At 39.4% G+C, this 144,179-nt stretch overlaps 5 protein-coding genes and 1 pseudogene across 7 annotated transcripts; 3 read left to right on the top strand and 3 right to left on the bottom strand.

Annotated features, from left to right (window-relative positions):
• Positions 1 to 25,195: 25,195 nt before the first annotated feature.
• On the bottom strand, positions 25,196 to 47,986 carry cfap221 (cilia and flagella associated protein 221). 2 transcript variants are annotated; one of them, XM_051943549.1, is made up of 25 exons: positions 47,811 to 47,986; positions 47,320 to 47,498; positions 46,894 to 46,994; positions 45,865 to 45,951; positions 45,637 to 45,732; positions 45,250 to 45,350; positions 44,957 to 45,060; positions 42,694 to 42,853; positions 40,000 to 40,129; positions 39,545 to 39,671; positions 39,272 to 39,383; positions 38,506 to 38,593; positions 36,387 to 36,476; positions 35,514 to 35,609; positions 34,367 to 34,454; positions 34,018 to 34,106; positions 33,563 to 33,643; positions 31,553 to 31,660; positions 31,248 to 31,430; positions 31,063 to 31,148; positions 30,911 to 30,989; positions 30,546 to 30,646; positions 27,237 to 27,329; positions 27,020 to 27,127; positions 25,196 to 25,738 (listed from the first exon to the last, which is right to left on the bottom strand). In XM_051943549.1, the coding sequence occupies exons 2-25, from the start codon at positions 47,447 to 47,449 to the stop codon at positions 25,603 to 25,605; spliced, it is 2,574 nt and encodes an 857-aa protein (XP_051799509.1). In that variant the 5' UTR covers positions 47,450 to 47,498; positions 47,811 to 47,986; the 3' UTR covers positions 25,196 to 25,602. The 2 variants fall into 2 exon arrangements, with proteins under 2 accessions (XP_051799509.1, XP_022053390.2); XM_022197698.2 differs by lacking the exon at positions 47,811 to 47,986 and having other exon boundaries at positions 47,320 to 47,555.
• Positions 47,987 to 48,362: 376 nt separating this feature from the next.
• Positions 48,363 to 57,975, top strand: LOC110953606 (vasoactive intestinal polypeptide receptor). Its single transcript, XM_022197703.2, has 13 exons — positions 48,363 to 48,581; positions 48,653 to 48,752; positions 49,168 to 49,281; positions 49,750 to 49,856; positions 51,298 to 51,407; positions 51,583 to 51,715; positions 52,640 to 52,793; positions 52,875 to 52,935; positions 53,026 to 53,095; positions 53,735 to 53,826; positions 54,988 to 55,126; positions 55,223 to 55,264; positions 55,353 to 57,975. Exons 1-13 carry the CDS (start codon positions 48,513 to 48,515, stop codon positions 55,536 to 55,538), a joined length of 1,377 nt encoding a protein of 458 aa, XP_022053395.1. The 5' UTR covers positions 48,363 to 48,512; the 3' UTR covers positions 55,539 to 57,975.
• LOC110953607 (acyl-CoA-binding protein-like) lies at positions 56,781 to 60,131 on the bottom strand. The gene is made up of 4 exons (XM_022197704.2): positions 58,573 to 60,131; positions 58,191 to 58,308; positions 57,163 to 57,225; positions 56,781 to 56,917 (listed from the first exon to the last, which is right to left on the bottom strand). The coding sequence occupies exons 1-4, from the start codon at positions 58,576 to 58,578 to the stop codon at positions 56,844 to 56,846; spliced, it is 261 nt and encodes an 86-aa protein (XP_022053396.1). The 5' UTR covers positions 58,579 to 60,131; the 3' UTR covers positions 56,781 to 56,843.
• Positions 60,132 to 60,247: 116 nt separating this feature from the next.
• On the bottom strand, positions 60,248 to 71,601 carry steap3 (STEAP family member 3, metalloreductase). 2 transcript variants are annotated; one of them, XM_022197702.2, is made up of 6 exons: positions 71,469 to 71,601; positions 70,472 to 70,704; positions 68,631 to 68,897; positions 67,994 to 68,521; positions 65,611 to 65,775; positions 60,248 to 62,633 (listed from the first exon to the last, which is right to left on the bottom strand). In XM_022197702.2, exons 2-6 carry the CDS (start codon positions 70,697 to 70,699, stop codon positions 62,346 to 62,348), a joined length of 1,476 nt encoding a protein of 491 aa, XP_022053394.1. In that variant the 5' UTR covers positions 70,700 to 70,704; positions 71,469 to 71,601; the 3' UTR covers positions 60,248 to 62,345. The 2 variants fall into 2 exon arrangements, with proteins under 2 accessions (XP_022053394.1, XP_022053393.1); XM_022197701.2 differs by lacking the exon at positions 71,469 to 71,601 and having other exon boundaries at positions 70,472 to 70,732.
• A 7,373-nt stretch (positions 71,602 to 78,974) lies between these two features.
• LOC110953608 (complement C1q-like protein 2) lies at positions 78,975 to 82,574 on the top strand (annotated as a pseudogene).
• Positions 82,575 to 100,118: 17,544 nt separating this feature from the next.
• On the top strand, positions 100,119 to 104,145 carry LOC110953609 (homeobox protein engrailed-1-B). The gene is made up of 2 exons (XM_022197707.2): positions 100,119 to 100,946; positions 103,400 to 104,145. Exons 1-2 carry the CDS (start codon positions 100,415 to 100,417, stop codon positions 103,717 to 103,719), a joined length of 852 nt encoding a protein of 283 aa, XP_022053399.2. The 5' UTR covers positions 100,119 to 100,414; the 3' UTR covers positions 103,720 to 104,145.
• The last annotated feature ends 40,034 nt before the right edge of the window (positions 104,146 to 144,179 follow it).

Here is a 144,179-nt window from a genome sequence, read left to right as displayed (position 1 = left end):
TGCTGAATACAATCTGAAATCGGAAAAATAAACTTTATAAGCAGATGGGCGGACACTTGCCAAGTCTGAGGTTGGCATCTGCTACTGAACACATTTGTTTTGTAATTTGCAAGAAGCAAAATCCACACTGGATGATTACATTTTTACTTTGACAGTCACCCACAACAAACCTGTTTGCAACAAGCCTAAACAACGATTTGATACATACTTGTTTCACTTGTCTTGCATCCCTCTCTATGCACCTGTGATGTTTTTGTGAGGGTTTTTTTTTTCTATTCGTTCGACATGTTTTTGTATGTTTTGTTTTCGTTGTCTTCCTCCTGGTTGGCCAGCTTAATTCAATCATGCATGACAACTGAAACAGAACTAATTTTACAGGGAACAGATGCAGGAACAGAGCAGGGCAGATATAGAAAGTAGGGCTTGTACGTCTATATTTTGAGAAATTTTTTGGAGGGTGGAGGTATCCCTACTTTTTTTTAAGTAAGCAAGAAGAATCTGAAGAGTAGCGAACTGCATGATGTTGCTCCCTCATGTAAACTGGTTTAAATAAATCATATCTCCTCTGAAAGGCTCTGTGCCATTTCCCAAGCCTCAGCTGGCTCCAGAAAGGAAGGCCTCTTTCTTATTCTCTTTCTGTCTATATATGTATCTATCAAGTGTATTTATCTGTCTCCACATCAAATCATTATTGCTGTTTAATGCCTCACAGCAGCGACAAAAGTATGAGATGAGTGTTTGCCCATTTTTTGTTTACTCTCCCTGCAGAGGAGAAAAACGGTAATCCTTTAACAGGGCACCAGCTACCAAGCTGCCAAAAACATCACAGAAATAAAATTGATGAAGTGGCCGGCCTACTGAAGTCAAAGGCAATTTAATGGCCAATACTGACCAGTGGACAGTTTCCATGCGGCTTTTGAAAGTTTCAAGCCCAACACTCGCTGTGTTAAACACTCCAGCTTTCAGACTGCTAATCCACTAATGTCAAGCCTGTACACACGTCTAACTGAAAGTTCTTGACAAGGTTTACAGCAAGAGAACAAAAGCTAGAAGAACATTCTGAGAAAAACACAGATTTGCTTTGTTGCCAAATGCTAGATGATAAAATGGATATGGCTTTGTGAAGCTACAGCCAGCAGGTGGTTCGCTTACCATGAACGGGCGGGAAAAAAACAGCGATGCTGCCTCTGTCCAAAGGAAACCACCTGCCAACACCTCGAAGCAGGGTTTTTCATGCATGGAGGGATTTTTGTCGTCTCCCAAAAGAAGGAAAGTCCCTAGGAAGAAAATGATATCAACTGAAAACTGTCTGTTTTAGCCAGTTTTGTTCATTGAGATGTAATTTACTCGAGCATACTAGACATTTTTTGATTCTTAAAGTGTCAGAAACAAAAGGAAAATGCATAGATTTATGTCATATAAAGTATTACAGAATTATTGCCTTTACTGTACTCATCATGCTTCCACTGTTAACATATTCAAATTTCCACTTGGGGGGGGGGGGGGGGGGGGGGCAGGAACAGCTGACAAATGAACAGCCTCAGAATCTATGCTGCAGAGACACTTGGAAAATTTCTGAAATATAGTAACTCTCCTGATGTGCTTTCTGATTCTGCCATGCTTGGCAACCTTAGCAAAATGATGCTGGTTTTGTTTGGTTGTTTTTTTTTTTGTTTTTTTTTACAAGTGCAATATTGTTCATAAGGAATTAAAGCCTGGACACGGCAGAAAGTGATTTGAACAATAGCTCTCCTTTCTTTTTCTGAATATTTGGCTGTCAGAGCAAACTTATCAACTTACAGCTGCCAGTGGGCTAAGTGAGAACATGCTAACCAGCTTGGACATGCCACAACTACAAAGGCTACTTTCACATAATATGTATAATGACCTCTGTACATACAAGCATTTAAGCAGTTTCAGAAATATTCTCTGCATACAAACATGCCTGAAAGTGCTTATCACATGACCATTCATGTGCAATGGCCGATATTGCATCAACCTGTTATTAAAGGCTGATAATAGTAATAAAAATGCTTTTTATCTGTATAGTGCTCAAAACACTCAGACACTTCACATTTAAAATCTACAAACATTAAAATAGAGGAACATCATAAAACTAGTCATAAAGTACTCTTGACAACAGTCAAACGGACACAGTGACAATAAGGTCTACTTAGAAAGTGAACATATCTGTCTGCCTAAAAGTCTCAGTTTCTGTCCAGACTAGACTACACCTTCAGAGCTTTCAAACTGAAACAGGATCAGAAGTGTTAAAAGTAAAATTTTTAGTGGCCCTAAAACTCCAGTGTTGGGTGAATAGCAGGCATAAAAGTAGCTAAATTTATGACTTTGAAAATGAAAACTTAGCCTCAATCACAATAATTCCTCGAACTTGATTCTTTTTTCTGTCATTTAATTAAGACTTTAATTGAAGAAAGAAAAGGTGGACAACTAATAAGCTACAATAGCTTCAAACTCTTTGGCTCTTATATAAAGATGCATTGGATGCAACTTCACAGGTCAAAGTTTACCAAAGCTAAACTAAACACAAACTACCAGCCAACTCTTGATAACAAGACTTTAAGAAGACACCATATGCAGGCAAGAAATAAACCCCTTCAGATTTGTGGCAGTTATCACGTCATATCATGTATCACTTTAAAGTTTGTTTTAACTTGGACAGATCTAGTCCTTATGCTGACCTATCTGTATGTTCACATTCAGTGCACAGATATTAGGATGGCAGAAAGTCAGAAAGCAAATAAAATTACGTCCAAAATTTATTTTAAATATTTGATGGTGAATATCCAGTAAGTGAAATGTCTACTTAATAACGATGAACTTGAAGCTATAATTTATTCTTCACAGCCCTAAATTTGCTGGGAACTGGAAGCAATTACAGTATTTGTGTTACTGCAGACAGACAGGAAAAAGACATGAAAGCAGCTACGTTTAGGCAGCATTAGTGGAGTGCATTATATTCAGAGAGCTGATGGGTTACCATGGTTTCTGATTCCAATGCACTTTCTGCGCTCACACACACACATGCAGCGAGCTACAGTGTGTGTTTTCCAGGCTAAAAAGAGTATAAATAAAAGAGTGGGCTGACCGTATAGCTGCAACATGTCCTGTGCTAGTGGCCTAATAAACTGTGCCACAACATGAACAGAAACGAGTTCTCTGTTTTGACACAGTTCCTGTGTTTGTCTTAAAAAACAGTGAGTTAGAACGACAAGTAGAAGGAGCATCTGCATGGGCATACCTGCACTTGCATGTTTTTTATTTAATGGTGTAACGGGAGGTTTGAAAATAATTACTGAGAGCCAGTAGAGGTGAGTGAGGCTAGGAGAGCACGTGTTAATTGCTTATTTTCTGAGGGTTGAGCCACAATGTGTGATTTTTGCCAAGCGCCGCCTGTCCTCCTTGAGAGCAACATGCCTTAATTGCTCATTCTTGTTGGCAGGAGGAAACATGCAAATCAAAATGCCATTTGGAAACTTTTGGAATGCAGTGCTATGACTGGGTGCACTCCATGTTTTTGTCATATGCTGCTTTGGTGCTTGGGGAAAAGTAAATGCCAATTAATTTCGTTTCCAGTATAAGGCCGCTTGCTTTGCTGTAGCTTGTTTTTGTATCTTTGCAGGACTGACCTAGAATATTTTAAAAGAACACCATTCTGGGTTTGGTGCCGTTTTGCTCTGAGGTCTGATTTTAAAACATGTATTTATCCATTTTGAGGTAAAACATACTAATCTTGTCAAGCTACGCAAACAACAACACAAACTGATATTTAATCTCTTGATGAAGATGTTTTCAGGTACTAAATGTCAGCAGATAAGCTCAGGAACATTGGCATTTGTTTGCAATCAGGCTCTAAATGCTCCACTAATTTAACCAGCCAGCTGCTTGTAGTGAAGGCTGCATAAACAGTTATTTAACTATAGCTAAAAAAAAAAAAAGTTACAAGCTCTTAGACCAAAACAATGAGCTTTAGGACAGGGAAACACTGTGGGAATGCAGCTGTGTGATAATAGGCAGCTTTTCACTGCAGGAACTCAGGTCAGTGCAACCTGGCGCAGAAGTGCCTTCCCTGCATGGGTGTTTTGTTCTTCCCCAAAAGAGGTTTCGCAGCAGTGACTCCCCTGGTTGGAACATTCTAAAAGGTTTGGGTCACCTTAAAACAACCTGCACTTAAATGCAGTGGAAAATGGCCTAATTTTTTGAGTCCATCACTACAGGCAACTGTTCCACATTACTCATAACTCCTATTGTTAAGATAAAAACATTGATACCTGCAGCTTTAACTTTTGTAATAAAACCATTTCATCCTGCTACTGTGACTCAGGCCCCTCTGATATAAAACAATAATGAAACAGTCTATATCTAGTTCATAAAAGCTTCTGCAGTGAGTGTTAGAAACTCCTCGCAGTTGAACTGGTCTTGTCCGATGAAAGGTATTCCAGCTTACAGAAAGTGATGCATTTTACATTTGCAGTTTGTTGGGGATAAATAAAACATAGAATAGAACAAACAGCAGCACTAGATACAAGTAAACAGACAAAAAAAGAGTGGCTATCTGTTTTAGGTTGATATTAATTTTAGCAAACATTTTTAAAAAGAAAAATGTGCTTTTTTTCTCGTTCAGCTGTGATTTGCCAGAGTTCAAAATTCTATACTGCTGGAGATGACAGGTTTGAGCTGCCCGTGCAGATCACATTTGTACAGCGGTCCCTGTCTGTGCCGTGGAGTCATGCACATGCGCCCACAGGCTGAACTGCTGAGTAAATAACAACTAAATAAAAGAGACCGTTGAGCTGCTGATGATGTGCTTACCCACTTTATGCTGGGATTGCATCATGAAAACATCAGCTGTTGCGTTTCATTCGCCCACCAGATTCCACCAGCCGCCACGAGCTGCTGATCTGTAGCCAGCGAACAACACTGAAAAGACAGATTGCAGTCATCACTTGCATGCAGAGACTCACTTTCTGCAGGAACATTTCTCTCAAAACTTGACGTGGTGTAGACGGCGCTCTGTTGCCTGGGTTTGTGCAATCCTGGAAGCAAGCCAGACTATAAATAAGCAAAGAAGTTCCAAATGAAAATGAGTGGATGTTTAAAAAAGAAAAAGAAAAGAGGAGGAAACACACCCCCTTGTTGACATTTAGGAAACAATTCATTTGTATAATTGCCAGGTTTCACACAGAACATGATCAGTTTATGAAATAAATCCCCCTCAAAGAGGTTTGAGTGGATATAAGCTGCATTTACAAAAACATAGACACCCTCTCTTCTGACGGAATAATACTAATGTGGTGCACATAAAGGAACAACCACACTTTAAGCATTAAGTCTTGCTTTCAAGTCCACTTAAAGATAATTGACTAACTGCTGCTGAATCCTCCAAACAATAAATGCCTCATTGAAAACACAAGATGGTAAACAACAGATGACTATTTGTCATGCCTTCAACATCTGAGTGAAAATAGGCAAAATGTTTACGGGCAGTGTTGTCGAAGAAAACACTAAACCCGACCCAGTGGCAGAACGCACGGTCTAGTTACTCTGTTTTCCTCTTCTTTCCTCCCTGAGCACAGTGGACATGTATTGTCAGTTCTCGTCAAAAATAGCATGAGGCCCGTTACACTCCGGCCACCAGAGAGCCAAGGAGTGGGATGCCATTTCTCAGCTCATTACAGAGCAACAGGCTGCCATATTGGTGTCACAAAGCAACACCTTGCAGAGTTCACACCCCAAACACCATCCTCTCCTCCAAGTGTATACATTCATTTAAATGTTTTATTTACCCAGCAGGAGTTTGTACGCATTTGAGTGTTTTTATGCTTCAACAGAATCCTTGACTGAGTTCCTGCATCTCTCTTCTTATTCTAGCCGCTCATTTTTTGAATCGGTATGCAGTGAGGATGTGGTTTAAAGCTGCTATAATCAATATGGTTTATTAACAAGGGATCAAATGACATATTTGTGCATGTTATGGTTCAGTCTCATTGTGCTGAATGAATATGCTTTCAAATGCAGTAGCCACCTGTCTTCTGAAAAAGTTAGTAAATAACTGGTGAACACAGTAAAGAATTTAGCAACTGAAGAGCGAACTAGTGCACTTTGTTGCTGGTGGAGGCCAAAATGAAGTGTGAAACTCAGACTTATACTCATCTGGTCACAGGGAACACAACTTTAGGTAATGTTTCTCCATGTCTGCTCAACATGTAAATGTGGAACTGTTAGCCAAAATGTTAAACTTGAAAAATGATGCTAGCTGTTTACAGCAGCAGTTGTTGATTAATGGGATAGAATAAAACTCCCAGTATATGTATTTTTATCATCTCTATGCTCACGCACATAGCAACATTTATTCTCTGTCCTCTGTTTTTCAATTTTACCAAATCAAAGTGTGATGGGAGATTTTAGCCAATCACAGAGCAGGTTAGAGTATAAAGCACAGTCCACAGAGAGAATGGAACATGGTGGCATAACGGATTAGGTGGAGGATTTTGGGTTTGAATTCAGTGAGAAGCCACAAATTAATATTGACTTTTAGCTAGACTATCTTTGTATTTTTGAGTTATGTGCTTAAAAATAAGAGGAAGTTAGAACAGAAAGAGACAAAAGATGAGCTGCAGGAGGAGGGGTGTAGATTTTTAAATTTTCCATTTTTGTTAGATTTAGTTTTTTAGATGTAAATTTCTGCCTACTCCAGCTTAAAGACTGATCATATAGCAACACTGAGATGATGGTCAGCCTCTGAGCAGAGACCTCTGAGCTTGTAGCCTCTCCACTGGACACAAGGTCTTCTTGCGTCCCATCCTTGTAATATTTGTGTACACGAATTCGCTGAAGCATTTTTCTTTGACACTGTCTTCACTGTGCCTTCCATTTCCCCGTGCAAATCAAGAACATCCAGTTTGCAGCAATTAATTGTGCAGCCTGGATGCACACACTCCAAAGGAAGTTGAGAAAACAGTCTCGGTGGGTTCTCTGACAGTGCAAGACAGTTTGCAGCGCTCTGACTAGCACTGGTAAGCAAATACTAAAAGGTAAATACATCCAGCTTCACACAGCCTGTTGTTTGCTAATTGAGTGAAGAGTTGTGAATGAAAGTAGTCAGAATATAGCTTGAATGAATCATTTTCACATTAGCATGATGCTGTGATCTGTAGATACAGCATCAGTGTGGGGGTGAGAGGTGTCATATAAGCAATGTATATTTATCTTAACAGTCAACACTGACTTTGTCTCAGCCTTGCATGGGAGCTAAAGCTAACACATGAGTAGCTTAAAATGTCAGTCTGTATGATCATGTATTATGTTTATACCCCTTCAAGATACAAAGCACAACTCTAATGTTGTTCAGGTTACTTCAGGTCAGTCAGCTGCTCTAATGTCAAATACAGTCTTTGGTATGATATTTAAAACTGCATGGACAGAGAGACATTTAACTTTAATGTCCAGTACAGACTCTGTTGTAAAATACAGTGGCTTAAAAACTAACATTGTTTGTTCCACAGCAGGATTTAAAGCTAAACATCTTTTTTGTTCCTGGCTAAACCACAGCAATGCTTTAGTTCAGCTGAGGCTGATGCGGATGGCATTAGTTTTGTAAGTATTTGGTCATAAATCACATAAATGGACAAACTGACATTTGACGTGGCGCTGGATGAAAAGTAAAAGGATGATCAAAGGTTTTACAATTCCTTTTGAAGGGATCATGAACTTGTGTGGTAAATTTCAGAGCAATTCGTCCAAAAGTCAAACAGCTGTCGAAACGCTTCACTCACAACTACAGACATTGACCCTGAGTGGTGGTGCTGCTAATGGAAATAGCAGAGGATCACAATCATGTACAAAATTCTAGTCCAGCAGACACTGAGATATTTCACTTGATACACCAAATTTAACTGCTGGTTGAACACTGGAAGTCATTCCCTTGTACCACATGGTGCCTGGCAGGTTTTATCCTCTACTGACAATGAATGTTTGTTCAAATTTAATTATGTCAGTCCATTCGTAGGGCATACTGATGTTCTTTTCCCCCAGAAACCAGCTGCTCCCAGTTACGAGCTAGACCCGTAAGACAGCTGAACTACTGCCACAGTTTTCAGAGGCTAAAACCAGGACCAGAGACCTGGAGGTGCTGAACCACATCACATTCTCCAGCAAAGTGCTCCAGTGCACATCAGCAAGTAAGGTTCACTGAAGCCAAAAGGACAGTGTCATCAGTAAAGAGCAGATACCACCTGAATGTTAGTAGATTGGACTTGATCCAAACTGAGCTTTGTCTGCTTTGAATGACACGAGGAGAAAAGCAGAAAAGGAGCACAAGGTGACTCTTCTGTCCACCTTAAAATAGAATTGGCCTGCATGAAAATCTGGCTTAGAGCAGCAGCAGCACTGGCAGTCAGTACTCCCTTTGGACACGAGCTGCACAGTCATGAAATAAGCAAAAATCATCACAATTCTATGAGTTCATCGACTGGCCAAGACTTAATCCATTAAATTTGATGGCAAAAATAGAAAAAACACAAACATCTCCACCTGTTTCACTGTAGTTCTGTTACAGTTACACTAAGCAATCCACAAGTAAAATACGTCCTCCACCGTATCCCCTTCCTGTCTGCTCTATGGGAAATTTATAAAACAGAAAATAAACAGTGATGAATTAGTGCAGCCACAGCACACAAATCATTTTAACTACACCTTCTATGACTCTTGAGTACACAGAGGCTACGACATAGGCTATGAGGTTAGAGTTTTATTACGTGAATGTAAGTGTGTGTGTGTGTGTGTGAGAGAGAGAGAGAGAGAGAGAGAGAGAGAGAGAGAGAGAGAGAGAGAGAGAGAGAGAGAGAGAGAGAGAGAGAGAGAGAGAGAGAGAGAGAGAGAGAGAGAGAGAGAGAGAGAGAGAGAGAGAGAGAGAGAGAGAGAGAGTGTGGCAAGGAAAATCAATATTTCATCTCATCAGGTGTTTATCTGAAGGGCTATGCAGTAAATATGATGGATGGTTCGAGGTGGGTTGTGAGAATCCACATTACACTAACAGGTCAAGGTTTTTCACACACACACACACACACACACACACACAGAAGAAACACAAAAAGAAGAAAAAAACGAGAAAAAGAGGGCGAGGACGTGCAAAAATCAACAAACCCTAAATCTTTATATTCTTGTAAATGCATCAGTTTCTCATAAAGACAGAAATACACTCAAACACACACACAAACATGCATAATGTAATAGCAGTGGGCAACCCTGAGTAATCCCCAGACTTCTCTGCCTCTCCCAAGCAGCTGTGTCACTCATCCCGTGTGTCTTTGAGTGTCCATGCACATGTGTGTTTGCGTGTGATCTCAGAGGGATTCCACAGCAGCAGTGCAGCTGACAGTGATGATCAAAGACAGATTATCACTACTCATGTGCACTTAACTGATACATTCATTGGTTAAAGCAGCCCAGTGTGTGCATTTACACCCCAGTTATGGAAGGTCACCTCACACAACCTGAAGGGGTTAAAAATCATTCAGAGTGATTTGTGGGCAGATTTGCCGATATTTTAAAGCTTAAATGCTTTAGAACAGCTATAAAAATTTACTTGATGGATTGAAACGCAACTGACTCCAACCATGCCGTGATGATAAACAACTTGTCTATATGTGTATGTGTGTGTGTGTGTGTGTGTGTGTGTGTGTGTGTGTGTGTGTGTGTGTGTGTGTGTGTGTGTGTGTGTGTGTGTGTGTGTGTGTGTGTGTGTGTGTGTGTGTGTAGGAGCGACTGCGTAGGAGAGAGTAAAGGAAAGTGGGTGGAACAAAAAAACATCAAGCGGCATACAGTTGCACTGACAAGTGCAGTGTTTGCAGAAGTGTCAGATGTGTTCAAACCTGTGCTGCGAGGATGCAGGAACACAACATAGGATAAATTAGAAGAAAAACCTGAACCCTTAACCTCTGCATTTTCTGGCATAGTTTGTGTCCACTTGTCCCTTTGGAGGGAGGGGTCTATGTCGATCAATACAAAGTTGTTCTGAGTGATCACCTTTATTCTACAGCAAAACATTTTCATTTCAGGTTGATTATGCTCCATAAACAGTGTATGAGGGGTCAGTGAATAGTGTGATGAGAATGAAAATGATGTGAATCTAATGCTCTGTAATGGCCATTGCAGTCACCAGATCCAGTTGAACACCTATGGGAGATTTTGGACCAACTTGTCAGGCAACGCTCTCCACTATCATCAAAACAACAAATGAGAAAATATCTTTAGGGAGAATGCTGTTCCATCTCTTTAGTAGAGTCCAGAGCTGCAGAGAATAACATGCCTACAAGTCTAATAGCTACAAAATGATCCATCCATCCAGGGGGACACCCATCCAGCAGGGGACACCCTGGACAGGTCGCCAGTCTGTCGCAGGGCTACATATACAGACACACAATCACTCTCACATTCGCAGCTACGGGCAATTTAGAGTGATCAATTAACCTCAGCATATTTTTGGACTGTGGGAGGAAGCCGGAGAAAACCCACACATGCACAGGGAGAACATGCAAACTCCATGCAGAAAGATCCCAGGCCCAGGCCGGGATTTGAACCGGGGATCTTCTTGCTGCAAGGCGAAAGTGCTAACCACTACGACACTGTGCAGCCTACAAAATGATGTATAAATTATATGAAATATGAAGTATTTTCAGTTTTAGCTTTGCTAGATGTTTGAGAATTGACCTATAGACTAAGACTTTAGAAACTGATCAAATTTCAGTTTGCCTTGTTATTTAAAGAGTGTCGATGCACTTGGGCTGTCACACTGGTGACAGCAGTGCTTGGAGTTAAATGCTAATGATAGCATGCTTGCATATAGTCACACTAATAGTGCTAACTTGCTGATATTTCACAGGTGCAATGTTTTACACCATCCTCCATGAAGTATATCTGAGGCTGAAATGAATGTCGTTGTATGCAGGTATTTGGTTACAAAACTATTGTATTGGACAAATTAAAAATCGGACTAAATGATGGTGATAAGAGAGTAGAGCTTCATTAAAGTTATTTCTCCTGTAGACGCTGTGAATTTCTCAGCCAAATGTTGTGCAAATGAATCAATAGTTGTTGAGACATTACAATCAAAACTACAAAGAAAAAGTCTGTTGATTTACCTGTAAAAGCCCACCCACAATAGACTACAACCAAATATGTATAAATAGAAATTATAAAAACTGCACAACTAATGCTACACAGAAAGAAAAGAACACACTATAATGGAAACTAAAATGCTAATAAAACAGTGAGGGTAAGAAAATCACAGAATATCTCAAGCTTTAGCTTAGCAAACAGACCATTAGCTAAGCTTCCTCCACATGCAATAGCAGCCTGGTCTACCTGCACTGAAAGCCTGTTGAGCACACTTTCATCCAACCAGCAAATCTCTGTAAGCGGTCAGGAAATAGACCGTGACTTGAGAGCCAGGGGGTTCGAAAAATGGGCTTGTGACAGGACAATTGCTGGCCTGAAGCCCCGGAGTGACAGGGGAAACCTAGGCAGGTGGAGTGAATGCATAACTGTCTCTGCAGGTAAAGGAACTGCTGTTGACATGCCTTTGAGCAAGGTAAAACATAAAATGAACCGCTTAGCAACAGAAAGGTGACGGCTTTTGAATGTGTAGCCTTTTGTCAAACAGAAAATCAGCAACATCAGTTTATTTGTATGTACTAATAAAAAAGTAAAGAGATAAAAGTTTGTTTTTATATCAAACTGGCAAGATTATTTTCAGGAGAATGGTTGGTAAAGCAGCACATCTTCCAGCTGTGAGTGTGAATGTGTGAAAATCCCCCCCGAAGCTACTACAAGACTGTGTTAACAAGAACGTGTTAATAAGGGTTGAAGAATAGTTGAAGCTGATGATGTCGCCTCTCTATCACTTCCACTCCTCCTACGTCTTCGGCACACATTGGTAAAAGAACAGAAGAAGGAGGGATTTGCAGAGAAACTTGAAAATAATCCTCATTTCTATGTGTCAAAAGCACAGGCTACAAATGAAAGGTAAGCACACAGAACAGAGTTCTTACTACTGCTGATACTGTATCTGACAGTAGTGAAGCCTTTCGTAGAAATCCAAGTCATAATCTGTATCTGAGATTAAAACTGTGCTATGGGCCTTAATCCTTCCCAGAGCACACACACATACACACTGATGAAGCCTGGCAGCATAAATCCCACTTAGGCTGCTCTAAAGCATGCTATAATTGAAAGCATTCCACTTATTTAAAAGGTGGCCGTGGCACTGCAGTCTCCATCAGTGCAGGGCTTCAGTGATGCAAGAGTTTGTGCATGCAATGGAGGTTTATCTGGGATCAGGACGAGACGGAAAGCAAGACTCCAAGTGGGAAACAATGCAACTGTTTTCTACTTTACTGTAGCACTATTCAAGCTTATTCTGGAACACTGCGTGCATGAACAGTTTAGGCTGTCTGTTGCAAGTTTCTCTCATGAAGGTCCTGTGACATGCAGCCACTTGACACCTCAATCACTGTCCTTCAACCCTCATCAACCCATGTTATCTTCTCTGACCTTTTCATGACTTCTCTGACCACCACCAACCCAGCTGCGCCCCTAGCATGAGCACTGATGGTGAAATGCAATGTTAAGCATGTCGCTTCACAAGATCGAGCTCCCCGTCATCACCTGACTCCACAGATTAGATGATAGTGAAATTGAGTGCCAGGGTTAAATCAAGTTGTATGCTGGTCGGGCTCATTTGTAGCTGGGCGACTTCCGCCTGAGGCCACGGAGATGGAGCTCGTGAGTAGCACCCGCTGTATCTTTAAATAAATCAGAAAAAGGGCTGAGAGCAGAATGAGGTTTCATACAAAGCGGTTGGGGAATATACCAGACACAGAGATTGAAATGTCAGGTTACAAGCTGGACATCAACTCTGGAATCACAGCATAATTGCAAGGGAGAGATGTGTCGTTTTACTCTGGCAGCCAATTAGCAGCATACACAGAGGCAGAATAATTACAAGAGGCCAAGATTTCACAGTGATATAAGCTGTTAAAATGCCAGTAAACGGTAGACTTATTAAACTAAATTTTAGCCATTCTGAAATATCAATGTTGCTCAATCTTTGACCAAGTGCTTCCAAAACTAATGACACCATTTCCCACCAATCTTCTGTAATTTGTGGCTAGCGTTAATTAGCTATCATTATTATGCTAACATGTTAAACTAAGATATTGAAAATGGTCAACCTTAGAGCTGCTAAACAAGAACATGATAGCATTGACAGATAGACGATATTGGTTTTACTACTTCTCTGTTTGGTTTGCTGGCCGTTTTAAGCACTTTGGATTTTTGAAAGTGCTCTGTAAATAAAGATTGTGACAGATTAGATTTTCACGCTGACATTAGCGTTTAGCTCAGAGCCTAATAATCTTTATTTGTTAGCCTCCAATAACCTTTATTCTTTAGCCTTATGCTATTTTACAAGTTTTGAACAATTATCAGCTCACTCTGCAGAACATATCGGCCTGAAATGTGAGAAGAATATCATATGTGAGAGATAAACTCATATCACTGTGATCTTTTTGGCAACACTGACCATCACTGTGTTAAAAATGCAAGAAACAAATGCATTTCTTCCTTCTTCCGATAACATTTACTATTTTTTTTCCCAGGTAAAGGTTTTGGACAGCAAACAATCACTGGAAGATTAGCACTTTTGCTTCTTGAGCAAAATTAAAATGTTTTGTAGAATAACAACAGGGTTGAACAGGCCATCACAGCTGATCACTGTTCACGCTGCTTAACTTTATCAAACGTGAAAATGCAGCATTTAACTGTCTGTTTATATTTCAGACATCTCACCTCTCTTCATGAGTGTCAATTCACACCCTCTTTGCAGTCATGCAAGGTTGGGTTCTCACTAACATTATTCCCATATGCGCACTGTGTGACTGAATTAATTAAACATCGTCACTAATCCTTATATGTTGACGACACCCAGCTGTACTTGTCAGCAAGGCGAAATGGAACAAGCAGTTTAACAAACAATAAAAAAGGCATGTTGAAAATTGTCTTTTGTTTAAAAATTAGAAACAAATAAATCAAGTCCTTGGTAATAGAGCTAAGGGTGAGGGTGACTTCCATGTTTAATATTTGACACTGATGTCTGTTTCTGAAAACAGCAACAACTACTCTCATGAAATGCTGCAGGAAGTCTTCAGATTATTAAAGTGCATAGCCCGTTTGTTTCTTGTTTTAAATTTGATTTCAAAGTTTTATTCATTTTCAGACTTTTCCTGCTTCAGACAATCTTGCCAAAACATCTCAGTCTGGCAGAATATCTTATTATAATTTCAATATTACAGTGAAACCTCTTTTCAGTATATTTTAACATTCTTGGATTTGTAGTTATTTTATTCTCTCTGGTTAGCGTCTTTGTTCTGTGCATGAATTGATTTGAAGCATAATTGCGGAAAAGTTTGAGGTATTCTGTTGCTTTTTTTTGTCATATTTCATGTCATCCTGTCGGCTCATTATTTTTCTTGGTGGTTCTCATTTTGAAACTTTCTCTACATAATAATTATATCAATATTTTTTTCACAGAGGCCAGCATAGCAGAACACACTTTCCTGCCCAGATGTAGTGGATGTTAGGCAATATAGGATTATGGTATTTGTCTGCTGTGACAGTATATGTGAAATGCCACGGCACAGGAGAGGGGAGGCATAATTTAAATGTTCAGACCTGGTCGCCTGATGATATCTTAACAACATAGTTCACAGGGATAATTGCCCTCCATGGAGATATCAGTGGGACTATCAGCTCTGGGCTATCTGTCTTTCAGTCAGTCTGTCCCTCCATCACAGATAACCTCTCAGAAGCAAGGCATTTCTAGCCAAATGGAAATGCTACAGACATGTTTAAGGTCTCACAAAAAAGTCCTGAATAATCTCAGGTCGACAGTGACCAATATGCTATACGTCGAAAGCTGCACTGATTATTTCTGGTTCTATATAAGTAAGCTGCTGTGTGTTCAGGTAGAAAAATAACTAAATTTTGGTGCATATGTCTGTGCAGGATGGAAACTAAATAAGACTATTGCCACAAAAACACATGAGTTAATCTGCCTTATATTAGTGTTATTTTCTGCTTTTGATTTTCATGAGGAAAATGATTCCTAAAGCAGTGTGACAATATTGTGATATTAAATCTCAAATTTAACTTCTCTTTCTCACTGTGTAAACTCAGTGTGCACTCAAACTCCTTTCATTCTGTGAAAACAGAAAATTAAACAATTACACAGAAAGTCGTTATCAACAAATTGTGTTCTAATTAACTCTGATTTGCAGCAGTTTGCAATGCTGCTGAAACTCAAGGGGAAAAAACAGGTTGATTAATTAAATTGCCTTGCTTACTGTCGGACCCGGGATAAGGAGAAAAACCTCTGAAGGTCATGCTGAATATTACTTGGCAGGAATGAGCATACGTCTCTAATGATTTTCTTACCAGCTTCTGCCTGATAGAAATCAAAAACCCAGAACCCATTCTCTGGCAGGCAGACATGGGGTTACAAAAGGCACTGAGGTTCACCAAATGCACAGTGATCTCTGATTAAGGCAGAAAGCCCAGTGCGTAGCAGGATCCACAAATCTGGCAGTAGTTAAAATAAAGCTCTGTTGTTCAAAAATGTCAGATGGAGCAAAGAAGGAATGGAGCCAGGCAAAAAAAAGAGAAAAAAAAAGAAGAAGAAGAAGCAAATAATCATTTTAATCATTTTAGCACCAGACATGCAACCAACCGAGATGCCTGGGCTGACAAGGCTTTATTTTTCACAATTTTAAGGTTTAATGATTGCAATGACAATCATCACTGCAAGGGACTGACCTTGTGTGCTCAAGATGATCATCAGTAGATGGTGCATTAAATTAATTTTGGCAATGTAAGTGTTTCTACACCAGTTGGAGGAACAAATTAGTTTTGTAATACTTTACTGTATAACTGTATGATAAAGTGTTTGATTTTAATTAATATTCTGTAAACTTCCCACGTTGTGCTTGTATCGTGGGGCGCATTTTGACTTAATCACATTTTCAACACAGAGCGAAGAAGTAAATAAATATATAAAGGAGTAGTTGATTCTAACAGATCACACTTTAAAAAAAAAAATTATTTCATGTTTTCCTGTGATTTGTCTTGTAGATGCAAGTTATTTAACAAAAAGCATCATTAGCATATTTTCTACGGTCATTACATTTTTACATTTGGAACAAGTGTTAAATGCTTTGACATGATTTACATGCACATGCCAGCTTTTAGCATCAAACTGACAGAAGTTTACTGATGCTGTGTTCAGTTTTTAGCATTTGTGCATCGCCACCACACTCTGGAGGTCACCAGTTTATCACAGGGCTACACAGAGACAAACAATCACACTCACATTCACACCCACGGACAATTTACAGGTACCAATTAACCTCAGCATATTTTTAGACTCCGGAAAAAATCATGTTGACGGCAAATGCTTTAAAATATCAGTAAAATATGGTTAGGATTTGGTAAGTATAAAATTTTATTGAGCTTCCGGGAAAAAAGAGATCTGAAACTTACTGACATTCAGCGATGACGTGTCTTCTACTTCTGTTGATTATGCTATGTGGCTCATCTGCTCATGTTAAGAGGCCTAATCAATCTTGTCAACACGTACTGTTTTAGCAGCAACTGTAAGCAGCAACATCTGGACGCAACAGTGTACATTTCCTCCAGAAAATGCCCATTATGCTCTACTTCCCACATACGGTGATGATGTACACCGATCACTGTAAGATTAAATGAATAATTATGATTATCTTGTTACAACGGCATCAAACTCAAAGGGTATGTAGTGATTTTTCAGTGTATATAACTGTAATATGGCCCAATACTAGAGAGCCAGCCTAAAAACAAAACAAAGAAAAAAACAGGGCATGTGAATGTTTTAAGGCAGAATAAAATATGGAACAGCAGCATGCAAATGCTATTCAAATGTCTGCTTATCTACAGTGGTAAAGAATGGACCATAACTGACTGCAAGTGAAGGCTACAGCAACAAAAACTCTGATCACAGTTTAGTGAAGAGGATTCCTCAGATCCAATAGTACAAGCAGCAATATTTAGATACACAGTGGACCATAATGATGTCCAGTGAATGTCAACCAGACAGACCAGGATAAACAGGCTGAAATAGATGTTGGGCTTTCTGTAATTGAAGGGACATCACAAGGCAAGCGGAATTATTTGAGCTTCAAGAATATTATACAAGTTAGCATTTTGTTCTACTGATCATGAAGCTGGGAAAGAGCTGACAGTCTGAACCGCTTCTTTCATTTTCTTTTGTTGACCACTTCTCCTTGAAAGCAATCTTAATAAGCATACAATGAAATCAAACAAGAATGAAAATGATTATAAACAACAACAATAACAACAAAAAAGCGTTCTCCCAGCAAGTGCTTGTACTAGTGCAAACACTCAGTGGGAAAGCAGCGGCTACAATGGGCTTTTCTCGCTCAGTAATTGGATAGATAGCTCGGAGCCTGTAAAGCTCACTTCTCTGTGTTTGTGCTGTGGTTACTCGGCTAATTAGCGGTAAACAAGCAGCTGGTAACCACCTTTCTGATTCTCTTATGCTGTGTTGTGTCGTACATAGAAGCAGCTTTTTCCTATAGCACTTTGGTGACTGCTGTTCAAAGAAACTCTCCCCTCTGGGCTCTTCACTGGACCAATTTGAGTCCTTAAGTCCCGGTGACTCACTTGTGAGCACCCAAGTCATGAGGCAGAGTCAACTTCCGTTACTGGAGGTTGGCTTTAATTTTAAAAACTCCAAAGGTGTTAAGACCACTTAGGGTTTTTAATTATCTTACACCATGGTGATACTGAAAGCACTGCTTTGGCACAGAGTGTGTTGTGAGAGCAGTATTTCTTTGTCCTGTTGGTCTTTTGAAAGGATTAACCCGGCAAGAGGTGCAGGTTTTGTGCCAAGAAGTCTCTCTAATGACCCTAATTAAAAACAGTTATCAAGGATATTACAGAAACATGTCAATGATACTGCAGGAGGAAGGAATTACACTTCAGTTAATAAGAGTTTCAGCAGTCTTAAGCTGTTGTCATTATTACCATTATTACTGATGCTCGACTCTTAAACTGCTTCATTTCTTACTCCATAACGAGCATGACAAGTATTTCCATCTCCTTTATTCCATCTTTCATGTAATGGCAAATGCCATTGTCATTTTATGGTCAAACTTAAAATAATAAAGTTTTATGCATAACAATACAGAGTTTTAAAGTTGGTATTATTTCCAATTTGAATCAGTTTTATTTTTAATTTTTTTATCGCTAAACATGTTTTCATTTTGATGTTTTTTTTCAGCGATTTCAGTCGTAATTTTTTTTTAATTTAACAAAACAGAGAGTCTGTAAATTAGCAGTGAACTGAAATTAAAGTTAAAAAAAGGTTTAAAAAATATCTTTCTAATCTAATGTAGCATACAAAAACATCATATGGATGTTACCAAATTACATAACAAAAAAGGTTTTCACCACAGTGGAGCTTTAAGACACCCCCTTTTGTTTTTAAGATTAAACTGCAAGATTAACGACGTCAACAAGCGCTTGAGCAACATTAAAGCAGTGACTTGTTGGTTTTATAACTTGCTCGCAGCATCATACCTTACATTGCCATTCAGTTCCTTTTACACATACATATCATCTGCCAAGTGAAGTCTGTTCATGAAATATTTTGTGCATTAAATCAACTCCATCATCTACTGGTAGGCCTTATGTGTATTTTATATATATACTGTATATTATCACAGTTCCTACTCCTTGAGGTCACTACATAATCTATTTAGAGTGAAATATCCCTTTAGGGTATTAAATGACAGATCTCACAGTTGTCTTTGGGTGGTTGTGTTCTTCAGTGTCAACACTGATAGATCTGCTGAAACTGTAACACTTTAAATGCTTTGCAAGTGCAACAACTTCACTTGCAAACTGGTCAAATTGACTGTATGTAACAGCACTTAGTTTTTATAATTAAATTATAAATAAGGTCAATTATTTTAGATTTTTTTTCACTTCGCTTCTCGATTCTTTAAACTGCTCCTCAGCTGCTTTCTTTGCTCTTAATAAAAAGTTCACAGTCTTCAGCACGAGAATCACAATCATGTATTCTGTCACACAGCAGAAAATAAATTGTCTCAGAGGCGCAAGATACAGATATTTCTGACACACGATACGGGGAGAAATGTGCTCACAGGCAGCCGTGATGTGGGTCTTGACCCCAACATCTTGTGTTTAAAATAGCTCAAAATTCCTTCTCAGGGATGTGATTTTTGATCGAGATGCAGCACGAAGATCAAGAAGTGCAGATGGTGTATTGAAAATGTTCTTATCTGTGGCCATGAGGGACAGAGTAGTAAATGTTCAGACATTTTAAATGAACTCAATGAAGTACTAAGAATCAGTTCGAACCATGAAACCCAGGAATACAACCTTGAAAGCTGTTGGATCTGTAGCCATGCTCGCCTCGGTCACTCTGTTTTCTTTCATCCAGGTTCCAGAAATACCCAATCCAAGGTGAGGCCTGCCCACTCTCCTTGACAAAAAAAGAATTTTATTTGCTGTTTGTCCCCCCCTTCCAATAACAAATAAACATTTGTATTTCGGTGTGTGGAAATGTCAGGGGGGATTTATGTGGTCCCCCGTTTTGTCGGTGGCCTATTTAATGCTACAGTGCACACCTCTCACAACGTGAAATGAAAGCGTGGCTCTTTATGTAGCTGGCCATATTCACTGCCTATCAAACTGACAAACTGAGATTCTTGGAAAGACCATCTCTCTAAATGCATTTACAGATATTTATGTGAATCCTATTTCCGGTCTGTCATCCCCTGAATTAGACCCACTAAGGAAGAACAACAGAAAAACTGATTACTGAATCCCCCCCCAACAAAAAAAAAAAAAAAAAAAAAGAAGAGTCTCTCACCGGTGTTGTGAGGTAGTACTGGAGGCTGCAGTGCCACTTGGTGGACAACCTGCAACTCTGTGTTTTTTGGCTTTTTAAAGCATCTCTGTAGATCTTTAGAATAGCTCACATTATGCAACTCTCAGTATTTCAACTCTGCATGAATAGTTTGGACAAAAACAGAGAAGCTAAAGGACATTTACACAGATGTGAACCTGTTACAAAATTGTACTTAAGAATACCCAGATTACTTTTAGCCTCTTTTCTGAGAATCCAGAGCAGTAATCCCTCTGTGACGTCTGCTTTGGGTTTTCCTGTCTGGGTCCTCTTGTTTTGTTTTTTTCTTCTAGATGCAGTTTTAAGCCTAAGAAAGATCTACACTGTAATCTCAGTTTTATTGGAGTAAATCCCATCATCTAAATGTTGGATTGGAAAGAAACCTTCCAAATAGTGCTTCAACTGGAGGTAAACTCCTGCCCACACAGGCCTGTTGGAGTAATTTAACTGAGTCAACACCTACAGGTGATCGTTCACCTTCAGTTCATTCTATCCCCTTCTGTCCCAGCTCTGCCTTGCACCTCTTTGATCAGGCTAATTGGGGCTAAGTTTAAACCAATCTTTTCAGGAAACTGAATTAAACAAGGGATGGTGTTTTGTTTTTTTTATTTCCTTCCACAGTATCCCCCCAAAGAAATCTTGGAGCATGACTGAGAAGAGAATCTATTCCAGCCATCTCTTCAGGCTAACATTTTAATGCAGCAGCAGAGGAAAAATATTCCCTCTATCTATGAGAGATTTGCTAAAATGACAAATTCACTGTGGAAAAGGAAGCACTATGACTGGTCTGAGCTCAGTCAAATGAGCTAAGCAACAGGACTTTCATCAATTCAGGCATCGCAGAATCCATCATCACTCTTTAAACATCCCGGATGCGTTTGCTCTCAGGAGTTGTGTGGTGCTTTTACATATTTTACGGTCTGGTGGCCATTTAGTAGCGGTGGAAAGAAATTTATAAAGCAGCAGAGACTGATAGCATCACAAGTATTCCAACCACACCACTCACAGATGAGTCAAAATCCAGCAATTTTGCACAGCTCAAGGCTATGTCAAGAGTTGCAGAACACTGACATTTTAAAATACAACATATTAACACTGCAAACACAAGTGTGTCAGTGATAAAGGTTATGAAGTGAAATTTCTCTTCAGTTAAGGTAGAAAACGTGCACCAATCACAACGGAGCTACTGCACCACAGTAATTGAGTCCATAGAAAGCCACATGAAGCCTCAGTATGATCGAGTACAAATGTGTACATGACATTTCACAGAACAGTAATTATGCCTACTCACATGACAACTGAACCCGTTTGCTTTTTCATGCAACACATGAGAACTTGACATTAAATGCGTCAAACAAAAGAAACACAGCTCCTTAAAATAGTTCACTTTGAAGTGATTTATAATTTTTGCAGCATTTTTGTTTTTTTTCACACCAAAATGATTGGTGTAAGAGTGAAAAAACATTTTTGAAATCACACACTAGTCAAGGTTGAAGCTATGATTTTCAGATTCTGTGTCTGAAATGGCAAAGCAGTTTCAGGTTTGGGGATGGGAAAGTGGCTGAAGATATTTAAAATACTGTGCAACCAGTCGACACTGTAAACAACTGAATTCCCACTCTGTTCACACTTGTATCATTCTCAGTCTGTTTTAAAAAGGAGATTTAATGATTATTTGATGCATAAATGCACAGTTCTCCACAGAAAACAGGACAACTGCAGATGTCTCAGCTCCAGAATTTGTTACATCAGATGAAGCTCTGTTGCAATGTAAGTCAAAACTATGAAGCAGCTGAATTTACTAGAAGTAATGAAGTAGAACATTGAGAAGAAAAAAAAGATTGTAAGGTTGTTAGGGTGGACAGGTAACATGCATAGATGACAAAGATTGATCTGAGAAGTTTGTTTCACGCCAAAATTTTGGCAAAAGAACCTCCGTAATACATAAACAAGCATGTACTTCAGCCTGCTGTTGGATATTTGCTCACAATTCTTCTCCTGGCTGTTTTATCAATTTTGTTTTAGAGAGCTTTTTTATTTATTTAAAGAGCATACTTCCTAAGAATTTCATAGGTCGGTTTTGCTCGATGGTGTTCTGCTGTTTGATATTAAAGCAACAAATCAGGAAAAATAAAAAAACCAACTGGATGAAAGCAGACATATAGATGGGTTTCAAACATGCAATAACAGTCAAGTCAAACGTCAGTATTCATTTTTACCTAAACACTGGACTTAAACTCCACTCTGTTTGCTTTCAGCTGCCACAACTTATACTGACTTCATTTCAATTTATACTCTCATGTATCAAAATGGAGCCAAGAAGAGGAGCAGAAGTCTAGCTACTTCTAAATGTTTGCCTTTGGATGCCAAAAAAGCACAGCCTATTCCAGCTTTATTATTTACTGATACGGGGCAGCATGGCACAGTGGGTAGAGTGGCCGTCTTGCAACCGGAAGGTTGCCGGTTCGATCCTCGGCCCGTCGTGCTCATGTCGAGGTGTCCCTGAGCAAGACACCTAACCCCTAATTGTTCCTGGTGGGTCATGGTTAGCGCCTTGCATGGCAGCTTCCGCCATCATACCTTGCAGGTATAGTAAAGCGCTATATAAATACGGACCATTTACCATTTGATATCCATATGCTAACGGTTTAACCTCAGACAGAGTCTGGTAAACAACAAATAATAATGTTTTAAGATATGAACCTCTGTAGAGGTAAAAGTGACAGAACAGTGAAAGATTAAGAAAACAGAGTAGTAAATTTAGAGCAAAAGATTAAATTTGCTAGTAGGCAGTTGTTGCAGTATTCACACAAATATTTAACACTTAAATGACAGAACATTAAGAAGTCAGGGTCCTGATTTAAGTCTGTTTTAAAGCATTTCAAACTATACAACAACTAGAGCCTTAAAAAGAATTTAATAAAGAGCATGTGTTCAAGAACTTCACTAGACACATTCAGAGTTGTAGTTTTAAGGTGTACAAGCTGCAGTAACCGCAAGATAACAAATCCAGTTCACCTGCTGTTGCGTTTCTGACCTGCTTCCATTACAAAGCTCACTCAAAAGAGCAACTCGCAGACGAGTCGATGTTGAACCAACCTGGCTGTTCCACCCACTTAAATGTACTCAATTTTGACAGAGGCAGAAGCGCTGTGGCTTAGTTTAGACGGGCTATTCAGTGATCTCTCGCTGCAAATGGTTCAGGGCACCTTGCCACTGCAACAGCCATTAAGTCTCTCTGTCATCATTGACAAGGCATACAGAAGGCTGAACGTTTACGGGGCAATCAGCAAAAGTTTGGAGATAGTCAGCGAAGATGGCAGGACTATTATTCTGAGCAAAGGTGTTTATGGTGGATAAACAGCTGGCATAGCATCAAAAGACTTTTTTGTTATCCCAGTCTGCGAGACACAGTGACCTGACTTCCTCTACATTTTTAACATCATTCCACCTCCTGTTCTCTCTGTGGCTGAAGACACAGACATGAATGAAATGATTTCAATTCAAAGTTATTCTCAAAAATTATGAAATAAACTTCAGTCTACACTCAAACAGCCTTGAAAGTTAGTGCTTTATAGCGGACATAAAAAAAATCTTGCACGCCACAGGTTCTTGAAGCTTTTCCAAGCACAGGCTAAGTGGAAGACTTTGTTCAAAGTTGAACCAAATTTCAGCTTTCGACAGAAGTTGCCAGTCAAAGAGTTTGAGGGAGAATGTTGTATCTCTGAGGGGCCAATACTCTGAGGCAAAACCTGCCTAAACCGCAACACAATTTCTCACCCAGGAAGTGTTAGCAAGTAATTTAGTGAGATGTGTGAGGGGAAAAGCCTTCGCAAAGGAAGAAGGGCAAGGGCAAGTATTGGCAAGGGAAGGAGGATGTTCAAGAAACTGAGGAGAGGGAGACTGTAGCTGTAGATTATTGTTGATCTATTCAGGATTTGTGAAGAAAGAGAGCAACACGGATGGATTCTGTCCTCTTTTGGAGAGTTTAGTGAATGCTCAGGTCATTGTGGCAAACATATCAGTCACGTGATGTTTTTTCTTGCTGTGGGCTTCTGCACACATTGAGCTGACTGAAGTAAAACTGCTCGCGTTTTCACTTTTGGCTCTCTCCTTTCTCATCTGGGATAGAGAAAAAGAATAATAGCACCTATGTGCACGGGGTGAAAGTGAGCTGTGAAAGGACCCATGGTAGATGTGATTCTTTTTGTGGAGATGATGGATGTCGACTGCTGGGTGAAAGAATTACACAAACTCACTGTAACGGGAGTATGTTGCTGTGCTGTAGCTCTGGATTTCCTCTCTCTGCACACACATCCTGCACACACACTGTCTCACACACATTTCTGTTGCTATTATTACACCACCTATTACTTATTAAATGTATATCACTGCTGCAGCTAATTAAATATGTAGCTACGGTGTTGCTCTCTTTGAGGCAGGCTGTACATAGCAGTTGTAAACCTGTGCACAGGAGGAAAAATACAATTTTGCGATACAATGGATGGAATTCTGCTTTAAAGCTGCGGTGAAAAGAGTGCTGTCCTTCAAAAAACATCCTTTACTGTCAGCTCAATGAAGGAAAGAGGAGTGGTATAGCTATCGGCTTCCTGTGAGGATCCAACCATGTCTAAAATTGTGATTTTTTTTTTGTCTTTTTTGCTGTGTGACCGTGTATTTCTATAAAAGCGAGATCCAACAGGCACTGTACTTTTGCTGTACATTTCTACAACACACTGGCATTAAGTAAGTAAACACACTCACTCACTGAAGGACAAATAAATGTTGTAACCTCTTCTAATTATAAAACTCAGTGTTGGAGCTCCCTCTAGGGGTAAAAGAGGAAACATGCACTGTACTGGCTTGTCAGCTCCTTTGAAAATTCAATTCTGACCCCAAGCAACTTTCTCTATACAACCACATTGAATAGAAGCCTCTATGAAATGTAGAAATAATACTCAGTCCTTGGATGGCTGCAAACCAACAAGCAGTTAGACAAATTAAAAGCGGAATCTAATCAATTCAACAAAGCCAGAGTCAAGACTCATGTCAAAGCAACGGAGCGCGTGGGAATTATTTTTAAAAGGTTCAGTCGTTTTACTGTCACTAAAGACCAAACTTGACGCTGTCTTTTGCAACATAAAAAGGTTTAATAACAAAAAGCATAGACACACTTTGCTTCTTTAAAAACAGCAGTATAAAAAGCAGAATTATCATGTTTAATTTATTGTGCCTGTCAGCCATGTGATGCAGCTTGTTAGAATATACTGTAGCTGTGCTTATATATGGCTCTGAGTGGGAGGAGGGATAACAAATTTCCAGGCTTTGGAAGAGCACAGGAGGGAGGCTTACTGGTAATTTTGAGTGGGTAGACAGGAGGCTTATAGGTGGGCGAGGAAGTAACTAGGTTGTATTCTACAGAAGAGGCAGGAAGGAGAGCCTTGTACGGCTGAGTAGGATTCATATACTGCTTATTTGTCGCCCTGCTATTGTGTTTATTCATAGGTATACAGTATGTATGTGCACACAGGTTTTCCCTATTCACAGTCCTCTCCTGGTGAATCAGAAGTTTTCTCTGAGAGTTCAAGCTGCTTCAGTCTGGTCACCACTCTTTTTCCCAACCGGTTGAACTCAGACTTGTAGGTCGCCTCCATCCACTGCTCCCTCCGGTGCCTGTGACAGAGCAATTCAACATTACTGATGGAAAAACAGAGGAATTAAAGCTGGTAAAAGCAGCTGGAGCAGTATACGAGGAAATAAAAAATATAACACAGACTAAAAGCAGCACAGTTGCTGCAGTCAAAGATAGAAGCAAAGTTGGCAAAAAAAAAAAAAATAGCCAACTATGTGAAGGCAGGAGTTAATAAATTTATTAAGAACATTTCACTGCCCCATCATTAAGGTACAAGTAGATCAAACAATTACATCTGTGGATTGCATTATGTGTCGGTTAGATGTAGCTATTCTTTACGCAGTGTTAAGCAGTCTTGGGAGCAAGCAAGAACAACTAAAAAACACATTTCACACTGGTAAGTATGCTGACTGCAAATCTAATAAAGTCACAAGTACCAGGTGCTTTATCAGTCTCTGTTTAAGGAATATATTGTTTAAAAAGTCTATAAAACAAAGAAATTGCACTGAAACTTTTGCAGCCAGCTGGAAATAAAGCAAAGAAGACTTGAGTTCCCTTGTCTGACAATCTATATCTCTCATATCTGAGTCTAAGTCTGTCTCTAAAAATTCTTGCCTTCCTCTCACTATCCATGTAACAAATTCCACAGGATGTTCTATGAAAGGTGACGCCAAGATAATGGAATGGTCAAAATGGTATTCACACTGATCTGTCATCTAAAACATAACCTGCTCCAAAGAAGATTATGTATGCAGCATGAGTTACCATGGCGATATATCCCAGTAAGAATCGAACCACAACCGTAACCCTGCAAACCCAGGGGCCAACCTGAAGCTACCTGGCTAACTCAAAATATTGTTCCACTGTACAAACATCACTATATACCAACATATTAGTCTGAAAAAGTATAATTTTGCATTAAAATGTGGGTAAATTTAGTTAATCTACAGGATGAGATAAAGAGCAAAGGATACAGATCTATTTTGCCGCAATGACAGGAGTTTAAAAAGTAGCATGGTGCAGTATGTTCCAGCTCCCAGGAAGCTTTGTTGAAAGGAACACCAAGCACACAATTTTCCACATTCTTTAACTTCATGTCTGGTTTTCTCGAACACGTCCTCTCCGAAAACTAAACATGCTTTTCTCTTGTCCCAATATGTAAGTATATGTCAACACTTCACCATTCACCCTATTTATTGCATAGGAAGAACTTCCTTTGTGTAAATATGCATTCATCTTGCCTAAAGCTCTACATCTCTACTGTAAATGTTGGAGCAATATTTTCCTCAGTAACATAAACATCATGCTCGTGGCAGGTTTACCTGGGTGTGAATCCTGTAGTGAGGTTGCTATTGGAGACCAGAGCTTCTCCAGACAAGAACTCAGCTCTGATCATCTCTGGTGTGAGTTGGACTCCTGAACCTTCACACCTGCACATGGATAAACACACATCATCTGAGCATCTGCGGAGGGATCTTATATGAAAGCTACTAAGACGTGAAAAAAATCAATCGTGTAAATAGTGTTATATGTACTTACGTTGTGTCCATTAGTGGTGCCATATCATCAGGGAGGGCGGCGAGAGGAGGAGGCGCTGCGAGTGGAAGTATATCTGTGCTGTAGTCGACAAACCTATAGGAGACACACACAGCGCTTTTCCTCCTGAAGAGCCAAACCACACGTTACCAAGGCGAGATAATGCTCTGATATCTACTCCGTCTTACTGAGATGAAAGGACTACTTAGGGTTGTTTGAAACTCAGGTGGAACAGGGACGATAACGGTGCTCCTGAGTTAAAGCTGATAGCACTCAGGGCCAAAATGAAATTAAAACACAGACAAGCCACAGGTTTGCTTCTGGAGGTTTGAGGCTGTGGTATCACTCAGAAACTTGAACATGGTGGGAGCTCATGGCCACAGTGTGAAAAAAAGAGGACTGGAAGATGTGGAGTGTGTTGCACTCGCTATAGAAATGTAATTTAAAACAGCCCCAGTTGACGTGATTGTTAAACAGAATTTCGAGGTTTGAGATCAACTTCTTTTACTCCTCACTTTTAGTGGGTCAGATTAGGGGAGCTTGTTTCCTCTTAAGACACGAGCTCCCCTAAAAAAAGATGATTTGTAAAATTCTGTATTTTTTTTTTTGTATCTTCACTATCATGGATTGTGCATAAAATTAGATTATTACTGATGTATGATTCATGCACAAAGGCCATTAATCACCGATTCACGTTAATACAAGATAGCAGCATGTGTGCTGTTCTTGCCATCACTATCAAAGTGTAATGGCACAATATCATAAACTTTACTCACTTTAAATAAAAGACAAGAAAAAAAAAAACTTTCTAGATGCCAACCACCATGAAACAAAGAAGAACAAACCTATCTGTGGTGCTAAAAGCAGGCAGCAGTGGTTACTTTTCCATCAGTTGTTACTTTTGTATGATTTTCAACATATTCTTACACAGAAAAAGTGTAAATAAAAACAAAGCTAAATCGAGTGCTTATTAACATTGTATCTGTCATATCTAACAGCAAAAAAGTGAGCTCATATATAAGCAATGCCATACTTTACACTAAAAATTTGTCTTTCTCATATATAACAGTTTTTGTTGGCATTTCCGCAACAAAAATGAAAAGAAAACCCATTTTAAAATTGCTGGCAGATGAGATGCAACACCATGGTTTTAATAATTTACAATCAAGTTATATCTGCAGTACTGCCAAGTTCATTCTTATCTTTTGTTGTGACCATCTGACATAAATTACACTATTTGTGTTCACAAGATAACTGGCCATGCTGTGGCTATAGGCAGCAAGGCAGCGATAGAAAATTAATAAGGCTGAGAGGGGAGGCTGCAGGAAAGTTTCCTCTCGCATGAATAAAAAAAGAATATATCTACAGTTATCCTGCAGATCAGAGCTGACAGGCATAAAACGAATTCTGTGCCTTGCCAGGCATCTGATTATGTAACACAGAGAAGGTGAGAAAAAACGAGAAGTAGACAGAGAGGTGAAGGAGAGGGTTGTAGAAGAGACTCAAACCCACGCATTCCCGAGTACATCATGTGAACAGCGGTTGCCAAAATGTCTTGGGCATCATGTCAAATAAAAACTTGAAATGATTTCAAATCCCACGAGGAGCGTTGCTTCATTAGCTCTGCAATGTTCACTTTGGTACTTATATCACTTTCAAACGAGAAATTATATCATGCAAGATGAATTAAGATGTACAAGACATTATTGCCATGAGAAGGGTCAGAGACAGACGCTTTGCACACCTGAGTGGTATCAGTTGTGACAGGATGCAGAGAGAAGACAACAGCACACTACAAATAGGACAGGACAGCCCAATGCTGTGTTCACTACCACACTAGAACCAAATATCATCATCTATTCAATGTCTATTTAAACTAAAGACTTAATAAATCATTATTTCACAATGTAAGTGAAGACTCCATACAGTATGACCTAGATTCTACACAGACTCACACACACACACACTACATTTGAGCTATGCAACAGTACTACAGCAAAGAAAGATGTTAGAAGGAGGTTTCATCTATTCATTTAAGATGACAGATTTATAGGTTAAAATCATGTATTTTTCTTAAAATAAACTAAATAAGTTGGAATCCAGGATGGAGAATAACATTCCAAATCTAAACTACTGAAAGTCGGTCGCTTGTATTTCAATTAAGTTAAATTGTGTATTTGTGACATTGTTTTGATAAAATCTGTGAATGAATGATTCAGAAAATAACCTCAACTAAAGACTGATTCAAGAGTGAAAAATTCGGGGCTATTTTATCAACATCCTCACAGGACATTAATAATAGCAGTTCATTTCACAAAAGCTAAAAAAAGCTAAATCAGACCCAGTACTGAAAATCCAAAAGAGTAGCTGCATTAAGTGCAAAATACTGTACAATCAGTCTCCCTCAACTCTATGAATGTAAAATGAGGTCAGCTGGATGTATTACAAGCAGACATTCTGACATCCTACAACCTGGCAGGTGCTGGCACTTGTGTGGACGTGACTGTTACATATTTATTTTAGAAGACTGCATGACTGAAGTCATGTTTCTCTAACTCTGTATGAGATGATGAATGGGACCTCAAGCTGTTAAATGTTGATGCTGTGTCTTGGCAGTTTGACAGGGGGCATACAGAGGATAAAATGTACTCCAAGCAACTCAAGTAATGTTTAGCATGAGTCTCCGTCTTACCAACCTTATGTAGCTGATATGTAAAACACTTCATTCCCCATATAAGTGAGATAGCATGCCAAATATATCATTTTATGTACTGATATAGTTTGTGAAAGTGTTACGTCTTGCAACCAAAGGGTCATAAGTTGAAATGCTTTCACAGGCTGGAAAGATATGACCAGCGGAAGTGAACCACATCCACTTTCGACTCTGTATACAATTACCATAAACAAGTACTTTATAATCCCACGATACTCCAGATGGAGCTTCTCAGCGACTTACTGCACATGAAGGTGGCTTTACATGGGGCCTCCTGGGTGAAAATACCCCTTCTTTTAACTTCTAGGTGGCTCCTCTCAGTAGGAAGCCATTGTTTTTTCTTCAGTAAAGGAGATGAAAAAAAGAAACATGCACAGCAGGACGCTCTACATTGTGATGTAGTGGCTTACTCCAGCTGCTTTCCAGTGATGTCAGTAGGTAGATCAAAGGCTTTTCACCCCACAGCTCACACTGTAAAGCAGCTGTGTTGAGGTTCAGCCACCACCTCACCTAACTGAAGCAAGCCCAGCATGCGCACACACACACACACACACACGCGCACGCACACACACACACACACATTTAGGTTTTTGACCTACCTGTATGGGACACAGTCATTGGTGAGAGAAGGTTGTTTGGACAGACACCTCAAGGTGATTGAGTCAAATTTCTTCCATTTCATGACCCCTGGGATCATCTCCTGTTGTGAGTCAAGAAATAAGAAAAGTCATGTTTCAGTATATCAAACAATTTCTGGTATAAAACTGGATATTTACACAAGAGTAACCTTAACTGAAAGGATCCTATTTCATAAATGTCTGTTTTTATTACCAGACACTCGAGTCCATCAGGAAAATATCACGTTGCATGTCTTACCAAAAAAACGATCACAGTCAAGTGCTTTAAGGGCAAGACTAAAAGCATTCCAAACAAAAACCAACTGCAAAGATTGAAAGGAAAGTACCTTGTGATTGAGACACTTCTTCTCAGTGTGTGGAGTTTGTGTCTTTATGCCGCACACGTTGCTCTCAGGGACTGTGTACCTGCATGTAGATTGCACAGTTGTTGTAAAGTTCAGTGGTAAGGGTTAATGCAACAGAGGATGACACTTGTTACCTGGGCAGAGGACATAAGTGGAACTCCAAATCGCTCTCTAGGTATTTGGGGGTTGGTTTGGAAGCCTGGAGCCCTGGAGCTGGATTCTAAGTCATTATACAACAAGATAAATATATTGCCATACATGGAAAAACATTTGAAGTTCTATTTCAGACTTGACTTTCAGTGATAAATCAAATCCTTACAAAGATTCTGAGTGGGTTTGCTGGGAAAGGTCTGAGTAGAGCTTCAGGGGCACTGAAGGAGAGACTGGTGGCCTCCTTTGCTTCCACGTCGTCCTCTTCATTTTCATGCTGCTCTTCCTCCTCTGCTTTGGGATCCACTGTTTTGGGAGATTGGGCTCTGACTTCATCAGGCACCAGTTTGTCCTGAAAGGTGATTAAACAAAAAGAGAGAACAAGTGGATGAGGGTGGATGAGTGGACTAATAAATTAGGTGATAAATCATGAATTAATAAATATTGGCTTTAGACGAGGTGCTGGACAGTTACCAGAGTTGCAGTGCGAAGTGGCTGAGCCAAAGTGTTGGGAATATACGAGTTAAATGCCTCCCAAGTTGACACTGGCTTGTAGCCCATAAGCTTATAGTGCTGAGGAACCTAGAAAACATGATTAGAACATAATGTCAGAACAGACTGGACATTAACAAATGAGGAACCCACATGCCCAGTAAACAAATTTTTTAAAATATTTATTTTGTGAAGCTACTTTGGTTCTAAATCTATCAATATATAAAAATAAACATTTATTTAAGCTCTGAACCCCAAGCAATTTGAGGTTGTGTTTTTCTCCTGTGGTGGGCAAGTTTTTTTTATTGCACTGTAAAGTCCTGAACCTTTGAGGAAACAGCACAAACACTGCTAGACAGAAATGTGTTCTGTGTAATATAACAAACTTAAATCATAGTGAAAAATGGTGATTCTACACACTTTACAGATTCTACTGCTTGCATTTTTTCCCCATGTACTTGCTTCCTATCTGGTCTGTGTAAAGACCAACTGCAGAGTCCCAATTGCACCAGGAAGTGCAAATTAAGAAAATTTTAAGCTTACATGTAGTTCAGATTGCCAGCTGAATGACGTGTCACATATGAGTAATTCAGGGACCTTTGGAAAATTTAGAATCAGACATATTTTTCTATTTTTACAGTTTCCACCTCTGACACATAGCGTCATTATGGCCTTCTTTTTCTTTTCTTTTCTTTTCTTTTACAGACAACAAACCTTTCAAACCCACCAGTTGTTTTAGGGTTTCAGAGGGTTAACAGACATTTGAATATGTGGTCAAATGCTTCAAATATGAAATGTGTGAAATTATTGTACCAACAACATGAATAAAATGCATTTTCACATTCTCACATTTTCTACTGGAGGAAGCAGTGGAGGAAGTAAAGATGATTTACCATGACAACAATGTAACTATAACTATTACATTCAAAACTTCAAAAGTACAGCAGTATTCAGCAACATGTACTTTCAACTACGAAAGGTAAAAGCACTTCAAAGTTCAACACTAAAATGCCCCATGTGCTGTGACTAATACACTACCGGTCAAAAGTCTTAGAATGTCCCAGTTTTTCTACTTTTTTATTCAAATTCAAGTCGTTCAAGTCCAACGAATAACTTCAAATGGTATGAAGGTAAGTGGTGAGGTGCCAGAGGTTAAAAATAAAGGTAAGGTTACCCTGAACTGAAAAATAATGTCAATTTCAGAATTATACAAAAACACCTTTTTCAGGGAATAAGAAATGGGTTAAAAACTTAAAGCTGTTCTACAGCAATGGAGGTTGATCAAGCCTTGAAAGTTGGTGATACCAAATCTGACAAGTGTCCCAACTTTTCATGATTATTTACAACCCCTTCTGTCTGTATAAAGGTAGTGTTGGAACACACTGTGGCACCATTCCCTCCAGAGCATTATCTGAACAGTATTGTACTGCAGAGAGTCGTGTGTTGTTCTAAAAATAGTGTGGAAAAGGAAATTAACAATAGAGGAGAGACAGACCATCGTAACATTTAAAAAATGTAGGTCTTTCCAACAGAAAAATTGTGAAGAATGTCAAGGTGTCAGTGAGTACAGCTTTCTTCACCATCAAAAGGCTCAGAAACCGGATGAAATTCTGACAGGAAGAAGTCTGGAAGACCCAAAGCCACAACAGAATCAGAAGCCAAGTTTCAACAGCTTGCAATATCTGCCAAAGGTGATTACTTTGATGAGTCAAAAGCTTAGAATACATTTTGGTTTCTAATTTGATTTTTCTAACTTCATTTGTTTGTTCTATGCTTTCATTTCAAAGTACAATGAGACATTACCATGCATAATTTCCAATAAAAAAACTGGAAAAACTGGGGTGACAAAGGAGACACAAACTTTTGTAGGGGATTAAACGCCACACAGGCGAAGAAGCACTGGTTAAATGGGTTTATCATCACTTCTCATGTATGTGTTGTCAGTGTTGTGTGTGATGTTGGAGGTGACCAGCTGCTGCAGTAAATACCTACTTGAAGCTTGAAGAAAGGCACGTGTTTTGTCACAGTCACATCAATAGGATCTGCAGGCATGGCCGCCAAATTAATGTGAGCCTAGAAATATCCAGGAAACAAATGGCATTATTTGTTCAATTGGACACTGAGGCCCTTCTCGCGGCAGGACACCTGGGAAATGAAAGATTTAATCAAAGTGCCGAAAACTGAGCTTCCTCTTTGATTCCACGGATAGATCAAAGACATCGTTCACAGGAAATAATGGATGAGAATTGTGTCATGTGCAGGACAATAGCTAGCTCTCACTTTTCTCATCTTCTGGATTTCACCTCCCAGTAAGTTAGCTTAGAATTAAATGTCATAATGTAAGGAAGTGTTAAAATCGCCAACCAGCTGCTGATTACATTACAAACTGTAACTAACAACTCAGAATCAGAATGTTTTCAGTTTGGTGTTGGCAGGTCTATGCTCACCAGGGGGTCTTCTTCATTAGTGAAAATGGGGAAAGAAGATGCAAAGACTCTGTTCGAAGGGATGTTCAGGTTGCTCATCTTTTCTGCAGCTGAAGCAAACATAAAAAAGGTGACATAAATAAAACAGGATATTTGAAAAAAACTGTTCATTTCTACAGATATTCAGTATTCAATGTTTATATTCATAGCCCTGTTCCTGAGGCCTGCACATATGTTCTAAGAACCTCAGAGACACTTGAAGGGATTTCATTTCAATTTTACCTCTAGGAATAAATTCCATTAAGCATGCTTTACTGACGTGGCATAATGAGATTATTTCTGAATGAGGAGATCATAGGATAATCAAAACCTTTCTGTGCCGGGGGAAGGTTCTTCATTCTGTCAGCCAGTTTCTTCAAAGAGGCCAGTCGCCGGTTCATGCGGCATCGGATCACTACCTGGACAGAACAGATGAGCACGGGGAGGTTACTGCTATGCACAAGTTACTGGTCATTTATACCTGTAATCTCAGGAAGCGTCAGAGAAAGATTACACTGTCGTTCTAACTCTAATTAACTTCTGACGTTGAAGACTTTTACACTTACCTTTTTCCGTAATGAGTTCTTGAGAAGGAACAGCAGAACCAGACAACAGATTTAATTTTAAATGAATAAAAGTGCAATTTCAGACAGAAATCTTTCATTAACAAAAGCATTGAGACTCCTCACTGTGGGCAGCTGGATCCTGTATGCTTTAATTACCACTGAAATGTGTTTAGAGCTGATTGGATCACACCTGTCGCTAATTGCATCCACTGGACATAAAGATACATGTGTACAGAAAGGGAAGGAGTCTCAGTAGTTTCTGAATCTACTGTATATAGACTTAATATTAAAACAATTTGTTTCTCTCAGTCAAAGCCAGAACTTACTCATATGTAATGAAAATTGTCAACTTAGTCTGAATCTGCCAAGCTCTAAAACTGACAGTTTTGACAAACTCCCATTCAGACAGGATTTTTTGAAAATAAAACAACCTCAATGACAGAGTATCTTCATTTGTTACCCCACATAATAGCAGGGAAATGCACATTCCAACCCATTTACAGGTATTATATATTTCTAAATATAATGAAACAAAAAGCACTGACTGAAGATTTTAGTCAGCAGGTACTTCATGAGCCAACAACTATCCATAAGGTCAACTCACTGTTTAGTAATAGTACTAACACCCATTATTTCTGTAGGAAAAGAGACGATTAGAAGTTGAGATTTCTTTTACGAGAATGCACTTCACATAGGAAAATGTAAACATGCTGTTAGGAAAAAAAAATACATTTAGTGTGGGAAACACATATGGCTGAACTAAAGTGAAAGGGCCGGAGGGACATGAGCCCTCCCCTGAAGGAGAAGGAAAGTGTGTATGTGTGAGATGTCTGGTGCATCTATGCATATTTCCATGCATGTGTGCATTTGTACATGTACCTCAGTGGCTTTACAGTACTTGGGTGCGTGTACCTTGCGTGCTGCCTGCTGGAACAATCTGAGGGCTCTTTGTCTCAGCTCCCACTGAAAACTGGAGTAAAACTGGAAGCATGGAGCTCCCTCAGGGGCCTGGAGGAGGTTAGAAAGACATTCATTGCTGACTTTCATATGCTCGTTTGGCATAGTTACATTAAGTGCATATGAAGAGAACCATAAAGTAGAATTTCATGAGGTTTCAGCTGCGAGTATTTCAATGCCAAAGGACGGTGGAATAGTAAAAAGTGAACATTAGACTGAAATAAATTGGAAAAAGCTGTAAGAAACAGATTTGTTTAATCTACGGCCGATGAGAGACATCTGTTTGAAGTGAAACTGATCTTGTACAAGAAAGAATAAAAGAAAATCTATCCTACATACATACTCTGATTTGGTAAAGGTGGATCCCCACATTTATTAAGACAAAATTAAGATATGCTAAGTATGAACTAAACATTGTACATGCTGCATTTTTCAGACCCAGGTATTTTAGTTTCATACTTTAAAGTATGGGAATATTGTGCTACCCAGATTGAACTTAAGGCTCCTGGAAGTACATCATGTAACCTATTAGCTACACAAGCACTGAAACTAATTTAACAACAATCAGGGTGCAAACTACAGTGGGATGAGTGGGCTCTTCTGGATAGACTAGCTCACCAACAAACATGATGTGAACTATCGGGGGTTTCTAAAACTCTGTGATAAACTGGTGACCTGTCCAAGGTGTTCCATGACTTTAAGTTGGCTGGGATAAGCTCCACCCCCATGACCCTAATGAGGATTATGTGGTGTGTAGATGATGGATGGACGGATGTTATTAGCAAGGCAAAAACTAGTGAAATGCAAAAGTTAAAAGTAAAAAAGTACCTGTCCTACTTCACGCAGCACCCGCTTTGAGGAAAGTTTAGGATGTCCAGCAGCAAAGTCTTCGTCTTGCATCACATCTCCCCTTTCTACCTACAACAAAGTCAGTTAACACTAAGTAATGAAGATCTGTAAAGCACAGACAGATGTTATTTGTAAAAAACAAAAAACAAGCCAGTATTAAGACAAAAACTATAAGCCTACAGTCATACTTGTGACCCTTTTAAGCTACACTTTGGCACAGTGATGCTTTGAGCTAAATGTGAATGTCAGTAGAGCAACACACAACGACAAAGTCCCTGTGCAGGTGTAATTCTTACCACATTAACCAACTTGGTTCTAATTTGCTAATTACTATTAAAGACAAAAGGAATGCCACTAGTTTTTAGCATTTCTTCTGAAACTTATCTTGTATAACCCTATTCAATAGTGATTTAGATTCTGCAGCCCAAAACAAAGCGGTAAACCGGCCCACTGACATGCCATCAGTGCCACGTTTCAAGCATGGCTATCAATGCTAATTCTGAAAGCAAACTAAAGCAACATTACTTTATTTTACCAAGACAGCTCATTATCAATCCAGAGGCATCTTCAGCCTCTACAGCCTTACTGTCGAGTTGGTTCTCTTTAATTAAATAAGATATCATGAATAATCTTCTGTATGCACAGTATACAATTTCGTAGTGTCAAAATTGGAAAGAAATGTGCTAAAATAAAGAAAGGGTGATTGGAATTCAAGTGAAAATAGATTGTGTTGTTTATTTTTTCCAAACCTTTCACACCCAAGCAACGATGGCTGGTGCAAAGCAGGTGGAAATAAAATAACCCAGCATGTCTTTTGGAAGAACAACTTGGAACCGTTTGGTTAAAAATAAAGTGTTCTCTTTGTCCCAGGAAGAAAAACGAATTATGATTTACTTCTGTGACATAAAACTTTCGCTTAACTTTCCCGCTTTTAACCAGCAGAGTCTGGGTGATGGAATACATCATGTTGCAAAGTTGTAAATCATGTCACTCTGATGCAAACAAAGGAGCAAGTTCTATCTGTTTAGTTTTTTTTTTTAGCTGTGGCCTTCAGTCAAGATTCCAAAGAGGACCTACAGAAGAAGATGGTAGCACATCTTATCATAACTTTATCATAAAATACCAAAGTGTTGTGATATGAGGTTGTAAAAACACAGAGCATATGGCAGAGGATGCTTCTGTGTGTGTGTGTGTGCATTATAAACAGCTCAGGAGGGGAGGAGGTAAGGGAGGAAGTGCTGTTAAATGTCTGTGAGAGTTCTGTCGACTGTTCAAACAACCTTTCTGGGGACATCCACACAAACACACTCATATTTCAAGTGATTTTACTTTGGGTGAGTCTGCATTATTTCCACAATGACTTAAAATCATTCACAGAGGCAGGAGGATTTTGTTCTTTACAGACCGAATATCATAGTGTGGTCCAATAATGTTGCATCTGAATCGGGTTATGGCATTGGTATCCCAACAGAGTCCAGCATAAGTGATTCATTGTCAGCACATCTGCTAAATGTCAAGTTGAGTTAAATGGAAAAATACTGAAAGGCATTACATGAAAACATCGACTGCAACAAAGGCAGGAACATTTGTTCTACTATAATTAGAGCAAGGAGGATTTGCACACACTATGAAAGATAATCCTGTCAAACCAAAACTCAGTTCTGGTCTTTGAGGGTCAGTGTCCTGGAGGTTTTTACTCTCTGCAACTGCATTTGCTAATAAATGAAGACCTTCAAGGACTAAAAGTCAGTAAAGCCAGAGATGCAAGACTATTAAAGTTCTACATACAGTGACAATGTACACTTAAGATGAGTGTTATTCAAACTGACAGGTGCACTTCTGTGGGGGAGCCTAAGGACTGCCGTGGGGGTCACAGAGGGAGAGTCATGAGGCAATGATACTCTGTGAGGTGAAAAGGACATGTGCATGCTGGTGTTCTGGAGATAATGGGGGGTTAGTTGGTCAAAATCACACGAGCTCTCCAGTGTGTCAAAATCTAAATACAGGCTAACTCATTCCAGATTTAGAAAACAGCTTTCTGCTTGAGTTTTTGTGGGAAGAGTGTTTCTGTTTTTCTACACTTAGTGAAAAATCTTACCATGTATTCATGCAATGCAATCTCTCTCTCCTCCATTATTTGCCTCCTGCTTTGCACTGACATGGGGTCCATACCCAGATGAACTTGCCTTGGAGCAATAAAAGTGTGCAGTAATTAGGCCATCACATTGAAAGAAAGCAATAAATTGGAAAAAAAAATGAATTTTTGAAAAAACAAAACAAAACAAGGAAGCTCGAATGACCTATAAAACCTCTTCATTGTAATTTACTGAAAGGTGTGAAATTCTGTTATTTGTTTGCAGCTGTAGATTGATTGACATGGTTTCTGTGTCAGAGATCAGAAGTATTTTGTTTCTTAGATTACTGCAGTAAAACATCTTGAAACACATGGTGATTCAAAAGGTAAGTGCCTCTAAATGACAGAAAAGATAAGAAGCTACTGTTTCACCCTGTATGCACTGACATTACAAAATAAGGTCTTGCATTTGCAGCAATGGAAGCAGAGACTTAAAAGTGTTTACACTGTTTGAATCATGAGGTTTTGTGTATTTAAATGATGTATAAACGGGACCAATCCCACTAAACAAACAACAGCAGAATTCTCACACTGAGTTACTGTTAGCATTCTCACAAGTAGTATGAATTCTACACGCAAATAAAAAAAAAAGAATCTTGGTCATTTCTGTTTTTTTTGGTCTTTGGTCAGCACTGAGTGAAACTGAAAAATATCACTGAGTGCATGCAACAAAACCATCGAAACATTTACAGAGAAGTAAAGGTTTGTTTTATGTTTTAGTTTAACCTACCATTTAAGGTGCTTGGCTTGTTCCGCCTTAACGTTTTGCTGAACTTTTTTCATGAAGAGTGCCTCCTTTATCTGCCTGTTTGACGGTCCTATTATGCTGCCACAGGATATGGCTGAAGTGAAGCCAACAAAATCAGATTCATCATATTTTTACAACATGCATGAAACTTCCACAATTTACAAGAACTAGCACAACCCAGTTCATTTATGTGAGACAGCAACAGGTTTGATGAGGTGACATGCATGTAGAGTAAGATCAGTCTGTTGCATTTACCTTCCTTCAAGTCCTTAGAGTTGAGTTTACTGGTGTCTTTGATCAGCATCTTTGCCACCCCTGCAGGAGTACAAACATCCACTGGTGGTTTTAGTGCTGGCTTAACATCAGCCTGCTCTCTCAATTTCTACGGGGGGGGGGGGACATAAAAGTATAATTTCAACATCTAAAATAATAAAAAGCCTAAGTGTAAAAAAAGAGTATCAACTGTTATTAAATCAACCAGAAAAGCCTTCATAAGAATAAGAAATAAACAGGTACATTCGTCTCTTGTGTTCTGAATCAAAAATTATGTAGAAATGAACATTTATCTAACAGATAAATAAGTGGGAATTTTACTCGTCTAGAGTGCCCACTAACACATTACTATTATACTTTGAACAAGGCTGTGACACACTGTGAAACTGTGATTAATGAGTCTGTAACAAATGACGTTAATTTGACCAGTCCTCTACCTTCGATTTGTCAGCATCCTTTGTTGATCTGTGTTTACTTTTACTTCGAGAAGGTGCTTGTTCAACAGGTGAAGTTCTTTTGTATTCTGCAGACACTGCATCTTCATGACTCGGCTTTCTTCCCAGCTGACTATCGTGCAGAAAGATGAACAAATGAAATTACATGTGATGAAGTAAAACAGAATCATCATGTTGCAGTTGCAGACTGCTACTAATATTTTTACAATTAAATGTAAGGACATCTATCTGGAGCAAAGAAAATGGAAAACAAGTGAGTTAAAGTTAAATTAGCTCAGAGTAATAATTATTTAAAACTAATGAATCACATTTTTAAACACCCGGAAGTAAAACTGTAATATTGTTGGGTAGAAAAAAAGAATAAATTCTTGAAATAGTTATCTAAAAGTAAAGTTGATATAGCGTACAATGCATAAACAGTTGAAATAGTTTAATTTAATGGATAAAAAATGGAAATAGCTTCAAAAAGTAGACACACACAAGAAGTTGATGGAAAAAAAAACTGCTAAAATAGTTTGGTTAAAGTAAGGCACTAAAACATTTGAAATTGTTAGGCAACAGTAATGAAACAGCTGAAACAATCAGGGCTCCATTTTGGTCACACGTGTTATTAAAAGTTTGTCAGGTGCAACTAAACATCATTTGAAACAACAATTCCACCTGACATTATCAGGTCGGTCTGTGTGTCTCTGGCCAAAAGCAGTGAGCAATTAAAAATTACAAGAAATGTAACACTGCTAATATTATAGACAAAAAAGAGCTACCTTCCCTGAGCTTACTTTAAATTCGACATCCTCATTATGAAAACAATAAAATTTATCTGCACATTTATTCCTGCTAACAATCATTTATATGATGTACTAAAACAAACTATGTGTAAACCTAGCATTTAAAATGTAGTATTCTGTGTGCACATAAATGATAAGCCTAACTTCTTTATTTAGGTGTACCTGTATAACTAATGTACAATGTTAGTCTGGTGCTCTGATTGTGTGTTTAGCTGTAATAGTTATAAGGAAATTATAAGCAGGTGAATTTAGCTACAGGAAATGGTTAAAAGACTTATCAAAATATACAGCCCTGAATAAAAGTTGAAACACTCCAGTTCATCCTAGTGGCAGTAATATGATTGCAAACTTGATTCCACCAACTTAAACACTGAGAATCCAACTGTATGATAGATATTTGCTTTTTACCATTATGTAATAGAACACTTAGCTTAACAGGTGAAGTGGGCACAGGTTCTCTACCGGAATCTTTGCAGAATCAGTTCTCCCAGCTGAGTAAGAAAGCCTCCAAATTGGGGGTGTTTACATAATGATATATGGACAGCTAGAGAGTTGAAGGGTGTGGGGTGGCACGGAGGCTGAGCAGTGAGGTCAGAAGTTAGATTATGATTTTTTATTATCTTAACAATTTTCCACCTGTCAGAGCTCTCAGTGTATCCTTCATCTTTTTACAAATATGGGAGGACAAAACATTACTAAAAAAAATTGTTGAAAACAAACTTTCATATATTATAATGCAGTCCAAAACTACGATATCACTACCTATACCCATAAATCAACAGAGTCTACTCAACACCTCTTCAACACTGTGTCAACAAGAGCTGAACATTAAACTGTCACAAAGATTCACTAGATTTATTCAAGGATTTTACTGCAGGGAGTCTCTATTAGATTGATGAGATTGGTAGAATATGTAACTCAGAAGCATTCACATATTAAAAAGATTATTTTCTTTTTATTTTAAGATTAGCCTGTCTATGTCAGAGAAGTCAGACAAGAGACAATCAGCAACCAGCAAGCATTAGACACTGGTTCAAACTGGAAAAACATTGGCTCCAGCATGTATTTCTTCATCTCGCACTTGAACATATTTCATCTTTTATTTGGTTCCACTGTGGGAAACAACAAACACAGGGAGAGTGTTTTATATGCAAAACATCCATTGGGAAGCATATCCATCTTGATATCACTGCACCAGCTACCAAGCTATTTTCATGAATTATTAACTTTTGGCCGAGATAACACCAGACAGCGGATTGGATGAAGCTACTGCTGCATGATGGATAGCACCCTCTTTCACATGGGAACACAATTAAGCATTAGGTTTTATACTAGCTAAAAAAATAAATGGGAACTTGTAATCCACATGCAGGAACATTTCCATTGAATCTAGTTGAATGCATGTTTTATTTGGTAGTTAGATTTCTCATACAACCTGAGAACTATTTTTATTTAGGAGCAGGAGAGGACAATGAAAAGGTTTCATTTCATCATGCTGTCATTTGGGACAGTCGTCACTCATGAAAGCAAAGTGAAGCAAATCAATACAAAGAGCTTAGATTAGTTGCATACAGCAGCTTATGACTTAAAGGCTGAACCTAAAATAATTCCACATTGCTATGTAACAGTAACATTTCTGTCTGTTACTACTTGAAGCTGATGTTTTTATTGAATGAGTAGACGAGTATGAGATAGCACAGTAAGATAAGGTAGTTAAGGCAGCACAGTAAACTGTGTAAAGTGATGGAAAAGCATGTAAACCCTAACACAAATCATTCGTGGTGACTGCCGGTTTGAGATACTGCTATCAGTGCTGTCTATGCACCTTTAATCGACCATCATAAACTACTGAAATCTGGCAAAATATTTTAACACAATGTTCTAATACCTGAGTGCTGGATGAGGTTCACACCTCCCACTGATGGTACAGAGGTAAGGCTTGGTGTTGAACTGTGAAATGACCAGCTGTATGGTGACTTGAGAAGTCTCATACTGGAAAGGACTAAAGGTCACAATGATCTTCACCTCACCATTGGCTGGAATCACACCTGGAGGAGCAAGAAAAAAAACACAATAACAGCTTGTGTAAGTCAGCCATTTGCAAGTGTGGTTGCTGGTACACTACAAATGATTTCTGCAGTAAAATACCAGCCATAATTAGCTGAATACACAGTACAGTCTGAACCCAATCCAAGACCCAAAACCATCTGTTGCCATTTTAAGTAAAAAAAAAAAAAAAAAACCAAACATAGTTAGCATGTGAGAAAAAGCTGATATTATTTAATAAAAGTAATGGATAAAAGATTAAAATAATAAACATAAATAACTGTGACAATTGCTATCATGAGCTTAATGTAAGGAATAAAACTTTAAAATGATTAGCTCAAAATAATGCATAAATAGCTGACAGAAATGCAAAAAGTACTAGATAAAAAAGCTGAAATAGAAAGTGTATTGAATAAATGTCCAAAAACACTAGCTAAAAGTTACCACTAAAATATTAAAATTGTTGACTAAAATAGTGGATGGAGAGTTGAAATCTTTTAGTAGTAACGAGTAAATAGTCAAAAAATGAGGTTAAAAGTTTTGTATAAATTGCTAAACACATTAGCTAAAAGTATTAGATAAAGTGATGAAACAATGCCAAAAGACAGACAGAAAGTTCTGGAGACACGTGAAAATTGTTAGCGAAGTATACTGGAAAAAGAACTGAAATAATTAGAGAAATAGTAATGGACAATGTGGCCATTAAAACTTCAGCTGAAAGTAAGAAACTGTTCAAATTATTAGCTTAAAGAACTAGAAAAAAAACTTGATTTATTTCGGTAAGAGTAATGCGTAAATGGTTAAAAAAAAGAAAGCCAAAGGTTCTGGATAAACAGTTAAACGTAGTAGCTAACAGTACTGGATAAAGTGTTGAAACAGTTAGCACTGGTAATAAATAAAATGACTAAAGAACGACAGCTAAATGTTCTTCAGAAATGTTAGATTTGTTAAACATATTAGAAAAAGAACTGAAATACTTAACTAATAGTAAAGAACAAAACGGCCACTAAAACCTCAGCTGAAAGTAAGCTAACAGTGTCAGCTAACAGTTAACTGTTAGCTGTGCACTAGAGAAAAAAATAATTACTTTAATAGGAATGAATAAATGATTTTAAAAAGACAACTAAAAGTTTTGAATTAATTGGTAAAATTATTAGACAAAAGTAGTGAATACAGTGTTGAAATAGCTAGCTAACAGCACTGAGTAAATGCCAACAGAAAATTCAGCAGAAAGTTCTAGATAATTAAAATTGCTAGCTAAATGTATTACATAAAGAGTTTCAACAGTTAGCTACTCATAATGCATAAATGGTCCAAAAAAAGAGTTATCTTCTGGTGGTAACTAATAAATGATGATAATAAATAATAACTAATAAACAGTTGAATTTAGCGAAAACTAACCAGACCAACTGGCAGACAAGACGGCTGCACCTCTGCAAGATGGACGTCTGCCGTTTGATGATGTCACCTCAAAAGCAGGTTCTTTTGAAGTTGCATATGAATTAATACACACATATATATATATATATATATATATATATATGCATGTATGTATGTACGTATGTATGTATGTATGTATGGGGTATTTGACTTTGATTATGACAAATGACAGATGTGCAAACAACATGCTATTATACAGCACTTAATTATGATTCCTGGCTCCTGTGAGTGTTTTTTTTACACATAATGTGCTGTACATGTTGCAAATGGATCCAGCTTTTTTGCAAATATAAAGAAGAGAATCTAAGCATTTCCAAACTGAGAAACTCATTTGTATCTCTTCTTCTCATTCCAGGAATTAAAGCAGCTGTATTTCAGATCCCAAGTGCTTTTTCCGCCATGTGTTGTGATGCTTCCCAGAACATGAATACTGCTCAGTGTCAGCATTTGGAAAATGGAGGCATCCTTCAAGTCCTGTAGTGACTTATTTAAAACACAACATGTAGCACTGTGAGGTTTTGAGAAAGCGCAGCACACTTGCTCTTTCTTCTGGGTTATATTCTTAGAAAACTATAAACGTAAAAATAACTTTATTTATACATGTTGAATTCTCATTTTATCATGTTTTTTGATATTAAATTTAATGACTGATGACAAATCTTTACCTGTGAGGGGGTGGATGGAGAAAGCCTCATGCGACTGAATAGCAAACACCTGAAACTCAAAGTCAATTGGACAGCTGCATCTCAAAGGAATAGCGTGGCGAACACTGAAACAGGGGAGGAGAGAGGAAAAACTGAGATGAGATTATTTTTTTATGAGCTGACACCAACGGGTGAATGGAAGCATGGTTGGCTATATGGAAGAATACAAAGAGACAGGCAAGACCTGAGGCAGATGGGAGGTCAAAAAATAGTTCATGATAGTTCACAACACACACGCACGCACATACACACACCTTTGTCCAAGTGGTACGGTTGATAAGTCGATATGCGGAGGGATGTGCAGGTCATCGATGACAGGGTAAGCATGAACTGGAATTAACAGGTTCTCTTCTCCCTTAAGAAAACAGTGTGGGCGGATTGAATGAGTAAGACAGAGAGACAACATGAAGGTGAATATATGGAGGGTGAAACAACCACAGAGACAAGAGGAGGTCTCAGAGTACACATGGTAAGGTATCAAAAGAGATAAAGCAGCTACGAGCTGCTCTTGTGTTTGTTAAAATGTCCTATAGACCCTTTCTGATGTAAGACAAGAGTGGGTAGTTGTATCTTTTCAATGTTTGTTAATAATGCCGTTGCAAAGTTCCTGGAGCACCCACAATGGAATAAAAAGTGCCAACCTTGCAGTGAATGCGAATGCAGTCATAGAAGTAGCGCCACTCATCGGGACAGAAGCCGACCTTCAGTGTGTAGGCGAGTCCTGGGATGAGTCGATACTTGAGGCAAAAGAGACAAAACAAAGTTGAATCACAACCAAAAACACTGATTGCACTCATGGACAAGTGGAGATATAATCTTATATTCATATCAGCAATTTGTAATGTTAAAAAAAAACTGATAAAAAATACCTTTTTGGTATAAGTAGTCTGGAAGTGCTTGGTTTGGGTGGGAATTAGATGAATATTCATAACTTCAGATGAGATGTTGATTAGTTTCTGATGGAGAAAAAGAGGAGAGAAATTAAATTATTCCTTTCCATCCAATCACGGGCACTTGAGAAAACCATTTCCATATCCTTGCTGCATACATACAGCTTACAGTGCTTCATCGAGCATATATGGTATAAAATCAGTCTGCATTCAATTAAAACTAATTTTAGCATTCCCTAATGAAGGAACTACATTTCTACAATTATTTTAAGACTTTTTAAAAGAGAATAGCAACTTGATCTGGTTGTAGTTTATTTATTACTGAGAGAAATTCTAAACCAAACACAATAATAGATTGTGTACTGATGCTCAAATATGGTGTCACCTATCACAATTAGAGCATGGTGTCTTTTAGCAAAAACTATCAATTATTTCCACTGCCGGCTACTATTTCATTGTATGCAGTATTTTCCATCAGTTAGAGAGTTTTTTGTTGAAAAACGTTCATCAATGTTTCTCGAAACCCAGAAATGGCCTCTTTAAATGTCTACTTTCATCAACAACACAAATATAATCAGTTTACTGTCATAAAGGAGTATAGAAAACAGAAAATGTCCAAATTTACGAACCTGGAATCAGAGAATTTGGACTTACTTTCTTAAAGGATTCCTCAAATAGATTAATCATACACCTGGATCTATTATGTCTTGAAAAAAAAACTCCCACTGACGCAATTATATAGCAGACATTGACGAAGAGAGATTAACTACTAAAACTATTGTACTTGAAACATACTATTTTTTTGGAAACCACTGTGTGGCCTTTATTTGTCTTGTATTTACTTATATTTCATACAAAGTGTTGAAAAAACATTTCAAAAAGCTCATAACTATTTTTTCCTTAACTAGCTCACAAACACGGCATTAGCAGTGATATTTAGCTTGTATTTGAATGTGAAATCAAATATCTGATGGTAAAGAATCTCAAAATTAAAAAAATTTTCCTCACCACAGTCTTTATGTAATCCTTCCCAAGCTCAAACCCACTGAAGTGAAGCACTGAAGGCTCTGCTTGGATCAGGTTGTTGCTTTTAAGTTTGGCATAGATTTCTATCGAGGAAAAAACTGAAGTGGTAAATTCAGACTGATTCATAATTGCAAAGAAGTTTGCTACATGCATGCGCACACACACATACACACACACACACACACACACACACATATATATATATATATATATATATATATATTTTTTTTTTTTAGCCCAAACTAAGCAGCAGCTGATAAGGGAGAGGATGCACCACAACTAAAGAAGCTGGAGATTGGGTGCCAAATTGAATGCTACTGTAAGGTTAAATACTTGGCATCTCTGCGGTTAGAAATCAGTGCTAATGGAGCCTATCGGAAGGCTTCAGAGGTCATGGTTAATATGTACTTGACTCCAGTAGATGATTGGGGATGCTGGCTCTGCTCCTGCTCTCCTCCACCAGCTGGTTCAGAGGCAGAGGTGTCCCCCTCCTGTGGGGCTCTGATAGGGTCTGTGGGGCAGACATGGCCACCTCCATCCTGGCAAAAAGGTCAGCTCCGGCTCCTCATGAGAGAAATGACAGAAGGCTGGAGGACAGTCAAGGAGAAAATGATGTGTTGGGAGATATTATGATGGTAAACCCATGACTGTAAAATTAGCATACAAAAGGAGAGACATGAAAGGCCAGTGAGTTATATTTTAATGCGAGCAAATTAGAGTTATTTAGGTCAATTAAGTATTTGTTGAAGTAAAAAAGCAAAATTCCACAAAATATACCCTCTAGGAATGAGTTAAAGACCCTACCTGGTGATTACTAACCTATCAGCAACGTTAGCAAAAATGCTAATATTAGCAAGCAACACAGGTGTAGCCGTTAGCTTAAACTCCCGTTAACTTACTTAAAAGCTGCTTAGGACGGTTTTTGTCGACGTCTAACGAAAAATAAACTTGCAAAAACGCAGCTTCAGGACTTAATAATGTCACAGACTAATTGCTGCTTTTAGTTGTTTAGACAAAACAGCCACATTCCGGGTGTTTTCGTACCGGAGGCATTTAGTTTACACACCTGCTGTTGTTGGACCACACAATCAAACAGTGTCGTTACCATGGCGACACCAGAGCTCTGAAGAGGCGGGACAACGGCGTATGCGGGAATATGATTGGTTGAGTGTATGTTTTATTAAATGCGTCAAGCACATCAAAATGTGATCAAGAGCTAGAGCTATTGTCGTTTCAAAATAAAACTTAAGCAATCTCAAGTCACATTTTCTGCTTATTAGCTTTTTAAACATTTAGTTTTCAGTTAAAATATATAGCCTGATTTAAAATTACAATTTTCAATAAACATTTTAATAAATATACTCACTGCTAACATGCATTTACCTGTGCCGAGAAATTAGGATTTTATTTTGAAAGGACATGTCAACATTATGGAAGTTAACTTGATAAAAGCGCCCATCCAGATTGTCATGCAACGCATTGTGCTCGATTATCTGCCCATGTTTGATTTTCAGACCTCATATATCTGTTGCCTGGCAGGATGGTGTTTTTCATTCCAATAAGATATGCAGCTTGAGGTTTGGACATAGGTACTGATCCTGATGACAGAAGGGAACCTGTTTGACAAAATGAAAAAAGTTGGACTTATTGGGGTGTCGCTATTACCCCAGGTGAGCAAAAAGACAGATTTTTTAGTAATATGAAAACTTAAATTACCATTTAATACCTCCATGTCTTGCAGGTAAAGTCGTCATCGGGTTGTCATCCTCATGTGAATCTTGTGGACGAGGAAGAAAAGTGCATGAAAGATCTGCAACTTTTAATGTCACACAAAGCAACAGGTAAGTTAATTCAGCTTTCTAAATGGTGTAATTCCTTCCTATTATGCTATATATATTTTAAACAGTAAATCTAAATTGTTGCTCAGTGAAAATTACCATTGAGAAAATGCTGGTGATTTCTTAAATGATACAAAACTTTGAATTAAATTCTTTTGTTGTTTAATTTACAGAAATTTCCCTCAATGTTTTAGTGACACCTAGTGGTCAGATAACGCAATGCACACTGAAATCCACAGGCCAAAACACAGAAGGCACTGAAGATACTGAAGATATTTAAGAAAATTAATCCAGATTGCAGTATTTATTTTACAATTAAATCATCACGTTGTTTATTTTTTACTTTTTAAAACTTCTCTCTATTATTTACATTTAATCTAAGCAAACAAAAACTCTCATTTCTGTTTTGTCTATGAAGAGAACAATATGAGTTTTCACTGCAACGGAATGTGGGACCACCTGAACTGCTGGCCACCAGCTTTTCTCGGGGAAACAGTTTCTCAGCCATGTCCAGATTTTTTTGATTCAGAAGGTAAAATGCAAACAGTGACACACATTTACAGCCACTAATTATCTAAACGAGTCTATACTACATCTACCCCGCATTGCAATGGTTAGATATTTGCCTGGAAACTAATTTGTTTTGACAGAGATCCAATACAACTTGTACCTCTCAGGCTTTCTATCCAAACACTGATCCATAAAACCTTCATGTACACAGAGACTCTGGGTAACACATTATAGTGTTTGGTATTTGACTGGAGATGACGGTGATAGATTTCATAAAAATATATTTGAAGTACCAGAGGTTTATCAGAGAGGGAAATGAATGGTGCTGCAGCTCTTTTACTGCCTGATATGTCCAATATTTGGAACACAGATGCTATGTTCACAGGTCTATGACATTATATTTCAGATTGTACTGCATGTGCTTTTCTAGTTGCCTTATTTTTCACACTCAGGGAGACAGAGCTGTGACTTTGTTGCTCTTTTTTTCCAGGTAAAGTCCAACGTAACTGCACTACAGATGGCTGGACAGGTCTGCTGATCCCACATGCAGATGCGTGTGGCTACACTTTCAATGAGACACTGCAGTTTCTTGGAGAGGTTTGCACTTTCTGCTTTTTCAATTCGTCAGGTATATTTGTTTATATCAAATAATGTAGGGCAAAACTTTAATTTTTAAATGAGTCAAGTCAATTTGTAATATTTCTAATATTGTGGCATCGTTGCTGATGAATATGTTCTGTGTAAAATATTGCACAGCTTTATTTGAATTTGTAAATTTAATCATATTTCTCTCAACATCTGTTGTTTTAAATGTACTGTATAGCAACGATCACTTGACTTTACTTTCCAGTCTACATATAGCACATGCTGTTGATCCATTATTTAATCATGAGGCACAGATACACTCAGATGTGCACTAACCAAATGCTATTTGACTAACTGCAGTCTAACAAAATGTGTGCCAGTTTTGAGTTTAACAACCAGAGAAATACACCTGCTATAAGTAAGATGGCAACACTGATTGTGTCTGAGCACTTAATATGCTATGAAGCCTGAGGTAACAGCCTGTTAGCTTAGCAAATGATAAGATTCATTTTCAGTCTGTGAACATCTCTATTCTGCTCTGTGTTAAATGAAAAGTTGTTCCAATCACTCTCACACTGTAGCTACACACGTGGACAAAATTGTTGGTACCCCTCAGTTAAAGAAGGAAAAACCCACAATTCTCACTGAAATACAGAAATCGTTTAATTGCAGTGATTGCCTCAAAAGGTTGTGCAACAAAATATTAAGTTATGGGTACCATCATTTTTGTCCAGGCCTGTTTCATTAGTTTGTTTTTTTAAATAATTATGTTAATCAACAATTCAAAAGTAATGGCTGTTTTTGATTATTTAATTTTCAATAATTTTTTATTTATTGTTACTTTTGTGAGTTTCAAGTGATTTCAGTGAGAATTGTGGGTTTTTCCTTCTTTAACTGAGGGGTGCCAACAATTTTGTCCACGTGTGTAAATATGAAGCTGGTGGCAGCTGCCTGTTAGTTTAGCTTAGCATCCAGATTATAAAATGGAGGAAAGAGGTAAGCCCACTTGTTTTAAAAATGGAAAAACTGCAAATTGAGAAGTGACATGCTGGAACAATATCTTGGATGGTGCAGTAATCCAGGAACTAACTAACTATAGACATGCAGTAGCTGTTTATCTATTATTTACACTATATATGCTAAGCTAACTGTCTCCTGGCTATGACCACATATTTATCACACAGACATGAAAGCTTTGTTAATGTAAATCGGCGACTCAACTCTCAAAACAGGCAACATTTATGAGATAAATTTGATATCTGACTTTAGCTAGACCTTTGTCTCTGGCCTATGGACCACCTCACTCTCTTCAAGCTAAATAATTAACACTGAACTGAGTTTGAGTCAGACCCAGTATGGACTGCAAAATGTGGATGATTTATTGTCTCACATATGCTGCCAAATCCTGCTGTTTTGGGAAGTAATGAAATGCTGTTCACTTTCTCTTGTTCAGTCTTCAGGCTCCCATTTGTATTTCTCCTTCGTGAAGACCATGTACACAGCCGGATACACGCTCTCCCTCATCTCTCTTACCATTGCTATCGCCATATTCTGTCTGTTTAGGTGAGAAACATTTTCCTCCTCTCCCCCTGCCTCTCCTTTAATCACAGATAACTGTGTGAAATCCTGCACCGGTCTTCCCTTTTCACCTTTTTCGCATATCTTCGATTGAATCACTGAATCTACCCTTTAAAGCTGTGGGTTATATAATAACTTGTGAATGTTAATATTTCTTCAGGAAGCTGCACTGCACCAGGAACTACATTCACATCCAGCTCTTCATCTCTTTCATCCTGAGAGCCATCTTCATCTTCGTCAGAGATGCTCAACTGTTTACTGATGAAGAGCTCTATCACTGTGACTCCTACCCGGTATGGATAGACTGTTGTTGACATACTATCCTTCTGATTGTCCAGAGCCACCACACTGAGCTGCCAAACCGCTTTGCAGGAAACCTTTTGGTGGGGTGGTGGATGATTCTTCCCTTTTTAGAAAGTCTGTGGTTAAAAATGAAAAACTGAAAAAATGAGACTTCAAAATGCACACATTATTTGTTATTTCAAGCCGAGTAAACAAGTTCTAGAGGGTGGTTAGCTTAGTTTAAAGACCAGAGGGATGAGGAAACAGCTAGTGTTGGTCTGTCTAAGATTTACATGGGAGATCGTGCTCTTGCCTTGGAGCAGTGGCTTCTGGGAATTTTGATGAAGTTGTCAGAGAAACAGCAAAAAGTCTATGTAAACAGTGCACCAAACAAATAAATAGTTTCCACACAAAACCCCTTGAAAGTAGTTGTTTTTACTGTTTCGTATTCATCAAACACGACATATGTGAAGAAAATTCTTCATTGGAATACTGTTTGCTCAAAGAACTCAGTCGTCTCTCAAGTCAAAGCAAATGTTTTACTTAAATAAACAAGGTATACCCTGTTACTCAGAAAGTATTCCGTTAAATATTAAAAACAAGGCTATGATGGCTGTTTCGCCCTATGTCCAATCATGCCATGCCAGTTGAGTTAGCTGTCTGCTGCAGCTTCATTAGCAAACTGTGTAGTTGGTAACACAACAGCCATGTTTCTACATAATTGTCTAGTAAATTTAAAGCAAAACTTTTGAAATGATGCAAAAATTAAATTTCCCTCGGGATTAATAAAGTTTCTATCTATCTATCTAAAATCTGCTCCAGTTAGATGACTATTTCATGCAGTAAAATAGTTTTTCCACAAGATGGTGCTGTTTAACTACTTCTTCACCAATACTTACCCAACTTACCTTCTATCCTGTCACTATGTGTTGCAGGTGGCTTGTAAAGTCGTGCTGATGTTTTCCAACTATTCCATCCTTGCGAATTACAGCTGGCTGCTGGCGGAGGGTCACTTTCTCTTCACCCTGGTGAGCCGCTCCTTTTTCTCCCTGAAGAAACACCTCGTCTGGTACATCGTCCTGAGCTGGGGTAGGAAGAATCACAGGCATCTCAGTTTAATAACGTCTTTGTGCTTTTCTGGATTTAACCAAGACATATTTCACCACACAGGTTTACCACTGATTGTTATTGTCTCCTGGGGGTGTGCCAAGTATTTTTATGAAGACGAAGGGTAAGGGGTTAAAATATGTTTTGTACTGTTTAATTGCAGCTTTTAGATTATTATACAGAATGATTTTACAATTACATTTCCTTGACACAGCTGTTGGGAAACCAGGAGACATGAATGGATTTGGTGGATACTTCGAGTTCCAGTCCTTCTTACTATACTTGTAAAAATTTTGTTTCCTCTTGTATTTGTATTTCGTTTTTTGAGATAGTTACTGTAAAAAATGGTTTGAAATTTTAGGAAATGCACCGATTCACCTTCTTGCCAAGAGTTACACAAGAAGATTGTGACCACACTCGATGTCTGACTGCTGAATATGAAGCTACAGCCAGCAGCTAATTAGCTTAGCATAACAGATATAAACAGGAATGCAGCTGGCCTGGTTTGGTTCTAAGGTTTTTAAGAAAATCACCTACCAGTGTCTTTAAAACTTGGACCAGACTATTTCTTGGTCAGGCTTTAGAAAGTCACTCCATCCAGCCAAGAAGTATTCTGGGATATGACAAACACTCTGTTTTTTTTTTTTTTTTTTTAAATTTTACAGTTTTTTTTATATAAACTAAACTAACCAGCTACAACATGCATTGCTATTGTGTGTCAGAAGCTACCATATTCCCATTTCCAGTTTCATTGCTAAGCTAAGCTAATCAGCTGCTTGTGCTGAGCTTCGTATTCTGCAAACATGCATGGCAGTGGTATAAACATTACATTTAACTGTTGGCAAGAAAACACATAAGTCTACTTTCTAAAAACTATGAACATTTCAAATTCAACTGACACAATCTGGTTTTAATCTTTTCAGATGAATCTCATCTTTTTCTTGGGTATTTTGAGGATATTGGTGAGCAAACTCAGAATGCCAGACGCACAGAGGAATGAATTCAGCCAGTTTAAGTGAGTAGTTCTCACACTGTGTTATCGTTGTCAGTCATATTATACACCAAATATAGCAACTTCAGTGGTATATCCACTCACTGGCTACTTTATTAGGTACATGTGTTCAGTTGCTTTTTAACACAAATAGCTAACCCATGGATGCAACTCAATGCATTTAGGCATGTAGACGTGGTCAAGACGATTTGCTGAAGTTCAAACCGAGCATTAGAATGGGGAAGACAGGTGCCAGACGGACTGGTCTGAGTATTTCAGAAACTGCTCATCTACTGGGATTTTCATGCAAAACCACCTTTAGGGTTTACAGGCAATGGTTGAAAAGGAGAAAATATCCAGTGAGTGACAGTTTTTTGGACCAAAATGCCTCGTTGATGTGAGAGGTCAGAGGTGAACATGCACACTAGTTGGAGATGATACTGTAACTCAAATGACCACTCATTAAAACCAAGGAATGCAGAATACCATCTCTGAACGCACAACATCTGGAACCTTGGAGAAGATGGGCTACAGCAGCAGAAGACCACACAGGGTACCACTCCTGTCAGCTAAGAACAGTAAACTGAGGCTACAGTTGACACAGGCTCACTAAAATTGGACAGTAGAACACTGGAAAAACATTACCTGGTCTGATGAGTCTCCCTTTCAGATCATCACATTTTGGTGTCAACACCATGAAAGCATGGATCCATCTTGAGGAATGTTTCAAACACCTTGTTGAAAGTATGCCATGAAGAATTAAGGCAGTTCTGAAAGCAAAAGAGGGTCCAACCTTTTACTAGCAAGGTGTACCTAATAAAGTGGTCAGTGAGTGTATACTTACAGTAAATACACTGCATATTTGGGGAAAGTATTTTGCATTGCTAAGGGAATAAAACTGTTCCTATTTGCAAAAATGCACACACAAACAGGTTCGTTTTACCGGGCAGAAGCAAATAGAAGGACACTGCAGGTAAATGCCTTTTCAACAGCAACCAACCAGATGTTAAGTTTCCATAACAACCATTCAAGCATTCTTGGAGAGATTAAGATGGGAGTTTGAAGTGTTTGGTTTGTTCTTGCAAATTAGCTGAAGAAGGTACATCACAGTCATATATAAGTGCAAGAGATGGGAGAATTGTTTTTACTGTTACTGAATAAAATGCTTTATTTTTCTTTCCTCAGGAGGCTCATCAAATCTACATTTTTCCTGGTGGCTCTGTTCGGCCTGCATTACATCCTGTTTGTTTTCTTACCTGTTGAGGTCAGCAGCTCTGTGTTTAAGATATGGAACGCTGCAGAGCTGGCTTTGTCCTCCACACAGGTAAACTAGGTGTATGTCTAGGAGACACAACCTCCGATTAGCTCAAGATATAACAAAATGACTTCACTGTTGGACTTTTCTCTTCACCACTCTAAGGGTTTTGTGGTTGCCGTCCTCTACTGCTTCATGAATGGAGAGGTAGGTGAGATTATTAGATAAATTCAATTCAGTATGACTTCCTCAAGTGTGTCCCAAATTGAGGATCTATGGTGTGTTACTTTTTCAGGTGCAGCATGAGATTCAGAGGCGGTGGAAGAGGTGGAGGCTGACTCGTCCGCTCCCCAGTCGGCAGCGGCAGCATCACGGCTCCATCAGCCACAGCGGGTCTCCTCACACTCAGGTCTCCCTGCTGCCCTGCTCTCCAGGCAGCCCGACGACCAGCGGACTCCCTGTGGATACTGTGGAGATGTGATTCCATCTGGCACTGGCTCAATACAAAACAGACTCTGGCTTAGCGCTGGCAGTCAACTGGTCCTCAGCTGCAACTTGAGTGTTTAGTACAGCAGCACTATCATTTGGTTTCCTTGTAGTATTTCAATAATGCAGTCTATTTTCAGCATTTAATTAAAGGGCACTGCAGCTATTTACTATTTAGTAGCGCTTCACTGCAGCTGGAGGGGTTACGAAATGTCGGAATTGTGGTCACGCTATCTTGACTTCTTAAAACACTAGATCTTACATTTCACGTCAATGAAATCTGACAGGTACTTTTCATGAATCCTGATAAATGAATTTCAAATGTAATGCCCCAAATTCATTCATTGTCTGTTAAAATATTATTTAAAACTTTAACACTCTAACATTCACAGTGACAACAAGGAATCTGATCGCCATGTGTAAAATTGCGAAAACAAACGCAGTAAACTCTATCTAGGAAAACCCAAACATCCCCAATATCTTGACGGCAGCAGTATCAAAGTATTATTCACTGTGGTAAATTTTCCCGTTGAGGGAATTTACATCAGTTACTCATAAACTTTTATACAATCCGATTTCTTTTGGCAACCAGATTAGTTACCCCCTGCTGGATGTTAGAAAGAATGCAGGCATTTCTTCTCTGGCTTCATTTTTCACACCATCATGCTTCATCCAACTTTTACGTTAAGTCCAAGAATAAACATCTGTAGGTGTTGAACTTCTGCTACATTTTAGAAGTTTCTTAGAGGACGACAGAAGCAGAAATGTGAGGGCAAAAGAACAAGTGTTTATTTGTGATAGTCAGTCCTGTGTACAGATGATGGAAATGTAACTGGGTTTAGGGGAATAGTTTGGAATTTTAGGAAACACCTATTTGCTGTCTTGGTGAGAAACAAGTAAATTGACGACAGCCTGATGTCTGTATGCTAAAAATGAAGTGAGCAGTAATGGGGGCCTGGTTGCACCAACAGCTTTCATGTTAAACCAGCTGCTCGGGCTCTCATGAAAGGTGTCCTCTACCTCAACTTTTAATGCTAAGATGAGCTAAATGCTTGCTGGCTTTAGTTTTATAACAATCAGACACACCTACAAACATGTTTTCAGCAAGAAAGCTCAAAAATTTATTTCACAAAAAGGTGTCCTGTTCCTTTAAATGGTGGAAATTCAAATTAGCTTACCCTCGAGCATGCACACTTACTTAGTTGTAATGTACCAAATACTGCAGCAACATGTCAAAAAAGTTCTACATTTTTTTTCTTTTTTGAAGCTTCTTGTGATAAACAAATGGGAGTAAAACTCATTAGTTTACATATTTGGCTTTTAGCTGCTCCACCAGCTGAACATAAGCGGCCATTGCTTCATCTTTGGTCAGACCTGTAGGTTGAGAAACAAAAATAAACAAAGCAGTTAGTTTTTGCAGGAACAATGTGACATAGTCAAGACTAGGTTTGTTCTGTTCATAAGTGTAGACTGCAAGTTGTTTTAAATTTAGCTTTGTTAAAGAATAATCTTCCCCCAAACTTCATTTTTAGATACAGCGGCTTTACAGAGTGGTATTTTTAGTTGATCTCTTTTTTGTTTTTTTTTTCCATTTTCTTTAAAGGGCCCGTCATTCTGACCTTTCTCTGCTTCCCAAGCATCCCATTTTGCTTTTCCTGTAAAGTCCAACATCCCTGGACGTTCTGTGGACATAAAAACAATCATCAATAACTGGGTTTTACACATCCTTAGTATTGGTGTGTGTTTTTGCTCAAACTGTCAGGCTCGATAGCGACATTTCTAAAAACACTCCATGACAAGTGAAAGTCTCCAACAGAAAATTTTATGTAAAAATTACAGATGCGAAATGTGAAGAATGAAAGTACTTCATGCAGAAAGATCCACCCTGTGACTGTTTTATCATGGTTATAGCTCCCGATGAGGTCATGTCCATTCTAAATTCTCCAGGCATTTGGGGTCGTAAGTTCCCTGAATTTCAGGGGTTACATTTTACAATTAAAAACATATATATGAGGAGTATTTTTGAGGTATGTTCCAGTATTTTTAGACTTATATATAAACAATAAATACAAGGACCCTGGCAACTACACGGTATACTATTGTAATTTTATTTATAATGCATTAATCTGTAAGCAGCAGTGTTGTTGGTCATGGTGGAGCTAATGTAACTTTATTTTTTCTCTCTAATTTTAATCTTTAAATAACAAAAGCTGTAAAATATGTTGAAATGTAAAATGAGATTCTGCTTTTATGTTTATCTGAACTGTTTTTACTGGTTTCAAGCGTTAAACTCTGTCCCCAAGTTTGATTTCTGCCTATGCACTCATGAATATGTAATGTTAATAAGAAACGCTAAAAATCTGACATTAAGTGTGTCAGGAGCTTTACATTTCTTATTTGTTATATGAATATTAAACAAAGTGTCAGTAAAACATGTTTCTCCAATTTTTGCTCGTAAGAATGCCAAGCAACAAGCCCTTGTTTAAACTTATCAGTCTGGGCATCAGTCCTAAAATGACACCCAACTTGTTGGACATCATTTGTTCCTACTCCACCCTCCTCTCCCTTCACAGGAGAACTAAGAGAACTCTTTACAAAGCAGAACAGCCATCTTCAGTGTTCTCACATTTTCAGAAAAGTTACTTACCTATGTTAACATCACCAACTGTGGCTTGTTTATATAACCCATACAGTCGGGTGAGAGCTGCCTGATTTGGTCTTTTTGGCAGTTCCTTCACTTCCTCCACAGCTTTCTGAAAGGTTTCCTGCACAATGAGACAAAATATGAATAATCTCTCCTTGTCCTACTTTTGTATTTGCTCTTGTGCTGTAATCAGGAAGAAGTTCCAACCGATCTGATTGCATCTGACACATATATGGACACATGTAGAAACATTCCAGCTCTACAACAACCTCACTACTAATGTGACTCTGGGTGAGTAAATATACAAGAGAGATCATTTACTGATACCACAAATTTTTAGAATACAATTACAAGAAACTTTAAATTGTAAAGTGATCGTACTTACAGCCATGACTGCAGCGAGAAGCAGACACACCTTGTTACTGCTGCTGTAAATCAGTGCTTGTCCAACTGGTCCTACAATGACACCGTCAGTAGGGAGGGTTGCTAATGAAGATAAAGTGGGAGGTAGTTGTGTCAGTGCTGTCGGGAAAAACTGCAGAAAATGACAAAGATGACTTCTTTGGTTTTATATTTCTCAAATGTGAATCCGTGTAAAGGGAAATTAGTCGCTCAAATTTATTCATATATATTATACTTACTGTGACAAGTACTCCACAATTATTAAAGTTTTTGAAATGCACCTGCTGCCTCATAGTTCATGTCTCAGTGACTTGATTGTAAAGGAGCTGCATGTAAATGATTTCTTGCTACTTTTTCTGCAGTACTTACTTTATGAGACGCTGCAGAAAGACACCACAAGATGGCAGCATCCACATATTTAATGACATGATGGTTTCACTACTGTTGCACATTTAGGCTTTTCCTTACTGTTTTAATGGTGGACACAAGCCCTTTAAATAATAAAGATATCCACTCAACGGCCACTGTATGAGGTGCATCTGTTCAATTGCCTGTTAACACAAATAGCTAACCAGCCAATCGAATGGCTGCAACTCAATGCATTTAGACATGTAGACGTGGTCAAGACAACCTGCTGAAGTTCAAACAGAGCATCAGAATGGACAAGGAAGAGGATTTCAGTGACTTTGAACGTGGCATTGTTGTTGTCTGAGTATTTCAGAAACTGCTGTGATCTACTGGGATTTTCACACACAACCATCTCCAGGGTTTACAGAAAATGGTCTGAAAAAGAGAAAATATCCAGTGAGTGACAGATTTTTGGACAAAAATGCCTCGTTGATGTGAGAGGTCAGAGGAGAATGGGCAGACTAGTTGGAGATGATACTGTAACTCAAATAATAACTCATTACAAGCAGTGAATGCACAACACCATCTCAGAACGTGTGGAACCTTGAAGAAGATGGACTACAGTAGCAGGAGACCACACCGAGTGCCACTCCTGTCAGCTAAGAACAGGAAACTGAGGCTACAGTTGACACAGGTTCACCTAAATTGGACGGAAAAAGTTGCCTGGTCTGATGAGTCTCTATTACAGATGTAGGGTCAAAATTTGGAGTAAACAACATGAAAGCATGGATCCATCCTGGACTGTATCAATGGTTCAGGCTGCTGTTGGAGGTGTAATGGTGTGAGGATATGTTCTTGGCACAATTTGGACCTCTTAGTACCAACTGAGGATTGTTCAAACACCACAGCCTACCTGAATATTGTTGCTGACCATGTCCATCCCTTTATGACCACAGTGGACCATCTTCTGATGCTACTTCCAGCAGGATAATGCACCATGCCATAAAGCTTAAACCACCTCAAACTGGTTTCTTGAACATGACAATAAGTTCACTGTACTCCAGGAGTAACCACAGTCACCAGATCTCAATCCAGTAGCACTTTTGGAATGTTGTGGAATGGGAGACTGGCATCATGGATGTGCAGCTGTGTGATGCTATCATGTCAAAATCAACTTCTTACTAGCAGGGTGTACCAAATAAAGTGAGGGTATTTTAGTTAAAATTTTCCCCCATTTCATGAAGTTAACCAAATCTCCACCACCCAATGAGTCGCACTTCTGCAAATATTAAAAACAGAAATACATATTGAAAAAAAAACATGCTTTATTCCAACTACTAGAAATTTCCATTTGAAATTTTTATGTTGGTGCCATTATGATCACACACACTCATTTCACAATGTCAGTACACTAATATAAGAATACTTTAAGTTAGACTCACAGAACATATTCATCACAGAACAGAAAACCACCTTTGGCAAGAACATAAAAATGAAAAAAAAAACGGAAAAAAAACAACAACAACACATGAAACATGGAAATGTTGAAATCACAAGACAGACCAACTGTCAATCATGTTCAGAGTGGAACAGTTGAGAATGATACAACAGCACAGAGATTTTTGAAGTCAAAAAGAATATTGATTGATGTATCAGCAGGTTGGAGTTGTACAACACTAACGACAATAGCTAGCAATGTATAACCAAAAAAAAGCCACATGTGCACAGTTACCTGCAGAAATGCTTCACAATTCAGGTTTCCAGTTGGCACATTATGAACAATATCTGAGTGAAGGAGCGTACTATAAAGTAGAAAGTGGCGGTCAAATAAGAGCTTCTTTTCTATATTGGCTTAGAGACGGTCTCCAGTGAAAGTCACGTTTCTTTAACATGTCCATGAAGTGCTTTTTATGTGGGGGAAGACATATGAGTGAAATAAGCATCAACAGTCTCAAAAACTTGAGAAAAGAATTTCACGTGAAACAAAACCTGAAGAACCAACAAGGTCAGGATGGATTACCCCAATATTACAACTTCATCATGTGTAGTAGTAGAGTAGTTCTATTTTTTGAAAAGAGTCGTGGTTGAGCTCAAAGCAACATTGTATTGTTACATCTGAGCCATTTTAAGCCAGGAAGGAATTATTTTCATCCAAAAAAAACAAAACAAAAAAACCACTCCTAATAGGTAACTGTGATAAATAGTGAGGAGCTTTTAGACATTTAATCAAAAAAAGAAAGAACGACTTTGGATCTGGAAATCAGGGGATGATTTTAGTGTTTCCTTTTTGTTTGTTTCTCATTTTGCCAATATGAAATAGAACATCTCAAAACAATTAAGAGGCCAAAGGATGGCTGTATTTTATGCCATGTTTCCTAAATATCCTAAATAAAGTGATTCTGATTCTAAATAGGAAGTATCTCTTTGCACATGAAAACCTAATTGCCTTATGTGGAAAACAAGAACATATCTTCAACTTAGCACTGGCCAGCTCTTTAAAATTTACCTTTATATTTAGTGAAATGGGGCATTTGTTTGTCATACCCTTGTTAATTTCCAATTTATGTGTACTGGTGGCACATACAGTGACTACGCTCTGTTACTGTATTCACTGTTTAAATAATTCCCTATTGTTCAATCATTAATGAGTTGGGGGTCAGGTCAAGAGGAGGATCCACAGAAAATAACAACGCTGGAAAGAGTCTTGCATTTTAAAACTACCTTCCCATCCCCATAATTCTATTCCAGTGCCTCACAGTTTAAATGAACATTAAAGCACATTACATTGTCAAAGTACTGCAAAAGAAAATGCCTGCAAATTAACCTCACAATTAAATAACGTGGCACAATGTCTGTTTGTTCTCAGCATGTGGATTGACAAAATGAACAACTGCACAATCTTCAAGTGCAAGTAAATGACACAAGAAAACAATCAAAAGAGGAAAGAAAAACTGAGCGTAAAGCCAAGACTGCTACTGATAATCAAAGTGAAGAAAACTCACTTATAAAATGATAGAAACTGAGATATAAAGTGTTTAGTGGGTTAAATAAAGGTGTACTAGTTGCCATCTGGCACTGAATTAATCCAAAGGCTGATACTGTTCTTCATTTTTGGACTGATGCTTCAAATATAGAAACAGAAAACAATAAATTAAAGTCATTACTGACGTTGCATAGTGCATTAAGGTTGGTGACCTACCTCTACCAGTGAAATATGTCTGAAGAACTTCCAGATGATTTGTTGAGATGCAACTCTGAAACCTCTCCAAAAAACTAAAGAGATGAGCCTTTAATACATTCCAACAGCGTATAAATCTTTTATCTTCTCTGTGCTTTGTATTCATGAGCGCACACTAAAAAGTCTTCCGATTTTAACACCCTTTTGTCTTAATTTTCAAACTGTGTTTCTCACACATTGCTGACACCCTCCAACCCGTTTTGGCAGTCGTCATCTGGCAGGATGAAGCGAATGTGTCGACTCTTCTCCCAACCGCGGCGGATTTGTCGGAGGCGCGAGGCCATGCAGGGCACAAAAAGGGCCAGGCGGCCCAGCAGAACCACGAGGGGAAGAATCAGGACCAGGACGAAAGTGGGAGGCAGGTAGAAGTGATACCGTGCCGGATCAAAAGCACGATCCCAGCCGAAGAGAAGTGTGTGGATGGCGGCCATGGACAAGGCACAGTAACCTAGTGTGGACTGTAAAATAGAAATAAGTCTGATGAATACTTTTAAACTCATTTGGATCAGATTTTTGTAGTGTTGGCCATCACTCCTATTGGTTCACAGTAAAATGTTGCAGGACAATGTTGATTTAAACACCAGCAATGTGGCATTCAAATCATCCTGCCCTCTAAATACATATGACCCAAAGTGCTATTTAAAAAAAAAGAGAGAGACCCAGCCAGTCCACTCCATTAGCTCACTGTGTTGGAGGCCACTGCAGGCCCTGAGGAAACACACTGACCTACCACTCATGACCCGACTGAACACCACCAGTGTATGTGTGAGCGCCACAGACTTCACCTTCAGGGTCCACTAATTACAAAAACTTCCCATGGTGGACTCTGGTGGGGGCCAGGGGTTAAAAATAGCTTCATTTTTCCTTGTGCCCAGACTAGCTGGGCTGACTGGACCCTAAATATTTCTATTTGACAAGAGCGATGACTTTTTATCAAGTGAAATTAAAAGCAGCAATTTTAAAATTGCTATCATTATGTTAACTGATTTATCTGCATTGCTATGGAGGGAATTATTGTATCCAATTATCAACACAAGTGTATCTGTACAGCTAAAAGGTTAGTCCATTTCAAATAGGGATATCCTAATCAAGAATTTCCCCCCAATATGAATCATTTAATATTTGGTGCCTGCCTATACTTACTCTCAATTCAATAACAACAAATATAGTTAAATAATTATCTCGACAATGCACACTTGAAGTGTTGTAGATTAACTGTTACAGGAAGCAGGTAGTTGCATACTGGCAAGCAGAGATAATTGTGGTGGTTAAGTTAGTAAAGAGGCACCATGACAAAGTTTTCTGTGATGCCTAATGACTTCCAGCCAGTGCACATGTTGAGAATGAAATAAAACTACATTAAAATGTGAATATGTTATACCTGCAATAATCTCCTGCTGAAAGTAGTCCCCAACAAATATACTGTTTACTCCTGTTAAGGTTTTGTCTTTGTTTACAGCTGCGGTTTGGTTAGGTTTGGGCATTAAAACTACTTGGACAAGTTTGAGAAAAGATCATGTTCTGTGTAAAAATACACCCCTTTGCTACATCAACCATGTTACAAAGCTCTATTTTGTAGGTTTCAGGGTAGAAAACTCAACTGGAGACTTTGTGTGCACAACTACAAGAGGCTGCCGACATGATGTACGCTTCTTGGGGATCACAGTGAATTATAAGGAGATTTTTGGAATGTTAGAGTCAGGAAATGATTAGCCTGTTTGAGAAAATGTCACATGATTTTTTTTTAGAGATTTACATCCTCAGCAGAAATAAATGAGCTTGGGGCCGAGAGACACAAACAGCCCGGGGAAGTTGGACTAAACTGTGTGTCTTGTTTCGGTCATTTTGTGTGAGATTTGTTGACAACAGTGTAAATCTATTGAGCGTCCAGCCTTATTGAATATTTCTATGAACCAGGAATACTACAAGTCTGAGGATAGAGCTTAACTTAATCCGTTGCCATTTCTGGACTTTGCAAAACATTCCTAGCTGTTGGTTCAGTAGAATTTTGCACTTACATATCAAAACTCTCACATGGCACAGAAAGTTAATACATCACACAGTGAGTTAATCAAAGCAGAAATAACATAGTGTATGTTCATCCCTGATTTGTAATCTCTGCTGCGTTTTACACTAAAATGATCATTGCCGTGTAATGCAGCCACATAGCAACTACTTCACATGGAAGCATTGCAGCTTTTCATTATGCTAACTTATGCTTCCTCGCGTCGTCTCTCCTCCTGTGACCCGGACTTCATTTCCCCTTGCCATCATGGAGGAGCTTCCAATTATTTAAATGCACCTCGGGGACAGGAGAGAAAGGAGGCATCCGAAGGAGCTTAGAGCAAGAAACATGACACATTGTCTTATAAGGGAGAGATGCCAATGAGGGAAGCATGAAGACAAGTTGGTATAATGACTACTGCAGTGGTTAAACAACCAGCAATTACAAAACCATTATTTATGTGTACGTCTATTTGAAAAAATGTGTAGAAAGAATACATTTTAAAACCTTTTACTAACTTAATGTGCTGTGATTCTCTAAATATAAGTAACAAAGTGTAAAGTCTGACTAAAGCAATTACCTATATTCATCATGTAGACTCACTAATACAACAACTCTGCCATAAATTCAAATTTTATTAAGCTTCTACATTTTCAGCCGTTGTTAAGGTGGTCAAAATGGGGATAATTATGTTGATTGTTGAGGTCAAAGTGGGTGGTGATGGGGTACTGAGCTGCATTATGAGTACAAGCAGCAAGAAAGTATTTTAATTTATATTACTTAGCCTCCTGCAGTTCCTCATTGAGTCAGATAATCTGGATATTTCAAAATGCTAAATGAAAAAAAGCAGACAGTTAAAGCAAAATGTGCATGTAAAATGGACAATGCTGTGCCTTTTGCAGGTCCAAAGCAGAGCCTCAGTGTGTAACTGGTAAATTGCGAATCAGACTTTTGCTAAAATACACACAATGACACACAAGTACATCTCTCTCTACACGAAAGCACATGACGAACACACATGAACACACTGTCCTACAGCTACGGGCTGCAAGTTGCCTTTCATCACACCAGCTGTTGGCACGTGACTAATCTGACGGCCACCGGATTATGTAAAGATGAAAGAGGAAAAGCAGCAGAGGCAGACTGCAAGTCCTGGAAAAACTGGAGGCCATGATGAAGAATTGGGGGGGGGGAGGTAAGGAGCAGAGGACAAAATGTGTGTCTGTGTTCTGAGTCACAACACTCCTGATGGCTTTGTCACAGCACAAGTTTAACTGTGAATCTGGGACAGCTGCAGGAGTGCAAACACTTGGAGTCACAGTGTTTATGTGTGTGATTGTAAGACCTCCGCTACGTAGTATGAGAGACACAGCGTGCATCTGTCTGCACATCTGTCTGCCTGTTTCTGTAACTCATGTGTGTGACTGTACCTGTATGAAGCTGAACTCCCTCCAGTTGATCGTATTAGCCACTGAGGGCAGCGAGGTGACGGCCAGCAGAGAGAGCAGCCCCAGAGCCATGATGCCTGCAGACAGATACAGCTCCATCCTCCACACGGCGTCGTCATCCCACGAGACCTCCTTGCCCTCCTTCACCTGGATAACACACAACATCACATAAATAAGACACTCATCACTATAAAAATTGATATATATGCCTGTGGCAGATTGAGTGTAGATGACAATCAGATCTCTTAATAAATTGGGCCAACAGTTTTTGGCTGGAGCTCAAACATGCTGATGAAAGCACAACTGCACGCTGATATTATCCATGTTGACACATAATTAGTTGCGCTGTCATCCTACCACTATCATTTGATTCAAAGATTCTTGGGTTACAGCCACCTTATCACTATGAATGTATTCAACAAGAGAGTGTAAACAGCGCTGCACTTTGTTCCCAGGAAGAGTCAACAAGGCCACACTCTACAGAGAAAAAGAGCTTTTGTGTTTGCTGCTCCTTCTGTAAATTCAAACAACTGCTGCACGAGTATGTTCACTCTGTTCTGGCTGCTCGTGTTTGAGAGACATCAGAAGTCAGTTTTGCTCAGACTGGTTGTTTTATGGAGCCGTTTGTGTTGTTCCTATTGTTGTATTACACTTTTAACTCTTGATATTAGAGGGGCATTTCTGGCATATTTTTTGTTATCCATCTGATGTTCTTTGATTTTAACACACTATTATTGCTCCTTATCATATTAACTATAACAGCACAGAATGCCCAGATTAATGCAGTCAGGTTCATAAGAATTTCAACAGTGACACAGTTTTAACATAATGGAACTAAAAGGAATGTGTTTTAAGAGCTGACTTTCCGCTTTAATTAATTTGTTTGCTCAGTCTCTGTATTTTTTTTTTTTTTTACAAAAATTAATTGAACAACTAACAGATAAGTTGTGTGTTTGCCAGATGTGGGCTGTTTATAATTATTTCATGACAAATTAAGGCAATTAAGGCCTAAAGTTGATTCCAAGTGTTGAAGCTGTTCATGGGAAGTACAAAAATGTGGTCTGAAGAGGCAACGACAAATGAAGGCTGAAAATGCATAATCCACCTATCACAGAGATATGAGACAGTTTAAGAATTCTCAAATCAACAATATAGTACATTCTTAAAAACAAGGAATGCACAGACGTGCGTTGACGATGTGAGAGCTGATTTAAGTAATCTGAGGTGCTTTATTTTCTGCTCAGATTCAGAAAAACTGACCGTGGACCGTGTTTCACAGTGTAGACCAGGGGTCGGCAAGTAGATGTGGCTTCGGGCCAAAATGTTTGCAAACAATCGAACAGCGGGCCAACCTGGGGGGGAGGGTAGGGGGGTGCGCTCCGATTCCGCGAGCAGCGGAGCCTCTACAGCTGATCGGTGCTGCTTGGGACACACGTCTCAGTTCTGATCAGATGTATTAAAAATGACTCCCGAGACACACACGTTTTGCACACACTGTTGCTCAGTGAAATCTGGCTGGTACAACCGTGTCTGACCAGTAGTGCAAATGCGGAAATGCACAGCAGCAGCCAACCACGGGAGTTTTGTGTTGCGGTGACGGACTGGCTTGGCTCCCTGCCAAATCAAATTTTCAAAATCATCTGGCAGGCCAGATATTATTCCTGACGGGCCAGTTTCGGCCCACGGGCCGCCAGTTGCCAACCACTGGTGTAGACAGATAATGACCTTAAACACACTGTGAAAGCAACCAAAGAGCTCCTTAGGGCAAAGAAATGTAAGATTTTTAAATAACTCAGTCAGTCACCTGACTTGGACCCAGTTGAGCTGCTTTCCACTTATGGACGGCAGAACTAAGAGCAGAAACACCCACAAATAAGAAGTAACTGAAGGCGGCGGCTGTAAAGGTCTGGAAAAGCAGCTCCAAGGAAGAAACACAGCATTTGGTGACGTCTGTGGACTCCAGACTTCAGGCAGACACTGACTGCCAAAGGACTTGCATCCAAGTATGAAAAATAATCTTTTTTTTAAATAACTAAGTTAGTTTGTCCAATTACTTTGAAGGCTGAAAAAGTGGAAACACGATGTAACAAATGCCTACAATTTCCTAATCTTTCATCCAATATCTTCATGAAACCCCTGAATTAAAGCTGAAAGTCCACACTTACATCATATGATTGCCAATTCAAAACTGAGTCACTGTCCAAATACTTATGAATGTGACTGTATAGTTTGAAATCATAGATAAAATACAGGTAACTGCTGCTGCAAGTGCAACAGTAACAACGTCTATAAGACAAGATTATTCTTGTTTGTTAGACTAATGGAAATATCTGAATAACTTGTCCCTCTGTTTTTTTCATCTAACCTGTTTCAGCACCGTGTCAATCAGCTTGTAGTGAGTAGATTTCCTCATAGGAAGACACAGACTGTAAATGGCGTGAAGAACGGCACACAGGAAGCTGCACAGCCCGAACTGCTTCCTCCTGGTGAGCCACTGGTCCAACCAGTTGGGGAAGCGTCTGTACTTGGTTCCCCAACACAGCTGGAGGAAGGCAGCGCACAAACCAGGCAGGTAGACCAGGGCCAACATCACCAAGGCCACAGACGGAAGAGTGACGTTCACGGTCTCAATGGGCATTTTGTAGAAAGCGCTCTTCCCTGCTGTGACGAAGGGATGCAAGACATCATGGAGGAAGTTGTACAGGTAGAAGAAGGTGAACAAAGACAGTGTGCAGAGGACAGGGATGCGCCAGGAGGGGAACAGATAGAGGGGGAGGTTTTCAATCTCCACAGCAGAGGAGAGGAGACCCATATCGATGGGGATGAAGCCCAGCCTGTGACAGAGCTGCATCACCGAGCTCTTTGCCTTTTGATTGTCACTACACAGGAAAACCTGGAGAAATAAAATGACAAAAGAAAGTTGGACTTCAGAGATTTTCACTCCTTTCTGATCACGTAACCTCCATAAAATCTAAACTATCAGGACTGCTGACGTATCCTACCTGCCTGCTTCCATCCCGAGGTCCGACCTGGAGCGTCCAGGCTGATATTGTGTTAAACCCTTTGACGACAAAACTCTCTGGGAAAAGGTCAGCCAGCTGTTCTGCAATGGAGGGTCCTTCTCGGTTGATCTGCAAACCATTGCTAACATCCACCAGAGTCTTTCCAGCCAGTGCCGGCTTCAGCTCCACCAGTGTGGAGTAGTGCTCAGGAAACACAGCAACAAAGACCAGATCTGCCTGGTTTGCTGCCTCCATCTGGGAGGTCACCTGGAAAAAAACGACCAAAATATTTAGATCCTATATAGACATTACAATACCTGTATTTAACATTTCTTATAGATCTCTTCAAATTGGCTTTATGAGGTGCAATCAAAAAGTTTGTATGCATGTACAGAGTGTCATGGTTAGTTTTTTCTCTACAGCCACACAAAGAAAACACACTAACCCTAGAAATCAGCAACATATACAGAAGACACCACAGCTGAGATCCAACACAGTACACAATTATTACAGTTTTAAATAATGCCAAATTCGAACTATAATTAGACTGGAGCCCCAGCTGAAAAGACCAAAGGATGGAGGGTGTCTTGGTCAGTCACATCATGGGCTGTAGGACCCAGAGTTTTACTCCCAAACATAACAAAATACAAGACCAACTAACCTAACAGACAAAAACACAAAAACTCAACTACCAGATCTCTATCTTCATAAGGTAACAAAATAAAAAATATCAAAAAACAAGTAGTGGGACAAAGGGTGCAAAGAGCTCCTTTTAAACTCGTCACAAGTGAGGAGACAATGTGACACAGCGCTATCAACAGCAGGACTGGGTTGGAACTTGTGGTCCACAAACTGCAGCAGAAAAGGAAACATCCCATGTAGTGACAGTCAGCATAAGGTGGGTCTGCAGCTACCATCAATAGAAGTAACAACTGTTTTCACCATTTACTAAACTAGACGAGGCCTATTGCATCAGGCTTATTGTTACTTCAATATTCATGTGATGTGTGCACTGAGCATTACACTGCAGGGTCAGACTGTCAAGGCAGAGTTTTGCTGTAACATTACACAGTAAAAATATTCAGCGCCAACAACCTGAACTTTGAAATGATGGAGCGCTTCGATCTGCCTGGTTGCACTGGTTTACTGGACACAAAAACACAACCACTGCACCTCATTGTCCTTACTGACTAGATTTGGCTCCCTGTGACTTCAACTCTGATAGGAGCGGCAGCCAAATTTAAATCAGGCTCATCAGGTTGAACTTTTGAACGTCACCTTGTACTGCTAAGGACGCACTTATACGACCAGCTGAAAAAAGTAATTCAGCAAATTGCTGTACTACATAGTAATAGAACCAAGCTAGCTGATACTCTGTTTCCACTCTTTATGCTCAGCTAAGCTAACTGGCTTCATATTTGGCTCAGATAACATGAAGAGTTTAAGAAAGGAATTGTACTATATTTCAGTACATTTAGATTTAAATGACAATACAAACACATACTATTTATCTTTCAGTGTCTTCCTTATATGCGCTGATGCACAAGAATCCTTTCCAAAAAGAAATACACAAAATGTAGCTGACCAGCAGATATGACAGTATAATAGGGCACTGTGAAGATTGATTCATTAAGTGCTTTATGCTGTTCCCATACAACAGCTGACTCTCATCTGAGCTGACTAAGATTATCTACGTACGTATTCAGGTTAACAACAACAGTTATTATCCCCAGTGGGGAAAGTCAAGGGAATGTATAATTATCACCAGAAGGAGAGAAACAAAAACACCAATTACATGGCGAGTGTGAATGCGAGTGTCAGTGCCGCTGTGTTTGTGTCACCTCGGCCTCCTCGGGGAAGAGAGCCACGGAGCGTTTGGGGATCCGACTTCCCACCACCACTTGGTAGCCGGAGGCCACCAGCCTTCTGGCCAGCGAGCGGGAGAAGTCGCCCGTACCCAGGATGCCAATTACCGGAGCGCCGGGTTCAGACACGGAGGCTTCGAGGTGTCTGGAGCCTCCCCCTCCACCTCTCCCTCGAATTAAAGGCCGTGACATCTCATCGGGCATAATGCCTGTAGAGAGAGAGGACTGGGTTTGCATCCATATTGCCTCCACTTGTTATTAAAGCATACAGTCAATGAAAAGAGGAGGATGGGAATTAACCTAGAATGAGTCCTAAAATACATGTAATACCATGTAATATTATTATTATTAATGTATAATATACACTATCCAAACAATAACAGTTTTCTATCTGCTAATTGTCAGAACAGAGAAATCCTATTATCTCTGTCTCAAATGACATGTCCCAAATCCAATAATAGCATAAATGGATGTTATGCAGCCTAAATATACTAACAGCTCATTTCGCAGCTACTTCAAGTAAAACCCCATAATATTAACTTCACCAGTCTGTCATTCATGCAAGACTTCATGACATTCTGTTCAGTGTGGTGCTTTTATTAGTAACGAAAATAGATCAAATATCAACTGTACCGCTTCTATTCTCATCCACGTATGAGCCGAATATACCAGAAAACCGCGACCATTCAGAAACTGCCACAGTTAACGGAGTGTTGTCTGCTAAAGCTGCCCAGAGAGCGATAAAACCTTAAGTTTCCATAAATACATATAAAAGTTCTGCTACAAACAGGACAGCGAGTTGAAGCCATCTTGCTTTTCGTCCTTGGCTGAACTCGTGGAAACTTTACCTCGGAACAAAGTTACTCTCCTTAACAAACAAGACGACACAGGCGTACATTTTCATGAAAACAACAGCTTATACTACACAACGCGGCTTCTATTTGTATTTACAGCGACGTTTTTATTTACTTACTTCCAGCTATTCATTCGCTCCTCTCCTCCGCGCGCCGCAAACTGGAGCGTTTCTTCCTGATAAGATGACGCACGGTTGAAGCCACGCCCCCACGTGTGTGGACGAGATAAAAGAGAGCAGAGAGCCACGCAGATGTGTAAGTACACCAGTGTGGTCCGCAAATATATCTGGAAACTACATCAAGAAGGAACAGGGAGATAAAAGACAAGAATGATAACAATTGAAAAGATCAGAATTCATTCTGCAACACGTCAAGTAAAAGAAAGTAAAAGTGGTTTCACTCTTGTGTCGTCCTGCGAGTCTAAATTGACCCGTTTTAAAGTTTGAAAGTGAGGAAAAAAAATATAAATTTTCACAGTGAAACTTCTGATGTCCACATTTTCAACACTTTTGGGAAATCTTTGAACATTTTTTGGTGGAAAAAAGAAATGTTAAAAATGTTTCTTAAGAACAATCACATAAAAATGAACCAAAATCCAGCGAATTTCACTGGATTTTGGTTGATTTTTTTGTGAATGTTCTGAAAGAAAATATTAGAAATTTTACTGACATATATGTAATCACTTTAGATATTTTTAGGAATTTTTTGAAGATTTTTGCTCATTTTTTGAAAATATGTACAAGAATTTTCTTGCCAAATTTGGAGGATTTTTAAAAAAAAAACTTTCAAGGGAAACTTTCAAGGAATTATTGGAAACTTCTTCCTAAAGGTTTTGCAAATTTTCAGACATTTGGGGAATTTTTTTTGCTAAAGTTTTTTTATTTTTTTTCAGACAAGGAATCAGTATTTTTTGGTGCTTGTAAACGAGGACAACAGAAGGGTTAAGGTGATGTGGTTTCTCTGACATGTCTGAAACTGGCCTCCACTGGGTCAGCACCTAAAGCATGTCCATGTTTTCAATCTCCCACATGAAACAGCCAGACATCACAGAAATTCAGTGTGGGTACTAACAGAAAATGCCCTCCAACCATAGAGGGATTACGTAAAGGCCAGATCAGGATCAGGCCCCGGGGCCCAAAGAGTCAAGAGTCGTGGTGTAAAGCTACTGTTTGAAGTGACTTTTAAAAATGTTTTAGTCACGCAAACCAATGCAAAGAGCTGCAATCGCTGCCTCTGAAATAGGCAAAGAATTGGAGCTTAATGTAAGCTGAGATGAGAGAATGGGCTGTACTGTAACACTCAAAGCTATGCATAATTAACTAACTACGCTTAAGCCTTAGGCAAGGCAAGGCAAGGCCAGTTTATTTGTATAGCACCCTTAATGTCCAAGACAATTCAAAGTGCTTTTCATAAAACATTAAGAGCATTACAGTGAGGTGCAGATAGTTTAACGATACAGTGCAGATATAATGCATAAGCGCATGAGAAAAGAAATGTTTTTAACCTGGATATAAAAGTGTCTACATTTGGTGAAAGTTTAATCTCCACTGGCAGTTTGTTGCACTTGTTTGCAGCATAACAGCTAAATGCTGCTTCTCCATGTTTAGTCCAGACTCTGATCTGGACTAGCTGACTTGAGTCCTTGGATGGAAGAGCCCTGCTAGGTTTGTATTCTCTGAACATATCCCAGATGTATTCTGGGCCTAAATCGTTCTGGGATTTGTAAACGATCAGTAGGATTTTAAAATCTACTCAAAGGTACCTAAAAGAGACTCAAAATGACTCAAAGCAGCCACAACAAACAAATACAAAGACTGAATGAGAGAATGAGTCAAAACAACTACAACATGACCCAAAATTACACAAACTATAAGGTCACTCACAGTAGCTCTAAGGACATTTAACACAAGCACAAAGTGACTCAAAGCAAGTCAAAACATGTACATACAGACTCAAACTGACTCATACTGACTAAAAAAAACATACAAACATGCTACAAATAACTGAACAATGGCAAAAAGAATGACTACAACTACAAAAAGAGAAAGTGAGACTCAAAGCAACTCCAAAAAACAAGTCTAGATGTAAATGAACAAAAAGTAAATGCAAAATGACAAAAATGACTAAAAGAAGACAGAAAATAAACAGAAGTTGATATACAAGAACCTCAAAATGACCACCAAGACGCATGAAAAACATCTACGTCGGTCTGTGTCTCCTTTTGTCTTGATGTTTGCTTCTCTGTAGAAGTAACTATGAGCTCATAATCCATCCATGCTTCCAATATATCACTGCAAGCTAATGGTGAGAATATAAAACTGATTTATGTTAAGTTTCTGTTCAAAGATTTGATTCAGACATCTGGAGCAGAGATGGTGTGGCAGTAAAATGGACTTCTGTTGATGCAGACATATATTATGTAAGGCTGTACTGGATTGTATCTTACTTCAGGGAGTTATTTAAAGAAACACTGATCAGAGACAGCAGAGTAAAAGACTAAACGGCCAGGGGGCAGAATACAAAACAGAGAGGCACTGGATCACACTGCGAATTAAAGCTGCTCATGATGAAACGTGATTATTTATGGAGACATAGTTTGTTTGGACGGATAAGATTTAAACTCATGCTGGACGCAGCTGCAGAAGTCCAGTTCCACCTTATAATAAGTCATCTTGTGGCATTAGCATTTAGCTCCGAGCACTGAATCACAGAGCTTCCACATGGTTGCAGACTCGATTATTGCTATTATTTTTGTTGTGCAGCCCATCAGTTTGGGGCTCTGTTTGATGACATTTCACATATTTTGTTATTGTAAATACATTTTTAATAATGAAGTTCCTTCTTTCCCCCTTGCTGTCAGCTAGCCTTGGGATTAGAATAAAAAAGCAAAAGCAAAAGCGTGTTAAAAAGATGTCTGGCCGCGGGTCACACACTGTCAACATGACTTCATCATGTCTGCCTTTGCCACTTGCAAAAGGTTGAATCCCTCCGGCTGGCTGTGCTGCATCAGTGTCACCACACACAAACAGGCTCCCTCTCTCTCAGTCATGGCCTCGTGTTTGTTTATCACGCTTAAGGTCGCATCCTTGACATATATATTTTATTTTGAGATTTTCCATTCATGGCTATCGATTACTGGTGTCTCCTGGTGAGTTAACCTATTAATCTTAAAAGACAAGTCAATGGAGGGTGTTCTGATCTTGCAGGACAGACTTCAGTTCACTGCTCAACCTAAAACAACCCCGCTGACACAGATTTAAATGTTAAACTAACAAATAGAGCCAGTGTCTCTTAACCTTTTTCTGGTTTTTGGTACTGTCTGGAAGAATATTTCACCACCATTTCATGGCTTGGATAGGGAATGCGGTGGCAGAGGAGTAAAGGCAAGGTCATAAACGGTTTGCCCGAGGTGGACAGGTACAGCAATGTGAACGTCTGACAGGATCTCACTGTCAAAACGTTACATGAACGAAAGCATTTCGCTCCGCGCAATCGAGGGCAGAGGTTTCTTCGGTGGCCTTCACAAAGGATTAGGGTCACATGCTGAGACAAGAGCTGATGTTGCAAGTTCTCAGCGCTGTCTTGTTGTGGTTCACTGCTGGTTTCTCAGACAGATTTACAATAATACCTTGTGGCATTTTACTCTCAGTAAATATGGAGTGTTTTTGCTTATGAAAAATTTATGTAATTACAGCAAATGACCAACAAACCACCGTGTAATAAAAGTGAAGTCACTGTTATGTATGTGGCACAACAGAAACAACAGCTGTTGAACCAAGAGTGGTACTATGAGTTTACCTAGCAAGTTTAAATAATGACCTTAAGATTCTGTAGTGTTCTTTATTATGTAAACTGACCTGGGTAATTTATATATTATTTAAAGACCCATAAATACTAAATAATATAGAAATTGATCTATTTAAATTTAATATTAAGGTTAAGACCAAACAGTATCATTCACTGGACAAAGTTACCAGACTAATCTAAATGTGAAATACAAATTTCCGTCATAGTTTATCATATATATTTAAAGCAACAGCTGTTGAGCAAAACTGGTGACCAGTGGTCGTTGTGCTCCTCAAATCATTCCTGAACCATTTTTGCTTTGTGGCATGGCAAAAAAATCACTGAATGTTAAAATACCCCACTACCTTTGAAGTAAAACAAAAAAAATGCAAACCAGACCAAAAAATAACATCAAAAACTGGGCTTATTTTAGAAAAAAAAACCTAAGGATTACAACTTGTCGTACATTTCGCAGTTTATACTTCTCTATTTTACATCATGTTCTATGTGTGTTGTCAAATTCACAATGTACCTGTATTCTACTACTTTACATTTTGGAAAATTATCTAAATTTGTTGTCAAATATGGAAAGATAATTTCATCATTTGTATGGGTTTCATTAGGTGGCAGTCAATTCTGAGAGACACCATTTTTCTTGTCTTTTTAAAATTCCTTCTATGTTATTAGATCAAATCACTCCCAAACCAGTTTGGTGTGTCAGATTTTACTTGATCACACTTAATTTAAAGACGGTAGACAGCAAATGACGAACTAATTCACTTGTCTCGCCGTATGTTTCACGGCGGTGCACTAACATGCAGTGTGATAAGAAGCATGGCGGCGCCGCGGGCCTGGATAATCTGAGAAGCTGCAGTGCATAATGTGGACAGTGTGCCGTGCATGGCTCACTATAGCCTAAAGATACAGTTCACTGTACTAATCCTGAGTAAAGGTCATTTCTGCAGTCATGTAGCAGAATCAGCGAGCATAATATTCTCTGTACGGTCTCTACTTCTTTTTAGGGGATGTCTTTGTTACTTTATTATTCCATTGTTCCTTTCCATTAGTGAAAATGTAAAACAAGACAGGGCATTTGTAGCTTGGCCGTGACAGTCAAATCCTCATATTTTCACCTCAATTTCATTTTTTGACCCGACTCTCCTCACTTGTCCTGCTCTCCCTCACCTTCAGACACGAGCGGGCCCAGCTGGAGCCGTGTTCTGTGGAGTTAAATTCGAGCTGAGCACAAGCTGAAATTGGTTGGGGGGCCGAGGCACGGGGGCTTCAGCTAAGCCTCGCCTTCAGCCGCTGAAGATTTCTCCACATCACCTTGAGCTGTAAAGCCTCTATTGTGGATCTCTGTCCTGTGCTCCAATTCCAGGTGCTTAGCTCCGCCGACCTGCAGTTTTGAAGTATTTCAGGTCCTTCGGGGGAAATTTTTGCGGAGAAAATCAATAGGTGCTTTTATTTTGAATGAGCAAAGGCTGCCTTTATTGAGTGCCTCAAAAGCTGGAACTCTTTGGAAATCACCAATGAATGGCATTAATAATAGCCTCATTCAGCTTTTGTGCTCACCAACCACATAGTTAGAACAACTAGTGTTCATGTGGCCTCACTGGAAATGAAACAAAGCGGCTGAAGAGATATTTAAGACACATCTGTATGCAGTGGAGTAATGATTGCCAGTGCACAGCGAGAATTTCAATTTGCCGGAGAATCTAAATTCAAAGCCTGTGGCACTCCACCTCGTGAAACAAGACATCAAATATGTCCCTGCGGCCACGGGGAGCTTGGAGCTGAAGGTGTCGACAGCCGTCAGACATCTCCGGTCCGCTCCCTGCATTTATTAACGGATCCCCTCCCCATGTCTGCTTTCCTTACCCCCCTCTCTGCCTATGTGTGTGTGAAGTGGCCAATGCAGTCGGTCATTTGATGTCACCATCGTGAATCTGCCCTCAGCCATCCGATGTGACTTTGAAAGGACCCCGAATGCTCTGCGTCACATATTTGCTCATGTATTTAGCAGCTGTTTTCACAAGTTTCGGCAAGTCATTAAGTCTGACTGTATACCCTGCAATCATTAGTGTTCAAAATAAAAACAACCCAACATCTTTAATTCATTTATGTTTGCGGGATTACATCCCTCTAAATGTCGACAAAATCCAGCATCATGATATGGATGGAATGAATTAAGCCCGGGCATGTAAAAACATACATTTTCAAGATTAACGGATTAGAGGTAGATTTAAATCTAAACCAACATCTTTCCAATAATTTGCCTCAACAGAGGAATGAATTTATCTATCTCAGAAAAAAAAGCATTTCCATGAATGGGAATGAATGAATATATTGTGCCTGTAATGTATTCCAGCTCTGAGAACATACGTCAACAGCTTTATACCGCTGAGATTTGTGAAAATAAATATGTAATCATTTGGCATTTTAAGACTGTGCATGTATGCATAGATTGATAGTTTCAATATCCCAAGACTGGGATGTTTTCCAATCTGTAAATACTGCCCTTTAGAATAACAATGTACAGACCTGAACTTTATGCACTTATGCACCTTGCCTCTTTTGTCAAGTCTGTCAAAACTAAATAAAAGACATCCTGTTGCACATTTAGAAATAAAAGTCTTATTTAGAAAATATGCACATCAAAACGTGAATATTATTTCAAAACACTAAGCATGAAGATAACATCCTCAAGCTGCAATGCCACACTGTATTCAAATGTTACTTCAGTGAAAACATAATTAGCAAAAGCCCCCATCATGCAGAATGACTTCAGTAAGTGTACCGTATAACACAATTCCTGGCATTCACTTGTGACTAAAGGATATTGTGTGGCACCCAAACATTGTCACTGACCTCACCTGAATCTGTACCACAGCTAAAAAACTACTGAAAACTTGCATACATTTAAATCAATACTTTTTTTCTGTGATTTTACTTGACATTGGGGTAATTTCAGAAAGCAGGGAAAAATCTGCAGTTTTAAGAATTTATCATTTTCAAACTTTCATATAGAGATTATATTTTCAAATAGTAACAAATTTTTGTAAAGTATTTATAGGTTTTTTCAGATTTATATTATGATTTATTTATTTATTTATTAAACTTTATTTAACCAAGAGAAATCCCACTGAGATCAACAATCTATTTTGCATAGGAGTTCTGGCTAAGATAGGCAGCAGCACATACAAAACACAGTTACAAAATTACACAGACACCAGCAAAAACAAATAAAAAGATTACATTTGCACGCAAATTATGACAAGTGCATGTTGTGGAGTCGGCCTCAATAACTCCCAGTTTGAATTTAAAAGTGCTCAATGAGATTAACTCAGTTAATTTCCAGGCTGGAAACATATTCCATGCAAAAGGTGCAGAGTAAACAAAAGCCTTTCTCCCAACTCAGTAGGGGCATATGGAACAGAAAGCAACAAATACAAATACAGCAGAAATAGAGTGAATGTATGATCACACAGCCTAAACGAACACCTTGCTATTTTTGACATTAATCAGTTTTGGTCAAATGTAAATTAAATCCTTTCTTTTTTTCAAACAATGGCGATTATTTGTAAAATATCATTATTTTTGCTGATTTAAATACAGTTAAAATGTGCTATTCTCCTGTCAAATTTGTAATTGTAAATTAAGATTTGTTTCAGTGATTTCATTTGTTATTGTCTATTATTTCACAAAACAGGGAAATGTGTCAAATGAAAGTAAATTCTTAAAAAGAACACTATAAGTAGTTTTATTTTTTGCAGTGTATCTTCCAAAATTTCTGAATATGGCTTTAATTTGAAGACTAACCCGCACATGTTCCGGTCTTATCCTCGCTAACTTTGGCAGCAGGACGCAGCTGTCAGCGCGCTCCCACTCACCCACCCACCCATCCACCCACCCAGCCAAGACGCGCAGCCCTCTCCGGTCAGAGGCGCTGCCCAGGGGCTCGGAGACACCAATTAGAGCTGCTGGACTGAGTTATGCGCACTTCCTCAACTTCGTCTCTTTTGTTTTTCTCCTCCTGAACCCCCCCATCCTCTGTCACGATTCCCCCCAGAGAGACTCCACGGATCTGCTGTCGTCCATTGGTCCCCGAACGGCTCGGAGGAGGTGGTCGGTGGTCTTTCTGGTGACCGCCGTCGCGATGGTTCTGCTGGCTCTGGCCGTTGCCGTCCCGTTACTGCTGCTGCGCACCTCTGAGACCTCCGCTCATTACTACGAGATGATGGGCACCTGCCGGATGGTTTGCGATCCGTACAGCCCCAAACCGGGCAGCGCCACCGCCATGGAGGTGATCCAGAACGTGAACAGTGTCGCTCCGCAGCCGCCGATGGCGCAAGGGAGCCGCGGGGAGCCAGGGCGACCGGGAAAACCTGGACCAAGGGGCCCGCCGGGAGAGCCAGGACCCCCGGGTCCGAGGGGACCACCGGGAGAGCGCAGCGAAGGTAAACTCACCTTCCCTGCGGTAACCGGAGCTGCGGGGTCTGAAAACGCAGAGACAGACGGTGGGAACTCCACGGGAAGCGGCTTCAGGATCGCGTTTTACGTCGGTCTGAAGAATCCACACGAGGGATATGAGGTGTTAAAGTTTGACGACGTGATTACAAACTTGGGGAACCACTACGATCAGAGCACCGGGAAGTTCACCTGCCATGTGCCGGGGATCTATTTCTTCACTTACCATGTGCTGATGCGGGGAGGAGATGGGACCAGCATGTGGGCCGACCTGTGCAAAAACGGACAGGTAGGAGAGAAAAACGACCACTGGGGGAAAAACGGCTGCTGTGGAAACAATTTAGGGAACTATCATGTTAAGTAAAAACCCACGAAAGTGCCTCACATCAGCAACAAAGTGACAATACACGATTAGATTCAAGTTGATACTATTCCATTAAGGCTTGCAAATTACTCCTATTTTACGCATGAAAAACGCACAGCATTACATGAAGCCTGTCCTTTATCCCGCGTAAATCGAGTGCATAACTACGTAGTCAAGCCCTTCATATGTTTATGAATTCAACATAACATCGGTGATATTTCTGCGCGTCTCTCAGCCTGAGTGTGCACTCTGTTTGGCAGCAGTGCTCATGCGTAAATCCCGTTTGGATGAGTCTGTCTGCTCAGACGTTCACAGCTCTCCAGCTGGATGCGGATCAGCATGAGGCTGAACGTCGTCAGTGTTCATTATAGGTGTTGACAGGGGAGTGCAGTTCAAACTTAGATAAGCAGCAGTGGCATATTTTATTTTATATTCTTTGTCTTCTTTGTTTGAGGTGGTTTAAAATGAGACATTTTCTGCACCACTGCTGTTTTACTTTGCCTCTCAGGTACATGTGAACTTTTCTGCTCTGTGTTCATTTTAGGAATTCTTCTTCTTTTTCTGTTTGTTTGTTTGTTTGTTTGTTTTTTAAAACAGGGTTCGGGCCAGTGCCATTGCTCAGGATGCAGGACCAGAACTACGACTACGCCAGCAACAGCGCCGTGCTGCATTTGGACTCTGGGGGATGAGGTCTACGTCAAACTGGATGGTGGCAAAGCTCACGGAGGCAACAACAACAAGTACAGCACCTTCTCGGGCTTTATCTTATACCCCGATTAAACTCTACAGCAGGTCCTTGGACAGTAATCACCTCTGAAAATTGTCTCCAGCACGTTCAGTACATTTAGTGAAACACCCTTTTGGATATACGGTATATTTATTTATATTTCGACTGGGATTTGCTGTCATCAGTGAGTCTGTGATATGTTAGTATGAGAAAGTTCATGTTTCAGGTCATTTTGAGCACCCTCTAACTGCCCCTGGGAGAAAATATGACATGGGTTCCCTTCTAAAATGCTTTGGGGAGAATGATACCAGGCCCTAAGACTTCATTACTGCTGACAGGTTCTTATGGAGAGCTGTGTGTAAGAACAGTATGAGGAAAAAGCAATGAAGTAGAAGTGTAAAGTGAATGTCAGATAAGCCGTTCTGAAAGAAGACTGGGCCTAAACAGTGAAATCTTATGGCAAAGTCCCTGCGAAAAGTGGATTTACTTAAGAGGATCACAGTAAATAAACAGTTAGTACCCGTGTTCCTGTTAATTTATCAACTGAATTTAAAGTGACCTTTCAAATATTGCAAAAAATGTGAGTGTAAAAAGAAAATTAGGCTTGTTTCCATTACCTGCTTTGGAGCGAAGCATTGTCAGAAGGTAGCAATACAGACCTGGAATAAAGCGAAGCAGAAGTTGTGGTCACTGTCAACTGTCAAAAAACCTCAAAGAACAAATGAAAGTTATCTATGACAGAAAAAAAACTCTTTAAAAGCTGCTTAAAGTGACCGTAAAAATGTCTTTGGTAAAATTTAGAAGGTTTTATGGAATTTTAAAGTTTCCATTAACGTTAATGCAACACGTTAAATTGCATGTAGAAATTTGTTAAGTAAACACGACTAACTGTGAATTTGTTTTCCTGTTAGCAACTGAGCTAACAAGCTAGCTAGCCATCAGTTAGCTCGCTCATACCCGGAAGATATGTATTGTTCCCCTCAGTCTTCAAAACAACTTTTTTTTTAAACAAAATGAAGCACAGTCCCAGAGAACAAAATTTCACGCAACAACAAACAGCAAGCAAAGAGAAAGTAGAAAAAGCTAGCTAACATATTAGCAGTTAGCTTAGCAGCTAAAGGAGTTTCCCACCTTGCTTTGTTTTAGAGAAGTGGTTCTAAAGGCTTGTATGCATTGTACAAGATTTTAAAACCATATACTTCACAGACAGCCATGTGTGTGGTATCATAAAGATACCTATGTTATTTTCTTATTTAAAAAGTGCAGTTTTATTTCTTCTTTCTCTCACTATGAAGCAAACACGCCATCAATATGCATGCATGGCAAAATGGGAGTAAAAGCTTCAAGGTTAGGTGAACAATTTTTCTCGTCCATCTTCTTTCTATTCATGTTAACGTAGACGCCTACAGCCTTCTATTAGCTTCAGATAAGCTTTCAGTGATACTTTTGCACAGAATGAGCACTTTGGATTTGTCCCCATCTCTTGCACTGGAAGCCTGTTAGGAAATGTAATGGTCTGTATGAGCAGGAGGCGTTAATAAAGTGAGCAAAAAGTCTTTTAATATTCATTGAAATGTTGTTTGAAGACAGACCAGAAAAATGTGAATCTAACCTTTAAGCAGCCCTGCAGTGTATTGAAATCTTGAAATTGTCAGTGAAAACCGCCAAAGCTGAAAGACTTAACATCCTAAATTCATTAAGTAAGACTCAACAAAGTTCCAACTGAGTGCTTTGATTGCAATAGCGAGCAAAACTGTGGTGCTTTGAATAGTGTTCAGTGTTTCACACAATAACCAGTCACTACACATGAAAGATACAAATGAATCTGTTCTATTTTGTTCTCATATGTGCCAATAAATACTATTTGACAAAAAGTTTGCCTTGTGTGAATATCTCTCTCCAGATAAATCCAATGGACATGCACCTGCATAAGAAGTTGCAGATAAACAAAATCAGTCATTTTCACTGGGAGACACAGAAGAACTGTCATTTATTCTTCTCTGAGACGTTTCATTTAATATCAGAGCTGCTTCTGCCTGGAATCTATTGCACCGTATCTTGCCTGCAAACTGTTGCCTGTCTGTCCTATAAACGTTTTCTCTCCATACTGTGTCCGTCAGGTTCCAGGTACCTCCCTGAATGTGCTTTACACCATCGGATTGCAGACATTTTCAGTCAGTGAGCTTTTGCTGTTTACCGCAAACCGCTAAAGCTGCATTTAATTGTCACACTGAGGTCATTTTAATGCATTAATAACTGTGTTTTTTCAATTTAGTGTAATCTGGAGAGCTGAAACAATCAGGGAGGTATTAGGTTATCATTTTTATTCTTGACTGACCTTATTGTCACAGCATTGCTTTGGCTTTTCTGTTTTTGACATTAATAGACTAAGTAACAAAGAGGTGACTTCCCAGCCCTAATGCTAATCACGACACTGGAGGTCGTACATAGACCAACTTAAGATGGAACTTTTCAAGAAGATATTTTTGCTGCTTCTTGCTCAGCTAAAACCACACTTCTCTTATTTAGATGCTTTAATTTTGAGTGACAGTAAGATGCAGAGATTATATTCAAGTACTGTACTGAAGCACAATTGTGAGTTTCTTGTACTTGAATACTCTTTTTTTCTGCAACTTTACACTTCATATTTCAGTGCAAACATTGTGCTTTTTACTCTGCTGCTTACATTTGAACAGTTACGTTACTGTGTAGACTTAGCTTTGTCATAGAAAATACAGTCAGCAAATAAATCATTATGAAATATTATAGATTAGCACAATGCTTGATTGATCCACAAAGGGAAACTTACTCCCTACTTTTCTCCGTAAAAAGCAGATCATGTTTGTTACATAAAGTATATTTGGAGGCTGACACTTTTTGTACTTTTACTGAAATAAAATTTGGATTTCTAACTTTTTTAGTATTTCTACACAGTCGTATAATTACTGCTACTTAAGTAAGAAGACAGCGAGTACTTGCTGACCTCAGATCCTTCCTGAGGTGTGGTGATGAAACTTAAGTGTTCAGAAAGCCATCAGAAATATTCTCAAACACAAACCCGAGTGGAAGCTGCCGACCACCAGCTCCCGTGTTTCATTTTTAAATAATTTGTATAGAGATTTTTTCAATGCTTTACCAGACTCCACATACTGCTGTAAGCCTCATTAATATGATGGCTGTTTTGTGTGTGTCTTAGATATTTTTTTCGCTCTCCTCATCCCCTCAGGGACACACACAAACCAGCTGTTTACACACTACTCCTGTCACTTTTAAATGGAAATCATGGGAAACAAATATTAGCATGTCTGGTTAGATAAACCCTCTATTAAGGTGTTGGCTTATTTTCCTGCGCTCTACAAACTAACTGTGCCCTCCTCTGAGGGATTGTGTTATTCTTGAGCTTCTCAAGGAGAAAAAAATCAGGCTGACAGTTGTCATTGCCATTTTTATGATCAAAATTGTAAATGCGCATTATAGAGGAAAAGACCAGCATTTGGGAGCCGAGTGTAGTGTGATTTCATTCACGGCAATGTTCTATTGAATTTATAAAAATGCTTCATGTCAGACTTTGTCAGATAAAGAAAAAAATCCTGGGCTACCATTTAGCTTGTTGAAAGTGTCCCTTTATTGTCATTCCTATTTGCAAAATCCACTTATTATCTTCCTTGTGACTTCAAAATGTTCTTAAATACAGCTCCAGATCACTCTAAAAGGAACATTTAGTTTTATTTAACATCAATACAGTGAATGTGGCTTTCACTTTGAACAAAAACACAAGAAGCAACAGTTTTCATTATAGAAGAGCCGCAGTTTCAAAAAACAGACATGCTGCATCAGGTGAGGAGCACCATTAGCATTCTTGATATTTCTTAAACATTTACGTGGTTGTACACGGCAAATTAACCCGCAGGAATGGACTGGAAAGCAGAATTCTATTGTTACGTCCGGAGGAATCTAAAAGAGCTGACGTAAAAACGAATCGCAATGTGGCGCTATCAGTTATTTAAATTTGAGGTAAAGAGTGGCTCCACTGACCATTTTATTTAAATAATTCAGCATTCATTGTAAATGATGTTTGACAGTCACAAAACAGGGCTTCCAGGGGCATTCCAGACATTGCAGGAGCACTACGAGCGGTAAATCGCTGCATGAAGCGACTACTTCAACGTGGATGGGGCGAAATTTGATCAGGTATGGCTTTTGAATTTTAACTACAGTCTCAGAACTTTCATTATCACACACTGTATGATTTTTATAAAATCAAACGATTGTATCGGAATTGAACTGAAAATAAACAAAAAGCAGCGACTTCACTATTGTGGCAACGTGTGCCTCACCTCACCTGCAAACCATCTGGATGTTTATCCCCGTCATTTTAGACCTCGACCGACTTTTTTCCACGAGTCTCTACAAGATAGATTTAAACTCAAATTTAGGAGACAGTCACAATGGCCACATTTATGGAGCTACACCTGAGAGGATTTCTTTGCATATGTATTTCATGAGGCCTCCATCAGGCAAATAATATTTGTATTTTCCTGATGGAGGTCTAGCACTGAAATATGACACCAATAAATGTATCTTAGACCATATGCGTGAGTCTGTTTATAGCTTTTAAGTATACCTGGTTTAAAATCTGCTGCAATTTCCCAAAAGATGAACAAATAATGCCAGCAGAATGACACCGAAGGGTTACAGATGGACAAGATTTGATATTCTTGGTAGGTCATTTTTATAATATAATAATATAAATAGGCTCCATTCACTGGCGGTTTGAGATGATCGCCGTTCACAGAGGTTGAGATGTGAACTGGAGCGATGATGTCACCAGCGGAGGTCTTTTAAACTGTTTAAAGATCAAAGCCTGATGGCCTTGGAAAGGCTCTCAGCCTCCATCGCAGACACATTTAGGATGAAAAGTGGAGCTGCTGACACCAACTGAGACATCAACAGCAGTACGTGTCACCGGCTGCCTGACGGATGCTCACACACACACACAGACACACACGCACACACACACATATAACAACACGATAGATGATCAGGCTGATCCATCCCCCCAGTCTGGGTGACAGTGAGGGATTGTTGACTGACAGGCAGAGTAGTGAAATCCTCTGATGGATGAGATAAGTGGGGCAAGGCCTCACACACACAACCACGGTGTTCAGGGAAATACAGGCTGACAGGCAGCTGAGCAACAGGCATCATATTGGAGTAATGATAGCTTGTGTCGCCAGGATGCTGTTCTCTGCCAGAGTTAGAGTATGTGTCACCATGCCACCTTCATTAACTGTGATCACTTTAATTAATCTCTCTGATTATCGAGTTTAATCTAACAATGGAGTTTACAAGGCAACATGCCAGCATGTTACTCGAACACGTGTTTCCAGCAGTGAAGAGCAGTCTGCTTCAGTTGATTTCAGTGAACGTCTGATTGCCAAACGGGCATGAAATATTACAGCCGACAAGCTCTCTGCACAGGCAGCCAATCATCAGGACATTTTTAAAACCTCTCCTCATTCTTTCGCTCCACCGATTCTCTCCCTTGCGATGATTGATCCACGTTCATGCCTGAGATGCAAATGCCAGCGTGGCATGAGCGAAATATAAAAAGGGACATCTAAAGAGACCCCCAGAGAGGCTGAATGCGGAGAATTTCTCACTTTAAAACCTTCTGCTTATCTTCCTCTTTTGTTTATTATACAAGTCTTATTCAAGCCGGTGTGCTCACAATCCACATAGCTGGGGAGAAGAGCAGCCTCACCGGGAAACTAAACAACGGAGGTAAAACTGAAGAATTGTTGCATTAAAGATGAAATTCTGACTGCGCAGCATGAATGAAAGAAATGAAAGAAGAATTTATTGAGATAAAACATTATTTAATAATTTTGTACTGTATAAACTTTGCTAAATGGAAAGGGGGGGGGTAATCTTTAAACCTTAAAAAAAATAGTATTATATATGATTTCTCCGTTTTTTTTTTTTTTTACTTATTTATTTTAAAGTTCCACATGCAACACACAGAATGACCAACATTAGGCCAAGGTAAACAAGTGTGTCTATCATATGCTCCTATAATCCAGTCTTCCTTCAATATTCCTGTGTCCATCCCATTCTATATATGTCTGTCCATGTCCACACAAAGACTGTAATTGATCCAACTCAAGAACATAAACAAGAACATAAGAAGAGCCCCAAAACAGCATTGAGCTGAAAAGAGACAAGTACACATAAATTAGCAAAGTAAAAACTGAAAGGCCTCGTTTTTAAATTCTTTGGATTTTGTGGGAAACTGGCTGAATGCTGGACTGCACTTTTGCTTTTACCATGCAGTGTGAGAAGTCTTTCTAAACTCCTCTAACAGTTTCAATGGGAGGGTTTCACATGCACTATCATGTACTAACATGCAAAACCCGAATTTACACACATAAGCAGAATGATTTTATTCTCTGCTAAAGATGCCATTATTCCACGATGTGTTTACATAGTAGATCAATGCTGTATTTATGTTCAAAACCTTACATAATGTACTGTAAGGAATTTGATAGGCTCTTCTTGATCAGAGTAAATTAAGAGTTACTTCTGTTTTCACTCTCGTAGGGAAAGAAATGGAAAGTAAACTTCATTGATTATGTGTTTTCAGGGACTGCATCAAACAGGTAAGACAGTAAAGAGGGGTCAGAAAACATGAAGGCTACTGAAACTTTCCTTTCTGCTGAAAGGAGAGTCATTTGAGGACAACAGTCTTATCTCTATAACTCTTGCAACCAGTGAATTTAAGGTGTGGTGCAGCAGTTTTTGTTCCCTAAATGAGATATAAAGTGTGTATAAGTGTGTTTTAGATGAGTTAGTCGGTGACTTCTAGCTGCTGGACTGACCACTGACAGTTCTACAGTCAGTCCTCGTACCCACGGAGCTCCTATCTGTGCTAAATTCATATATTCAGTGGTAGTAATAGCTAGTTTTTATTATGTCCTCATTCAGAAATAGAAAGGTCTGAAAAATTAACATTTTGTTATGCTTGTCATCATTTGGAAGCTTTAAATTTCCGTTCTAACACACTTTGAAAGCTGTATTATTGTCCCTTAAAGATATTCAGGTTGAAAGTGGAGTGCAGCATTGTAAATTCTTTCTGCTTTGCATCTTTTAATGGCGTAAGCAGTTGTATCATTTCATTTTTATGCCCCTGCACCGGTGACAGCCGTGGCCAGAAGCATTTTGTTTTCGCTTTTATGATCGTGATATCTCAGGAACGCCTGGAAGGAGTTCCTTCACATTAGGCACAAACTTTCACTGGGGCTCATGGACGAAATTGTTAGATTTGGGTTTTCAAAGGTCTGCCTCTCGAAATCTTTTTTTTTTCCAGTAATAATTCAAGAATTCATATGCTAATTATAGCAAAATGAGGATAAAATGATGACTCGATGACATTTTATTACCAAAAAGTAAAAGGTCAACTTCACAGTGACATAATAATGTTCTGTAAAAACCCTTTTGAGGACATTATTCAAAGCCAAAAATCAGGAACAGAAGGGCAGACTGTGACTATATTTCACATTTGGTTGAATACCAAATTGGTGACAGCAAATCTTGGGGTGACTCATCCTGGATAAGAGTCAGCACCTCCATGTCTAAGGCCACGGCTCTCGATTGGATACTGATGGACTGCTCCCTCTGGGTTAGGAAGGTTGTTTTCAGGATTGTGTCCACGAGTGACAGGAAAATGAAGTGTGAAGTGGACAGACGGATTAGTACAAGAACAAGATTGTGGATACAAGCTGCTGGAATGAGTTTCCTCCGTACGGTGGCTGGGGTCAGCCTGAGAGGAGCTCGGACATCCAGAGGGAAATCGGAGTAGAGTCGAAATGTGTGTAGAAAGGAGCCAACAGAGGTGGTTCGGGCATCTAATTAGGATGGCTAATGTGTGCTTTCCTGAGAACGTCTAACTGGGAAGAGACTTCAGGGTAAACTCAGAACTCACTGGTGGATTTACATATCTCATCTGGCCTGGGAACGCCTCTAGTCTTCCAGGAGATAGTCTGGCTTTAGCTTAAGCTTGCTGCAACAAGCCGACAAAAACGGACAAATGAATGGAAAATCACAGGAGTCCACCTTGAAACTATAGTGTGAAGCACCCATATTTTCTTACCAGCAATACCCGTAATTGGATGATTTGTCCACTGTCATGGCTACTATATTGAGTTCTATTAGAATCAGCTTTATTCGCCAATCATGTGAACCTATAGAAGAAGAACATATGTAATTATGTTGTTTGGTTATTTTTTGAGAGACTGGGAGAAGGAAGACTCATATGTTTGTGGTAAATCGTTATCTCACTTACTGCTTTAGCACATCAGTCTGCATAATACAAAGAGATAGGGTTAGGGCTATCTGGTCACCTAGACTGTGTAGTTTTCAGAAATTCATCAGGATTTCCATTGTATACAATATTCTGGGTAATATGCCACCATTAGTAATTATTGAGGAACCTATCAAGGATTAACTGCGATTTTCAGACACTTGTCCTTCACTTGAGTACTTACATTTTATGCTGTACTTTATATTTCAGCACATTTATTTCATATTCACTGATTATTTTGTAGATTATATGTACAAAATAATGGCATGTAATCAGTCAAATATGATCTGCTGTTTTAGATTGAAGAACCCAGCAGTAAATGAAGTGGACATAATAAGTCAAAAAGCGACACTCATACAAATTTTGCTTCAGTGGAATTTATGCTCAGGATTACAATTCATATGTTGGATAATGACTCGGCCAAATGCTGACTCACTTCATCTGTCACTCTGCACTTCGAAAATCTACTCTGCGGTTTAATCGGCCAAACGAGGGGAAGCAGAAAGAAAACAGGAAGAGGGCAGGAAAGAAGGATGAGCATCTTTCTTTGTCTCACGGAGGTAAATAATAGAAGAGAATAAATGCAAATAAAATTGCACCTTGAAGGGTTTAGACTCAGGGTTAAGCTCATTTGGAAAATGGGTACTTCTGCAAACACAATGAGCCTCCAGGTTCTTCTGTCAGATGCTGCATACAGCGTCATGAATGTGTGTTTATCCATTCTTGTGACCTTAAGCATTTTTTTAAAACTTCTTTTCATCAGGCATTCACTCAGTGGGGTTTTCAGAGATATTATCAGTGTCCTCTGAGTTATTAAAATAAACTGAACTTTTCCGGTTTCTATAGCATCACAGCTTATTGTTGTGGAAATACATGAGAGGACAAAACTGTAAAGCCTGAATGAGCAGCTTATTTAAAAAAAAAAAAGCATGAAGAATAACATATTTGTCTTAAAGCTGAGATGCTTAAATCACTTAAAAGAATGGATAATCAACTATTTTAATTGATCATTTGTTTCAGCTAGAAAAAATATGGTTGTGTCTTCTCAACTATCAATAATTGCGGTTTTGTCATCTATAGTAATACATTTTGTTGGAAAAAGTCTGATATTTTATTTAACAAACAAATAAGGTATCAGTCAAGAAAATGATTGTCAGATTAAAAGATATTAAACGAGTAATTAGCTGCAGCCCTTATGTGCCTGTTACAGCAAAACAAGACAAAAAAGTATTCAGCAGATTCACATGATTTGAGTCATTCAAGTGGTTGTTTTTGGCATAAGTTGTTTTTATAAATAAATTGTTTTCAAATAAATATGTAGGCTAAGATCAAAAACAAGCTCCCTAATAAAATAGCCTTGTTTCACTGAGTAATAGTGAAGACCTTCAGGCTTTCTGTAAATAAATAGAAAATAATAAATAAGGAAGAATAATTCTTAGTTCTGATTAGTCAGGAATAGACATGTTTTACATAGTAACAGCTACGTTTGGACTAAAAACACACAACAATACTCACTACGTGTTTACAATTGGGTAGGCAAACTCGTTGAAGTATTCACTAGTGGCAGTAGAATGTGCAGGAGGACACCAAATTTAGAGTTTTTTCAAGGTGGGGCTACTTTAGCCCTGATGGTATGAAGAAGGCTGAAATTCTTCTACTTTAAGCGTGGTCCTTCATTTTGATTTTAACCTTTAAACCTCCAGTATGTCTCACCAAAATTGCCCAGGATGATTACATTTCTATCCCTGTGAGGACATTTAATTCCAGTGAACCGGAATAAAACAACTCGCACACATGCACACAGATGATTTGCAGGCAGGAAAATGGCACAACTGTCAGAAACACATCTCTGTCTTGTTCTCGACGACGGGCCATAATGAGAGGCTAAAGGAGATCAATCTCTCGCGCACACACTCCTTCCCTGATGCTGTCAATCGGCTTCCACCTCTCCTTCCTGACCTGCCTCCTCCCATCGTTCTCTCGCTCATCTATATCATGATTATTTATGTCCAGCTTCCTCCCTCAGCCTGTCATGACTGACAGTTTTAGAGCCTTCAACATGGGTCCACCATTCACCTCCTATCCAGTCTTAAGCTCCTTTTGTGCTCTCTCATGATATAAAGCAAAATTTCCAAGATGAAGTTCTCTGACTGATCTTTTTCTTCTTTGTCTCTGCTACCAAAATTTTAATGATAATAGCTGGTAGCATGCTTACACCGTGCATTAAACTAAACATCATCTCAGTATGTTAGCATTGCCGTTGTGAGCATGAAATTAGCATTTAGCTCGTTAGCATAGTTGCGCATCTCCGCCTCATTTATATTAGCATCATGCCACAGATTTGCATAGGCCTGCAGAATGTCATCGCTCACTTGCTGATAACTAATAAAGCAACAGCAAAAAAATCTCAATCGTTTAACTTTACAAAACTGCTTCATAATAATTCCCTTTATAACAGTGAAACTCAAATTGGCTGTCATCTGTCTGCTTTCAAATCTGATAATGACTTATCTGAGGTATCATTAATTTATCAGCGTGTCTCTTAGGAGGATTTTGGAATCCTGTGTCATGCAATCTGTCACTCCTGAATATAGGAGAGTAAAGGTTAAATAAGTCATTGGAGAAGGCAGCTTTTATTGTAACAAAGCCAATAAGGACTGTATCTTTTATCTCTCTGCTGGCTGATGACTGTGACAGGCCGAGGATGCCAGATGAGAGAGACGATCCTCGGAGAGTTGACTGAAAGGTTAGATTGGCCCCAGGCAGCATGGCTGATGAGGACACACATACACACACATGCAAACACACTGAGAGCCTTTAGTCATGCATATGGTGCTGCATGCGCTGCTTGATGTGTGTCATCACACAGGCCTTTAATGAGTGAAACAAAAACACCAATTATGCTTATTAGAACACAGCTTTGGAAAAGATGGGGGGAAAGTTACAAGTGACAAAATGTGCATTCATGGCACCAAAAGGCACACGAGTAGAGATACTGATTCTGTGATGTTTTCTAGAGACAGAAATCTCTCTTTTCATCTGATACACAACACCCAAATGGTAACACAGGGCTAAATCTACAGCCATAGCAGCTCTTTCAGGTTACAGGATGCTTCTGTCAACAAAACGCTAACCATTAACTACATATTAAAGTAGACATAGCCTCCAGTTCAGAAAAATGAAGCCTGCAGTCTTCTTAACAGCCACCGGGGGCGACTCATGTGGTTGCAGGAAGAAGTCTGATTGACTACTAGAAAATGACTCACTTCTCAATTCATTTATTACCTCTGTAAACATTTTCTGAAAGAGTTCATGGCCTGATTCACTAGTTTGAAGTCTCCTTCAATACAGCATGATGTTCATTTTGTAAATCATGGTTGATTTAAAGTAGAAAAAGACTCCCTCATCATTTGTTGCAATGACAGGCAAAATTCCAAATGTAAGGCTTCAAAACTGCAGTCCTCCAGCCAATGGCTAACCTCACGTCTATCGTTTATATACGTACACGTGGAAGCATAACATGTAACCTGTTAACTATCATAGTTAAGCATGTTAGACAGGCTGCTATTTAGCTCTGGCTGATGGGAATGAAATTTCTGCCCAATTACAGTGGCTCAACAAAGATTCTCCAACTCATCCTGTTTGGGATGATGACAACTGCCTCACATTTCATGGCAATCACGGATTACCAACAGTATTAGTCTTCATTGTCTGGAAACCATAAAAGTTTGGACAGTATTGTAAAGCAAATCCTCCTAGAGTTATTGAGACATTCCAGAGTTGTCATAATCATCTTAAGAGCACACTACTATTTTAGTTTTTAATGATAGAAAGTCTATACAAGAGAGACATTGCAACTGTAATGTCACATATTGGTTTGTGGACTGCTGGTACTTTGAAAATGAACATAATGAGTGAGTTGTGGAACTGACCAAGAACTCGAAAACACTTTGCATGGTAGCAACTCGTCAATCACAAGTAGCCTTATCCAAAAGAATACTCTGTTTTATTGTCTACTCGAAATAGGATAAGAATTTAGAAAAAAATAAACTGTATGCTGTATAAAAGGAGATTTGAAATAAGTGAGTCAGACTACAAACTTGTTAGAAAAACATTTACGAGAATAATAAATAAGCAAGGAGTAGGGCGTTTTCTCATAGACTTCTATACAATCTGACCTCTCTTTGCAACCAGTGCAGTCACTCCCTGTACGCTGTTAGAAGGAAAATGCACTTGAGTCACTCCTGTATTGGTTTCACATTTTAGATACGAAGAACGTATCTGTTTTATATCCAGCTTATGTACGAAATCCCCTACAACAACAGCAAACGAACATACATCAGTGACAGTTGAAGAGACTCACTGAATGAGGATCCATAACCGTCCCACTGACACATTCAGCCACCATAGCTTCAGTCTTTCTCTGTTATAAATGAGCATCGCCTTCTATAGTGTCGTAGCAGTTACAGTCACAGTGGATTAAGAGAAACTTATTGTTGAAATGGAAAAATACCAAGGCCCCTCCAGATGTTGTGATACGTCACTGGATAAGACCTGCTCATGGCACTACATAGTCATCAAGTATTCAGGAGGGCAGACCACCAAATGTCTGAACCAAATTTCATGGCAATCCATTCCATAGTTGTCAACACGTTTCTGTACAAAGCAAGATCATCAAAGTCACTAAAAAACATCCTGTGGGGACGATAACTGTCAAATAAATTGCAGTGCAGCCAACAGTTGTTGAGATATTTCCATTCTGACCCAAATAGTCAACCAACTTATGGACTGGCATTGTCATATAGAGCCCAAAAAAGTCCACAAATACGCGTAAAAGACGCCAGAAAAGAGACGTTTCTCCTTTACCCAAACCCATTTAGAGCAGCACTGTGCAGCAAACGCAGACAGGTGGCCCACCAAAGTGCCTGCATCGATTTAATTTGCCAATTACTAGATGGGGCCCATTTATCATCACCCTAAGCTTTCACAAACTTCTCAGCGAGATGTAATAAGATAAGGAGCAATCTGTCCCCCACTCTCATTAGAACTCTAAAGAGATCCCCCCAAAGCTTAATTATTTATCTGCATTAATATCCCTTCAATTATTAATGATAGGTGAGTGGGTGTATGTGTGCGAAGGCCAAAGATCAGCCTCTGCCTCCCTCCTGATTAATGGATGAGGGAGAGGAGCCCTTCATGTATTATTACTGCAGAGAGCCTGGACCTTGGAGAGAGAGACAGACAGAGAGGGAGGCTAAAGAGAGAGGGAGGAAACTCAGTGCATGATAATCGCCGTTTAGTATGCAAACATGTCCTCTGTACATTGCTGGCATTTCAATATTTGAGGGGACTTGTGTGGGAGAAAGTGACGGGATTGAGTGCCTCAAAATTGGAAACTCATCCTTGTTTGTCATTCCTCTTTGTCTCCCATCAACACAAATCTATTTAAATTTGATGTGTGTGCCACAACATTATGAGATGTCAAACAGTAAAAAAGTGGAAAGCGGTGAAGTTATTCACCATTTTGAAGCTCATGGTTTCTATTTATCACACGTTAGCATTATCAGTTTATAACCTAAGTGGATTTAGATGGAGTAAACTTTCTAAATCAGATAGTTGATGCTATTTTATGAATCATATGTCAGTTTTGGGTGTTTGTTGCTGTTTTACAGTCTCATTGCTGCAGCTGAGATCTGACAGACAGTTGAGTTGTTTGACATTTAGATTCTGACATTTCTAAATCAAAGTATTTATTTGGTTGTTTTGTATGAAAAGAAAGGCTTAGTTGTTTGTTTTATTGTTTTCTGTGTTCTGTTTTGTTTTTATGAAGAAAGATAAATATTTTTTGAATAAACACAGCAACCATCTATCTTTTTAACACAGCACTAATCTTTACTAATAAATGTTTTTTTATTGCGTTGTAAACCTTGCTTTGTGTCGGCCTTTAATTGTACTGAAGTGGATGCAACACTTTCAGTTGTTTTACTCTGACATCTGGTGGACAAGTAGAGTAGTGCAAGAACGTGTTTGTCCACCAACTGGAGAGATCATGGAAATCTTTTAAATAGAACTCCTAACGTATATTGCAGTCACCACAAAATATGTTTATGTAGTTTGAATTTAATTTTGTAGTTTAGTTTATTTTTATTTTTTGTTTAATTTGTTTTTCTATCTTGTTTCTATTTTTTTGTATTCATAATCTGCAGTTCATTTTTGTTTTATTTTATTTTTTGTGTGTTTGAAGACACACATTTTTCTGCCTTGGTCTTCAAACAACTGTTTTCTGACCTGATCCCCTTATTACTCTGCCAAGGACCGCGGCGGAGTTATGTGACGATCGGCGTATGTTTGTCCATCTGTCTGTCTGTCTGTCTGTCTGTCTGTCCGTCTGTCCGTCCGTCCGTCCGTCCGTCCGTCCGTCCGTCCGTCCGTCCGTCTGTCCGTCTGTCTGCAACATTACTCCAAAACAAAGTAATGGGTTTGGATGAAATTTTCAGGGAAGGTCAGAAACGACTGTCGGAAGCAGCCTTGGTGGGCTACTGCGCTCTCTGAGTGCTTTTCTTGATAAAATTGTCATTGTTTATTGAGCTCAACATAAATACAACGTGAAGTTTAAAAAATTTTGATTTTTGTCTCAACAAAATCTCTAAGGTTTAAAATGTTGCATACCAATTCCTCATGAAATACTGTGGGAGCATAGCAGTAAGCTAATGTTAACTTTTTCTTATCATTATAAACCACAAATGTAAAACTAATTTGTCTGCATTTGCAAAATGTAAAAGCAGAACATTTATCCCCCAAAAGACATGACTGAGACATGCATTGATACTTTAAGCGTCTCTCAGCATAACCTTGCTTGAATAGTTCTAGTGTGCCTGTACATTCATATGTTTTTATAAGTTAAAGCATATATTCACTAAATGTGTTGAAAGGATTCCTTCTAGCAGAATGTGCAGCAGGAGAAAAATAGCTTTCATTCCTTTATTAGAATCAATGATAAACTTAGTATTCTATCACTGATCAGTATATCTACTCTATGGGAAAGATTTTACATCAACGCCATTCACTGACAACGCTACTTCAGCAAAAGTTCATAAGTTTTTGTAGTTAACAAAAAATAAATGCAAATTGCAAAACAAAAAATGCAAATAAATGCCATAAGATCATGTCATTAATGGTGATGCACCAATGTGTAATTACTTCATGAAAGCTAGAATCTTAATTTGTGAAGTAGCTTTAGAACTTTAAGCCCAATGTTTCTGTTCTAAAACTCCTGCTGGTTTGAAAATGCAGTCAGCAGTAACACTATGTCCAATGAGGACACAGAAGGAACACGTTTTACTGTAAACTAAACGTACACAAACATGCACAGACACTCTTCTTGTTAAAACATTCCAGGAGAATGTGGTTTCTAAATAAAAGGGCACTACTGAAGCTACACTGTTGACAGAGACCTCACAAGTGGCACTTATGAAAACAGTTCTTTTATAATAACTAGTTAGTGTTAATGGGTACTAAAACCTATAATCAATAAAAGGAGCAACAACTACTCATATGTGTCAACATTCCTTAAGTTTCTTTGTACAATTTCCCTCTTAGGTGTCGTGGAACAGAAGTAAAAAGTAGCATGAAATTAAAACACATGAGCAAAGTGCCTTAAAAGTGTACTTTAGTGCATTACTTGAGACTTTTAATGTACATTTCACTGCTAAACTCCACTGTATTTCTCTTACACATTTGAAAGGGGAAACGTTTAGTCTGAAATCAAATGCACCAAATACCGAATTTGGTCACTAGATGGCGCCACAGTAAAAGAGTTGCTTTAACTGTAGCCAAACAGCAGACGGAGGCTTTAGGCTAGAAGTTTCCACACAGATTCATGCCAACAACCCTCTCAATACACTTTATCTGCATTTAAATAAAGCTAAATAATATTATGCCCAATTTTAGAATATGTCTGTGTCGATTATCAGTAATCCAGGTCAATGTAATGCTAGGAGCACCGCTAACAAACAAGTGGATTTGTCTTTCAGCTCTCACTACATATTACAAGTTCAACTAATAGACCAATATTTGATGAGACTGCCCATGTTGCTCTAGCTATAAAAGAAGACACAAACCTGTCTGGATGGAGGGGATCATTTGTTGTATTTCCCATATCCTTCCACTAGGTGACAGCAGGAGACAGCAGCTGCAGGATTCTCTGCTTCCAAAGACTCAAACCTCTCCACACTGGGATGTTGTCATCTGAGACCCTCTCTATTCTCTCTAGTTATTTGAAGACAGACCACTTTCAAGCACCTGAAACAGAAAATAACAAGAAAACTATGAAGTAACACCTCTGAAAGAACGCAGAGAAGTTGATTTGAATGTAACATATACATTTAAAAAGCTGAATTTTAAGTAATGTGTAAATAATAAAGGCAGGTTTTAGGGTGTGTGGGAAGAAAAGAGAATTAATAATGTGTTTGTGTAAATTTACAGGCCAAAGAATTGGCTAAATCTGAGCAGTGAGGATTTCTATAAAATATGTTCCCTTCACATATGGTTCTGCATTTACACTTGCTTTTCCAGAAATAAAAGCTTGTGTGTTTCACTTTTAATACAAAACTTATTTCTCATGGGTTATCTATTAATGAAAAACACATATATTGTAACTTTTCATATATTCAAAACCAGAGAGCGGACAATTCAATTTATTTTCCAGAGTTTTGCACATTTAAAACACACATCAGGTTGCTCTTTTTTACAGGACTGTCAGGGAATGAAACTAAAGAGGAAAAGAAGATAACACACAAACATAAATGTGGCCTTTGTTTGGCTTAAGGCTCCACTGTTCCAACAGATGGAGCTCCTAAAAATGTGAGATTTTCTTCTTTTTTTGTGGAGAAGAAGCATTTCAGGTGCAGTCTAGTGTCAGAGAGCTTTACATCAGCTTCAACAAGAGCCTCATGATGTGTGTGTGTGTGTGTGTGTGTGTGTGTGTGTGTGTGTGTGTGTGTGTGTGTGTGTGTGTGTGTGTGTGTGTGTGTGTGTGTGTGTGTGTGTGTGTGTGTGTGTGTGCAGCTCCACTATATAGGCTACTCAATAAAAGCCGGGCTGCGATCCGTCAGTGCATTTATCATCCTATTACGGCGACAAATCCGGCTCCCAATACATGAAAGGTAAAATGAATTACCAACGTTAAGCCGTCAATAAAGTCATTTCTGTAAATGGTGTCTCCGAGGGCCTCCGCTATTATTCAACAAGCTTTATCAGCACCTTGGAAATTACGTGGCTTGTAGCGCGGCCCCTGCTTCACTTTGATTAAGGGCCCTGCCACGGAGCGGTGACAGCGCTTTTTGACTCGGGTTTTATTCAGGCCCCGCTCCTCCGTGATGAACACCGGGCACATCGGGCGGAATGAAGACTAATTAAAAGCTATAAATTATCTTTTGCAGCCCCTCTCAAGGAGCCCTCTCGTTGCGGCGCCAGATAAGAGCAGACTGAGTGCTCATTTAGCCACAATGGCGCTGCGGCTAAACAGCATATTGATACTGTCCTAATTGGAATTTAATTAAGTAGCCATGGCTTCCACACTCCGGCCCTGTGGATAAAGATTTCACTGCAGAGAGTTAACCATCAACACGCTGTCGCCATTATGACTATTAATATTATTATTTCAAATCGCCAATTAGAGCTTGATGGTGATTTTTATTCACAATGCGGAGATTTTTTTTCAATTCATTATCAGGGCGCATTGCTGCTTCCAAAGAGTGTGTCTATAAATTTCACTTTTCCCCTCTGAGATTCTTCAAAGCGGTGATGAGAATAAACAGAATAATGCAGGAGGAGGTGCAGGCGCAAAGAAGGAAAGAGAAAATGCCCGTTACACCTACATATCTTTTAAACTAAAGCCTTTCATGTCAATATTATCTGACTTACTGCACCTAATGTACAACCTGTCAAAAATATAGGCTTTCTAAAAGGGCACGAGTGAAGGATGTAGGTTGAAACAGATTAAAATGAATGTAATTTAGTTTTAAAATAATAGTGTATGGTTTAGATACCTCCCACCGCCATAATTCCCCTCCTGACCAAGGTGTTTTCTGGATGTTAGTGGTCTAAAACTGCACTGAAATCATTTTAGTGGAAGGAGTAAATCAAAAGAAGTGGTTTTGAGGTATGTTAAGGTGGCATTTTGACAGCCTAAAATCAGCATATGTGGGTTTTTAAATAAGAATATACAAATATAAACTTTTTTCTTTAATTAAATGAGTGTCATATGGAGGATTTTTCAATAACTTGAACAACAACAAAAAATCTAAATTGCAATATACGAGAGTGTATGAATAGATATTTGGAGGGAAAGATTTTCAACACTTTGCTATTCTAATAAACGATGATGTAGGTATTGTAAAAAGGTGCAACTTTTTTTTACTCCATTTTAAAATCATTTCTGTTTCTAATATTTATGTTACAGTTAAAGTGAGAGCAGCATGAAAATTTAAAAATGAAACAATTTTTTTTCTCTTATATATAGAAGAAGATTGTATGACTCGAAGCGACTCCTGAGGGATCTTCCACGGTAGCTTTTTTGGGATTTTCACATTTCGTTTTACAATAAGAAAGCTGCAGTCTGCAATGATTTAATTACCGTCAACGTTTGAAGGCACATTTATTGAGTTTATATGATATTATTTTTAATTATATATATATATTATTTTTTAAAATGTGCTAAATGGGGATTCTTTTACCAGTTTGTCCTAATAACTAGCGTGTAAATTCAAATTGCGTTTCTAAAAATGAGTATTTAACTGTAAATCTCTGCTCTCTGTGTTGCATATTGTTTAATGGAGGCTGTTGTTTTTGTTTTGCCGTGTGTACGCACGTGCGCCTCCACCCGAAATCGATCCAGCTGCGCGCGCGGGTGCCTATGTGCGCGCGCGTGCCTTTCCGCTTTCTCTCTGAAACGCCGATTGGCTGCCGTCGGCGGTGACACGCGCGACCCTCGACTCTGATTGGCCCCGCCGCTGCCGTGCGCGCGCACACGTGCTTGCGGGCTGCGAGTAAGAGTAGGGAGAAAACACAGATAACGGTTTTAGGAGAGTTTGCGGAGGCGCAGATATTATGCAGCACCGAGGAGAGGCAGGGGAGCCGCTCTGAAGCCGTCCGCTATGCCCGGTCTCCGCACACTGTCTGGGGACGACATGCCGCCGCTGTAGGTGATCCTCCAAAACGAACGCAGGTGTTTTATTCCAAGCGAGAGGGTTTTGTTTTTACATGCTGTCCGTCTGAGCTGGATACGGAAGGAAGGGGGGGCGGGAGAGACAGCGAGCAACAAGTGGAGTTTGTCCGTGGAGAACATTTCCCACCAGCCATGGAAGAGCAGAAGGAGCCCAGCAGCAGCAGCCGGGACTCGACCGAGGAGGAGAGCATGTCCCTGTCGCCCAACCTCCCATCCCCTGCCATGATCCTGCCCCACCAGGCCGCCCAGCAGGCCCACAGAACCACGAACTTTTTCATAGACAACATCCTCCGGCCGGACTTCGGCTGCAGGAAGGAGCCCGGCTACCGGAGCCAGACGCCGGGCCGGGAGAACGTGAACCCGCTGGGGGCGAGGCCGCCACACGCCGGCAGCCTCTGCTTAGATTCCAACTGCAGCAGCGACAGCACCTCGTCGTCGCCCTCCTCGTCGTCGTCCACGTCGTCGTCGCCTTCGTCCAAGCAGAACTCGTCGAAACAGGGCGAACCAGCGAGCAACGGGACTGGCAGATACGCAGACAGCCCCTCGTCAATTATGGTTATGAGCGGCGGCAATGGAGGGTCTCCGCCCATCACGAAGGAGAGCCAGCCGCTGTTGTGGCCCGCTTGGGTTTACTGTACGCGCTACTCGGACCGACCCTCATCTGGTAAGGCGCTAGTAGTCCCCGAAATACACCGAGTGGGGTGCTTGAGTGCTGGGGGAACTTTTTATTTATTTCTGGTTCTGCCTTTCTCCTCAGTATTTAACTCCTTTGCATGTTTCCCATAATTTCTTTAAAAAATGGAGGATTTAAAGCTGGAATATCTGTAATAGCTTCAAATCAGCCAATCAAAACACAGGAGTTTATTTTTTAAAGAATAAAGGCCATTTTTAAATCATGTGTTAAACAGCCAAATAAAAAATATTATTATAGACACAGACTGCACAGAACAAGCATAAATCCATAAATCTAAACTCCCACATTATGTAAACAAATATATAAGAGTTCCATGTTTCGTAGTTTTGGGGGCATTTTCCAGTCACAAAGCTAAAAAATAAGAGCCATAATTCTCACAATCTGTCGTTTTATCACATTATACTTTGCATTTATAATTGTAATATTAGGCCTCTCATTTATTGGGGGTTAGAACAAGAAAAATGTGTTTTCATTTGTATTTCTTATCCAGCAAATACAGAATATGATCACATTTAAAGCAGATAACTGCAGATGAGAAATAAATCTGAACTTGTTGGCCTGTATAAGCAGTAAAACCACAGGGAACAAAAGCTGAAGAAGCCACCAACCACGCCAGACATCCACGGAATATTATGCATTAATTAAAGAGCTAAACTATAAATGCATTTCATAAATAGCTGATTAAGGGACGACACAACATCGCTTCACACTCACAAGGCTATAATGTAATTTGCAGATTCATTATTAAACAGATTGTGTCTGAGAGACATCCAGCCTCAGGGCGTCATTTGAATTGTCTTCCCTTTATTTTAAACAGTTAAATTATGCCACATAAACGTAGTCTGTTATTAAACGCACCGTAATAATAACACAAGAATTATTGAAATCTAATAGAAATAAATATGCGCTGGAGTGTGCCAGACGCTCCGCCATTGTTGTAGTTTATAAAAGAAAAATAGAGTGCAGACGAAAACATTTGGTATCCTTTATAAATGCCAGCTTTAAATCGGTGCAGAGGATACATGATGTGTTTGGAGACAAATCTGAAAAAGATGTGGAACACACAGGGCTGGAGCTGTTCTTAAATAATACTTCTAAACATTGAATGGAAGGCTGAGTGGTTCCTGTGAATCCATCTGATGTGTATCAACCCGATTATACATAGAGGAGAATTCAGATGTATGGTGTTTATTACCTGGAGCAGTTCACACCGATGGCGATGATGTTTTTAATGGCTTTAATAGATTTAATGATTGTGCGTAAAAGTAAAGGTCAAGGGCCCTCCAGTTACTTTTCTGTTCCAGTGCACTTTCGGTTTTTCTGGGCCTACGTCCTTTTTTTCAGTCACATTAGATCAACATATTTCCAGTGTTGGACCGTGAATCATGTTTAGCTTCCATTACATTTCTGCAGCTTCAGCTCTAACAGATGATACGTTCAGGCCTCGTTTATGCTCTCATGTTTTTATGATTAAGTAATCACGGCGCTAGATGCAGTCCATTTATTGTATAGCGGGGATCTGCGGGGATTTTTGGGGAGAAAACGGCGATGATGTGGACTTGTTAAGTCTGCAGAGACTCTTGTCAAAAGCAACTTATTTCATTGTGAGCCGTGGCAGCGGGTTGCTGCTTGTTTTGGCGACGCAACAAGGCAGCGTTAGATTTTCACACAAAGGCCCGTAATGGATGTGAGAAAACCAAAAATCTCTGAGGCTGTTTATGTCAGCTGAGCAGAATGAAGACCGAGACGAGGCGATGAGAGCATGGTGACGGGTTGCTTTAGTTTTAAAACATGTTTCAGGATAATGTTTTAGACCCTCTATCCTCTATTTTTTTGGCCTCCTGTTTATTTGGGTATTTCTCCTGCGCCTAATGCTCTCTTCTGATTGGCTGATTTATCTCAACAAAGTCTTGAACGCACACGTGTGAAGCAGACGTATATAATAAGATGCGTTAATGAATGGCCTGATAACCTCAGTAAGAGCTCAAACCACAAGCAGTATATAATGATACGTTTTATTATCACTGATAAGAAATAACAAGGGAGACCGAAATCAGTGTAAAAGTGATTCTGCAGCCTTTAGATTGAGGTAGCAGCCAGTTAAGAGTGTGTTGTATCGATGCGTAAAAGTTACATTTTATTTTAAATTATTTCTGGTTCAGGGTGCAACAAAGCAAGACGCGCCATTTTTGGAAGCAACCTTTGAGTCAAGATTTCATTTATCTTGCCGCACTGACCGAATCATTCACATAGAGACAGTTTGGTGACCTACATTTGAGCATAATAAGGCGCTGTCATCAGTCACCATCGGTCGATACGAGCCGCAGCTTTCATGCGCAACTTTACGCACGTCTTCTGTGACACTGTGTCCACGTTCCAGCTTTAGAATAAATATTTTATTTCCATTGTTGTTTCCACGCCAGGCCCAAGGACACGGAAACTGAAAAAGAAGAAGAGCAGCAAGGAGGACAAGCGGCCCAGGACAGCGTTCACGGCCGAGCAGCTGCAGAGACTGAAAACCGAGTTCCAGGCCAACCGGTACATAACGGAGCAGCGGAGACAGTCTCTGGCGCAGGAACTCAACCTGAACGAGTCCCAAATTAAAATCTGGTTCCAGAATAAGAGGGCCAAGATTAAAAAGGCCACCGGCTACAAGAACGGCCTGGCCCTGCAGCTCATGGCTCAAGGACTCTACAACCATTCAACGACCACCGTGCAGGAGGAAAAGGAGGAGAGCGAATGAGGGGCCGGACACTGGTCTGCTGCGGCACTCTCTGGGCTTTTGGAGATAATGAACAAACAAAACAAAACAAAAAAAAGAACTGGAAGTGGGGGAAACGCTATTTAAAAACACAGATTTCTGTTTATGGTAACAGTATATGGACATAATTATATAAATGAACGATCGTTATTAAAGTTTATATAGCCACACAGTTATCATGTTGTATACGGTATATTTAATTTCAGGCTCATCCCGATCTTTTCTGTGTGTTTCACTGTTTTTAGGATTTGGCTCTATAGGATTATTGTGGTCTAATGTCTCCCTCCATATTTGCGCCATATTTTTTTCTCCCTTCCACACATCAGTCCGCAGACGCAAACAAGCCAAAGATTTTAATATGTTCACATGTAGTCTGAAATAATAAAACAAACGAGAGAGAGAACGGTAGATCGGTGGGCTAAATTATTCTTTCTTTGGTGCATTTTTGTAATAAAACTAATTAAATATAACATTAACTGCTATTGCATTACATGTCATAATGATCCCTCTAATGTAAATTTTGAAAGTTATTATTATAAATGTTATTGCATCACTTGGACAACATTAGCAGCACATTAAATAATATAAAAAATGGCTGAATACAATACAACACCTTTTTAAAGGAGCAATCAGTAATTAATAACAGGTTTTTAAAGTCTTTTTCAGCACATGACTGTGAGAATTATTTGGATTTTTGACACTTTTGATTTTTAAAAGCTGTCCTGGGCAGAGACTGAAATACCCCCCCCCCCCCCCCCCCCACACACACACACACACACACACACACACACACACCACCACCACCACCACCACCACACACACACACACACACACACACACACACACACACGCACACACACACACACACACACACACACATTTCAGAAGCCTCCCACAGTTCTCCTTTCACACACACTGCTTGTTTAATGGATAACATTTCACCTATTAAACTATTCTGGGCATTTACAAGTTTCCACATCCCTGCTAAACTTTCATTCAGAGAAACGTCCTTGTTTAACGAAAGTGGAAATGTGTCTGTCCTCTCAGTCTGCTCATGTTTGGGGGAGAACCTCTTCTATCTAGCCTGATGTGACCTCAGGTTCAGGCTTGATAGGGTGGGATTGTGAACTCTGTGACATGGAGTGCGTGTTTGTGGTGTGTCTGTTGCAATCCAAGGTCAGGCAGAGCAGACAAACATAAGGGCCTCTGCATAAATTTGTCTGATTATGAGAAAGCTGGTTAGCTCTTCTATGAGCAACAATGTGTGTTTTCTTTTCCAAAATTGCATTTTTATTTTCTAACACTAGCATTTTTCTTTGCTACTTTACACTCACAATTCAATTTCATTTTATTAGGATAAAAACATGTGCAAACAGGTAATATATATATATATATATATATATATATATATATAGTCTCAATCTGATGTAAATTAGATTAGGGTGGGGTCTTTTTTTCTTTAAAAAAGAGAGAACTGGATGATTGTTGTTTTCAGAAGAATATGATTAGCAACAATAACAAAAACAACACAAACACACATGTGGCTATTCTGTGATCGTTTTTCTTTTTTCTTGACACATTGTTTTCATCAGTTAATTGGAAAGCAGTGGCAACGAGTAACAATCATCCAGTTTAGTAGATTCTGGCCAGTATTTAATGCTTATTTTTTTTGTGCAAATTATCCTTATTGAAAAGACATTTAGGTCAAAAAAGGGTGTGTGCTTTTTTTAAAGCCCTATGCCGATTTATTTCCCATCAGAGGGCAATGTAAATTATTTTTCTAAAACATGCAAACACGCACCAGGAGAGATCCCAGCTTTGGTTTATTTTTTATTTCGACAAAAAGCGAATGAGTTACGGAGCACGCCCTCGGCCGCTCCTGACGTGCTCCTCTCTCCTCTCCGCATCCAACACTTTCAGCTCGGTGGTTTATATTGTTTCTGTTTTGTTCCGTCGCTTCCGTACAACCGATCGCAGATTGGGATTATTTAATTAAGAGCTAACGAGCCTGCAGAGGTCTGCAGCGGAGGAGTTCACGGCCTCCGCGTTTCAGGCTTTTTAATTATTTCAAGTGGCGCCGCCGCTGCGTTTGTGTTCAGCTCTGCCTATAGAGCAGAGATTTAATAAGCGCACAGTGTTAATAATTGATTTCAATAACGACGACCAGGGACTCACTGTCACTGTGTAGGCAGGTTATTCCGCAGGTTTCAGATTTTAATTAACATTTTTACATTGACCTTATTTGTTTATGTAGCCTATAGTTATGGAAACATACACTGTTAATAACACTTTACAAAAACGGGAGGTTAAAAAAGAAAAAAGTGGATTTTTCGCATTATTTTTAAACTCTGTGGCTCATGGGTTTTTGTTTTCATCTTGTGGTGCAGACAAACTGACTGATAATAAGTGCCAGCTTCCCTGCAGCCAATAAAAACCTCCAGGGGTCCTTGAAGGGCCTTTCAGTGGCCTACAGTAATATTATTTTAATGCCACTACTCACTGAAATTTGTCAATGAATATTCATTCAATCAGGGCTTGATTTCAGTTTAGAGTCAAAGCATGATCAAATGTGTGTGTGCACTTCATCCTGCACCACAAAACCAAACATTACATGTAATATTCCATACTTTCTAGCATTCTTTTTCGTCTCCAGGATGAAATGCAAAGTGTTTAGAAAACACACAGAGGCCTAATGTGATTCTGAACGCAGCCTCTCTGTGGCCATCTGGCCTGCATGTGTGACCAGAGGTGAAGAAGCTTCCATGGCTCTTCACGGTCAGCTAACCCTGTAGCTCTAATATTATAATGATAGTCTGATTCCCCGCTGTGAATGTGGAAGAGGGTCTTATGACAGTGTATTTAAAATTCATACAATTATGAAACAGCGAGAGGATTTTTCTCTCTCTCTCCCCCTCTCCACTCCCTCCCTCCCACCTTGTCATTGAGGAAGCCGAGGGTTTATCTGTAAAACAAAGAAAAGCCAGGGATCGTTTGCATAGTTAGCATAGTCTGCCTCGCAGGCACAATATGGATTTAATTTATATGCAAATGAAAGCAATAAAAGGAGAATACACACTGGAAATCTCAGCCGTTTAAAGGGGGGGGGGGGGGGGGGGGGGGGAGTTGGATTCAGAGCAGGTAGCACACACATGCACAAAACGGAGTATAATCAGCCTCGACCGAGAACAACAGGGTTATATAACATCCAGAAACTGCAGCAAACCTGCACTGGTGGAAAACTCACAACAACAGAGGAAGTTAAATAAGATTTCCATTATTAGGAAAGTTAAATTCATGAGGCGACAAATGCAGTAGCAGCAGTAAAAGATGTGATCAAAGAGTCTGGAAACACTGAACAGGGGAATTGTGTTTCTTTCACACACACTCACGCACTTACACACACATCATATACTTCACTGTGTCACATCGCTTTCTGCCAAAAAATGCAGCCTATTAGCATTGCTTCAGAGAGATATCAGAGCAGAGTGAACATGCACACTTCATGCACTGATGCTGGGGTGTTTATCCAAAGTATTAGCTCTGAGATCTACTGTGTAAAAAAAAAAAGGTGTTTCATACTTAGACGCAAAATTGAAGTAACACTTTACTTATTTGGGACATTTATGAGTAAAAATTACATGTGACAAATTGGAATTTTCCCATGAAAATACATAACGCATTCTTGAATTTGAAAGAAATTGATCAATGCTTTTTTTATAAAAATTAATAGTAAAACAAGATGCTTCATATATTCAGCCACCGAAATATGAGAATATTCTCCTTAAAAAACATCAAGGTGAACAAACAGGTTTTCTTTTTAATCTTCTACTATTTTAAAGTAATTCTTTCAAAAACATTTATTTTGAAAATATGATTTTTTTTAGATGTAGCACCCTGAAACCATTTGAAATATTTCACATTCATCCAGGTACAGCATGTAAGTGTTGGCATATAATAAGGGATCATTCAATATACACAATTATAAAGCCTTTCTGATAACATTTTGGTGCTATTATTTTGGCGAAACGTGCTTCAAACTAAATAAGAGTTCATTCATTTAATTATATTCCTATTATTGTCTAAGCACATGTATTCGGCAGGGTCCAAAAAATTAAAGGTGCTAATGGTTGAAATGCATGCAGATAACCTAAAGAAAGGGAAATCTGTTCTTATTTGAATTTGAACAAGTTTGGATTCAGTGATTTCCCACTACAAATAATCTTCCACGAGTACACTTTGAGCACTGGATGGTGACAGTACACAAAGTGGGGTCCCCTTCAGGAACATGCAGGCTAACCACCTGCCATTCAAACAAAACGGGGGTGACCTCAGCAGTCGGTGCAGTTTAGGCGCTCGGCGTGCTGTTTACACGCCGCCGGAAAATACATGTCAACACAGGAGTAGGAAAGCTGTTAGCTACAGAGACGAGGACAAACACACATGCACAATAAAATGCACCCATGCAGAGATATACAAGTAGACACAAAAAAGGCCTCAAAAGAGCACACACACACACACACACACACACATTTTACAGACACACACAGCCATTTAAAAGAGCTTCTTAGATCACTACTCTGTGACCGTGGTGCTGCTAAGTAGACAACTTTAAAGTCATTCCTTCCCAGCTGCCGCCTCAACAAGAGGAAGGAAACAAAGAGAAAAAGCCCCTTCATGTCTCCTCCTCAACTTTTTTTACCTAAATTACAGATGCCTAGCTGGTTCCTCATCACCATGCCCTTTCTACCCAGCACATAAAATTGCAAAATTTGTCACAGTGTGGAAAAAAAAAAATCTTGCAAGTAAACACGCTGCAAGAAGAGGAGCTCTTTTAGTTTGTTTTGTTCCTGGACTAACATCCAGAAAATGAAGTGCATAACATTTAGCAGCTCATCCAGCTGTATGATGCAACACTGTGTTCATTTGTTTCATTAAACATCTGCTTTAGCCGAGCGTGTCAGTGCAACGTTTAGTCGGTAGGAGACGTCTTTGGCACCAAAAGCCACGGCGATTTCAATGTTTCAGTTTCAATTATTAGTTTATTTTCATTTTTCCACATCTTCCACTGTGTTTATACACAAACAGTAAGAGGGAATGCAGAGGAAACATGCACAGAGCCACGGTAATATAGTTCACAAAAAAAGCTGCAAGAGTTGAACACTTTCTTTTTAAGAAATACAGTAAATAAGCCTAACGTTTTCATATGAAGGACACAGAGCGGCTCCAGTGGAACAGGTATGTTATGTGTTATAATGATATAATGTGCCTATTTAGGTGCAATTATTTAGCAAAAAAGAAAAAAAGAAAACCTAGATTACACCTACAACTATAAAAAAATAATTAAGTATTTAGATAATTATCAGGGAATGCAAAGAGGAAGAATTCAAACAACAGAAATTCACCGCTCTTTTCGTGTACTTGTCTATTTTAGCTTGAGGAAAACAAAAGTTAAATTAGTGTTCACATTAATATTACGTCTGCTTTGCTGAATGTTTGCCTTTACGTTTACACTGAAATCATAAAATTAATTTAATTATATTTAATATATTGAAAAAAGTGATTTAAAGGTAACATAACTCCAGAAAATTGCAATAATTCCACTAGCTCGAGTCAAAAACTCTATAGTAGCCACTGGAAGCTAGCTGGATCTTCAATTATTGCTATCCAAGCTATAGTTAGCATTAGCTTTAGCAAGCGTTTAGCTGTTTTATTTTTCTTCTCTACTATTATCAAATGTAACTGCTGCTTCTTTTAATCATCAGTAATAAAAAACTGAAGTACCAACATGCTAGTTTTTATCAAATTGCATATTTTAAATTAAAAGATAGCGAATCATTTCTGACTAAATTTAGTTTTAGCTTGAGCTAAAGCTAGCTGTGGCTACTTGATACAATCATAGGATCCTTCTCTTGCATTAGCTTTGACATCAATTTGATTGTGACTTCTAAAACCCACAAATAGTCAAATTTACATGCTATTTTCACTGAAATTGTACATTTTGATGGCATCATAATGTAACTTAACTTTAGGTTAGGAGGTTTGCAAAAGAATTGAGAGTTTTGGGCTTTTTTAGTCAATTATGTTAACTGGGGTTTCATTTACTCAAGCAGAATATGCCTTTTTTAATCACCAAATGGTAAGAAGCAAATAAATACAGAAAAATGTACAAATTTCTGTCAAATAACACAATGTTTTTACTGCAAATGGACGAGCCATGCTTATTATGGTGCATAGTCACCCCCTGAAGGCCCATTCTCATGTGGATTGTGTAACGTAGCTGAAGTCAGCAACAGGCTTTGAGCATGAAAGACGAATACAAAGAAGTTTAAATTACACTTCCATTTGGGAATGAAGTTTGGCTCTCCATATATTATTGGTTTGTCTTGCTGAGAGGTCGAGTCCTCTTGCACTTGACTGAATAACATTTGCTGTGTGTGTGCGATGACAGTGTCGATGTGAGAGCAGTCAGCTTTCAAAGAAACCGTAAGAAGGAATTTCAAACCACTTGACCCTCATCTTGTGTGAGCGCTTTTTCTTCGGGACGACACATACACCGCCATCGGTTCTCACCGCGGGGGGAAGTTTACTCGTGAATTATTGTGGCCTGTCAACGGGGGACCGCACTCTCTCAGACACACAAACGGACAAAGGTGGCATTGAGAGGGAACCTCCCACAATGCAGCTGAGCATCCAGGGGGCTCTCTGCTCCAACAGCCGTGATCTCACCGAGCTAAATCCAGATTACATGGAGGATATACACAGCGCCACTTGTTTACCCTGCCCATCAGGGGGTGATTTGAGTAGAGTGAGGTGCAGAAGGGATGGAGGATGGAGGGCATCAGCTACACACTGTACACAACGCAAACTTTCTCAACATTTGTTCATTTTTTTATCTTATTGCATAGCAAGCTGTGCATAAATTGTGTAAAAATGTAAAGTTAGTGAACATAAATGCCTCTTCATGTTCACAAATGTAAAGTTTGTGAACACAAAGACGGATCTTCGTGTCACAACATAAAGTTCAAACCTCCACACAAAGGCTGGTTTCAATCTCTTGCGTGAAAGGAGTGTTTACACTGTCTGTTTTAGAAGTAAAAAACCACTGAAACTACATAAATCAAGTGTCCAAATCTATGTCACACAGGGATGAAAGTGACATTTTTCGGTGCCTGTGAACTCAATCTTCTTTGACCAACCGTGCATTTTTTTAAGAGCTGATCTGGTACAAAGGGATGTAATTTCCCAATACATAGCGTGCTACTGGGAAGACGACGCACTTAGGGACAGTTATTCCACTCTAATTAAAAAGCATGCGTCAGGAAATGACAGTGTATCTCCAGCCGCAGCTATGTGGCGGACAGAACATCAATTCAGACTGCTGGTGAGTGCTTTTTAATCTGCTTCGTCATGCTGCACATTAATCAGCGTGAAAGTTTGATTGCAGCAAGGAACATGGAGGTACAGAAACACAAAAGACATACTGTGCGTTTTGCATCAAGGAGGAAAAACAAAGGGCATTTAAAGATGTTCGTTTGAAAATCGCGCCGACATAGAAACAGAAGATGTGTGTTGACTTTTTATGGTTAAATAAAGCTTCTTCTGGAGGTAAAAATGCAATAAAGTGATGCTGAAGTTGCTCATTTTACACTCTCTTTCTGATTGAGGCGTGTGGACGGGCAAGCACTTCTGCACAGACAAACCCCGCGAGAACAAAGGCAGAGACACCTGGGATTCCCCCTGGTATATGGGTGGTCACACGCACCTCTGCCTCTTCTTCATGCCTTCCACATGTGGAAGCACTTTATCTTCCCACAGCTTCTCCTCTTTTCTGTTTCGCCATCTCTCTCCCCGACTGTTTGTGTGTGTGTGTGTGTGTGAACCGGTTCACTACACTGAGAAAGCTGTGAGAACGAGATGGTCATCAATGAAAACGCTGATCCCATCCGCCGATCCCTCGAGAGGGCTTCAGACAAGGGTTGTGCTGTTGAAGCGGTTGGTAAACGCCACAATCATCCCCTGCTTTGAGGTACAGCAGGGCAACGAGGGTCGACTTGTTTGGGTTCAAAATACAACAATGGCTGACTTGCGTGTTGTCCGTCTGGCTACCTTCCCTCCCACCCTCCTTTCACACTTCAAAAAAGCAGAGGAGCTCTCCCTCTCCGTCTTTCATCGCGGCGGCCCAGAGGTGGCGAGAGGTGATGCAGGGAAGCGATTAGTCATATTCAATTTACATACGGCTGTCACAGAGCTCCTCCAGGCTGAGCGCTGATGTCATCTGTGCGTGGGGCCCTCTGTGGCCACCCGGCGTATGGGAAGACTTCTCGCCTTCCTCCTGATGGGACCGCTATCGCCGTTCCAGCGGCATGATGAATGTGGAGCGGCACTTTTGTCTGCACGTCTGCATGTATGTGTTTGTACATGCTGTGAAATCTGTGCATGTGCTTTCACTGGGTGTATATAGAACACATGGCACTGGTGCTGTGTTGAATGACAGCAGGTAGATTTTTTTTTTTTTTACTCTCGTGTCGTCCTGCAGGTCAAAATTGACCCGGTTTAAAGTTTGAAAATGTGGGGAAAAAGATATATATTTCACCATGTCAATATTTTTTGGTGGAAAAAAGAAATGTTAAAAATGTTTCTTAAGAACATTTGCAACAAAAATAAAAAATCCAGCAAATTTTGGAATTTGTTTGAAAGAATTTCACTTAAATGCATCAGACGCAATCTGCAAACAAAGCACATGATGAAAATGCAAAGTTTGATTGCAACAACGAACTTCCTGGCTCATAAACAACCTATAATATCCCTCAATATTGGACCTCCTTCACTCTCCATCACACTCAGTGTGGCTTCTATGTAGGTATTCTGAGCCGCAATGGCCCCCACAGACACTTGTGAGATGTCTTTGTGGTCAAAAAAACACCCACACAATCAATTTACCAACCACTTCCATTTAAACTTCTAGCGACCAGCTCTGAGGACTGATGAACCTAACATTGAGTGTACAGCTCTACAACTGCTCACAGACTCATCAAGTCCATCACAATAATATCAAACATGCTTGATATGTCGGACTTAAAATCTTGACAGTTATGTTTATAACGCTAATGTCCAAAACAGTAGAACATTGTAGCTCTTGAGGCCAGCTTTAGCAATAGATATTAGAATCCCCACTTCTGGTGGAAATAAACAAACCATGTTGACTGCATTTTGCCAACCATCTTCATCTAGACTCGCTAAGCCTTCTGCTTGTCTTTTTGTTTTCAATGCCAAGTATTATTAACATCGTTGCACCACAGTCTCCATTTTGGTTCCATCTACACTACTGTTCAAACTTTTCGGTCACTCAGAAATGTCTTATTTTTGAAAGAACATCTTTTTTTTTTCATTGACAATCACATTAAATGAATCAGAAATACAGTCTAGACATTGCTAATGTGGTAAATGACAATTCTAGCTGTAAACGGCTCATTTTTATGGAATATCTCCATAGGGGTACAGAGGAACATTTCCAGCAACCATCACTCCTGTGTTCTAATGCTACACTGTGCTAGCTAATGGTGTTGAAAGGCTCACTGATGATTAGAAAACCCTTGTGCAGTTATGTTAGCACATGAATAAAAGTGTGAGTTTTCATGGAAATTGTCTGAGTGACCTCACACTTTTAAATGGTAGAGTACTTCCCCATGAGATTACATGAGGTGTTGCTCTGCTTCCTCTGCAACCATAATTCTAATAATCTCCTCTAGTGTTCTGTTTCTAAATCTTCTCCTTATGTGCATGATGCAACCTGATTTCAAAACCTGTTGGGATTTTAAAACTCCTAACAGGGTTTACCATACCGAGAAAATTTCATCCTGAAGCAAACATCACGTACCCAACAGCTCAGGACAAACACACATGCCGACTGGAAGCGGTGGGAAGAAGGGTGGTCGATCGCTTTAGCTCATCCTTACAGAAATATTAGCTCTAATATGACTCTGAACTCCTCCAGGGGTCAAGAGCCGGCGGTCCGTTTTGCAGTCAGCTGCTCAGAGAAAGTCGTGGAACTTGTGCAGTTTATAGTGAACAGCCACTGGCAGGCATCCAGAGGAGGAAGTCCAAGTTATTTATGAGGCCTCGCTTCAACAAAAGACAGTAAAGCTTCCCATATTTAGCGAGTCTGGCTGCTCCAGCTCTGACAATGATTCCAATTTGCTGCAGTAGGGAGCAAATAATTTAGGGGACAGAGGGTTAAGTAGAGTGATCCCTCTCATCTTAAATCCATATTCACCAACATATATATTGTTTAAAACATGCGCTCTCAAAGTCATATTTATACTCATATATACACACACACATATACGCACAAATACACACATACATACAAAGGCCAGAAGTTCAGGATACTCAGCGGACTCATCTCTGGATCTGGGCAGCAGAATGCGAGACCGTGAATAACTGTTTTCACACAGTCGGCACAATGTGTGGTCTGTGACATACCATCTAAAGCATAACTCTGTGTCTGTCCATCTGTCTGTATTTCTGTGTGTGTGTGTGTGTGTGTGTGTGTGTGTGTGTGTGTGTGTGTGTGTGTGTGTTTGTGTGCGTTTGACGTCAGTCTGTCAGCGTGCATGTGTTTCATCATTCTGTGGTGCTGTCACTGCCATGTGTTTGTATCTGTGTGTGCGTCATCCCTGCAGTAGGGCAGGTTTTTTTATGCAGCATTATGTAGTTTTTGTATTGTTAAGTGTCATATTAGTGTTTCTAATTATAATTCAAGCATTAAAATGATTCTTTTGTTTGGGTATTCGAAAAGCAAAATATGACTGATTGTTCGAGGATATCAATGTATTATGGGTGCAACAAATGTTTCATGAGTTAGTTATTTGATGTATAAAATGTCAGAAAATGTTTTAAAATGTCAATCAGTGCTTCCCAAAGCCCAAAATTACATCCTTTGATGTTTTGTTTTCATCACAACCCAAAAAAAGTCAAGTGAATACAGCAGAGAAGGAAAAAATCAAGCAAATATTCACATTTAAGAAGCTGGAATCAGAGAATTGCTGTGTTGTTTTTTGCATTTTCTTATAAACATTATTCAAATCAATTGATTATTAATGCACTTTGTGACTAATTTAATAGTTGACTAATCACTGCATCACTGACAATATGAGAAAAATTCTGTGGTTCCAGCTTCGTAAATGTGAGGATTTGCAGCTTGTGTACCGCAGTAAGCTGATTTTCTTTGGGATTCCGACAGTCGGACTGATAAAACAAGACATTATAAACTGCCACCATGGTCTCTGGTAAATTGTGATGGGCATTTTTTACAATCTTACAATCAATCGACAGGTAAAATAATCTGTTAAGCACCGCAAAAAAATGTTCTTGGGTTTTACAGTCAGTGAGATTTAGCCTCAATCTTTGCTTTTTTTGTTTGATTGACCTCCAAAAGAGGCAAAGCTTGAGGTTGTTGTGTCATGATATACTGATTTTGAGGATAACTGTGATATTTAAAAAATAAAATACTGATATAATGTTATTCTACATCTGGTTAATTCTCCAACACAGGATAATAAACAATACAGGTCTGCTTACTGACTCACGCTACCTCCCTACATGTATTTTGAGTAACAAAAAAGTGACAAAAAAGAAAGAAAACACACAAAAAAGGAAGTTGAATTAGCCTCAAATCATGCTTTTTTCCTCTCTTTTTCAAAATAGTCAATCCTAATATTATTTCCGTTAATTCTTCAGGCCTGCAATGATCATCGTGTTGTTAAAATTGGACAAGTTTGATCAGAACAGGCTGTTTTCATGCACAACAAACTGCATGTATTACTGTAAAAATAGCCCACATCATGTGTAAGTAAACATTTGTGAGGTTATATGCACAAATTTAAAAGCATATTTAGTGTAGAGTTCATTTTTAAGCTGAAAACTGTGAGAAAATGGGCTAATAATCATAACCGCTGCTCAAATACGTAGCCAAATGATGCAATGTATTCGCTCTTGTAAATGAATCATCTCTATCTATACTGTCAAAATAGTCTGCAGTATTTTGTCCAAAAGAAATTTTATGAATAACCATTTGTAATGTCTTTTTGCTCCCCAGAGTGTCTCTCTGTCTCTTGCTAACAGGTGTGAGGCTGAACACCTGCATGCCGGCCGTGACCAATCAGAGGGGTTAAAGTTCAAACATGCAATGTGGAAGACATGTTCCATGAGGGTCATTTCTAAGACATCACATAGCAGAAAGGAATAAAGTGGAGGAAAATAAAGCAGCCGGTGATTTGAACTCCATTTGTTTTCTTTTCGCCTCTGCCTGCCTCTGCGTATTAAAGTCACTTATTTGAGAAATCATCGGGAGCAGATGGCTGCGAGGCGAAAACAAACATCAGAGAAGAGTAACGGGAACGAGAGAAAGGGAGAAAAGAGACGAGCATAAGGGAGCCCAAGTCCTGCATTTCCCGTCAAAGTGTGGAGATGAACCGCAGATGTTTGTCGACAGAAGATGAGGCGTCTCTAACAGCTGGTCGGGGATCAGATGTGTGTCAGTACGCGGGACGACCTCCTGCAACGCTCTAATGTGCTAGAAACCAAAGTGACACATCGGTGGAGGAAAAAAGAATGATTTTTACAAGTAAAAGGCCGCTTTTCTACGCTGAAACATTTGCTGAATTCCCCCAAGCACAACTCAAAAAATGCTTTTCTTAATGTTCTTACAAATTAGAAAAAAATCGCATGAAATGTCAGTAGAAATTAAAGTCATTATTACAGTTTATGTTAGGAATTGATTGCAAGAGGCTAGCATTAGCCAGTGGTCTCAGTGAGGAATGTCAACAAAACACACAGAGGCTCTTTAATAGTCAGAGAAGAAACTTTACCCCAGTAAGTGTGCGGTGAGGAACCATCAAAGACGAGAAGTTTAAAAGTCAACTTCTCCAAAATGCCAGCCGTTTTTGGTCGGTGGATGGGAATTCAGTTCATGTGTGCGTGCATGTGTGTTTTTTTTTTCCTTAGACTCCACAGGAATTCACAAATAGCGACTTGAGAGCTGTGTGACACTGCTCCATCAGGCTGGATTCGAGAATAGCATTCTGGTTTCACTCTTTTTTGATGTTTCCGTCAAATGGAGGATAAAAAATTTTACAAGGCCACACAACTGGGATGTTCAGTAAGACACCAGTAAGCATGTCTGTCAAGTTCACTGCTGGAGGAAATACCCACACCACTGCAAAATATTCAATTACAGCTAAAAATCTTCAATTTAAAAAGTAAAAAACACAAAGAAAATGATTAATATGCCATAATATTATCATATTATTACTAATAAATAGGTGTGTAAGCATAATTTTGCTGTACAGCTTTGATTATTCATCAATTAGATGTTAAATATTAAATTAATCAGCAACTATTGTGATTAGAGGGAAGAATTTTTTGGAAAAATAAAGTCAAAATTCTACGATTCCAGCTCCATTTTCTGTTTTCCTTCCTCTTCTATAACATTATTCTTAATATCTTTGAGCGGTGGACAAACCTAGACATTTGAGGACGGCCTCTTGGACTTTACAAAACATTTTCAGACCAAACAATTGAGAAAATAGTCAACAGATTAATCAACAGAGTAAATAATCATTCGTTGTAGGTTTATTCTACTGCTGTAGCTGGTTGAAGTGGGGGTAGTTTCAACAACTTTATATAAAATTAAACATGATGGTTACAAAAGGTCTCAGGATGCATCTGAGGGGTCAAAATGGCATACAGAAGAATAAAAATAATGTTATGCTACATTAATTTTCTATACTTTGATGTCTTTGACTAATTTCATTTCTTTGAGTTTTCTTTGCTGACACTCTGACATCTGAAATGTGATCAGGAGCTACAAAGAATGTTGCTTCTCCTTCTAAGAAAGGCCAACAAGCTGAAACGTTTAGCAATCAATGGGTAGATTTCTAACAAAATATTGTTTTTTATGGGATTTTCATGGCAGACATTTTTGCCAGAGCACAAGAAAAGCATGTAAATATTTATAACATCAGAAAAAAATCCCGCTCAGACAAGCAAAAATGTAGTGGAGAATGTTTATCTTATTTATATATCTTACATAGTATGCATGTTTTAGTCATCTTGTTTACTCTGTATTTTTATCAATATCTACCTCAATAGTTTTATTGTTTTGTTGTATGAGGGTCTGTGTTGTATATTCTAAATTGCATCTAACAATGTAGCAGCTCTGGAAGTGTGTCCTGAATATTTTTTTAATTGCACGCCATGCTTATGAACAATCTTAATAACTTTGTAATTTCACTCTCATATTCTTATTCTATGGTTACTCCAACATCTATCCAGGGACGAGAGATGAAAAACAGCCTCTGGGCCGACTCTCCTGCATTCACAGCAATGTTTATTAATGCGCTTTGTCCCTGTTAAATAAAACAAAACAGGAATGAAAAAGAATAAAAAATGACTGTGTCGGCTGTTGGTAAGGAAGTTGTCTGGAAGTAGTCTTTAATGTGCAAAAATGTCAAATTAGAGTGAAAATATGAGGTTGAGTGGACATACTGACAAATTTGATTCAGAAACTGCTGTAATATTTTATTCGCAGTGTATGCCATAATGTTAAAAATAGTTTCAGAAAGTAGGCGCTGATGAGTTCATGAGCTTTAAAGTTTCGCTGACATGTGAGGAGCATTAAAGTCGCTCTGTCGAGACATCCTGGAACATTTTTCACATTTTTCACTAAAAACAAACAGAAAAATAGCATGCAGGGCTACATTAAGGGTCAAATTTTGCATTTGTGCTTTTTCTCTGCAAAGACCTTTTCTCAGTTAGAGTTTTGTTTGAAGACAGATGTGAAAAGCCACGGTTTTTCATTATAGTGTTAAGTCAAGCCACATTGTGTCTTCTTTGGAGTTTCGCTGACTTCTGACTGAGCTGAGAAACAGATCTGAGGCAGGAGGCAGGTGGGCCCGTCTCACAGCTATCTGAAATTTTTATTCAAATTACTGGAAAGAACGAACACTCAGTAATGCCTTTTCACACACATACACAAGCCGATATGGACACACTTACAAAACACAACGACATTCACACATTCTCTTTCCCATTTTCCCTCTAATCCATCAACTATTATCTATGCAAACTCCTTAAGCTGCTCAATGGGGAAAGCAGGCTGATTGTTTTTCCATTAAGTAATATTACAGCTACACATACAGCCACAGGTCGATGCGGAGCTCATTATGGCTGCGGGCTGATAATAATTAACCACTAATGTGTGTAGAAACAGGCCCCCGGTGGGCTGACGCTGAAGCAGGGCGCCCCCTGAGGAAACCAACACAGCAGCTCGCTTCAACTGTTTATCTGGCTCACTTGCTCCACAAAGAAACCAAAATAGGCCCCACAGACTGCAAGAGGGATTAAACAGAGGAGCTAAGCAGGGATGTGAATGGAGGAGAGCCCAAAGACTAGGGAGATAATTTATACTATTAATTACAACCTTGCATTAAGAGTCTTGTGTTAAGGAGTGAAATCAACATCACGTTTGATACAGACCACAATCTATGAAATATGGGTAAGAAATTACAATAAATTCAGCTTAAATAGCATCATCCCAGCATAACCCCAAGTGTTTGAGTAGGCGACTGGATTTGTTTAGTTCTTGAGAATGTTTCACCTCTCGCTCAAGAGGCTTCCTCAGCTCTGATTTCAGGACATAGTAAGGTCAAGAGCTTCTGGTATCATAGAGGAAAACTCAACAATTCCCTCCTGGAGCAGCACTTGATTGCTTGATTGCTGGAGATTTCTTATTTCTAATTTCCTTTAAACTGGAAGAAACGTTCCTGAGAACCAGGACGGTCATCTGCCTCGACCAGAGAGAAAAGATTCAGACTGAAAAACAACAAACGGAAACACTGAGCAGGTTGGTGAGACCAGGAAACAAAGGTGAGCATCAGAGATAGAGATCCCTACAGAGACGGCAGAACACAAACTACAGGAGAGAGACGTGAAGTTGATGGTGGGATATCAGAGCATGGAGAGTGAAGGAGAAGAGAGTAGAGGAGAGGTGTGCAGTGCATCATGGGAAATCCCGGAGCAGTGTAGGCCTACAGCAGAATAACTAAGAGATGGTTCAGGGTCATGTGAGCAGCCATAACTACAATACCAGCCAAAAAGAATCTGATCTTAAAAGCAGAGCCTCATAAAGCCGAAGAGGGAGCTGATTTCACAACAGAGAACCTCTCAGAATCACAAAGAAACCTGCACAGCATGCTACAACAAGGTCTTTAACCCTTGTGTTGTCTTCAAAACGGACCCACTTTAAAGTTTGAAAATGTGGAAAAAATATAGATTTTCACAGTGAAACTTCGTATGTCCACAATTTCAACATTTTTGGGAAATCTTTGAACAATTTTGGTGGAAAAAAAGAAGTATTAAAAATGTTCTTCAAGAAAATATTAGAATTTTTACTGATATATAAGTAATCATTTTAGATATTTTGGGATTTTTTGGGGGGGGGGATTTTTACTCATTTTTTGAAAATATTTACAAGAATTTTCTTGCAACATCTGATGGATTTAAAAAAAATAAATACATAAATAAAACTTCTAAGGGAAAATGTTAAGGAATTATTGGAATTTTCTTCCTAAAGATTTTGCTAACTTTCAGAAATTTGGGGAATTTTTTTGCTGAATTTTTGGATTTTTTTTCAGACAAGGAAACAATATTTTTCAGTGTCCGTAAATGAAGAAAACAGGAGGGTTAAGCTCAGTCATTAAGAGCTTAGTATGAAGAGAAGCTGTAGAGATAAAAATTAGATCTCCATGTTAGTTCCTGTCAAAACGCCATCTGCAGCATTTTAGATCAGCTGGAGATTTTCCAGAAAGTTGCTGTGACATTCTGACAAGAAGAAATAGTCAAGCCTAAAGGTTATAAATGCAAATACTCAGTCTGAGACGGGAGGTTCGTACTGTCGACAGCATTGTGCATGTGAAGACTTGTTTTATGTGTGAGTTAAACCAAGTCTCCTGGTAATAAATAACTCCAACGTTCCTTGACGTAATGCTGTAAATAAGGCTAACTGAATGAAAGCACTGACTAAATAACTGCTGTCCATTTGCTGACCTCTGACATGCTGATATGAAATCTGAGCTACAGTGTGGGAGGATAAATAAGACAACAGTAACACTCATTGAAGGAACAAGCAGGGAAGAAGCAAAAAATAAATGAGAGGCAGTCAGTGAAAAACAACAAAAAGTTGTTCCCTCTTGGGGCAAGTCTGGGAAGCCAGATGTTCATAAGACTCACTGGAGTGCACGTCTGATACCAGTGTGTGTGTGTGTGTGTGTGTGTGTTACAGAGAGAGAGAGGCGTTTCCTGATGTCCTGGCCAGATGTTGCTGATCCCTGCCACTCCACAGAGGGAAATTTATAGCCAGCTTTACAGAATTAGGAGAGATGACTGGGACCAGTAAGTCAGGCCCACTGGACAAATTTGGATAACCATTAAAGGGAAATCAATTTTTATTTGTTTCCGTGGGTGGTATCTGGTGTGACCGAGCTTAAAAGTTCTCAGAGAAGTTTGGGAAACGTACAGTGACCGTGTTCAGTCCTGTTGGCCTTTCCACCAGCACAGCTCAGGGGTTTTATTAAGTACTGTCGGATTTATCAACGTTTATAACACACAATTTCAAGATAATGAACATATTGTAAAAAAATAAAAATAAAGATATGAAAGATGTTTGAAATTCTTTTTGAATCTGTGATATTAGAGTAATGAATAACACTTACGTAATAGCAGTGAAAATTTTGAAAAGATCCTTTTAGTCGAATAAAAGGCCAATTTATTCATCAGGATGAGTATTTTTCCGGTTTGTATGCAGTTCTGACTGAATCTGGTTCTGGAGCATTTGGGAGTAAAAGTCAGTCCACATACTTGATTTTGGGATTTTTATCATTCACAAAGTTGCACAAAATAAGCCTTTTAATGACACTGTGACCAGTTCTGGGATAAAATGTTCAATTTTCAGTGTAAATATTTGTAAATTAGGCACAAGCTTCCAAAGATTTAGTTTAACATGGGGCTTTGACTCTGACTTTTAAAGGTACAGTTCAGCATCCACTCTCTATTTTAGATTCTAAATCCTACTATTATTCTTTATGGTATTGATTGAAAATTAGTTTGAGAGGTTTAAAAAAAGTGAGTTTTTTTTGTGCAAATAGGATATTTTTGCATCCCTAAAAGAGGCTTTAGGTAGCTTCAACAAGATTCCAACTTAATTTTTAACCAGTATTGTTATGCAAAATAGATGTTTTTGTTGGGTAGGAATGATAGGAAAATGCACTGATTTCTGTCAAATAAGGTAGCTCCAACCATTTATGCTTACTGTCGCATGTCATCACCTCAAAAATGATTCATTGTGAGACAGTAAAATCCTACTTTAGAGGTGCTGGTAGACATATTTTGGCTGTTTCCGATCTTTATCACTGCGTTAAGATTTTTTGGACATTTTCCAAACAAAGGCAGAGTGGTATTAGTAGGTGGCACAAATGTTTCAACAGCAGTGCAAGAAGGCCTTTTAGCTTTTCTGCTCACATTACTGTGTAGAATCGAACCACTTTGGAACACGTCGTAGTTAGTGGCCACAACGACAGTTCCATGAGATGGTAGGAAGTAGAAAAATAAACCATTAGCCTATGTGGTGAACTTTGTGTTAGAGAGGAGACGAGGGCATCGAGAGGTCAGAAGAAATAGTGCCCTCGTTGAGTTTAATCAATTAGCGTTGTCTTCTCCAAGTCTGACCCCCTCACAGCAGTTTTTTGCCGCTGAAAACAGCCTTAAATGAGTTTCTACAGCAATGGTTCTTCGTGTCGGAACATGCACAAAGATTCAAGCTGCCCTAAAACAAGCAGCGAGTTCCTCAAGTGGAAAAAGTCCTCGTTCTATCATCAGTCTGTCTGCACTGTTTCCATTAAGATAAATTAAAGCAAGGTATGACTAAAATGTAACTGATTGAAACTGTATTCAAACTGAACAGCAATGATTGAAATGCTGATTGGACATCATCGATTAGAATCTACGGGCACAATCAGTCGATTCGTTCACTGCGATCGACTATCTGACCAACAAAACAAATCAGAAACTTAATTGTAATTGCCTCATCTGCAAATTGCAGCAGTTTAATTTCAATATCCATTTAAAAAGTCAAACCAAATCTGACTGGAGCCGCGCCCATCAAGGATAATTAACAAGGAAATAACGAAGGAATTCTTAAGTGCATGTTGCAGTTGTTTCAATGTTCTCCTTGTGCTGGCTCAGTAAAGCCTGTGTGGTATGACATACATCAGTCTGCCTGTCTGTGGAAAATGTGCATCTGTGTCGTCCTCCTGCTGTAAAGCCCCACGGTCTGCAGTGTGTGTGTGTGTGAAATTCAGCTGGTGTGATTGTGTGTCGGTGGATTTCTGCATGTCAGTTCTCTGTGTAAGTATGTTTTTGTTCCTATATGTCCACACTTGCATCTGTCTTTGCCCTCGTATATGTGTGTGTACGCGCACATGTGTGTGTTTCTCCATGTGTGTGTTCAGCGCCGGGTGGGGATCCATCTGTGTCAGGTTAACCCGCTGGGAGCCTCTCCCAGCAGGTAGTCCTGGAGGGCCTAAATCATCTGGACGGCCAGAAGCGTGAAATCCTTCCAGGCCCGGACAGATGTCTCTCTGTTCAGCCCGGCTCAGCCTTCAGCGACCCCACAGACCTTTAAAGACCCTCGGAGCAGAGCCGGGCTTTCAAAACGAAGACCAGACCACGGCCGGGCCGGACCCAATTACTTCACATCCAAAGAAAAAAGATAAATTCAACCCAATTGTCCAAGTATGGCAAATATTTGAATAAACGCAAGTAATGAAAAAACAGCTACATTAATTTATCAGCATGTTTGATTGCATTTATCATTAAAAACTAAGAAATGTAGCTAAGAAATTTGCTAGATAGATAGATAGATAGATAGATAGATAGATAGATAGATAGATAGATAGATAGATAGATAGATAGATAGATAGATAGATAGATAGATAGATAGATAGATAGATAGATAGATAGATAGATAGATAGATAGATAGATAGATAGATAGATAGATAGATAGATAGATAGATAGATAGATAGATAGATAGATAGATAGATAGATAGATAGATAGATAGATAGATAGATAGATAGATAGATAGATAGATGATTTTAAATATAGTTTCATTAATGTCTTACATTTTTTTATTTTTTTAGATAAATTAAATAATAATAAATTGACTAATTTGCCACCATATGCTGGATGGACTGACGAGATGCCAAGTCCAGGTCAGCCAGAGGCTAAACCAACCAGTGTTTGTGGGCGTCACACAGCAGAGAGGCAGCGAGTCGAAAAGACCATCTGCACACACCTTGATCTTTCACACACATCAACAGTGATGGAGTGATTATTAGATGCACATGCGGGACATACCGGAAATGTTACTACACCAATGTGAAGAAGCATTGTTTGGTAGCAACAGCTAAATTAGATAGGGAGAGTAAAGAAACTTAAAGCTGCACACGTGGATAATTTCATATTAAAATGGGTCAAATAAATATGAATGAAGTGAAAGGAGGTGCTTGTTTTGATGAAATTACAAAGAATTTTTACTCAACTCTGGAGCATTTTAGCGTATTGTTTTGTTTACGACCTGTTCTGAGTGAAAAGGCTCAACAAACTGACTCATCCAGGACTAAACAACAAACCAACAATGTTAGCAACTAGCTGGTGTACACAGCTAAAGAGGACAGCAGACTTTCTTTCCAGTAGTCGGTGACCAAAAGCAGCTGAACAGATGCTGGGCTTGTACATACAGAGTTAGCCAAAACAATGTATACACACATCAAGGAAAGAAAAACTTGGATAAATATTTCACATTTATTCAGACATCACAAGATTAATACAAGTTACCTTTGGTCTCGACAAATACAAGACGTGCTCAAGACATTTTCAGTCATTTATGTTGTGCTGTAGACGTCACTTGTTGATGCTCCATTCATGAGGGTAATGCCATCTGTTAGGAAAATATTGTACAACAGCACATAGTGTTGTCGTAATTTGATCAAACATTGAAAGAGGTATCGATACGTATAGAAGGACTTCTACAAATTGAATATTTATGCAAGTTTTTCTTTTCCTGGTGTGTGTGTATACATCATTTTGACTGACTCTGTATATCTATATCAGGTGACCTTCAACTGCTAAATTTGTCAGAAAAATAACAAATTGGTTAATCATTGCAAAGATCTCTGGTGAATCAACTTTATAAGGTGGTGTTAGGTATAATGCAGAGCTTACAGCTTGTTGCACAGCTCTCAAAAGGCCAAAAAGTGAATGCAAGTTGAAGCTACTTTGAATATGATCATGCGTAGAATATTACGATAAATGTAAAACAAAAAATGCAGAATAGAAAGTTTTGGCAAATTTCTGTCGGGCAAGAAATTACGAAGGAAGTAATGTGTCCAACCAAACACTTGAAAGCAGCTTTTTGTTCATCTGATGATCACATAGACCAAAGGGTTCAACCTAATTACAAATTCAAAGCATTTTTAAATCCCGTTGTGACCCAGCTCTGATCAAAACAGCGGACGTCTTTCCAGGAGCAGCAACAAAACACCGTCGATGTGCTCCTGTCCGTCGTAGGCCTCCCGTACCAGCTGATTGAGCTGGTGTTATGATTTTGCTGGAGGTGGCTGAGCCCAGGGCCTAATGGGTTCCAGCTGGGATTGTGTGTCTGCATTAAGTCCTCAAGTGGAAAAGTGGCTGTAAAGTCAAACCACCTGGTGAGACCGAGCTGCCGGGGAGGTGTGAGGTGGTGGCGGATGAGGCGAATCCTTGGAAAACTTTGGCCAGGGTGAAGGAGGACGCTTTGGCGAAACATAACCGTAACATTTGGAATATTTTGCATTTGTTTAAAGCTGTGGCTACTTTATATAGTAAATAAAGTAAATATTCTGGGTTTCAAAGCTATTTTACGCACTAAATCTGCTACATTTTCAGCTCCATCACTTGACCTTGGCCTACTTCAACCCAAATCCTGACAAAAAGCCACCGGATCCTCTCAATCCTCTCATTTTGTGACCTGCAGCTGTAATTTCATTGACCTGATACCGCGGCCTTGTCACAAGTGCAGCTACAGACAAGAGCGGATAATTCTTTTACAAGCAGCATGACAGGAGAGATGGCAACCGACGCTAGGATTTCACGTTTGTCCCGCGCGACGTCTCGCCTGCAAACACATTCTGGCACAAGCATGAAGTGGTTGTCACATTAAGAATATCCCAGTTTAAGCCTACAAGTCAGCTTAGAAGACACTCTCATAGCCTTAAGGAAATACCTGCACTGCTCTCAGGAATTTAGGGATGTATGACTTGCTCAAGGACTTTGTGTTGCTACTTCTTTTTTAGTTTTTTTTTTTTCTCAGGGTGGGACGAGCATGTCTCATTCAATACCCCCACCCAGAATTCCCAAACGCAGACTGAAAATGGCAAGCCTCCAGTCCGTTAAATTACTGCTGCCAAACAGTGATTTGAAAATTTGCATGTTTTTCATGTGGCGGGGTTCATGGATCCTTTTAAAATTCATTCCATATGATCTCAGTGAGGATACTTTTTAATTCTCCTGGAGACACACTGCTTTTAGTCATCTGACACAAGCTGCTGTACTTCACCCTCACGCCGTCCTGCGGGTCAAAATCGACCCGGTTTAAAGTTTGAAAATGTGGAAAAAATATATATATTTCAACATGTCAACATTTTTGGGAAATCTTTGAACATTTTTTGGTGGAAAAAAGAAATGTTAAAAATGTTTCTGAAGAACATTCCCATTTTTGTGAATGTTCTTCAAGAAAATATAAGAAGTCTTACTGATATATATGTAACAACTTTAGATATTTTTAGGATTTTTTTGGAAGATTTTTACTCATTTCTTGAAAATATTTACAAAAATTTTCTTGTCAAATTTGGAGAATTTTTTTAATAAAAATTTTAAGGGAAACTTTTACGGAATTATTGGAATTTTCTTTCTGAAGGTTTTGTAAATTTTCAGAAATTTTGGGATTTTTTTTTGCTGAATTTTTGGATTTTTTTTCAGACAAGGAAACAATATTTTTTGGTGCCTGTTAATGAGGACAACAGGAGGGTTAATACTGATAGCTGTATATTTTTGATATGAGCACTTTTATTGTCCTGCACATTTGAAAAGATTGACACTAGAGCCAGGACATGGCCAGTTTAGCTTAGCTCAAAGACTAGAAATAAAAATAAAGCTATTGCACAATTAAGTTGGAGCTGAGCTCGGTCTGCACACACACAAACACACACTGGGTTTATCGGTGTGGCCCTCACAACTGTGCCACACTGCATCCATCACAGCTCGTCTCCACCAGATCACAGCTCGGGCTGGAAAATGGAGCTGATGAGGTGGCGAGAGATATTTATGAGGATCCTCGTAACCGGCCAGAACAGATCCCAGGCAGATGACTCCGAACCCGGGCAGCTCCGCTTTTTTTATTTTTTCCACGATAGCACTTAACATGTTACGTCCAGCTGTCACTGAGGGGAGTTTTACTGCGCGGAGTCGTCTGAAGCAACACAGTTCATCAGCGAGAGGTTGTTTTTGAAAGACTGCAGCGACTGTGAGCTTGAATATATTCTCATGTGGGCACTTACGCGACACACAAACAATGCAGCAGTGAAAACAGCTTTCAAAGGAAGCGCTCCCTCCGTGGTTGACAGCAAAGCCTGGCGCACATTGTCTTTGATGGAGTTTGTGGATGAAGAGAAATAAACCTCAGTCCCCACCAGGCATCCCTCTGTGTGGCTGAGACATTACTATTATTTCCTCCTGTTGCACGCATGTCATTCATTTTTATAAAGTTAATATTTAAAGCTCATTTTGACTGCAGTGAAACCACACAATAGGAGGTCATAAAGCTGCACTGACAAACCTGCATTAAACACTTGTCTATTTTTCATGAATTGAGCAAGAAGAAATAAAAAAAAATACAAGACTAATGGAAACCAATCACAGCGCTCGAGCAATTTTTGTCATCCTTTTCCAGCGACTGCTCAAGCAAGTCACGATGTGAGGGAGGAAATGAGCTCAGCAAGCTCTGGGAGGAAAAAAACAAAACAAAAAAAAACAGGCATGTCAGAGTAAGTTACTGTGAGGAAAGAAAAGAGTGACAGTGAGAAAGAGCCAGTGTGATTTGGTCTTCTGTCATCTGCCTTCTGGATCCCTGTACACAAAACATGTTGCGATTGAAAGAGGGAAAGAGCGAGGGAGAGAAAGACAGAATCCCTCTAATCCATCTGGCATCCTTATGCTGCTGTTTAGGCCCCGTGGTGACTTCAGAGATAGAAGATGAGCATGAAAGGGAATTACAGCGAAGCCCCTTTCACTGATTCCAAAAAATCTGCTCCAAATTACTTTGAGAGCAAATATCAACTTAAACAGGCTGCCTCTCCCTTCTCCCTCTCTCTCCGAGTTCACGACTTCCTCTGCAAACAAGGCCAAAAGTGGGATGGGATGAGAACCAGCAGCCATTTGAGTCCCCCACTGATGGATCGAACATGGCACTTATGCTAATTCGCCTGGTTTTTTGGCGAGCACCGCGTGCATTCTTACCCAGCCGAGACTCCATTTGGAATGTGCAGTTGTGGCAGTAAAGCAAAACGCTCGAAGATGCTGCCGTCGCTGCCGCTGCTTAGGCCCCAAACTGGTTCTGCTTAGCGATCGTAGTGGGATGGCAAGCAGACTTTGTGGCCACAGTGGAAACAGCACACATAGCTACAGGCGGGCGGTCAAGCTCAGAGTGGAAGTACAAGCAGGATGCCGGGATAAAAGAGACTCTCAGTCAATTCTGATCTCTGATTAGGACCAAATTAAAATGAAAGTGATGTCACATTGCGACTCTGACAACAGCTGGTATGGGGCTTCCTGTTTGGGGTTCTCAAAAATCACGAACATGCTTTAGATCAAATGCTCGAAACAGAAGAAATACAGTTGAAAACAGTGTTAAAGAAAACTAAATTTTATCATTTCAGTCTTTAAAAGAAGCAGTTAGCTTTTGTTCTTCAGTCACAATATATATTGTATTATAGAAACAGAAATACTGTCATGTCCAAAGGGTAAAAATAATGGCAAATATCAGTAAAATGGTGAAACTTCATAGTCTCACATTGTAAAAGAACAAATTATTTGTACAACTACAGATTGTTTGACAGTATATGACATAATGACATTATGTGCAGTTTTGGCCTGAATGTCTTGTTTGTTTGTTTGTTTTTTTGCAGTCAACATGCAAATTAATATGTTTTTCTTATATTCTGGTAGATATTATCAAGATTTTTTGCAAAACCGGGCACTCTGTCAAATAACAGCTAAAAAAAATACCATTTTACAATCCATCATTACATAAATAAATACACATATTGGCTGAGCTAAAGACAGCAAAATAGTGTACTATTACAATCAACACCTTAAAAGAATTAGTTTAATGTGGAAATTTACATCTTTGGCCTATTCTGCGATGGTTAACAAGTGAATGTGACATTTTTCTTTGTTTTGATTCATCTGTAATATAAGAAAACAGAAATTCTGTAAAACAGTAGTAAAATGTTGTAAAATATGAGTTAAAACAGTTAAAAAACATAAATTCCATACAGTGCATCTACTTGTTGCCGTAACAGAGAAGAGTGAAACAGCAGTTGGAGAAAAAAGCACTAAAACACTTGATAGAAATGTGCCCTGCTGTGGTCTTTCTATTATCTAAACACACATCTGCTCTGATTGATATGCTTGAAGTGGGCCAATTTCACCTCCCTGCGTGATGTGATAGCCATTTATTTGTTCAGCTTTAATTGTTGAAGCTCCTGTCAGGGAGGCAGGGGGAGCGCAGCTGTGGAGAGGTGACACATTGGCAAAGAACCAGGACGATTCCATACCGTCCCAAAGCCCGCGTTCGAATTAGCATGAGACCAAATCAAAGAACTCCTCCATCAATACGTGGAGGTGTCAGATGATGTGTGATAAAGGCAATCCGCACCTCTTGGCTATTACAGCCATTCAAGTGTAATGTATATTTTGAACAGGAGTTTGATCTCTTTACACTGCAAATGACATTTTTAGCGTTGAAGCTGCAACACAATCTCTCTCACACACACAATGAACGATAAATACGTTGGAGGCTTGTCCACATGTCTTGTATTCCTGCTCGGACTGACAGATACAATTGCATACATATGCAATCGTGCTCCTTAAGCTTAATTTGAAGGCACTTGAAGGTCAAGGATTTCTTTCAATCCAAAAATAAGAATTCTGACAAGGGGAACGTCTTTATCTGCCGTCATGAAAACAATCTGAAAATTATTTGAATTAAAAGTGAAGGAACTGCATGAACATCTGGGAGCCGATTGCTGGCAAGTTTGCTTATGTACAAAACTTTCCCCTCTTCAGGCATGAGAAAATAATAAGTGGAGGGCTGAATTTGTGTCAGCGCGGCTCAGAAAAATAAGATATCATGTCTTGCTGTCGGTTTGATGTCAGCCTCTCTGAGTCGTACCCCAATGCCTCATCCCGTTGAGGTTGAAGCCGAGGCCGACAGAGTAACGGGGGTTCAGCCAGAGTTCATGTCCTCAGCCACTAACCAGCTCTCACTTCCCTCTCTTCATCAGCGCTGTCTCTCTATTTACCTCTTATTTCTCTTCTGTTTGCCTTCTCTGACTTCTCATCAAGTTGTGTAACACAGTGCTCCCAGCGCTGAGCGACGTCTCCTTCAGTGTGTGTTACTCAGCAGAGCCGAGCCAAACCCGCGGGACGGACCTCGCCCAGTCTCAGCGTCCCTCAGATCTGCACCTAGACACTCTGTTTGTGTCTTCATCAAACTGCTGTCAATGCGCTCTGATTTGCGATCGGGAACATATGGCTCGGTCCACATTCTGCTGGTCAAGAACAATCAGCTGAGGCGGCAGGACGACGAATACGATGAGTTTGTTCCAAAAAGAGACGCTGTCTCAAACATGTGAAACACTCTCTCACATATGAGCTTTATTTACTTCCTAACTGGGCAGAACACAAGATGCTTCTTTCAGTTTTACACGTCACAGTTGGTTTATGAGTCATAACGCAGACTGAAAACAGCTTTACATCTTCTAAGGCTCTTTTGTTAAGCCTATGAAAATTACTCAATTAATAGAAAGCTCAGCTAGGGGATTTTTAACGATGCTGACAGTTTGGGAGGGTCTAAAGAAAAATGCATTATGGGAAGTGTAGTACCAACTATTGTTGAAGCTTAAGGCACAGACTAAAAGGCAGGATATGAAAGCCTGTGCTATATTGGTATGGACCATTTTTAAATGTCTTCGAGATGGTTGAAGCATCGTATTAGCTTCCTTTCTTTGGAGTTTTTCTGAGCACATCTAACCAGGAAAAAGGACTGCATATCTCATTGGGCCTACAAAGACTTTGGGATCTCTCAACAGGAGCTGGAAAATGTTGCTGGGCAGACCAACATCTGACCGACCCCAGCTAAGCATATGAGAATGGATGGATGCAAGGTGTCCCTCTTTAGGGCAATGTTGACTAAGTATGATAATAAAATAAAAAAGGACCCTAAATACGGTCTCTATGGACATATGTGGAACAGTCCTCTGAATGTGATAATCATTTCTGGATTTGAAAGTAATATCTGTAAACTGCATGTAGATTTGTACCTTTAGACAAGATTGGAAAGTCTAATTTTCTGTTCATTTTAAATAAACAGACAAGATATACAATGAAAACAATAATGTCTCTATGTGCCCATGACTAAATGTCAATAATCCATTTACAAACTACAGTGAAGGTTGTTTGTCCATCCATGGTTGAGTGTAAATTGCTAACAGCTATTTCAACATGGATTTCATCGTGAAAATTTGCCAAAATGTCAACAAATGTAGGCTAAAAAACAGGGGCCAGCTTCACCTAGTAGAGTGGCCTCTATATAATTACTATATATCTGTTGTCATTATTATTATATATCCGTTCTATGTGTAATAGATAAATTAATCTCCACTTAGATAAGTATCAGCTGGAAAGCCAAAACACACAAAAACATGTTTGTTTGTTTTTTAATTCAATTGTCAATAAATTCAGGCATGAAGGGGTTAAACACGTCTACAGCCACGTTAGCATCTCAGTGAGACCATAAATTTGAGCTAAATACCAACATTGGTATGCCAATATTCTCATGTCAACAATTACAAGACTTGAAGCTTGAATGATTACCATTATACTAGCTTAGCATGCTAACATCTGTTCGTAACTGCACTTAACTTTGATGTTAGCTAATTAAAATGTAAACACAATGCTCCACTGTTGTTATTTACTTTGAGGAAAGCGGTTTGAGAAGATGGCAGAACTAAAGCCATTCATCAGAGGCTGATCAAACTTTCTGACTTAATGACATTTTTTAGTCACATTGTGGTCGGTGCAGGGTGGGTTTTTCTCCCCCTGATTTCTTCATTTGCTTCAATCTGTAGCATCCACAGTGTAACCGGACGCCTGCCAAGCTCGCATGCCGTCACAAACCAACCCATCTCTGAACGCTCGGGGCAAAATTGTTTTTCTCACTTGAGCTTTTAGCTCAACCACAGAGTGCTGACAGACTTTCATATGTCTGTCAATATGTCACCGAGGCTGCAAGAACACAAAGTTCTTTTATGGAAAGCTGCTCTGATAGTTTAGCTGACCGATGCCACGTATGTGTGTGCTGGTATGCTACTCGACATCTATTTCCTCCACAAACATGAATCATGCATCATCGAGCGTGCTATTTAAATGAAAAAGAAGAGAGTAAAGTCGTTTTCATTTTCTGATAGATGTGCCATGTTATGTGTCAGATCAGATAAGCAGAAAGCCTGCTCTGACATCTGCATTTGGGATAAGTTGATGCACTGCTTCTCATGCATTCGTATGAAACAGCAAACACGAGCTCGGATTTCTGTTGTGGGTTAGCATGAGATGCACCATTTATTGTGCTCAGATGCATATATTCACAGAAGAAGCTCTTTTAGTCATGGTGGGTCATTTTTTGTCCATATAATAACACATATTAATGACATTAAAAATTGACTCGACACAGTACAGATAGAAGTTCATGAAAATCCACTCAGCTGAAAAGACGAGCGCAATGCAATCCAGGTTTCCTTAATTGAAACGCTCTCCCCCAGCTCCCTGATTAATTTATCCTCCGAACGTGATCTAAATTGACCCATCCAGCCGCAAGGTATACAAGTAGCCGTGCTACTGCAGCAGACTGATATGTCATTAGAGTCCCGCTGTGATCGTGGCCCCGATTTTTTTTAATACGGAGCGACTATCAGGTAACTCCCGCCACACGGAGAATATGAAATTATCCCTCATCAGCGGTAAACACGCATGCCGCCAAGCCCCCCTCCAGCTTTCAGCAAACGCCTTGAAGTATTTAGCAGCTTAAATTGATCTGACTTTGACGGTGATACTCCTGACCGCTGCAGCCTCCCCCCTTCCTCCCTCATCTGCTCTCTTTCTCGCTGCCTGTCTGCATGTGTTTCTCTTTCTGCCTCGCTGTCACTCTCTTTGTACTAAATGATACTAGGTCATGTAACGATTGACAGTCTCTCCTCCAAGGATTTTTTCTTTTTTAAACTGAATTTCCAATATGTCCTTTGCTCCTTTCTGGTGACGTTTTATTTGCTTTACGGTGAATTTCCACTAAATATAGATGTGGAGATGAAAAGTTGTGCATGCAAAGGGGAAAATTTTGCCTTTCCTTGATTTAAAAAAATGATATATTGAGTGTTGCTTGGCACAAAGTCACACGAGTTGACTTGGCCACGGTGACAAGCGAACATAGGCAGTACTTGAGGTGGTAACCTCAGAATATCCTCTCCAATAATGTTCTTAATCTCCCGGCTTTCAACAGTATTCTTGCATGCCAGCAATGATAGAGCTGTGGTGACGGAAAGAATGTGCGTATAGGAAATCAACTCTCACTAAGGGTTAGGTAATAAATGTACAGAACTCTGTTTACAATTAAGACTGGGGCAAATATGCAGAAAATGGTGCAATGAACCCATACTGAGACAGGCTTTATGAAATCATTGATGATATAATTGGGGAAATTAACAAAGTCCTGATATGAATTCAAGATCTTTCCATGTTAACACTTGGTTAAGTACGCATGAAGTGAACACATTCACACTCGAAACTATCCTAATAATGTTTTTTCTGTGAATGTTCTTAAGGAAAACATTAGAAGCTTTGCTGATATGTAATCACTTCAGATATTTTTAGGATTTTTTTTTTGCAAAATTTCTACTCATTTTTGAAAATACGTACAAGAATTTCCTTGTCAAATTTGGGGGATTTATTAAAAAAAAAAATTTTTAAGGGAAACTTTTGAGGAATTACTGGTATTTTCTTCCTGAAATTTTTTGCTGAATTTTTTTTATTTTTCAGACAAGGAAACAATATTTTTTTGTGCCAGAAACGAGGACAACAGGAGGGTTAAGGTTTGGTCACAGTTAAGGTCAGGAAACTAACACAATTTGTGAGGAGACGAGATTCTCCTGCATGAAAATCGAACTTGGATTCTGCTGTACTAAGCAAAAATGAATACATTTCCTGCACTGGTGCTGAATCTAGGCACTGAACATTCATGCAGTGCAGACATTTGTAGTGTGTTAAATTCATCAGGATGCTGCACAAGATGTAGTTTTCTAAATGAGGCTTATGTCCGCATATAACAGTAACTTCAACTCTGGAAAAAGCAAGTTTTCAAGCTGTCTGGGTCAAAATGTGGGGATCTAAACATCATCAACTCTTCATCAGAATAGTCTCCATTCTGTGCCTGCTTCACTTAACCTTTAAAGAACTTATATCATCTTTACAGCTGTTTCTTCTTTATTTACAGATCGCACACAGCCTGCGATAGCTCATCTCTCCAGTTGGGCCCTGTAACTTAAGAGGTGGCTGCCATTTCCACGGTCATATCTGACTGTGCGGCTCACGACGCACCAGATCTGGCTTCTATAAAGACGTAGGATAAGATTACAGCTAAATCAGTCTTGTGGCTTTTCTCTGGGAAAACTTATGAAGTCCTAAAAATCCTCCAGTTATGAGTGGGCCCAGCAGGGCTGCAGAGGAAGGTTCCCTCAAGGAGCGGGGAGTGAAACATAATACAAGCGTCACTGATCCTTCGAATAATAAGGCACTGACAGCGTGGAATGATAGCATGATAACTCATAAGAGCTTTTTAAATCCTACACAGGTACATGACCCTCGCTTTGTAAAGAAGTCATTTTCTATGATATATTCTTCACTAATTCATCTGGCACATGCTTTGTTTTCCTGCTCGCTCTAACTCCGCTCTTCCTTCCATTCTCTCTCCGTTTGATGAAAAGTGGAATTATTTGCACATGGTTTTCGATCTATAGGTATCCTGTCTGGCACTCTTTCATTCAATATGAGTCATGGATAAAAAGGATTGAAGCCCGGGTGCATATAATGAAATGAAGAAGCAGCAGCGTCACTGTTGGTTTACATGAAATCAATTTTGGGAGTAGCAGGGTTCCAATTGGCTGTTCATATAATCAATCACGAAGCAGACAGACGACTTTCATTAGCCTACCGTGACTCTCTCGGTTGCCGGGTAAAAGGGGAAAAAAAATAACATGTTTGCAAAGAACATACAACAGGAATGAAGTGAGGTGCAGATGTCTGTATATATTTAGTCTATCAGCCAAGGTCCTCCAGTGACTTCACATCAAAGCACAGAACAGGGAGCCAAAAGTAACAGTTTCACTTCTCCTTGATCAGCATGTGATAGCTGTTTATTGGCTTTAGAAGTCAGGCGAGGGTGAGGATCAATCCGCCGTGAGAGAGTGGGAGTCCCACTGAGGACGAGGTGTGATTTTATTAAATCAACATGGAACTGAGTTCTGCAAAGGGCCAGTCAATGCCTATCAACTCATCGAGGCAAGCCTCCTTATTCCAAACAGATTTTTTTTCTAATACGTGTCTGACCGCAGGAACATTGGCTTCTGCCCCCTCAGGAGAAGTTTTCCCTCCATGGACCCGTTCTGAAACAATATTTTAGAATACCAAAAATGCCAAATAAATCCAGAAGTATTCAAACAAAGGTGGATACAATTTAAAGCTTCATTCTCGTGCTACTTTCTGCAGCTTTGAATTCAGTATTTTGTTGTAGAGACTCTAACCCTCACCCAACTTCACCTTCCTCTCTAGTAAACTTCAGTGTGCCACATTGGTCCATTCTGGGACTAATTTTGTTTTTATTTTAAGCTCCTATTCGTCACACACATGCCATTCAGCCATAGACTCAGTTTAGATGTACTTCATAAAAAATACAAGCCCAACAGTCAGAACTCAGAGCAACATTTTCATTACTAACATTCAAATCTTTCACTATTTTCAATCCTCCATATGTCCACATTCTTTTTCCAATACAGATTCGATCCTCCTGTGCATGGAAGATACTAGTTTGACACACATTTCTACATGCTATATAAATACAACCATTTACCATTTATTTTATTTTACAGATGTTTTTTTTAGAAATTCTCCATAAAATACCCAAAAGTTGTCCTGTTGGATTCAAGTCAGATGACATACTTGGCCAGGTCACAGTTTTCACTTTGTTGTTCTTTCGAAACTCTTGTGTGATTTTGGCAGCGTGCTTTGGATTGTCCTCATGCTGGAATAGTTTTCTTCTGCCAAGCTGCTGCAGACTGGGAGTCATCCTGTCAGTCAGCATTCTGGTATATCCACAGCTACTAATGATTCCATCTATAAATGTCATTTCTTCAACACCTTTAGCTCCGTATCATCAAACCTCCACCTCTGTGCTTCACTGTTGGGACCGTGGATTCACTGTGGTGGTCTTGGCTAGGTTTAATATCAAACAGATTTATTTTGGGCTCATCTCACCAAAGAATGGTTCGCGATATCCATTAGAAAGAGAAAGCAAGGGCCGTCTTCTGTACGCTGTCCATAGTAGTTGACAATATGCATTGTTGTTCTTGCTGTCTGAACTGTCACAGAAGCTCCAGCTGATAAAACGCCGCTTGTGGTGTCATTTTTTTGTCGATTAATGGTACTACAGCTCGTTCTATACCTCCTGATTACTGCCTATCTGTGTTTTCCTTTTAGTGAGCACTTGCACCCATGAATCGTTCAGCTACAGTAGGCAGAAATGTGGAAAAGACAAAAAAAATAAATAAAAATTGAAGTCCCTCCCACTGGGTGAGTCAGAGAATATGTACGCACTTCAAATGGGCAAAAATAGTGCAAACAAAAGCGACTACTTACTTGTAGTTTCACTCCGCTCTTCTAAGTTGACACCCTCTAGCTAACAACATGCACCAACAAATCCTACTCTTGTTGATCTGTGGTTGGCTAAAGTCTCCTGTCATGGGCTCAATTTTCTAAAGCCTAAAAACAAAGCTAAGGGCAGCAGCAGAAGTCTAGTTTCTTCTCAGACCACCTGAATTACATATGCTGAAAGGTTATAATTTAATTTTGCCCAATGATGCCAGAAAAATAGCGCCCACAGCAGCGTTAACTTAGTCCCATGTGGTCCACATTCCAAACATGTTCAGCATTCTGCAGGAACCAAGGTGCCAGAATGTGAGTTTTTGCTGAGAGGTGTTGCAATCAGAAAACAGCTCACAGACTGAAAGAGATCCTCTGTCGGGAACCTATCGGCTGTTTTTATTGCCAAGTTTAGGACTGTAGAGGCCTGAGCTTTTGCTATTAGGTCAAACCAATTATGATTTCTCACACAAAACCTGCACCTTCTTTTAAAATGCATCTGAAAATGGCCTTCAAATGCTTGAATATGTCTTATCCAAACAGCCAACAAAGGGTTATCTGTCAGACTCCTCAGAGCAGCAGGTGGGCTGAACCTGCATCCCGACGGTCAAACCACTAAACCACCCTTCAGCTTCCATTTCCAGACCAGAAAGTACAGGCTTATTTCAGCATCTTCTAGGAAACAAAATGCCTCTAAATGCATCTTACATCCATGCAGGATTGCTAACCGCTCTGCACTCTGACATTCTAGCAACATTACTTGTGGCTATTTAACCCTCGTGTTGTCCTGCGGGTCAAAACTGACCCGTTTTAAAGTTGGAAAATGTGGAGAAAAATATACATACTTTCACAGTGAAACTTGTGATGTCCACGGTTTCAACATTTCTGGGAAATCTTTGAACATTTTTTAGTGGAAAAAAGCAACGGTAAAAACGTTTCACAGGAACATTTATGGTGAATGTTCTTAAAGAAAATATTAGAAATTTTACTGATAAATAGGTAATCACTTTAGATATTTTTAGGATTTTTTTGAAGATTTTTACTTATTTTTTGAAAACATTTACAAGAATTTTCTTGCCAAATTTGGGGGATTTTTAAAAAAATAAAACTTTAAAAGGAAACTTTTAAAGAATTATTGGAATTTTCGTTCTGAAGGTTTTGCAAATTTTCATACAATTGGGAGATTTTTTTTGCTGAATTTTTGGATTAATTTCAGGCAAGGAAACAATATTTTTTGGTGCCCGTAAATGAAGACAACAGGAGGGTTAATTAGAACAAGAAGACATGAAATGAATATAAATGAACAAAAACGTAATGTGAACTGATTTCTGTCATTAAACTACATTTTTTTATTGGTTGATTGAGAAACTCTATCGCAGCAGGAATTACACACTGTGCGTTTAATGTTACTTTTCCAATACCCCTTTTCTAAGCCTCTATATTACCAGTTGTTTCACAGTGACCTGAAAGTTGGTGGATTCAGTCTGAGAATGATCTGGGAAAGTCTGGACTCCTACTGTACCGCTGCTCCCACCCTCACATTGCTCTCCATATCATGTCATCCCGCTCTGAAGCAAATAAAAAACACCAGGGATACTATTTGGCATTATATTTCCAAGACATATCAAGAGTGTCTCGTCTTTCTCCTCCCCAGGACCTTCATTAGATCAGCTCAGGGTATAACTCACTGTCCGCCAACGATGAACCGACGAACCAAACACTCGTGCGCACACACAGAGTGTATCTCAGAGTGCAGCTGGTAACAATCAGCATGAAGCAGGACTTAATGAAGCTTTGACATAAGAGCTCATACTCTGCTGTCCTGCAGACAGACAATCCTACCTGGGCCCAGACAGTGAAGCAACATTATCTATTCCGGATTTATGGTGAACAAGACATAATTTGTTACTGTCTGATAAAAACACTGCATGCCAAGAGGTCAGATTTTAAAGCTGCTACGTCTGGTAATTAATAACGTCAATATATCACTGTCTAATTACCTGTAGCGTCTGGGTATGGCGACAAACAAATGAGATCATGGCAGAAATGATGTATGACAGAGATAGTTATTTGTCAGCATTAGAGCCACGTTCCATATAAATCCCCTTGTTATTTCCGGTGGGACGAGATGTTGCAACTTGTTCAGAGCATCTCTTTTCTGCTGCCAGAAGAACTCAAAGCATCCTTTATATGAAGCGATCGAGCAGCTCTGCTTTGAAAAAACAGAAACTAATCGAAGCAGCACACAACATTAGATGCAAACACAGGCTGCCAACGGTCTCTGAGGGGCTCTCATTGGCCGGAGTTCCATTTTCGAAGCGCAATATTAATACGTCATGTGCAAAAATAGACTATGAGGAGCGTCTGTTGTATCTTTTTTTGGTTCCCAAGGAGACAAAAGTGTTTCATGTAGTTTTCTCAGATATAGAGGGATCTCAGAGTGCCAAGGCGGGGTGATTTATTTGCTGCAGACTAATGACTCAAAGTGTGATTTATTCATGTCATCAGGTGAGGCATACAGTAGTATTTTATAGGATTCAAATAAATGCTGTGCATGTGTTTGTTTAACCTTTATTCAGGTTTTGCAGAGTTGTCGGTTGAAGGATGTCTTTGCAACACGAGATCTGCCCTTGTCAGATGAATGGCTGGTTAAGTACGTTGGCCACAGCAATGACAGCTGAGACGTACTCGACAGTAAAGTTCAGTCTTCATTATGCCACTAGTCTGCAGTCCAAACATGGGGCCAAAAATAAGAACATGGAGATTTAACGAATGAGAAGGATGCTGACTTTCTGCGAAATTTCTACAAGTCTTCCTTTCTACAGTATCTGAAAATTACAGATTAGTTAGAGACGAAATCAAGGTTAGGAAAAATTATCTTTATATTAGGGGTGTTCCTAATGATTTATTTTACATTTGATTAAACAGAATTTTAAATTTCGGCTTGCTCACAGTTTCTAAAGTAAAAAGCCGTTAAAAAAAACATCAAAATTGAGCACAGTCAATAATCATAACCAATAATGTTAAATATTGTCCAAAAATGATGGTGTGCAGCTGTTTAAGAGCCATTTAAAACATTCACATTCTTCAGTTACCAAGTTGTATTTTAAAAACTGCTGGAATGTGTCACATTTTGCACCAAACATGGCAAAAACTCACTGAAATAAAGATACCAAACAATCACATCCACATGCCTGTGGTGACTGTGGTTGTGAACTGCGGCTGCTGAGTGTTTATACGGCAATTTAGAAACTTTATTTTCATTTTCTTATTCAAATACCGCCAAATCGCACTTTTACTCGTTCACAACATCTGGACATGATGTAAAAATTTGTCCAGCAGCAACTCCATTGTTCTTATATTCAGGTGTGCTCAATAGTCTGGAAATTCCGGTACTTCTCTCTATAACTAATAATCTGCATGTATATGTAAGGAATATTAGCTGATGTATCAATATCAGAATTTATGAAATGAATTTTAAAAATCAGGATCCAAAATTGACCCAGAAATTCCAGCATCAGTCAGGCTCTAGTGTATATCCACCGCTGACCAGCAGAGATTATCATCCATCTGCAAAAAAGGACTACAGCCTTGTTACAGTGATGTGATGTGATGTTGTATGAACAGCACATCATTGCTACACATGAGCTACCTGATATGTGTAGCCACTACAGATGATCCAGAACGTTCAGTTAAAGAAAGAAAAAAGAAAAAAAACAACGCATGCAGTTCTCTGTGTGTTGTTCTCTCGCCACCTGAAGTAAAGCGATGCTTCTCCGGCACAAAAACCCAGGTGTGATCACTCAGCAGCCTGATGGGTTCTGCTGGGCTTCAGGAAAAAGCTCCGGAGTTGAGAAAGATTAATTAGTTAAACTGGGGCAGACATCAGTCTTCTAACAAGTCTGTGCGCTGTCGCCGGGGATGGAGAGGGAGGGCGAGGAGGAGGAGCGGGATGAAGAAGTGTCGCTGAGGCAGGAAACGCTGCAGCCTGAGAAGCTAACCTGAGCGGGCTATGTTTCATTTGTCTTTTGTTGTTCTGTTTCGTTTTAATGCCAGTAACTGGTGGCAGAATAGGATTATTTGGAGGTAATGGGGGAAGGAGGGAGGATCTGAAGCTCATCCCTCACTCTTATCTGGACAGTGAGGGCTGTCAGGTCAAGTGTGCAACCTTCCTGGTGCCACACTAATGATGGTCCCCCCTTCCTCTGGGCTACAAGGTCAAGTCTCCCAACCCCACCTCGCTTTATCATCCATCAGCAGAACCCTGCAGCTCTGACAGTCTTCACCGCGGGTTTTTAAAATCATTTTATTGCACTGGCCACGATCCAATTTACATTCTAAGGCTATCTCTGCACTCGGAGGAAACACAGCTTTTAGTCCAGACAGGAAGTGTTTGCTGAATCTGCATGTTCTTTTGTCAATGATTTGCTGCTTTCACGCCCACTCTTCCATTTGCTGGGAGAAAAGTGCATGATTTTCTTTTGTTCTCCACTAAGGAGCTCCACTGAGGTAATTAGAGGTTCAGGGCCTTGCTTAAGGGCACCTCAGAAATAATTGCTATGAAAAGGTAACCACACTTATTCCTGAGGATGCTGGAAGAGGAAGAAGTGATAAGCAGAAAACACTGTTATTGGTCAGAGCCGCTGTAGAGATTGTGATAAGAGGCTGCAGATGTTTGACTTTGATCTTCAGCAGACGGTGATGGTGTAGTTTCTTTGTTTTTATATGAATGCATTCAGGGTCAGAGACAAACTTTAAACCTGCATCTGTTTCACTCACGAGAAAATGTCCTACTTCATACTGAATCTGCATCACGATTAAACCGGAAGAAGGCAGGAAACATATCAGAAATCAATAGATATAGTCTAGTCTGCTATGCGATTGCTAAAACAGCAAATAAAGTTAAAAAGCTGAATTCACAGTTAATAAAATGCACAGTTATTGAAATATCAAGCTTCAGTTGTGACAGTCCTGCATGTTGGATATTGATAGAAAACTATTATATTACACTGAACCTGAGTATCAAAACTCTCTTCTACTAGTGCTAATGCTATACCACATTTCAGCACATCTTTCAGTTGTAATTTGCTGGTAAAACAGTTTTATATTTTTATTTTTTAACATGTATATTTCTTCAGTATATGCGTGCTTAAAGATTAGCTGCAAACAAACGTAGAATGTTTTTTTTCCCCCCTTTTTTCCAGTGATGTCTAGAGAAAGACGAGGGCTACAGGTGCTGCAGTGTTCGGCCTCAAGGGGCAGAGAGATGACGTGAAGTCAGGACCTCCTCTCTTTTTCCTTGGTGACGGGTGTAGTTTGGGAGAAAAGTATTTTCTAAGAGCTACTTCTCTGCAGCACAGTGAGCAGCAGAGGCGCTTTTAGAGTGACATCTGTTAAGCCTTAGAGCTGGAAGGCCAAAAATAAAGTTACTGGGTTGGGCCCCCCTCGCTGCATTTACAGAAATCAGCTGGAGGACAAATGGTGAGATTCCTACTCAGTGGGACACCATGAAAAACCCCTGCACACATACAACCATACGCCCGAGGGTGCACGCAGACACACCTCTATTGTATGTGCAAGCACGCTACACACAGATGCAAGTGCACAGAAAGCCTCATTACATGGCTGGATTAAACAGAAACATTTTGTTGGAGCAAACATAAGGTATCGATTTTTATCTTCTGCCGGGAAGAGCTGACATAACCTCAAAGGAAGAACTGATGCCCAATCAGCTCTTAAGTCCCTTTGCTCTCGGGATGTTTAATGGCAACCTTATCTCAGACTGTAGACGACATTGTTTCAGTCACTTCATATTTTCCCAGATTTACATCGCTTTGAATTGTCAGCGAGGGAATTGCGGAGTCTGTAGCAAACAGCATCTCTGTGCTCTGACAAAGACGGATTTGCTCTATTCTCCCTCCCTGTCGTATTCCATACAAAGCTCTGGCTTCGTGACTAATCGGCTGCTAAATCATCTGAATTTCGGTGACGTTCGATGCATTGCCTGCTCATCAGGCGCCCATACCTGAACAACAGCGGAATAACAAAGCGGATAGTTAAGTCACAGAATGGTTTTCCCTGTCGAAACGAGGCTGAATCTTTGTCTGGATAAGAGCATCAGATAAATCCCTGAAACTAGAGTCAGGGTGAAAAAATAAAAAAAGACTGAAATGGATGAGGACTCAAAGTGGAATCAAAATCTGACTTCAATATACAGCACAATTCTGCCGTCCAGGTCAGCCAAGTTCAAGCAGTCACAGATGAAACCTAGAAATTGAAACATTTTGCTTCCAGAGAACAAAGAGTCACCAAACACGCAGACAGCGCAGGGCTTTTTACATTACATCAGCACGCCTCTCTTTACACGTTCCTTTTTCAAGATGCTTCTCGCAGTAGTGTGAGGAATGCTGGAAACTATCACTACCACAAGGTTTCCTGTTCAAATCGGTGTATCTGCTTGCAAAAGCTGAGTCCAGGGAACTTTCTGTCCTCAAAACAACTCCTCGCTTAAACAATCATACATGTCAAAATCAATCTTAATGTTCGCCTGGGAAACAGTTAGATAATGTCTTCTGGAGCTCTGTTGGGAGCCGTCTAAAGTTAGAGAAAATGAAGGACCAGATACACAAGCATTTGGCAAAATTCATTTCAAATTTGCATTCTTGAGGTGAGAATCACAAAACGATGCGATCAAAATACAATGTCCACGATAACAACAGCCTCAAAATCCAGCAATTATGCTATTCGTTGCAAGACAATACACGATACATTACAAAATGGGCAAAAAGCAAGAATTTGGTACTTATTCACTGCAGTCTGTTGTCAAAGTGCATCATTGTCATGATTCAATATTGATATTGTGATGTTTAGTTGAACTCTCTGACCACCACGAGGAGTCATGAAGTCAGTGTCACTGGTAAGTCAAACTGCTCATATCTAGGGCCTGATCGGTCAACTACAGCCCTTTACGAAATAGCTTAAAACACTTAGAAACATTTTACTGTGTTACAGGATTGCAAAAAAGTAAAAAGTTCTGTCTGTAATTC

This window comes from Acanthochromis polyacanthus, chromosome 22 (genome assembly GCF_021347895.1).
Source record: "Acanthochromis polyacanthus isolate Apoly-LR-REF ecotype Palm Island chromosome 22, KAUST_Apoly_ChrSc, whole genome shotgun sequence".
NCBI classification, from domain to species: Eukaryota; Metazoa; Chordata; class Actinopteri; family Pomacentridae; genus Acanthochromis; species Acanthochromis polyacanthus.
This window is presented reverse-complemented; position numbering and strand designations above follow the sequence as displayed.

Excerpts from the sequence above, each read along its gene's own strand:
- cfap221 (XM_051943549.1), bottom strand. The coding sequence starts at position 47,449 with ATGGAGGTGGCCATGTCTGCCCCACAGACCCTATCAGAGCCCCACAGG. Across the intron at positions 42,854-44,956 it reads CTCCATCCACCCCCTCACAG|GTGTGATTCCAGCCAATGGT; the intron begins GTAAAGATTTGT and ends TTGCTCCTCCAG. Across the intron at positions 30,647-30,910 it reads AGAAGTGTCTCAATCACAAG|GAGATGATCCCAGGGGTCAT; the intron begins GTACTTTCCTTT and ends GACTCACAACAG.
- LOC110953606 (XM_022197703.2), top strand. The coding sequence starts at position 48,513 with ATGACAGAAGGGAACCTGTTTGACAAAATGAAAAAAGTTGGACTTATT. Across the intron at positions 49,282-49,749 it reads AGATTTTTTTGATTCAGAAG|GTAAAGTCCAACGTAACTGC; the intron begins GTAAAATGCAAA and ends CTTTTTTTCCAG. Across the intron at positions 53,827-54,987 it reads AATGAATTCAGCCAGTTTAA|GAGGCTCATCAAATCTACAT; the intron begins GTGAGTAGTTCT and ends TTCTTTCCTCAG.
- LOC110953607 (XM_022197704.2), bottom strand. Across the intron at positions 57,226-58,190 it reads AGTTGGTGATGTTAACATAG|AACGTCCAGGGATGTTGGAC; the intron begins GTAAGTAACTTT and ends TTATGTCCACAG. Across the intron at positions 56,918-57,162 it reads TGCTTGGGAAGCAGAGAAAG|GTCTGACCAAAGATGAAGCA; the intron begins GTCAGAATGACG and ends CTCAACCTACAG.
- steap3 (XM_022197701.2), bottom strand. The coding sequence starts at position 70,732 with ATGCAAACCCAGTCCTCTCTCTCTACAGGCATTATGCCCGATGAGATG. Across the intron at positions 68,522-68,630 it reads CTCGGGATGGAAGCAGGCAG|GTTTTCCTGTGTAGTGACAA; the intron begins GTAGGATACGTC and ends TTATTTCTCCAG. Across the intron at positions 62,634-65,610 it reads GGGAGTTCAGCTTCATACAG|TCCACACTAGGTTACTGTGC; the intron begins GTACAGTCACAC and ends TCTATTTTACAG.
- LOC110953609 (XM_022197707.2), top strand. The coding sequence starts at position 100,415 with ATGGAAGAGCAGAAGGAGCCCAGCAGCAGCAGCCGGGACTCGACCGAG. Across the intron at positions 100,947-103,399 it reads CTCGGACCGACCCTCATCTG|GCCCAAGGACACGGAAACTG; the intron begins GTAAGGCGCTAG and ends TTTCCACGCCAG.